Here is a 144,179-nt window from a genome sequence, read left to right as displayed (position 1 = left end):
AGGCTTTCATATCCAATATTCTTAAACTTCATGGCTTACCATCTCAGATCATTTCAGATAGAGGCTCACAATTTATTTCTAGATTCTGGAAAGCTCTCTGTCAAACGCTACAAATAGATCATCGCATGTCTACCGCCTATCACCCCCAAACTAATGGGCAAACAGAGCGGGTAAATCAAACACTGGAACAATATCTACGCTGTTACTGCACTCATCTCCAAGACGACTGGTTTCATTTACTTCCACATGCAGAATTTGCTTACAACAACGCCTCCAGTTCATCCTCCCAGTTTTCACCTTTTTACGCAAATTATGGTTTTCATCCTAATAATTTACGGTCTACTTTTCCTTCAACTAATGTCCCTGCTGTTCAGAATCTTTTATCAACCATAAAGGATACTCTAGATATTCTCCGTTCTAATCTTGAAGATGCGCAGATTAGACAAAAGAAGTACTACGATTCTCATAGAACAAAACCCCCATCTTATAAGATTGGAGATTTGGTATGGTTATCTACTAGGAATTTACGACTCAAGATTCCTTCTAAGAAACTTGGCCGTCAGTACACGGGACCTTTTCCAATTTCCCACATCATTAACAATAATGCTGTCAGATTAATTCTACCCTCCGATTGGAAGATTCATCCATCCTTCCATGTTTCATTAATTAAACCTTTTAAACCAAACCCTTTTCCAAACAGAGATCCACAACCTCCTCCACCAGTTCAAGTTTTTGGTGAAACTGAATATCAAGTAGAGAAAATTTTGGATTCTAGGAGGAGAGGTTCTTCCATTCAATACTTGATTCGTTGGAAAGGCTATTCTCCCACAGATGATTCCTGGGAATGCTCATCAGATATTCATGCCCCTAGACTTATTAAGCAGTTCCATCACAAATATCCTGATAAACCTTCTCCTATTAGGCGCCCCGGATGGGCCCCCTTGAGGAGGGGAGTATGTAACGCTATTAGCGTTAATTTGGAGACTAGGAGCGCAGCTTTACCTACTATGACAGCTGCGCTCCATTCACATAGACATCCGCGTCACTTCCGGTACGCGGACGTCTGCGCTCCACGCTGGAACGCGGAAGTGCGTTCCAGTGTGCGGCGCTCGGCGTGCATGGGAGACCGGGCTATTTAAACCTCCAGCACTGGCGACAGGTTGTTGGAATATTCCTGTTGGACCCTGTCGCCAGCTGGAGACCCTCCACCAACTCACACCAACCTTGAAGTTCACTTGTGGGATTCTTGGATCCAGATCTTATTTGCTATACTAGATAGAAGGACCACCAGCTATACACCTGTGCTTATTTTCCCAGTCTGGACTACCTCCTAACCGCAAGTATATAGAGTATATTACTGCATATTGGGATTACCATCTACTCCTGTGCAAACAGACCTGCTCCACACTACTTCTTAAACTGCATAAGCATATAGAGCATATTACTGCATATTGGGATTACCATCTTCTCCTGTGCAAACAGACCTGGTCCACACTACTTCTTAAACTGCATAAGCATATAGAGCATATTACTGCATATTGGGATTACCATCTTCTCCTGTGCAAACAGACCTGGTCTACACTACTTCTTAAACTGCATAATTATATAGAGCATATTACTGCACATTGGGATTACCATCTACTCCTATGCAAACTGACCTGGTCCACACTACCTCTTTAACTGCTTGTGTTTAAAGACTATTTTGCCATACAGTTAGTGTTGCTACCCATAGTTTGGACTACCTTCATCTCTCTCTTTCAGAGATACATATTAACTGTTGATATACTTGCTCTAAATATATTGAGGTTTGCTTCTATATGTTATACCAGGAGTGCTAATTTCCTACATGACTCAAGTCCACTACCTATATATTCAGAAAGCACTTACTAAAGACTTATCCTTGTCTTTTCTCTAGACAAAGGTTACTACATAGTTTAACAAGTATTAAACTATTACTACATGTTTTGCTCCAATCAGAGGATATGATGATATAGACCCCATACTCTTATAGTTCAGTGAGAGTGAGCTGGTGGTTAATTCTGATAGGCCTCTACAGCTGGAGTCTAAACTTGAGACAGAGTGTTCTCAGAATCAGGGTCGTAACAGGCATACAAAGAACTGCATGACTTGTTACAATTGGATTTACCACATTATATTCTGAGCTCAATGGGTTAATTGTAGAGTGACTCTTTCACTGCTAAATTCTAATTGACTCTCTGTTGGGTATTACCAGTTAACAGCCTCCTGTCAGGTGTATGTTAATGGTTTTATCTGTGAATGTGTATTGTTCTAAAGGTTAATTGAATTCTATTGAGAAAGGAATGTATCTGACCAAGTCATGTTAAGTGGATCTCGGTGCCAAAGTGGCTAGATACTGACTAAGTATCAATGACATCAAGAAGATGTCATTATTTCAAAGTATCTGTATTGAAGCCCCCCCACTGTGTGAGGGGGGGCGGAGATTGTCATTGTTCCTGTACAGCTTGTAACCACATATAAGCTAGGTGTATGGACCATTAAAAGTTTGACCCTTCAAACGCAGCCTCGTCTTGTTCTTGAAAGGGGACTCTCTCTCTCTCTGGATCTCGTGGATGGCATATACCGGCTGTACCTGCATATCGCAACTTGCCAGGGAAAAGGACCTTTCCAACGGCTGATACCCTCTCACTACTTGGGTAGCCGTTACAGGGCACTGTGCCATTCTCTGATGTCAAGGGACACTTTGCCATTCTCTGATGTCAGGGGGTACTGTGCCATGTTCTGATGTCATGGGGCACTGTGCCATGCCTTGATGTAAGGGGTACTGTGCCATTCTCTGTAAGGGGCACTGTGCCATGCTCTGATGTAAGGGGTAATGTGCCATTCTCTGATGTAAGGGGCACTGTGCCATGTTCTGATGTCAGGTGGCACTGTGCCAGTCACTGATGTCAGGGGCACTGTGCCATTCTCTAATGTCAATGGGCACTGTGCCATTCTCTGATGTAAGGGGCACTGTGCCGGGATTCTGATGTAAAGGGGCACTGTGCCAGGATTCTGATGTAAGGGGGCACTGTGCTATGCTCTGATGTAAGGCGCACTGTACCAGGATTCTGATGTAAAGGGGCACTGTGCCATGCTCTGATGTAAGGTGGCACTGTGCCATGCTCTGATATAAGGGACATTGTGCCAGGATTCTGATGTAAGGGGGCACTGTGCCATTCTCTGTAAGGGGCACTGTGTCAGGATTCTGATGTAAGGGGGCACTATGCCATTCTCTGATGTAAGGGGCACTGTGCCATTCTCTGATGTCAGGGGGCACTGTGCCATAAATCTTCAGTAGGGACTCATCCACGAAGGCAGCGGGTAGCTGTGAGTAAGACCTCTTTCACGCTGGGATGCTTTTCAGGTGTTTTAGCACTAAAAATAGCCTGTAAAGTGCTGAAAAGCACCTCTCATTTCACACTGGGGCGGTGCACTAGCAGGACGGGAAAAAAAGGCCTGCAAGCAACATCTTTGGGGTGATGAAGGCGCGGTGGATACACCGCTCCCAAACCGCTCCTGACCATTGAAATGAATGGGCAGCGCTGCCAAAGCACCTACAAAGTGCTTTGGCAGCGCAACAACACGGGTGCTTTTAACCCTTTCTTCGCGCTGCTAGCAGGGGTTAAAATCGCCCCACTAGCGGACCAAAAGCGCAGCTATAAAAGCGGTAGAGCGCCGCTAAGACTCCAGCACCGGCCCAGTCTGAAAGTACTGTTTAGCTTGAAGGAGTACAGTGGCAGATGTAAGTAAAGCTTGAAGATAAAGTACAGCAGTTAGCTTTGGATGAAGCTTTGGAATCCAGCGAGTGGCTGAGAGAACTCTAGTGAGAGACGACGAGCTGAGCTTAAGGATCTACAGTGGGATACTGTGTGTTAAGCTGCAAAATCTACAGTGGGTTACTGTGAGTTAAACTGGAAGATCTACAGTAGGATACTGTGAGAGAATTTGTTGAAATAGGAGACAGCAGTTGCTACAAGATACAGATTGCTGCATTCAGCTTAAAGGCCCTAGTTCTGTTTTGCTGTCTGTCTTAGTTTATATTTGTCTGTGGAGTTTGCCTTAATTTGCGATTGCATTTGCCTAAGGGTGTCCTGTGCCCTATACCCTTTCTCCCCAACATTCCTTTTAAGAGAAATAAAACTCTCTTTGTTTATTTTTACAAAAAGTGCATGGCACCACACCCACTATGCCTAGTAAACTGCACCCTGAGGACGAATGTCAGTTCTTCCTGGCACTGGGCATCACCGTTAGGCCCTTGGAAGTTGGGAAAACCACTACACATACAATTTATTTTTTTCGCTTGACCATGTGTTACACAGTCTATATAGTGTACTGTATAGCACTTGAGAATAATTGGATATTTCAAGGGGTTAATGTAAATATTAAAAGTACTTTTGAGGCTTGATCTCTTGACAAGATGGTGTGGTACATCTATTGGCAGAATGCCTAGAACAGCTAGTGAAATTTTAAAGAGGGCTTTTCAGACACTTTATGTGTTCCATGCATGTGTTGCAAGAGCTCCTTTGTAATTATGTTGTTTTTAAAAAAAACGGGTGCAAATGTTGATTTTACAGTTCCCCTAACATAATTAGTCTTATTAAAGCGGAGCTCCACCCTCCACTCCCGCGAATCGGAAGCCTCCCCCCTCCGGTGTCACATTTGACACCTTTCAGGGGGGAGGGGGTGCAGATACCTGTCTAAAGACAGGTATTTGCACCCACTTCCGGCCACACAGTCTGTGGGTAGACTGCAGGCAGGACGTCACCTAGCCCGCCCCCCCCCCCCGTTGTGTTCTGGGAAACACTCGGCTCCCAGAACACAGCGGTAGCCAGTCAGCACGGCACATCCTGACTCGCGCATGCGCCGTAGGGAACCGGGCAGTGAAGCCGGAGCGCTTCACTTCCTGGTTCCCTCACAGAGGATGGCGGGGGGCAACAGAGTGACGAGAGATCGCTCGTCCTCTGCTGCGGATGGCGCTGGACTCCAGGACAGGTAAGTGTGCTGATATTAAAAGTCAGCAGCTGCAGTATTTGTAGCTGCTGGCTTTTAATATGTTTTTTTTTTTCAGCGGACATCCACTTTAAGAAGGTACTTTATTTTTAGACAACACATTAAACATGCTCTGACTCTCATCTCTGATGTGAGCAAATTTGTGAATATTTCTAAGGAACACATCCTGCACTAAGGACTTTGAACATATTTAATGCAAAAAATAGCTCTTTTATTTTCATGTAAAAAAAAAAAAAAAAAAAACTAAAAACTCATCTTAGCATAATAGCAACATTTTGAGCTGAATTCAGCTTTTTATCAAACCTAGATAATATTTTTTGCTACGTGTAACAACTGTTAAGACTGCCCTCTTCTCTTAACACAGCTCAGCGCTTAGGGGGTTAAGTATGGGTGATAGAAAAGTATGTGTTTCATTGGTGGCCACCTCAAATCACATAAAAAGAAAGCAGCCACTTAAATTAAAAAGAATACAAAATCCAGCAATCAATACAGAACACAAATGTCCAATACAAATTGTAGCAGCACCCTTTGTTCTCATTAAAGTGAACAAACTTCTTTATGAGGTAAACATCACAAAGGTAGATGATAGTTATAAACAGGAGAGGTGCTCATAGAAGTGTAATCTGTAGATGACAGCAGTGAGATGAATCCTCTTCAAAATCCACCAGTCACCAGTATACTACCACGTGCACATAGGAAACCCCTCTTGGGTATGCACTTACCACAAGGATAAGTCAAATAAGCCTTAAAGATCAGCCCATAACCTTCTCTCCTTATCAGAATCTCCTCACGTTGTATAGGAATGTAATCCACTTTGGCTCATGTAAATAATAACAGAATGCTCCAATAGCGTCATACGCCAGCTGTGAGTGCCGAACACTTCCGGGGATGCCTCCGTGAGACGCAGACCGTCAATTTCTGTTAGCGCGATAAGACCACGGCCCTGACGTTTCGTCCACTGTCGGACTTCCTCTGAGGGCACCCTCATAGGAAGTCCGACAGTGGGCAAAACGTCAGGGCCGTGGTCTTATGAAGAGGATTCATCTCACTGCTGTCATCTACAGATTACACTTCTATGAGCACCTCTCCTGTTTATATCTATCATCTACCTTTGTGATGTTTACCTCATAAAGAAGTTTGTTCACTTTAATGAGAACAAAGAGCGCTGGTACAATTTGTATTGGACATTTGTGTTCTGTATTGATTGCTGGATTTAATATTTTTTGCTAAGATGAGTTTTTATGCTGCTGTTTTTTTAATATAAAAATAACATCAATTTGAAGTGTTTGGTGCAGGATACCTTCCTTGGAAATATTGTTATGGGAGCTACGTGGATGCCAATAAACTGGTGACCATTGCACAAGGCACTTTATGGAATTGACTGGTGTGCACGTTACATATTCAGCAAATTTAGGATATGTATGGGAGATTTATATTTTGATATGGCCATACATGACAAAAGTACCGTATATACTCAAGTATAAGTCAAGTTTTTCAGCAAATTTTTTTGTGCTGAAAATGCCCCCCTCGGCTTACACTCAAGTCACCTTTTTGTGCCTGATCTCCCAGATTTTGGGGAACCGGTACTGGACGGCCGTAGGTCCTCTGGACCCCAAACTTGGCACATATGTAGCCCCACTCTTCCTCCTCTACAAGTGTGCAAAGTTTGTTGTCTGGGGGACCTACAGCCGGGGAGCACCGATTTTCAAAGCTGGGCAACCCTTCTATATACTCCCATGTTAAATGGTAGTTTCTCTGGTGACTTTGGGGACCCGGTATCGGCCGGTCGTAGGTCGGTCGTAGGTCCCCTGAACCTGGAACACATGTAGCCCAATTTCTCCTCTACAAGTGTGCAAATTTTGTTGTCTGGGGGACCTATGGCTGGGGAGCACCGATTTTTCAAACCGGGCACCCCTTCCATAGACCAGGGTGACTAGACATCCCCGGTTTCAGGGGACAGTCCCCAGATTGAGGACACTGTCCCCGGCCCAAGACTGTCCCCGGTTTTGTCCCCGGATTGCAGGGGTGGACTTAGGGTTGTGTCGGTGTCTCTGCTTGCCTCTAACCAGACAATGCCTCACCCCACCCACTTGTGGATCACTGTGCCGCCATGTCTGCAGTGATATCTGCTCCTGCCGGCCAAACTTTCTCCCTCCCCATCTACCCCCTGCACTCAGCACCTCCATCCACTCAGTGTGCTACAGGTGGGACACGGAGGTGGAGCCTCCATCTTGCTTTGGGCTCTGGCTGGCTGCAGGAGGCATACAGAGGTGAGGTTTCAGGTGGAGCCTCCATATTACCTGCTGCTCTCTTGAAAACTGTGTGGAGATTGCGCTGGGAGACTTGGATATTAAGTGTTTGGGGTTATGTGTATGTCAGGAATTCAACAAAGGGTTTTTACCTCCCCCATACACCATCAACATATACAGTTCTCACCCCCCATACATCATCCACATATACAGTTCTCACCTCCCCACCCCATACACCATCCATCCATACAGCCCCCACACACACCATCCATCCTAATTTCTAAGAAGTATCTTTTTTTTATCTCATGGGTGAAATGTGAGAAATGAACTCTATCTCTAACTATATCATACAATCATTCCATAAACACATAACACATACACTGCATATATCATTTGAGGAAAATATGCTTATTAAATCGTAAATTTGCCCAAAAAAAAAAGTGAGGTATGGAAACAGTGAGGCATGCACATGGACACAGTGAGTCAATAAGTTTTCCCATTTTTTTGTGGTAAAATTAGGTGCCTCGGCTTATATTCGGGTCGGCTTATACTCGAGTATATATGGTAGGTTTTGTTTTGGGTTTTCCAAAAACTAGTGTTCACGTTTTATTTTTTTTAATACATTTATTAATTATTTGCCATTTAACTTTTAAAGCTAAAGCCAAAAGCCAAAAGTTATTTACTAGTAGATTGATGATGTAAGTGCCCAACAACTTGGAGTGGTCACTGAGAATAACACAGCAAAAGGGGTGACCAAGAGCCAAAATTATTTTGGTTAACAAACCTACTGTTTTATTAGGTGTTGTTTGTATCCCCCATTTCCAGTCCTCGCAGGAATATAGCTCTTTGGTCACAGCTCAGGTGACTCAATTTTCTTTATTTCTTCATAACAGGTGTCTTATGGGCTTATAGATAGATTGTACCAGTTAGTTAATATTGTTCTTCCCCCTTTAACTCCTCCCCTCTCTCCCTATTTTTTTTTTCCTGTATTTCTTTCCTGGTCCTTTTCTTCACTGAATCTTTTAAATTCCCACCAGCTGTTTCTGTCTCCTAGCATATTCTTCTACTCAAAATAAAAAAGAAAGTCATTTGGTGAACCTTCATATCACAGATGGTTGACCTTATGTTTGCTACATAGCTTCCCAGCACCTTTGTATTTACCCTGGTATCCGTCGGGAGTCCCCTTCTTTTCTTTTTATCATTCTGAATGTATCTACCACTTAGGTATTATGTTGGGAAGTTGACGGAGAGGCAGACTACAGTGCCTCTGGGAATTAGCAAGTGGTGTTGTTACTTTGTCTTCATGACCCTTATTTGGAATTTACTGTTATTGTATGCGAATTGTTGGCCTAATGTCATGGTATTTGTACTTTGCCAAAGGGCTCAATATTTTTTTTTATTAAAACAAAACTGTACAAAATTATGTGAAAATAAAAAATTAGGGGGGATATATAAAGGCAAAACAGTAATTTTTGCCTAAAAGCATTAAATTGCAGGAGTAGTTCCCAAAATATGGTAGAATACCACAGGCCTTTTACTGTAATTGGCCGTAACAAATTTGCAGGTAATACACATGTGAAATACATTTCCCAAACCTACCAGCCACTACCACTACCTAATAAGTACTGCAATAATTGAAGAAAACATTTTTGTATTAGCAAATAGCAATTCGACACATTTAGCTGGAAAACGTTTTGCAATTTTGAAAGCATTTCATTGCTTATCCAAGCAGGTTCTTGAGTTCAAATGTGTCAGGAACCGCAGAAGTCTTAAAGAAGAATTGCAGTCTGCTTACACAATTTGTAATAAAAACACCTTTGCCATTCTGAAGCTTCCCTCCATATTATTTTATATACAGGGCCGATCCTAGGGTCACATGCGCCTGGGTGCAGAAATATTTCTGGCGCCCCTACAAGGGTGTGGTCATCTTACTAAATCCTTCCCCTTTACAAATGTTTTATGGCAACGATTCAAACACAGAGATGCTCCCCTAAGGGGGTTGAGTGAGAGAGGTCAGGCTGAGAGAAAGGTGGGACTGAGAGAGAGAGAGAGGTGGGGCTTAGAGAGAGAGAGAGGTGGGGCTGAGAGAGAGAGAGGTGGGGCTGAGAGAGAGATGAGGCAGAGAGAGAGAGGGGTGAGGCTGAGGCAGAGAGAGAGGTATGAGGCTGAGGCAGAGAGAGAGGTATGAGGCTGAGGCAGAGAGAGCGAGAGATATGAGGCTGAGAGGGAGAGAGAGACTTATGTCCATTCCCCTTTATATTACCCCCTTCCCCTTTTCCTATACAAACTCAACTGCTTTGGCAATGCTAACATGTATTTGGTAATGCCAATAAAGCTTATTTGAATTTGAATTGAGAGAGAGAGAGGTGAGGCTGAGAGAGAGAGAGAGAGAGAGGTGAGGCAGAGAGAGCAGCAGCAGCAGCACTAAGAATGAGCTCCTGAAACTTCACCACTTTATACCTTGTAATGGGCAAAATTGAAGGAAAAAAACAGGAAAATTGAGACTACACACAAGAAAAAGATGAACAAGAAGAAATAACAACGAAAAGAGGAGAATAAAGACAAAAAATGCAAAACAACAAGACCATCTAGCAGACAAGTATCCAGCATGAGAGAGCATCCAGGGCTGAAGGACTCAAGCAAACAGACACAAGGTAGGACAATCCTGCTATAACAGCAAACACAGAAACATATAGAAAATATATGTATGAAAATTAAAGTGATGAGCGCAAAATTGAAACAATAAAACTGGAAAACAGTGAATTAACAATCTATTGAGTGCAAACCATAAGATTAATTACATAACACCAAAACACTAAACTGTGAAAGGTGTGAAGTAAATTCTTAAATAAAGTGAACAAAACAAAGTCCAAAATAGGATAAGTGCAAAACTGATTTCAACGGCTCCTGCACATAGATGGCAATGGAACAATCTGGATGGATCTTCACAGGAATTGAGCTCACAGAGCGCTTACCTCCAAACAGCTGAAAATGCGCCTGGACAGATCCTCAACCACTGGTGTAGAAATAGGGGCATCCTCTGTATATAGAAGTAGTCCTGGTCCAAGACGATAATCTCAGCTCACCACGACAACCATTAGTATTACCATGAATAGAGTAAAAAAATGGAAACTCTCATCGTGAAAAGTGTAAAAACTCAAACGGTTTAATGAGACTAAAAACTTGCTTACAAGCAAGAACGAGTAAAACGCCAAACACAGACACTTCCGGTCGGACGGACGGGGTAGCACGTCACTTCCGGTCACGTCTGGAACCTTATGCGTTGCGTCACGTCACGTGACTTCATCAGAGGTTACTGATTGGCTAAACAATACTTCCTTATAAAGGTTAAAAGCAGAAATGAAGCCGCGCCCATTTTGGAAACAAAAAAGTATCAAAACCCGGACGCGGCCATTTTGAAGAAGGGAAAACCAGATGGGAAGATCCCAAAAGGCAAAACAAGCACAAAGGCTAGCGCTGAACTTTAGATTATATATTTAATCCTCAAAAATATTACCACAATCCATAAAATATGCCAAAAATAAATAAATATGTACTGGCAAATAAAACAGCAGCAATGACTCTAATGCTGGGTACTGCACAGAGGCGATCGCTGCAAATACAGATGAATCCCGGGCCAAAATGGTAAAATGCCCATATTCATTAAATAAAAACCTTCAAAAAGGATAAAAAGTCATACAATAAGTGTATGCTAATGCTACGCAGAAGCACACAAGTATGAAGCTAAAACTGGGGGGTCCTAGTGTTAGTTAATAGACTAGACTGGAGTGAAGGGTACCCCTTCCGCTTACAACAAAGAAAATGATATACTTATTGCAAACAGGACAAGCCTAAAACATAGGACACATTAAACCACATCATAATAAAGGTAATTTAAATACATTTAAAATAATATTTAAAAATGACTTAAAAAACAATTTAAGTCGAACTCCACATTTAAACCATTAGGTACAAGTGTGTTTAAAGAATGAATCCACTGGGATTCCTTCTGGCTAATGGTTCTAACCAGATGAGCCCCTCTCCAAGGCTTATTAAATTTGTCTATGCCCCAAAAAGATAATTGATTATTATGAAACTCCAGTACATGCCAGTACATATTTATTTATTTTTGGCATATTTTAGGGATTGTGGTAATATTTTTGAGGATTAAATATATAATCTAAAGTTCAGCGTTAGCCTTTGTGCTTTTTTTGCCTTTTGGGATCTTCCCATCTGGTTTTCCCTTCTTCAAAATGGCTGCGCCCAGGTTTTGATACTTTTTTGTTTCCAAAATGGCCGCGGCTTCATTTCTGCTTTTAACCTTTATAAGGAAGTATTGTTTAGCCAATCAGTAACCTCTGATGAAGTCACGTGACGTGACGCAACGCTTAAGGTTCCAGACGTGACCGGAAGTGACGGGCTACCCCGTCCGTCCGACCGGAAGTGTCTGTGTTTGGCGTTTTACTCGTTCTTGCTTGTAAGCAAGTTTTTAGTCTCATTAAACCGTTTGAGTTTTTACACTTTTCACGATGAGAGTTTCCATTGTTTTACTCTATTCATGGTAATACTAATGGTTGTCGTGGTGAGCTGAGATTATCGTCTTGGACCAGGACTACTTCTATATTCAGAGGACGCCCCTATTTCTACACCAGTGGTTGAGGATCTGTCCAGGCGCATTTTCAGCTGTTTGGAGGTAAGCGTTCTGTGAGCTCAATTCCTGTGAAGATCCATCCAGATTGTTCCATTGCCATCTATGTGCAGGAGCCGTTGAAATCAGTTTTGCACTTATCCTATTTTGGACTTTATTTTGTTCACTTTATTTAAGAATTTACTTCACACCTTTCACAGTTTAGTGTTTTGGTGTTATGTAATTAATCTTATGGTTTGCACTCAATAGATTGTTAATTCACAGTTTTCCAGTTTTATTGTTTCAATTTTGCGCTCATCACTTTAATTTTCATACCTTTGTTTTGTTGTTAGCACATACTAGATTCGAGCTGCAATTGGATTTACACACCAGTCATTTATTTAATTCACTGTTGGCTAGCGCTTTAGTTTTCTTTTCACTATATAGAAAATATCATTTACGCAAACTTCTACACTTAAAAATGGAACAGCAGAAAGCATATATGCCAAACACAGACCCCATTACAGCTAAAGCCAGCAGGGGGTCTGATGTCTTAGAGATTGTTTACTCAGAGGGAGAAAAGAACAAACAAGCAAAGAAAGCCATGAAAATATAACTACTTAAGCAAAATTCCAGAGACTGTTTGCTGACTTCTCCAATACTGAAAATGGCAGAAAGAAAACTGATTTGTTATTCCATTCTGAGAATACTGAAGCCTGGCATACAGCGTTCTGTACATATTACAATAGTATTACAAAGGGAGGTATCTGCATAGGCAGACAGATCAAGGTCAGGGATGAGGAAGACAGTTGTGTTGTACTTACCCTGAACATTTACCACAATGGCACCATCATGGCACAAGGCATTGAGGAACAACTAGAGGAGTATGAGCTTGCCTTCCCCCAAATGAACGATCAGGCCAAGGTTTATAAAAATGTAAAAACTACAGACAAAAATGATGAGAAACAGATGGCAGCAAAGACATTGTCCATGGACATGCCTGATGTCCCCTCACCCAACATGCTCAGAGATTGCTTATCTCACCTAGAGAGAGATTTTGTACAGTCCAAAGAGAAGCTTCAAAGACAGTTAGGTGACAATGCAAATGTAAATGACTGTCTGAGGGAAGAGCTGAATACACTCAAGTCTGAACACAAGTCTGTCCTACTAGAAATACGATCTACAATGCATCAACTACAGCAAGATAACACCCAGTTAAGAGAAGAGATAAATATACTAAAATAACAAATGATACCCCACAATCAGGAAACAGAACTAAAAGGGATGGTCTGTACAGACAAAGTGCCCATCAACAAACAACAGACGAGTGAGACCCATCAACCTCTTAAAATTAACATTACAAAGCCCAGCAACAGCCAAGACAACTGCAAAAATCCGGAAACCCCAAACAAACCATCAGACCACAAGAACAGGCAACAAACTCCTGAAATTGTCTTAATAATAGACTCAAACAGGAAATATCTTAACACTAAACGGCTCTTCCCAGGAACAAGAGTCTCCAAAATTCACTGTTTCACAATTGAACAGGCAACAGGAGTCATCAACAATCCATATTTCACTAACCCCAAAGATATAATCTTACACACGGGCACAAACAACATCCATGAACAACCGGAATTCATTGTGGACAAATTATTGCAACTAACAGAGACTGCACAACAAAAATTTCCACAGTCCAAAGTAATTCTGTCTTCCCTTCTTCCAAGGAGGGACATGCCAAACAACATAATCGTACAAATCAACGCAGAGCTGGCAGACAAAACCAGGTCAAAGCCTTCCATTCACCTGGCAGGACACCATTCTAAAATGACCCGACACCTCTATGACAACAAATATCTGAACAAACAAGGGGTCACTCACCTGGCAAGAGAATTCAAAGACATTGTTCTTGAGAGAACTCACAACTCTGAACATGGCACAAACCATTCTCAGACAGACAGACTGCAAGACCCCAAACCTCACCACTAATACAAAACAACAATACACCCAGCCAAAGAACTGGACCACGAAGATGGCAAGAATGGAAACCACCCACCTCAAGATGGATATCAAGACCACAACAGAGCAGAGAAAAGGAGGAGGAGATAATAACCCTCCTCAGTAGGGATGAGCCGAACACCCCCGTGTTCGGTTCGCACCAGAACCTTTGAACGAACCTAACATTCGCGTGAACGTATCGAACACCATTGACGTCTATGGGACTCGAACGTTAAAATTCAAAAGTGCTCATTTTAAAGCCCAATATACAAGTTATTGTCGGAAAACGAGTTTGGGGACCCGGGTCTTGCCCCAGGGAACATGTATCAATGGAAAAAAAGTTTTAAAAACTATAGTTTTTTATGGAGCAGCAATTTTAATGATGCTTAAAGTGAAAAAAATAAATGAAAAATTCCTTTAAATATCGTACCTGCTGGGTGTCTATAGTAGTGGTACGTGTTTAGAACTGTCCCTGCACAAAATAAGATTACTATAAGAAAAAAGTCATTTAAGACTTTAATGTAATGTTTGGTCCCTGCAATATGGATGAAAATCACTGAGAAAAATAGCATGGGTTTCCCTGCCCCCCCCCGGTAATTACAAGCCCCTTTGGTCCTATATACTTTGAACAGCAGTATACAGGCGGTGCAAACAAGACAGGGACTGTAGGTTTGTTGTTAAGTAGAATCTGTTTGTAATTTTCAAATGGTACTTCTTTAAAGTGTAGCTTCAGCCACAAAATCTTTTTTTTAAGCTTTTCTGAAAACATAGAGAAGGGTTATCACCCCTGTAACATTTGTTTTGCTGTCTGTGTGCATCTGTTAAGAAGATTGCACCTCACTTTCTGTCCCAAAGACAAATGATTTTTTGAAAAAAAAATGTTTTTGTGAAACAAGGATTGTGATTTGTGATAAAGCATCAGTGGACAGGAGACACCTTTTACAGAAGAGAATTTCCCTTCCTAGGGGTAGATTTCCTCTCACTTCCTGTTGTCTCCTTCTGTTTACAAGTAGGAGTCGTTTGTAAGTTGGATGTTTGAAAGTAGGGGCCTGACGTATATACTCTGCAGAAATTTGGGCCCTAGGTGTTGGTGTTGCCACAACACTGTAAGCCCTCACAGTTAGTCTTGGTGGGCACTGGAATGCCCCGCTGTGAAATATTAGATCAAGAATTGTAATTACACGCCCCTGTTGAACAGGGGCTGAAAAATTGGGCCTTGGGCACTGGTGCTGGTACCACAACACTGCTACCGATCACAGATACACTAGTTGGAGCACAGTAATGAGCCCGCTGCAAATCATAGCATCAAAAATTGTAATTACATGCCCCTGTTAAACAGGGGCAGACAAATTGGGCATTAGCCACTGGTGCTGGTGCCACAACACTGCAAACCCTCACAGATACTGTAATTGGAGCGCAGCAAAGAGCCACATGCAAAGTATTGCATCAAAAATTTTTATTTTACGCCCCTGTTAAACAGGGGCTGAAAAATTGGGCCTTAGGCACTGGTGGCAGTGCCACAACACTGCAACCCCTCACAGATACTCTAGTTGGAGCACAGTAATAAACCGCTGCAAAGCATAGCATCAAAAATTTTAATTGCACGCCCCTGTTAAACAGGGGCAGAAAAATTGGGCCTTAGCCACTGGTGGCGGTGCCCAGAACTGATAATGTTCTTACGAGCTATCAGCAAGATCATTGAGGAGGAAAAGGATATTCAGTCAGCATAACAGGATAGTCACTCAGCATTAGCATAGGCAGTCTCCAAGGGATCTGACACTTCCAAAACATTATTCAGTTACATCAGCATCAGGTGCTCGGTAGCTGGTGTTGATCCAAGCCTGATTCATTTTTATGAAGGTCAGTCGATCGACGGAGTCGGTGGAGAGGTGCACCCTGTGATCGGTCACAAAGCCTCCAGCAGCACTGATTGTGCGTTCTTAAAGAACGCTGAATGCAGGACAAGCCAGTAGCTCAATTGCGTACTGTGAAAGCTCTGGTCAGTGATCCATCCTCAAGACCCAGTAAGCCAGAGGATTTTCCGTGGGGAAGGTGTCCAAGTCTGATCTTGCCCCTAGGTATTCCCGCACCATGTAAACCAGACGCTGGTGATGGTTGCTGGAACTGAGGACGACAGGATCCGCAGCCACCTCATCCCAGCCACGTAAAAGTCCATGGGTTCCTTGGGACTGTAAATGATCCCTTGAAGACTGCTGCTGCTGATGCTGAGTGCTAGGCTCCACCTCCATGCAGATGAGACAATCATCCTCCTCCTCCTCCTCCTCTTCCTGTGTGCTAGGCGGGCAAGCAGGACCACTGTCTGGATAAAGGAGGCCTTGAGAGGTAAGGAAGTCCTCCTCTTCCTCCCTCTGCCTCAAGGGCCCTGTCCATTATTCCACGTAGCGTGTGCTCCAACATGTGAATAAGAGGGACAGTCTCACTGATGCATGCACTGTCACTGCTTACCATACTTGTGGCCTCCTCAAATGGTGACAGGACAGTGCATGCATCCCTAATCAAGGCCCACTGGCGTGGGGAAAAAAAACAAGCTCCCCTGACCCAGTTCTGCTGCCATATTGGCACAGGTACTCATTGATGGCCCTCTGCTGCGTGTGCAGCCACTGTAGCATGGCCAATGTAGAGTTCCATCTGGTGGGCATGTCACAAATTAGGCGGTTCTTGGGCAGGTTGTATTCCCTTTGGAGGTCTGTCAGCCCAGCAGTGGCATTATATGACCTTCGGAAATGCACACAGACTTTCCTGGCCTGCTTCAGGACATCCTGTAAGCCCGGGTACCTGCCCAAGAACCGCTGCACCACCAAATTCAGGACATGAGCAAAACAGGGCACATGGGTCAGTTGTCCCTGTCGCAGGGCAGAGAGGAGGTTGGTGCCATTGTTGCTAACCACCACTCCTGGCTTAAGCTAGCGTGGCGTCAACCACCTCTGAGCCTGCCCCTGCAGAGCTAACAGAACCTCTGCCCCAGTGTGGCTCCTGTCTCCCAAGCACACCAGCTCTAGCACCGCATGGCATCTCTTTGCCTGCATTCCTGCGTAGCCCCTCGTACGCCTAGGAGCGCGGCTGGTTCCGAGGACACATCATCACAGGAAGAGGCCACAGAGGAAGAAGAAGAGGAGGGGTGGAGGAGAGAGGTGTGTTACAACCAGAAGTAGTGTTTTGGAGGCGTGGTGGCGGAACAACCTCCAACACTACTGTACCTTGCCCTGCGTCCTTCCCAGCTGCCAGCAAAGTCACCCAATGCGCCGTGAAAGAGAGGTAACGTCCCTGTCTATGCGGGCTGGACCATGAAACAGCGGTAATATGCACCTTACCACTGACCGCCCTGTCCAGCGAGGCATGGGCATTGCCTTCCACATGCCGGTAGAGAGCCGAAAAAAAAAAAATTCGAATTCCGATCGAATTTCGTCCGCGGGTTTTCGATTCGGAATCGAAAACGTTCGTTCGGATTCGGTAAATTCATTAATATTGCAATTCGGGAATTCGTATGCATCCGAATGTCCGAATAATGAAAAGTTCGTCCGAACTTCGATTCGGAACGAAACGAAATGCACATGCCTAGTGATGGCATAGTCTACCACACTGCTGCCTACATGGGAGCTAAATGTGTACCTTCCTAGAGAGTCTCCCTTGGTACGGCCATTGAGGATGTAGGGGCCCAGACTGCGACACACATTCAGCAATTTTCTTCCGTTTTTGTTGGTTGTACTGTCATAGCTGTTTCTATGATTCTTCATGGACTCCTGGTCGTAATTTACATGGCCCAGTATGTACGTGTTGCCATCAGAACTTGTATAGTCCTTTTCCCTTCCTGTCCTGGCATTGAGGTCTCTGCAGATGAGCACTTGTCCCAGGTGTCAGGTGGCCCAAGGTGTCAATAGCAACTGGGTATCAAGAAGGAAGCTATAAGATTCTTAGCAGGTGGTACAGAACCCCAGAAGTACTGAAGCGGATATACCCACAGACTTCGAATCTCTGTTGGCGGTGTCAAGAGACTATGGGCACTATGATATACATTTTCTGGGAATGTTCAAAAATAAGGAATTTTTGGCAAATGGTCTTAGAGACAATAGAAGAAATGATAGATGTGTCACTTGGAGATAATCCAGTAGCCTTCCTGCTCTTTGATATTCCTCTGTTAGCGGAAAAATATAAAAATCCCAGCTCTCTGGAAAAGCAATGTCTCTCAGTCTCCAAGCAAAGCACAATGGATGGCAAAAATATCAGAAGTCCAATTAATGGAAAACCTTACTATGAGTATGAAAGAGCAGGAAGACAAGTATCGGCAGATCTGGGCTCCCTACGTTTCATATAGGGAGCCGATGGGGTAGGAGAGAGGTGAGAGCGGAGGGAGGAAAGAGAGGGGAGGAGGAGGAGAGGGAGTGGCAGAGGGGAAGAGACTGTGTTTTTTTGTTTTGTTTAACTATTCTAAGATTAAACCGATACTCTCGGTTTATTTATTTCTTAGGGGGGAGGGAACTACGTAATGGAAGGGTTAGAAGGATAGCCAAATCATAAGGATATAATTAAGGATAGAATTCAAAAAAATATAAGTTTAAAGATAAAGTAGAAATAGGAGATAGGAGAAACTAAATGGGCCAGATTCACAGAGACTTACGCCAACGTATCAGTAGATACGCCGTCGTAAGTCCGAATGTGCGCCGTCGTATCTATGCGCACATTCTTAAAATGAGATACGCCTGAATTTTGCCAAGATACGTCCGACGTAAGTCTCCCACGCCGTCGTATCTTGAGTGCATATTTACGCTGGCCGAAAGGGGCGTTTTCGTTAATTTACGCTTGGAAATGCAAATGAGCTAGATACGCCGATTAACGAACGTACGTACGCCCGTCGCAGTAAGCTATGTCGTTTATGTAAGGTGTTTTTCCGGCGTAAAGATAAACCACCAAAAAGATGGCGTAGCCCATGAAAAGGTATGGACGTCGGAAGTGCCGTCGGATTTTACGTCGTTTACGTAAGTCGTACGTGAATGGGGCTGGGCATAAGTTAGGTTCACGATGTACGCATTGAGCCGTCGTATCGTAGGGAGTATTTGCGACGTGATTCTGAGCATGCGCGCGCGCGCATGCGCCGTACGAACGGCCCTTCATTTACATGGGGTCACGGTTAATTTAAATGTAACACGCCCACTACCTGCCTACTTTGAATTAGGCGGGGTTACCCCGACCCATTTTCGCTACGCCGACGTAACTTAAGGAGCAAGTGCTTTGTGAATACTGGCCTTGCCTCACTATGTTACGTCGGCGTAGTGCAAATGGGATGCGCTACGCCGGCCAAAAGATACGCCGATCTCTCTGAATCTGGCTAAATGTGTTTAATGCCCCGTACACACCATCACTTTATGTGATGAAAAAAAACGACATTTTCTGTGAAGTAAAAAACGACGTTTTTGAAACTTCAATTTTCAAAGACGAAGTTGCCTACACACCATCGTTTTTCTCACAATGTTCTAGCAAAGCGAGGTTACGTTCTCACCACTTTTTCCATTGAAGCTCGCTTCTAGGCATGCGCGGGTGTAAAAACGTCTTTTTAAACGACATTTTTTGCTACACACGGTCAATTTCTGTGAAGTAAAAAACAACGTTTTGAAAAACGACACATAAAATTGAAGCATGCTTCAATTTTTTTTGGTCGTTTTTTTACAAGACATAAAACGACGTTTTCCCCCACACACGGTCAATTAAAGTGACGTTTCTAAAAACGTCGTTTTTTTTCATCACATAAAATGATGGTGTGTACGGGACATAAGAGTAAAATAATGCAGAATGTATGCATAAGATGGTTTATTTGTAAAGATGTACTATGACTATCCTTGTGAAAAGAAAAAACATTAAAATAAAGAATAAAAAAAAAAAAAGAATGAAGCACTGTTGCTGTGAAGGAAATCTCTCACCCCGAGAAGAAGAAGTGATCTTGTCACGAAACGCGTCGGGTGGAGTGAGTGACGTGTGGACGCCATCCCCTTCATTTCTCCAAACGAGTGGCTGTTGTTCCTGGATACGTCCGGCCGGCGTTACAGGCCAATTGCTGTTTTTTTTATCTACAAATGTGAGTTGTATATTCGTTTAATGTTATTTTAAATAAATCACCCGGATTTTATGCCATGTGGAGCTCTGTCTTGTTGTTTTCTATATCCATCGCTGGATACGGCTGGGTTCTAGTGCAAGTGGAGGATCTACTACTGCCTTAAAATCTTTGGTTAAGAGATATGTTGATAGTGGTCCAGCAGGACCTGAATTTCTGGTAAGCAGCTGCATAATTGGTGGTGGATTCACATCTGGTGTTCAGTTACAGCATTTCTGGAATTTCACGGGTGTCTTCATAACCACATGGACTTATTATCTATCTAATTTTCAAATTTTGGACTTTATGGACTTTTTTTTCACAAAATATTAATACTGCTATCACGGTTTTTATTATTTGTGTTATCATTTGTGTTATATTGTTTAATCACTGCAGCTTTTGGGCTCACACCAACCACTGCCTGGGAGGGACTGGCAGTCACAGCTTCCCGATTCTGCTATTTGCAAATATTGCAGTCACGATTGACACATCCCAGTGTCACTTGACTACTGGGTTTATACACATCAGTGTTCAGTGGGAACAGGTGACCACGCCCCCCTGATTCCACGGACGAATCTACACCTCCAGTGTAGATTCACTTGTCAACGCACATATTTGGTCACATATTTGACACAAGTGCACAATTGAGTTTAGCGCAATTACCCCCCTTTTTTTCACTTGTTCATAATTTGTTTATACACAATTTAATTGCCGCTTATCAATCTCAACCTATCATCTTAGCGCAGTTGTTCCCAAAATTTTCCAACACTGAACCAGTTTGACGAAACTTAGCAAGCAGTTTGCTAACTGTAGCATGGGAGACGGGTGGTCATTGAAATCTGCTGCAATGACCCGGTTACTGCTATTACCAGACATCGACACAATTTCTATCCGCTCCGCACGTGTTAACCTCGGCGACATGTCAATGGCTGTAAACAAAGAGAAACTTGTAAATAACTCATGAAAGAATAAAGTCCTTTTTTCCCCACAAATAGAGCTTTCTTTTGGTGGTATTTGATCACCTCTGCGGTTTTTAAAGCAAAAATTTTGAAAAAAATGCAATATTTTTTACTTTTTGCTATAATAAATATCCCCCAAAAACATATATATAAAAAAAAAAATCCTCAGTTTAGGCCGATACGTATTCTTCTACCTATTTTTGGTAAAAAAAAAAAGTGTTTATCGATTGGTTTGCGCAAAATTTATAGCAATTACAAAATAGGGGATAGTTTTATTGCATTTTTATAAAAAAAAAAATTTTTACTACTATTGGCGGCGATCAGTGATTTTTTTCGTGATTGCGACATTATGGCGGACACTTCGGACAATTTTGACCCATTTTTGGGACCATTGTCATTTTCACAGCAAAAAATGCATTTAAATTGCATTGTTTATTGTGAAAATGACAGTTGCAGTTTGGGAGTTAACCACAGGGGCGCTGTAGGAGTTAGGGTTCACCTAGTGTGTGTTTACAACTGTAGGGGTGTGTGGCTGTAGGACTTACCATGAACTTGATGTTTATTTGTAAACTGAATATATTGTAAAACAATGTAACTAAAGCGGTACATAAAACCATTATAGTTTCTATTTTAGGAGACAGAATTACCATTAGGACAAGGTCCAAAAGACAACACCACCTTTGGCACACTACACCAGCACAAGAGGAACAGATTATTAATTTTCATTAGTCAATTTCCTGAAAACCCAATAAACTGTAGCTTTGTACTGAGTTTTGTCGTTTAGATGATTAGCAAAGTCTGAGTAAATAAGATAAAGTGCATCTAGATTGCTTCACAGTATTCTTAACATTCTGTCTGCTTCCTGCAGTCCTCAGCACAAATGTTAGCTGACAGACTTCGCCTGTTCACTGAAATCCAAAGCAGAGTTTTCAGCCATGCCCAATTTTCTTTTTTGGACTACCGAACACCTCTTCATTATGTTAAGAGGATAAGTTCTGCTGTCCTTACATACACTATATTGCCAAAAGTATTGGCAATACAGCTTCAACTCTTCTGGGAAGGCTGTCCACAAGGTTTAGGAGTGTGTCTATGGGAATGTTTGACCATTCTTCCAGAAGCGTATTTGTGAGGTCAGGCACTGATGTGAATGAGAAGGCCCGGCTCGCAGTCTACGCCCTAACTCATCCCAAAATGTGACAAGCTCAGGTAAGTTTTAAACCACTTCAGCCCCGGAAAGATTTGCCCCCTTAATGACCAGGCCATTTTTTTTGCAATACGGCACTGCGTCGCTTTAACTGACAATTGTGCGGTCGTGCAACATTTTTCCCAAGCAAAATTGACAACCTTTTTTCCCCACAAATAGAGCTTTCTTTTGGTGGTATTTGATCCCCTCTGCGTTTTTTATTTTTTGTGCTATAAACAAACAAAGAGCAACAATTTTGAAAAAAATAAATACATTTTGATATGTTTTGCTATAACACATATCCCAAAAAAAAGGGAGTCCCCGAGTTACGAACATCCGACTTGCGAACGACTCCTACCTACGAATGGGAGGCTGCATGGCTACTTTTCGACCGCGGGCACATTTGACGGAACCTTTTCGACGGTGGGCACATTCAACGGGAGCTTTTCGACGGAGGTCACATTCAACTGAACCTTTTTGATGGTGGGCACATTCGACTGAACCTTTTTGACAGTGGGCACATTCAACAGAACATCAGAAAATTACGTATCTGCCGTTCTGCGCATGCTGTTCCGACTTACGAACATATTCGACCTACAGTCCCTACAGTCCTACAGTCCCTAACCCGTTCGTAACTCGGGGACTGCCTGTATGTAAAAAAAAAAACTATTTATTCATCAGTTCAGGCCCATATATATTCTTCTACATACTCTTGCTAAAAATCGCAATAGGCATAAATTGATTGGTTTTCACAAAAGTTATATAGGTAGATTCACAAAGAGTTAGGCCGGCTTATCAGTAGATAAGCCGACCTAACTCTGAATCTACGCCGGCGTTTGTTTAAGTGTATGCTTAAACAGAGATACACTTAAACAAAGCTAAGATAGGCCGGCTTGCGCCGTTCTATCTTAGCTTGCAATTTTTTGGATGGCCTCTAGGTGGCGCTTCCATTGCGGCCGGCGTAGATTATGTAAATGAGGGGATACGCCGATTCACAAACGTACGCCAGGCCTACACTGTCGAATTACGTCGTTTCCGTAATGCCTTAGGCGGCCTAAAGTTAGAGCTATGCTCTAGTGGACTAGTAATGTTAAAGTATGGCCGCCGTTCCCGCCGTGAGGTTCGAAATTTTTGCGTCGTTTGCGTAAGTCGTCCACGAATCGGGAGTTACGTCGTTTACGTCCGCGTCTAAATCAATAGGCCCGTACGGCGTACTTAGCCGCAATGCGCACTGGGAAATGTAGTCACCCGGCGCATGCGCAATGTCAAAAAACGTCAAAAAACGTGAGGTCAAGCCTCATTTCCATACAACACGCCCCCCTCCAAGTCATTTGAATTAGGCGCCCTTATGCCCACTCGTTTGAGGCTACGCCGCCGTAGATTAGCAGGTAAGTGGTTTGAAAATCACTACTAGCCTAACTAATTTACGGCGGTGTAGCCTAAACAGGCTAGGCTAGGCCGTCCTAAAGTTACACCAATGTACGTGAATCTACCTAATAGTGTCTACAAAATAGGGGATAGAGTTATGGCATCTTTATTATTTTATTTTTTTTACTAGTAATGGCAGCGATCTGCAATATTAAATGGGACACTTTTGACACTTTTCTGGGACCATTGACATTTATACAGCGATCAGTGCTATAAATAGCCACTGATTACTGTGTAAATGTCACTGGCAGGCAAGGAGTTAACACTAGGGGGCGATCATGGGGTTAAATGTGTTCCCTGGGTGTGTTCTAACTGTAGGTGTGATGGGCTGCCAGGGACATGACAGAGATCACTGTTCCCGATCACTACGAACAGTAGATCTCTGACATGTCACCTATCAGAACTGGGAATTGCCTTGTTTACAAATGTAGTTCCACGTTCTGCCTCTGTAATAGGCGATCGCAGGTTGCCGGCAGACATCCAATCCGCCCAACCCACGGGCACGCTCCCGACGTACACGACATATGCGAGCTGATGCACACCTACAACGATTTGCACAGGAGAGTAGACCTGACGCAGTATAATGACAAGGGCTGGTCGGGAAGCAGTTAAAGAGGGGGGTAGGGAAATAGTTAAAGAACACTCATCATTTAGGACCACTTTAATATAATTTTAACTGTATTTTTTCTTGCAGATTCCGTAAAAATGGAAGCACCCTATTTATAACTTGGCTTGGTGATTCCTTATAGTCCAGTTATTGTGATCATAAGGGAACTTTGTTAAAATATCCTTTCTGTGTCCTTTGCATATACGGTACTAGGAACATTTGTAAATAAGAGCACTTGCATGATCCTATCTTTGTTGGTTTTCAAGGCTGAGTTTCTTATGTGGCGGTTTTTTTTGTATTTATTTTTGGTATAATTTGTATTATCTACCAAATTTTTCTGAGGTTTATAATAGTAAACTCATATGCTGCTAGGTGGCTACAAATAATATGTGCTAGGAAATGCTGAACCCCCCAAAGTGTACTCACTTTAATGAACAAATTAAACATTTTTAAATGGTGTTCTGTTCCCTTAAATAACTCTAGTAAATTAAAATATACCATGTTAAGTAAAGTCACCTTTCTATAACATGTAACAATATAAACTTAGTGATAAATAAACACATAGAAACTTGCATTGCAAAATTCATCAAGTAAATATTGTGCTCTCACAAAACAAGTGTCTATATTGTAATATCTGCACTTCAGTAAAAGTCTGTACTTTAAAAATATAGCAATAGAGCGAATGTCCAAATAGTGCTTCCAATCACCAATCACCCCCAAGTGCAATTCTCGCTCATCTTAAATATTAACCATAAGGCTACTTTCACACTAAGGCGCTTTACAGGCATTTTAGCACTTCAAATAGCGCCTGCAAAGCATCTGTAAAGCGACTCTCATGTCACTCCAGTGTGAAAGCCTGAGTACTTTCACACTGGAGCAGTGCACTTGCAAGCAGCATCTTTGGGGTGCTTTAGGAGCGGTGTATACCGCTCCTAATGTGCCCCTGCCCATTCAAATCAATTGGCAGAGCCGCTGAATCGCCTGCAAAGCGCTTTCGGCAGCAGTGCTACACGGGCCCCACTAGCGGCCCAAAACGCTGCTAAAACGATGGTAAAGTGCCATGCTAAATATAGAAGCGCTTTACCACCGATGCCCCCACCACCTTAGTGTGAAAGTGCCCTAAAGGTCAATAAACACAGATTCAAACGCTAGCTTTTTTAATCCACCAATGCGGTTCATAAAGTCACCTCCATACCATGCTTGTCCCCTTTAATCCACATATTCCGCTCAAATATATAAACACAATCCGTTCATAGCACAGTATGTTCAGTATAAACCAGTTTATTAAAAAAATATATAATTCACTCACAAGTAATAAATCTTTAACAGAACATACATAATAGTATTAGGCATTCGGCAGCAATCCTTCTCTGTGAAACGTCCGTGTCTCAGAGACACCCGGAAGTGACGTCACTGGCTCTGCCCGACAGGTTGTGTAACTGGTCACATGATTTACCCTGAGGAAGAGCTTCCTGCTCTTTTTTTGTAACTGATCATATAATTCTGACCCCTTGGGGTCTTTTGTGATTTGTGTTCATTCACAAATAAAAATAGTTTCTAACCAAAATAAGAATTACTACCCTCGTGTAGGCTGCAGATATTCACAATTATAGCTGTTACCTTGTTTGTAGATTGAAAAAAGACACAAGTCCATCGATCCAACCAAAAAAAAAAAAAAAATATATATATATACATATATATATATATATATATATATATATATATATACATACATATACAATCCCATATACACAATCCTATACCCACAGTTGATCCAGAGGAAGGCGAAAAACCCCAGCAAAGCATGATCCAATTAGCTATAGCAGGGGAAAAAAATCCTTCCTGATCCCCCGAGAGGCAATCGGATTTTCCCTGGATCAATGTTACCTATTAATGTTAGTACCCAGTTATATTATGTACATTTAGAAAAAAATCCAGGCCTTTTTTTAAAGCAATCTACTGAACTTGCCAAAACCACCTCTGGAGGGAGTCTGTTTCACATTTTCACAGCTCTTACTGTGAAGAAACCTTTCCGTATTTGGAGATTAAATCTTTTTTCCTCTAGACGTAAAGAATGCCCCCTTGTCCCCTGTAATGACGTTAAAGTGAATAACTCAACAACAAGTTCACTATATGGACAACTTATATATTTGTACATGTTGATCATATCCCCCCTAAATCTCCTCTTCTCAAGAGAGAATACATTCAGTTCCTCTAATCTTTCCTCATCGCGAGCTCCTCCATTCCTCTTATGCGTTTGGTTGCCCTTCTCTGTACTTTCTCCAGTTCCCGATATACTTTTTGAGAACTGGTGCCCAAAACTGAACTGCATATTCTAGATGATGTCTTACTAATGATTTGTACAGGGGCAAAATTATATCTCTCTCTGGAGTCCATACCTCTCTTAATACAAGATGCAAACCACTATCTATGTTGCAGGACCAAACTGACCCCCAACTTCTGGAACAGGTTGTAATGGACCATGGGGGGGAGCCAAGTTATTCAATCAATTTACCAAACTGATGAAAAGGTACATTGCAGCTGAGAATTCAGTTGTTCTACCTACTGTGCAGCAATTCCCTTCCCAAAAGGAACGGCTCCCATAGCAACTAGTAAGATTGTAAATGGAGGGAACGGGTCCTGGGAGGTGAAATGTCTTGTACACACATGTTGATTGGTGTTCCTAGCACCTGAAGAAAAGAGAGGAATGTTATGTAGGAAGGTCAGTGGCCATTAACAGACTAAACCAAGAGACCATAAAATGTTTTCAATGCCACACGTTTGTGTAATTTATCCTTCAGTTGATAAACAAATGCCATGTACAGTAATTTCGCTTTTGCAAATGATAACTGTACTGCTGCCATAGAAGTATGATATGATAATTATTGTAGAAGTAAAAATAACACCTTTTTTTACACTCAGGCTACTTACTCGGATATTATGTAAGACATTGGTGTGATGTAAACTCCTCCAATCCAGTTAAACAGGCTAGGAATCAAGAAACACCTAAGTTCTTACCTAGACGTTACCTAATGAAAAGCCATATAAGGAGACAGAGAGATCTCATACAACCTGGGGAAGAGAGGAGAATGCAGATCATGTCAGGACACTACTGAACTCTATAAAGCATCTGTAAGTACGGATTTACTATGCTAAGTGCTACGTTTTGTGGGATCTAGGGGGATGGCTCTTGTGCTTATATACCTATATACCTACAGCATATCTATGAACTTTTATGAGCTACCCTATGGTATGCTACATTATATATATATTTATTATGCATTAACTGGGAATAAGGGAAATTATTGAAAGTGTTTATCTCTTCAGCATTATATACCTATATACCTATATACCTACAGCATATCTATGAACTTTTATGAGCTACCCTACGTTATGCTACATTATATATATATTTATTATGCATTAACTGGGAATAAGGGAAATTATTGAAAGTGTTTATCTCTTCAGCATTAAGCCTTATGCCCTGTACACACGATAGGTTAGTCTGAAGAAAACAGTCTAATGGATTTTTCCATCAGTTATCCGATGAAGCTGACTGATGATCAGTCGTGCCTACACACCATCAGTTAAAAAAAAATGATCGTGTCAGAACGCTGTGACGTAAAACACAACAACGTGCTGAAAAAAATGAAGTTCAATGCTTCCAAGCATGCGTCGACTTGATTCTGAGCATGAGTGGATTTTTAACCGATAGACGTACACACAGACGATCGTTTTTTTTTCTATAGGTTTTTTATCCATCAGATAATTTTAAAACAAGTTCCTATTTTTTTAACCTATGGATAAAAAAACGATGGGGCCCACACACAATCGGTTTGGTCTGATGAAAACGGTCCATCAGACCGTTTTCATCAGACTAACCTATCGTGTGTACGCAGCATTAGTGTGAAAGCTAACAAAACAAGCGACAGTGATTTTTTAAATATGGCTCCAGCCATTTTACAGGGCCATACCAACAGACAAGTGTTACCTGAGCTTTAATGAATTTGCCAGATTGTTTTTAAAGCAACTTAAGTCTATAAATACATTTCTGTGGTTTAACCCCTTAACGCCCACGACTATTTACGTCCGCACAATGGCACGGACAGGCAGAAGGACGTATATATATACGTCCTTGCCTTTCCGCGGGTCGGGGGTCCGATCGGGACCCCCCCCCCCCCACTGCGTGCGGCGGGCGAATTCCCTCGGGGAGCGATCCGGGACGACGGCGCGGCTATTCGTTTATAGCCGCTCCGTCGCGATCGCTCCGCGGAGCAGAAGAACGGGGAGAGCCGTATGTAAACACGGCTTCCCCGTGCTTCACTGTGGCGGCGCATCGATCGTGTCATCCCCTTTATAGGGGAGACACAATCGATGACGTCAGACCTACAGCCACACCCCCCTACTGTTGTAAACACACACTAGGTGAAGCCTAAAACGTTCAGCGCCCCCTGTGGTTAACTCCCAAACTGCAACTGTCATTTTCACAATAAACAATGCAATTTAAATGCATTTTTTGCTGTGAAAATGACAATGGTCCCAAAAATGTGTCAAAATTGTCCGAAGTGTCCGCCATAATATCGCAGTCATGAAAAAAATCGCTGATCGCCGCCATTAGTAGTAAAAAAAAAAAAATTAATAAAAATGCAATAAAAATATCCCCTATTTTGTAAACGCTATAAATTTTGCGCAAACCAATCGATAAACGCTTATTGCGATTTTTTTTACCAAAAATAGGTAGAAGAATACGTATCGGCCTAAACTGAGGAAAAAAAATGTTATATATGTTTTTGGGGGATATTTATTACAGCAAAAAGTAAAAAATATTGCATTTTTTTCAAAATTGTCGCTCTAATTTTGTTTATAGCGCAAAAAATAAAAACCGCAGAGGTGATCAAATACCACCAAAAGAAAGCTCTATTTGTGGGGAAAAAATTACGTCAATTTTGTTTGGGAGCCACGTCGCATGAGAGCGCAATTGTCTGTTAAAGCGACGCAGTGCCCAATTGTAAAAACGCCTTTGGGCATTTAGCAGCATATTGGTCTGGGGCTTAAGTGGTTAATCAGACAAAATTGTTGAGGCAGTAAGCTATATACTTCCAAACACATTCCATACACAGTAACCAACCTAGCACAATGTGTCAGATAATTGGTGCAATTATAGGTAACCCAAAGACTTACTCTGACTATATGGTATGGTTTTCTTAATTATCTGGAGGTAAGGCATAGTAAATGTAAATATAATGCATAATGTACAATACAGTATATAGTATGTTTGGTATTTCTTCCTCCTGCATTTGCTTGTTCATTGGTAATTTTGTTGTACAGGATGTCACATATGTTAGCATACCATTTTCAGCTGTCTGCTAGTTGTCTGCTCATAGAAAATAATACATGTGAAGGTTTCCTCTTCTGCACACAAATGTAGTAGTTTCGCTTGCCTTGCATGTCTTACCGTTCTAACGTCAACAAAAAGTAAAGTCAGTGATCAGCTTTCCAAGAAGCATTGCCAATATGCTACAATGTGAAAGATTACTCTGTAGTTTCATATATATTTTGTTTAACTGCTTGCCCGTAATAAACTTGTTCCTGTGTTTTTTGGACAGCATAATAGGTAGATAGCTTTCCAGAGCTGTAGGTTCCAGATTTTGAGACCCCACCTGTAACACTATTACATAGTTGGTATATTCTTTCTGGATTTGTGTTTGTTTTCTCTCGGTGCTCAAGCTTTTTACCACAGTTCAAAAACTTACTGGTATGTTAACTGGCACCACCTCATGAATTGTGCGATCCCTATTGTAGTAGGGACATGAGCTTCTTTTGGAGACTAGGCTGATGGTGACAGGTTATATGTACTCTGAAAGTTACTGATAAAAGATGGTTCTATAATAATACCAGTAATAGAAAAAGCAGAAGGCTCAGAAACTGTATGAAACTGTAAACACAGTAGACAGCAATTTTTATTCCATTAATAAATAAAGTAGTATTAAACCCTCAGCTTTTTTAGTTCAATACGTTGGGGGCTACAAGTGCAAACTACAAGTGAAAAGTGCACTTAAAATTGCACTGAAAGTGCACTTGGAAGTGCAGTCGCTGTAAATCTGAGGGGTAGATCTAAAATGGGGGGAAGCTCTGCTGATTTTATTATCCAATCATGTGCAAGCCAACATGCTGTTTTTTATTTTCCTTGCATGTCCCCCTCGGATCTACAGCGACTGCACTTCCAAGTGCACTTTCAGTGCAATTTTAAGGGCACTTTGCACTTGTAGTTTGCACTTGTAGTGCAAAGTGGATTTGCCTTTCGGAAATAACCCCAATTGAGTACAACAAAATAATCTTTCCCTAGTAAACAATTTGTTAAATTCTTCCAGTTTAGATATTTAATGCTGCTGGCTCCTAGTCTCTTAATGCTGCTTCCCTGAACTTCTGATGTTCATAGAAAAGTGTTAACAGTGACAGGGCAGTCTCCAGTCAGTCTGTTAGCGTGGAAAAGGAAGTGGGGCATAAATGGAGAAGCAAGGGAGTGCCTTTCTATCCTGTGACAGGGGGTTGTGTGTTTCTATTATTGTACACAGTGTAGGGCAAACAACCGTAGTTCCTGTACCAGGACTTCCATTAGAAATCATGTAGCCCCATACAGTCTGTCTGACAGGGTGCCCCTCCCCTCAGTGTTTCTAATCTGCTGCACATAGCAACCTGGCTGGCTAATCAATCCAACAAGAGAAGGAACTTGAAATACCTCATTATATTTCCAACCAGTAGCAGCTCCTAGCAATAAATAAAACATTCCTGATCCCATTGGGGTACCAAGCATATCTGGCACCTAGGGCCAATCATTTTTTAACCCCCCTCACACACAAAAATAACTGAAAGAATAAAATGGCATGCTTAGTGCACCCCCTGAATTGTGAGTGTGGCAAAATTGTGCATGTGAGCCTATTCACTGTATACACAGCACACATACAGTATGCCAAACTCCTTGTAACTACACCCTCAGAAGCGCATAACACAAAGAGTGCAAAGCTCAGGAGTATGTAATGTGTATGCCACTGCATAGAATACATACAAAAATGATACCCTCCTGCCAGTAAAAAATCTTATTGCTTCTGTCTGTTTGACAGCAAGAGAAAAAAATAAGCATGCACCGCCATAGTGTCAGAACCTGGGACTGCAGCCCCCTTAAGTTTGTCACTGCCCAGGGCCCATTAGTTCAGCAGCAGGGGTCAAGGATTGGGAGGCGACTATTTACTCATTTTCAGAATAAGGAATAGTGGGCCAAATTCTCAAAAGAGATAGGCAGGCGGAACTGCTGTTCAGCCTGCGTATCTCTGTGCCTAACTTTGGAAACGATCCTCAAAAGGCTTTTTCCAAAGTTAGGCAGAAGATCTGACATGTGTAAGACACTTACACTGTCAGATCTTAGGATGCAGTACCGCATCCGCCGCTGGGGGCATTTCTCATTGAAATGCAGCTTTGCGTATGCAAATGAGGACTTAAGTAGATCCACAACGCTTTTAAGCATTGTGATTTCTGCGTAAGTTCCGATTTGCTTGCGCAAAACTAGGGCTGGTTTTACAATGTGGAAAGTTAGTAACACCTTGTAAAAGCCCATTCAAGCGACAGCATTTGGTATACATTCCTGAGGGAGAACTCCACGGCAATTTGTAAAATCAACCGGCATGGGTTCCCCCCCAGGAGCATACCAGGCCCTTAGGTCTGGTGTGGGTTGTAAGGAGACCCCCCTACGCCGAAAAATCGACGTAGGGGGTCCCCCTACAATCCATACCAGACCCATATCCAAAGCACGCTACCCGGCCGGCCAGGAATGGGAGTGGGGACGAGCGAGCGCCCCCCCCCTCCTGAGCCGTGCCAGGCCACATGCCCTCAACATGGGGGGGTTGGGTGCTCTGGGGCAGGGGGGCGCACTGCGGGGCCCCCCCACCCCAGAGCACCCTGTCCCCATGTTGATGAGGACAGGACCTCTTCCCGACAACCCTGGCCGTTGGTTGTCGGGGTCCGTCGGGCGGGGGCTTATCGGAATCTGGGAGTCCCCTCAAATAAGGGGGCCCCCAGATACCGGCCCCCCACCCTAAGTGAATGGATATGGGGTACATCGTACCCCTACCCATTCACCTGGAGGCAAAGTGATAGTTATTAAACACACAACACAAGGGTTTTTAAAATCATTTATTAGTCTGCTCCGGAGGCCCCCTCTGTCTTCTTTAGCTCTAATACCAGGGGGGGCTTCTTCTTCCACTCTCCGGGGGGGCTTCTTCTTCCACTCTCCGGGGGGGGGTCTTCTCCACTCTCCGGGGGTCTTCTCCGGGGGTCTTCTTCTATCTTCGCCGCTCTCCGCTGTTGACTCGGCGCACCCCGGTTCTTCTCCAGCTGTCCGGTGCCTTCTCCTTCAGCGCTGGCTGCCTGCTATCTTCGTGTGTTAGCTCAATTACTAGCAGGCAGCCAGCGCGGTCTTCTGTGACGTCATGTTCTTCTCTTCTCCCTTCTTCCGATGTTGACTCGACGCCTCTTCTCACTGCAATGATGGAAGCGCGCCTTGCATCCCATTTATATAGGCATCACCGTCCCATCATGCTCCGGTAGGTACCCACGTGGTGGGTGCCTACCCACGTGCCCCCCCGGAGAGTGGAAGAAGAAGCCCCCCCTGGTATTAGAGCTAAAGAAGACAGGGGGGGCCTCCGGAGCAGACTAATAAATGATTTTAAAAACCCTTGTGTTGTGTGTTTAATAACTATCACTTTGCCTCCAGGTGAATGGGTAGGGGTACGATGTACCCCATATCCATTCACTTAGGGTGGGGGGCCGGTATCTGGGGGCCCCCTTATTTGAGGGGACTCCCAGATTCCGATAAGCCCCCGCCCGCAGACCCCGACAACCAACGGCCAGGGTTGTCGGGAAGAGGTCCTGTCCTCATCAACATGGGGACAGGGTGCTCTGGGGTGGGGGGGCCCGCAGTGCGCCCCCCTGCCCCAGAGCACCCAACCCCCCCATGTTGAGGGCATGCGGCCTGGCACGGCTCAGGAGGGGGGGGGGGGCGCTCGCTCGTCCCCACTCCCATTCCTGGCCAGCTGGGTAGCGTGCTTTGGATACGGGTCTGGTATGGATTGTAGGGGGACCCCCTACGTCGATTTTTCGGCGTAGGGGGGGTCTCCTTACAACCCATAGCAGACCTAAGGGCCTGGTATGCTCCTGGGGGGGAACCCATGCCGGTTTTTTCTTTGAAAATTGGCATGGAGTTCTCCCTCTCAGGAATGCATGCCGAGCGACGCTGTCATTTTTTTATTTTTTTTCCCGGCGCGTAGTTTTTTTTTCACCCGTCGCAACTTTATTGTCCCGTCGCAATCCACAAAGCCCGGCGTAAATTACGTTCGCGCGCTGCACGTCGGGAAAATTACGTCACACGCATGCGCAGTACGGCCGGCGCGGGAGCGCGCCTCATTTAAATTGTAAACGCCCCCCGGAGAGGAGGACCGCCTTGCGACGGAGGCACTTAAGTTACACGGCGTGTCATTTCTAGGTAAGTGCTTTGAAGATCGGGCACTTAGGTAGAAATTTAACGCCTGTGTAACTTAACTGCTGAAAGTTAAGTTAGGCAGATTTTTTGAGAATTTGGCCCAGTAATCCTACCTGTTGGCTCCCAACAACTAAATTAAACTTCTGGCCTGCCCCAGTGGATTGACATAAAAGAAGCTCGGGTTTTAGTTTCATTGTTGGGAGCCACTGCATGAAGGCCCTGGAATTACTTTGCATGTGTCCAAAGATGTTGGAAGAGTCCCTGTTTAGGCCCTGCTCCCCTGCTGAACTCATGGGTTCTGGGCAAAAAGTGGACTCTTCAAATACTTACAGGAAAGCCAACTCTACCGCCCTATCGGCAGACCTGTCCTGCATGTAAGAATGACTCCATGGAATCTGTATCCAACTTATGTCAGTCCAATGGTTCCCACTAGAGATGGGCTGAATGACCTTCTGCTAGGTTTGCAGCAGAACTTTTGAACATTGCCAATGTTCAGAACCGAACAACGAACCCCATTGTAAAAAACATAATTATTACAGTATGTCAAACATATGCAGAAAAATTGGTCCTTGGGTGTTAATTATGGCCATGAAACCTATACCATTTTTTTTTCCAGATGAAGTCAACACCCACAAAGCAAGGCAGCCTAGACAATCTTTCAGAAATTCCAGATCCAGAAAGCACTTAATCAGTGACATCGGCATCAGGGGCTTGATAGTTGCTGCTAATCGAGCAGACTGATTAATTTTGAAAAAAATGTCAGCTGGTCCACAGTCGCACTCTCTATCTGTCATAAAACCTCCAGCAACACTGAATGCCCATTTGTAAAGCATGCTGGATGCACGGCAGCCCTGCAGCTCTATTGTATACTGGGCAAGTTCAGGCCAGTGGTCTGTTCTCATGACCCCGTAACCCAGTGGGTTATCAACTGGAAAGCTCTCCATGTCTGTTTTTGCCCCTAGATAATCTCCCATCATATGATGCAGACACTGCCGATGGCATATGGAAGCTAACAGCCCTGGGCATTGAGGACTAAAACAATTTTGAAATGGCCTTTATCTTCATTGTCCCTCTCTTGACCAACAGAAACCTCAAAACTACATTTTCCACCAGACTGTAACCTACCAGACTCAGGAAAGGTGTTACATAAACTCCTCTTTAAGGTGAGATTTCATCTACTGCTTCCTCTGTGGGGACGGGATGAGTTCCGAGACTTTCCCCTTGTAACGGTGGTCAAAGAGGTTTGTCAACCAAAAATTATCCTTCTTTTTGATGCCAGGCATTCTTGGGTCCTTTTGCAGGCTTTGAAAAATGAGGGAGCCCGTACACCACAAGTTTGCAGAGGCATGAGAAGAAGACTTCTCAGGGTCACTGAGGATTACAGTATCTGGAACTGCCTCCTCCCACCCACGTAGCACTGAGCCCTGTCCTGCATCCTACCGAGGGGCAATCGGAGTTACCCAGCATGCTGTGAACAAAATATATCATCCCTGACCATGCTTGCTGGACCACGTGTCAGCAGTAACGTAGACCTTGCAGCTGCCTTGCTCAATGATGCCACAACATTGCCTTCCCCTTAATGGTACAGAGCTGGAATGGCCTTAGTTGAAAATAAATAGCATCTGGGAACCTGCCATTGTGGTACAGCCCATTCTGCAAATTCACGAAAGGGGTTAGAATCCACCAGATGGTAAGGCAGGAGTTGTAAAGCCAGCAGCTTTGACAAGCTTGAATTTAGGAGGAGCACAATTGCATCCCTTTTGTGTGGCTTTCAGGTGCTCTTGCCAATGGGTTGAGTGGTGGGAAGTTAAATGCCTTTTCAAGCATGTGGTACCCAAATGGCTGGTGTTTTTGCCACACTTGATGTGCTAGAGACAAAGTTTGCAAATTGCAACAGTACGATTGGCTGCACATGTGTTAAAAAAGGCCCTAACAGCTGAGCTGTAGGAATTGGGATGGTGGTATTGGGTTGCTGCGCTCTCTCTTTCTTTTATGGCTGCCTCTTTGGGGTTGTGTGTCACGCTCACTTTTCTCCTCTGCTCTATCCAGCACCCAAGTCACATAAGAGACTTCATCATCATTATCCCCTCCATCCTTTTTATCACTGGAGACAACTTAGCAATACGCTGTGGCTGGGGGGAACATGACTGCCAATTTGTTGTTTACCAGTGTTATCCCATCTCTGTAGGCTCATGTTCCCACCTTCCTCGACCTCAGAACCAAGATCTTAATCAAGTAATGGCTGTGCATCGTCAAGGAGCATGTTGCTGATACCTAGCTGGATTTAGAGAGATACACTACGCCGCTGTAAGTTAGAGCAGCAGGTCCTGTATTCACAAAGAAGTTGCGCTCTAACTTACGGCGGCGTAGTGTAACTGGGCCGGCGTAAGCATGCCTAATTCAAATGTGTAAGATGTGGGCGTGTTATATTTACATTCATTGTGACCCCACGTAAATGAAGTTTTTTACTAACGGCACATGCGCCGTCCGTGGACGTATCCCAGTGTGCATGCTCCAAATTACGCCGCAAAGACTGATTGGTTTTCGACGTGAACGTAAATTACTCCCAGCCCCATTCACGGATGACTTACGCAAACGACGTAAAACGTGAAAAATTCAACACGGTTCCGACGTCCATACTTAACATTGGCTGCGCCATCATTTTGGTGGTTTATATTTATGCCTGAAAATGCCTTATGTAAACGGCGTCTCTTTACTGCGACAGCCGGGCGTACGTTCGTGAATAGGCGTATCTAGCTGATTTACATATTCTAGGCGTAAGCATAAATAGGCAGCTAAGATACGACGACGTAGGAGGTCGTATCTCAGTTTGAGCATACGCTTAATGTTACGACGGCGTGTCTACTGATACGCCGTCGTAACTGTACCTGAATTCGGCTAACTGTGTTCAAGTAACTCAGCTGACTACTCCATGCCTGATGCTGGGGCTATGGCAGGAGTAGCTGTGGACAAGGAGGCAGAATAAGCCACTCTGGCACTAAACTCTGCTTGGGTGATGGAAGATGAGGAGGATGAGGATGGTTTAATAAGCCAGGCCACCACCTATTCTGCATGCTGTGGATGGATAGCACAGGCAACATCACTAAACAGAGCAAATGATGCCCTGCCTGAGGACTGACCACATCCACCTTTGCCTATAGACATATACACTGCTAGCTCCCTTACAGGCCTCTCTCACAGTGCCTTGGGAACATTTGGCCTTGTTGGCCTCCCAGACATGATGGAGGGAGGCGCTTATTAACAAAATGTAATAAAGATGGGGTAAATGTGTATGTGGATGCACTTTAATGAATTGGAAGTAGTGTTTGTTGTACTTTAACTTGAGTAGACACTCCACTGACACACTACAATATATGGCAGTAAAACTGGACCGACTCACTGTAGTATACTGTAGTATACTGTGGTAAACTTGCACTGATGCACTGAAAAATACTGCATTGACATATACTGCATTAAACGTGCAGCTACACACTGAAATATACTGTGTTAAACATGCAATAATGCACTGCAATATACTGTGGTAAATGTGCACCCATGCACTGAAATATACTGCGTTTAACATGCAGTAATGCACTGAAATATACCGTGTTAAGAGTGCAGTAACGCACTGAAATAAACTTAAGTAAAACGTGCACTAATGCACTGAAAAATACTGCGTTAAATGTTCACTAACGCACTGAAATATACTGCCTTAAATTTGCAGTAACGCACTGAAATATACTGTGTTAAACACCCACTAACACATTGAAATAAACTGCGTTAAATGGGAAGTAACGTACTGACATATACTGCGTTAAACGTGCCCTAACACATTGAAATAAACTGCGTTAAACGTGAAGTAACGCACTGAAATATACTGCTTTAAACAAGCACTAGCTCACTGAAATATACTGCAGGAAACCTGACCCGACAAAATAAACTGACAGTAAAATAAAAATGAATGGTCAAACTACACTCACACTGATATGAATAGTAATCTCAACACTGAACTCCCCTAGTCAGCTATGACTAAGCACCAGTAAGGGTGTAAAAATGCATTAGTTACAGCTGTTCCTTCACTTCTTGTAGTGTATGGACTGTCTTTTATATGGGGCTGATGTTAGACTATTTTGCACCCTAGGCAAGACCGGCTACTAGCACCCCCCCAAATTATAAAAGGCTGCAAATGCAGCAAAAAGTGGCCATGGCTTTACCCCCAGGCTGCAGTTTGCCTAGTGGTAGCACCAGCCCGGCTTTTATACCAATAAAGGTGATTGCATTGGAGTGCGACTATCTGGATTTTCTTCACTACACTCACACTGAACTATCATTAGATTCACACTAAAGTAAAAATGAATGGTCAAAGTACACTCATGCTGCACTATCACTAGATTCACACTAAACTGATATTCTACACTGACAATAGAATCACAAAAGCTCACTATAGCACACTAAGTCGCTAGTAGCACTGCGCCCTGTTCTATCTCTCTCCATGCCAATATCACACTGCAAATGGCTGCTATGGGGAGAATATTTATATAATATGGGGTGGGACTAAGAGCAATGAGCCATGATTGGATAGAGTCATCATAATGGTGTCTAATCATGGCTCTGACAGGGCTATGTTCCTTAATTGGAAAGCTTTCATTGCTTCAGCCAATTAGGGCTTTCAATGAACTGTGCGGCGGCGGAGTGCATTGTGGGAATTCCCGCAGAACAAACGGTTGAACACCCCGATAATTTGGGTGTTCATCAAACTGGCGAACAGCCAATGTTTGGCCAGAACTCATGCTCGGGCCGAACCATTTTCCCAAATCTAGTTCTCACATAAGCCTGTTGCAACCTATAAGAGAAAAACAAAATGTGCCATCTGTCAATAACAGAAGAAAATAAGCTGAAGAAACATCCCTTCTTCCCTTGTTCATATATTTGTACATTTTAATCCTATCCCCTCTTAAAGCAGAGCTCCACCCTAAAGTGGAACTTGCGCTGATTGGAACCCTCCCCCCCTCCGGTGTCACATTTGACACCTTTCAGGGGGGAGGGGGGTGCAGATACCTGTCTAAAGACAGGTATTTGCACCCACTTCCGGCCACACGTCTCGGGCAAAAGACAGGTTTTTCCTGACTTCCCGTCTGTCCCCCGTTGTGTGCTGGGAACACTCGGCTCCCAGCACACAGCGTGTGAGCCAATCGGCGGGCACAGCGCGACTCGCGCATGCGCCGTAGGGAACCGGGTAGTGAAGCCGGAGCGCTTCACTTCCTGGTTCCCTCACTGAGGATGGCGGGGGGAGCAGCAGAGAGACGAGCGATCGCTCATCCTCTGCTGCGGACAGCGCTGGACTCCAGGACAGGTAAGTGTCCTAATATTAAAAGTCAGCAGCTGCAGTATTTGTAGCTGCTGGCTTTTAATATTTTTTTTTAATGGCACATCCGCTTTAAGCGTCTCTTCTCCAGAGTGAATACATGTAATCTATGTAATAATGAAGCTGCAGATGTTTCCTGGTTAGAGAATATACTCTCCTCTTACTAATCCCAAAATATAAAAAACTGCACAGTCTGATCTGCCACTTAGTGATATAAGAGTGCAGGGACAGTTTAGTAAATGGGTAAAAAAGTAAATAAATAAAACATCCAAATATACATGAAAATATTAGCAGAAAAATAAATGGAATGAAAGTATTCCTTTAATGAAATAAAAAAATGCAGCTAAAAGTCATTTTTTATTTATGTAAAACAACAAAAACACATTCTTCATTTAACGTCCTGTGCATACTATTTATGCAACCCCCTCCCCCAACTGTCTCTTCCCATTTAGTCTCTGAATTTGAAGCCCATTTCCATTAACCACGGAGTCTCCTAAGAGAATATGAAGCTCACTGCGTCTGTAATGCAAGGTGGACGACTTCCAGGTTAGAACTTTATGTAACAGAGTGAGTAAACATTTCCGCTTACACTTCCTCCTGTCATTTTGCATTAGAAGAAATAACATTTACCTCTACCAAATAACAGATTATCAGTTTCTAGCTCAACAACTATAACAGCTACCTTTAAGCAATCATCTAAATGGTGTTCTAGTTTCTAAAATATATTATACATAAAATTCATTTGCAGAAATTTAGATCTTGATTTTTGTGTAGCTATGGGACACTTACAAAAGTGTCATCTGGTGAAATCAACAAACGTACTACTACCATACTACTATCAGTCAGCAGCAGTTATACACATATCACATTTTCTGCATCACACAGAGAACATTGAGCCACTGATATCAGCTGCTGTCCTACAAAGATCCTCTTACAATCGAATTGCTCTACGACAGTTTGTACGTAATTGCAAGACTGGCCATCATGTATTCTTCTACATACTCTTCTTTGTCAGCCTTTCTCAATATTAACATGGCGGAACCCTTGAAATAACTTATGGTCCCAGGGAACCCCTGCTAATAATTATAGTATTTACAGCTCACAATATATAGCGTAATGGACGAAGAATGCTCCTTATACTTCTGATCATTGGGGCGGTCCCCCCCTTTTTACTGAAAGCTAAAAAGATCATTGTTGTATGTGGTTATTTATCTGAGAGGAGATCATAAGTTTCTCATTGCTCAAGGAGCCTTTAGCAACCTCCTGAGGAACTCTAGCATCCACAGAACCCTTATTGAGAAAGGCTGCTCTACGCATTTTGGCATATGGACAATTTTCGCAGCCCAGCCGTTCCCTGTCCAAATAGCATACGCTTATAGGTGTATTTAAAAAAAAAGTGCATATTATTTTGGCAAGTGAAAGTGCATGTATATTTGTTCTGTACTAATAGAGCAAAAAAAATAAAAAAAATCTATATTCAAGCTAGTTTCTGTGCTCATTCAATGTCTTTCATTGATTTAAAACATAAAATACTGCTCTTGACTACATTTCAACTGCCTTTGAAATTTCTAGTATCTGAGTATCTGAAATGATACTTAGCTCCATCTAATGGCCAAATTGTGCTGCAAACCTGTCAAAAATACTTGTAAATCACAACAAAATGAAGCTGCCCTGACATGCAGAGGATTAGCTAGCTGTCTGTGGAGTGTGTAGTTTACATCCAAGGAATTTTTTTTACCTGTAAGGGCCCTTTCACATGTACGGACAAACGGTCCGTTTATTACAAGTCCGTTTACGGACTTGTAATGTATCCCTATGGGATTGCAGACGTTGCATCCGCTAACGTCCGCAACCATCCGTGTCCGCAAAGATCTGCTTTTGCGGACGGAAAAAAACCCTATTTTTCTTCCGTCCGGTGGAACGGATCGGATGAATATGGACACAAGGTCCGTATTCATCCGATTCCCCATAGGGGAGACCGGAGGAGAGACAGGGCGGTCTCTGCACTGTGTGCGGGGACCACCCTGTCTGCCAACAGCTCAGCGGGGATTAACGGAGGAATCCCCGCTGAGCCAAACGGGCTAACGGAGCGGATCAATACCGATCCGCTCCGTGTGAAAGAGCCCTAAGAGTCTGTGCCAGGGAATATTTTACTTGTTGTATTATTTATAATGCATACCTCCCAACATTTTGAGATGGGAATGAGGGACACCTACTAGCAAATGTATGTAGGCATATGGCACGCCCCCTGACACACACCCTTAGGAGAATTAACCCCACAAAAAAGGTTACTTAAATTTACAAGGGCTTTTTTTTTTAACATTGCTATTCCTTTATATTGGCTTTTACAATGTAAAAATGCAGCAATTTCGAAATTGGATGAAATGTTTAGCACTGGGAAACACTTTTTGAAAAATAAACAGTGCATTTTATTTTTGTTTACAAACGTTTTTATTGAAGCATAAGGTCATAGTATAAGCATTTACCAGTGGTAAAAAATGAACAAGTGAAAGAGTCATTTACATTATACATTACATACAAGTAAAGATATATCTCATGAGAGAATGTATACAATTGATTTACAGATCTATACGAGCTCCGTGGGGGAGAAAAATAAATAAAAATAAAATAATAATTAGTGGATGTGCTAAAGCAGAATACCTGTAATGGATTTTACATCCGTAGTGAGGCTTCCCACAGAGACCATTTTTTTTGGTGTAGATGCATAGTGTCATATAGCGTGTGGTGAATTCTTTCCGATAATTTGATATTTTCCATGCGGTTAAGAATCTGAGGCCATGGTACATTGTTTGAACGCCAGTTGAAAGCTATGGCCCAGTGGATGGCGCTAAGGAGAGTGTGGATTAATCTGGAACTTGCAATTGGTATGTCTTGAATGGGAGCAAATAGAAGGCACATTTGAGGAGTTATTGGGATTTTTCTACCTAAAATTCGATCAATCATAAGACTTGCATTGTGCCAGATGGGTTTGATGTGGGAGCATTCCCAAAATATATGTAATAGCGTCCCATGTGTATTTTATATACAACTATATAGATCAGGCCAAAATGAGGGACAAATGATGGAGAATGAGGGACAGAGGGACATTGCTCCAAATCAGGTACAGTCCCTCGATATCAGGGACAGTTGGGAGCTATGATAATGCTTCAAATGATGATAGAAATGGTTACTCTTGGTAACTGAACACATAAGACCTTAGTCTGAAATGCACATCCAGGCAGCATGTTGTGTAAACAATATTAGCAGCAACATGCCTTGGGTAGCTCTCTGATGAAACTGGTCTGGGCGAAACACATTCAGAGCATGTGGTGTCTTCAAGAGGTCTTTTGCCACTCTAAAGCACTTGCTACCACCCGCACACAGTAATTCTCCTGTCTCTGCCAGCTGCTGTAAATGTCCATTTTACCACATGCAAGCCCTTTTCCTGAGCTGCCAGTTGACTTTCTTCAATATGGCAAGGTCCCTCCTGCTATGCTTATATATGACTTATTGTGGCTGTGTGAGTTTTTTTATTTGATTGTTAACATATCTGCATTCTGTGATAGCTGTGTTAGTGTCACATATGTATTCCTCCCAACCATTCCCAATTCCTTGGGTTTATCCTGGGATTTAAGCACAATCCCAGCATCTTATGTATCTGGGCTGCGTCCCAGAGCAGAGTCCAAGAACATTGGTTCTGGTGCTCAACATTGTTAGCTATGTACCAGGTGGGTGATTCCCCTCTCCTATATAGTAGTAATGTACACAGGTAAGTGATGGCCCACGTGATGCTGGCTCAGCCCAATCTCTCTTGCAGAACAGCCAGTGCTTTCTTTTCACTATGATATGGTGGTGCTTCATCCAGAATGCAACCTTGGATATGGAGGTCTGATATGCAAGCTGATGGGGTGGATGATGGAGTGGACTCCAGGAGGGTTCTAGCCTGGACAACCTAGCATGCAAAGGTAAAATGGGCAGTTGGTGAACTCCAAGGAGTGATCAGCCACCAACACTAACTCCCCACGGCAGCTGGTACAGGCTGGCTTTTTCTACCTGGGTTCCAGGGACGGGACACAGTGCTTCTGCTATGGGGGCATCATATGGAGCCTGGAGCCAGGGGATCAGCCTTGGTGGTATAGAACCCTCTAGTGTGTGCTAGAAGTAAGTGTGCCACATGTAGCCAGCCTCCGTTGAAGACAGAGGTGTGCTTAAAGTGGAGTTCCACCCTAAAGTATAATACAGGTATTTGCACCCACTTCCAGAGAGAGATATCTGCAGAATATCCGCAGAATCACACACCCCACACGCACTCTGTGTTCTGGCAAACACACAGTTCCCCCAACACAGCGGGGACCAATGAAAATGCATGTCACGACTCACGCGTGTGCAGTAGGATACCGGAACACTTCATTTCCTGGTTCCCTCACCGCGGATGGCGGCGGGGGCAGCCAAGAGACGAGCGATTGCTCGTCTTTGTCTGTCGACAACGCGGGCACTCTGGACAGGTAAGTGCCCATTTATTAAAAGTCAGCAGCTGCAGTATTTGTAGCTGCTGGCTTTTAATATTTTTTGTTTATGAAGGACTTCACGCCCTTCCCTGAGAGATCTCATGAGAGTAAGCCGGGTGGGCTGGTGATGAGTCAGTCAGGTGGACTGGTCAGAGGGGCAGCTGCAGCCAGGTAGGTTGACAGTGCCTAAAAAGGTGGTGCTGGGATCAGTAGCCACAAAGAAGAAGTTACATCACTGTATCTGAGCTACACTTAAAGGGGGTTGCGAGTTCCTGCCTGTAATGGGCAATTCTAATTCTGAGTGGGAGCCTGTCAGATTATCTCAAGAGTGATTCAACTGGAGTCAGCAAGTACAGTATTTGTGCAGGAGGAAAGAGGAGAAGAGACTGTATATAGATGTGTATAGGGGGTTGTCCCTGAAGATGTTGAAATAAAGTGGGCATGCCATAACTTCCCATCCCTATCTAACTTATTAACCCTCTAATAAATAACAAAAAACAAAACCACAGACTGTTCTTTAACTCTGGGTGCTTGTGAAAATTTGGTGTGCCTGGCTGGGCAGGAATGGGGGATCCCTTTCATCTGCAACTCCTATGGGGCTGGTGCTACAGTGGCATCCCAGGGGTGCGTCTTTCATCTATATACCTTATACTAGGGTATCCCTCTTTCTCATCTTAGAAAATTGAGAGGTAAGTACTAATGATGCCATTACCCAAATATGGCAATGCTTTTATTTGGGTAAATATGAGCTCACATGAGAGGGGACCTGATGGAGAACTATGCCTGCCGCATCACCTGTTGGGTGGGCAAAGCCTGATGGGGAACTGAGAGACTACTCTACCATCTGGTCCAACCATGCTTTTCTCTAAAAGTATGTGCCATGGGCAGACTCAAGAGCTGCTATTGGACTGAATAGCAGTTATGGATTCACCCAATGCTGTGTGCTGTCAGTCAAAAGGAAGGCAGACCTGATGGGGAACTAAGGACTTTTAAGGTGTCTTACAATTACACAAACCAGTATACAGTATAAGATTTCGTAAGACAATGTTTTATTATTACAAACATTTAATATAAAGTATTCAAAAACATTGTTGACAGCAAATATAGACACAGTATTTAAGTAGCACCCATATATGTCAATATACAGTATGTACCCTGGGTTGCAAATGGGTCATTAAGATTTACACATATCCAAATGTCCAAATATGGGTTCCAAAAATTCCGTAATCATCTGTATCACCTAGAGGGGTAGAACACGTTCTCAATGCGTTTCACAGAAAACTGCTTCTTTAGGAGACATGGAGAGTGTAATAAAATATTTGCTTGAATTAAGTACTTTAATTAGGAACATGGGGCCAGATTCTCGTCCAGCGGCGTATCTCTGTGGCGGCGTAACGTATCCGATTTACGTTACGCCGCCGCAACTTAGATGGGCAAGTGCTGTATTCTCAAAGCACTTGCTCCGTAAGTTGCGGCGGCGTATCGTAAATCGGCCGGCGTAAGCCCGCCTAATTCAAATTTGGATCAGAGGGGCGTGTTTTATGTAAATGTACTGTGACCCGACGTGATTGACGTTTTTCCCGAACGGCACATGTGCCGTCCGTGGAATTTCCCAGTGTGCATTGCTCCAAAGTACGCCGCAAGGATATCATTGGTTTCGACGTGAACATAAATGACGTCCAGCCCCATTCACGGACGACTTACGCAAACAACGCAAACATACTTAACATTGGTGCGCCGCATATACACTTCATATAGCAGGGGCAACTATACGCCGGGAAAAGCCTAACGTAAACGGCGTAACTTTACTGCGTCGGCCGGGCGTACGTTCGGGAATTCGCGTATCTAGCTAATTTGCATACTCAACGCAGAATTCGACGGAAGCGCCACCTAGCGGCCAGCGTAAATATGCAGTTACGATCCGACGGTGTAACACAGTTACGCCAGTCGGATCTACGGGAAATCTATGCGTAACTGATTCTAAGAATCAGGCGCATAGATACGACCGCACAACGCAGAGATACGACGGCGTATCTGGAGATACGCCGTCGTATCTCTTCTGAGAATCTGGGCCATGGTGTTTAGACTGCTTTTAGTGCTGCATACTTATTAGTTTCTCTTACATGCAGAAAATGTTCCTTGGATATAAAATGCACACTACACGCCTTTGCAGCCAAAAGCTAGGGCATGGACATGTTATTCAAAGGCACTGTAGATCGTTGATATAGACTATATTTTTTTCTGCATGTTGACTTAATCTTAATGTTCAACTCCGGGATATCTGAAAAACTGCTAATTTGGGTCGGGGTGGCAGAGTAAAAGTACATTAACTTATCAGATCCTCCGCGCTTGTGGCACATAATGCATCCCCATGCTCTGACTGTCCCTTGGTGCCTTTACATCCAAAGCGTGTCTTCTTAACATCAGGACCTTAGACTGCTGGAACATGGGGGATAAAAATACTGTGAGGACCAGTCTACCAATGCAGAGGAATGGAGGCTTGGATAAATAAATCTACTTTTTCATGCCCCTAGACTTAAACAAGCAGTTAACACTTGCAGTATGGGTTCCACTGCAAGAAAGAATGTTTAAGCTTCTTGAAATTGGGCTTTAAAAACCATTGTGGGTTTGCAATTCAGTGTTTTAGAAGTTGCAATATATGGTTGATTCTTCAGTTTTTGACGTTAAGATTTGATTTTAGCTGGGACCTTTATGGTTTTTCAATAAGCATATATCACTATTTTAAACATTTTATCATAAAACGTTTTATATACGTTTTTCTTTATTTCATTAGTGTCGCGCTCTCAAATGTCAATGTTTTTTCAATGCCTTGCAACAATTCATTATGCGTATACAGCCACTCAAAAACTTCTTTGGACAGTTGTTGCTTATTAGGACTTGGCATTTACATGACTCACATGAGTACTTGGCAGACTTTAAGCAATACAAATAACCAATGTCTTTCTTAAAAAGTAATGACATCACTATTATCGTTATTTATTTACTTATTTATTTATTTAACCACCATTTTTACAAAGCACATACATACTGTAATTTCTTTCCCTGGAGCTGCTCATAATCTTTTTATAGCAGTAATTACATCACTGCTATTATATTTACTAAATTTACACAGTTACAGAGTACATAGACTATTCTTAGTGCCGTTCCCAGAATAGGGGTGAGGTTTGGGTTTTCTACTACTATGGGTTTAAGGACAAGTGGCCTCAGTGAATTTTTGTAAAGATTCTCTAGGACAAACTTTTTAAAAACCATATTGCACTGCTTAAGCTACTTAGGCTGCATTTAGCACTGTTAGCACCTGAGAATTTTGTAGTGCGTTTCCCTATGCCTCTACTCCTGACTACACTCAACACGCAGAGTCCCATTGTTTGTAATTGTACCTGTTTACATTTTAATGCTCAGTTACTTGAAGTCCTATACTTAAAGAAGAATGTGAACTATTTGTGAACATAATATATAGATACTGTTTATGGTAATCTGGTACATACAATGAAGTACCTCTATCTCTCATAGCAGGGTTGTCCAACCTTTTGACTTTCCTTGGCCACATTGGAAGAAGCAGAATTGTCTTGGGCCACACATAAACTACACAAACAATAAGGATAACTGAAGAGCAGAACAAGTCTGTCAGATCACAAGTTAACAATCATTGATAGATGTAGGGCTCCCCCATAGGAGCCGCTGGTGAATAGGGATCCATTACCCTGCACAGCCAGGTATACCAAATTTCCACAGCACTCTTGAGTCCAGAAACAGACCAGCAGTTTTGTTTTTGTTTTTATTAGGCCTCGTACACACGACCGAACATGTCTACTAAAACTGGTCCGCGGACCAGTTTCCACGGACATGTCCGACGGTGTGTAGGGCCTACCGGACCGGATTCCTGGGCTAGCGGACAGGTTTCTAGCGGACAAAAGTTTCTTAGCATGCTAAGAAACTTGTCCGCTGGAACCATGTCCGTCGGACATGTCCGATGGTCAGTATGACTCATCGGACATGTCCGCTGGTTATGACGTATAACCAGCGGCCCGAAATCCCGCGCATGCGTCAAATTGATTTGACGCATGCGTGGAAGCATTGACCTTCCGTGTCAGAGAATGTCGGTGTCATATACGTCACCGCGTTTTCTGTCCGCGAGGAATTTGGTCTGATGGTGTGTACACACATCAGACCAAATTCACCCAGCAGACATGTCCGATGAAAACGGTCCGCGGACCGTTTTCATAGGACATGTCTGGCCGTGTGTGCAAGGCCTTAGGGGTGATGAACTTGGATGGGGGTAGGGGTATTATGGGATGCCCATGTGACTTTAGCAAACTCTTCAGGGACAACTTTCCTATGTACAGTCTATTTACACACTCCTCGGCTTCCTCCAGCACATCACTTGCTTGCAGAACAAAATCTCAGACCCAGCTGGCACACTGTTAGATAATCTGACAAAAAGGCATCAGTCAGATAAAGCAAAGGCCCATTACAGGCGGGGACCGCGGGCCCCTTTAGGTTGTGTAGCAAAATCCATTGCTGTGGCTTATGATCCCAGCAACACCTCTTCAGGCACTGCCAGCCCACCTGGCCACAGCTGCCCTTTTACTAGTCCACTTTGCTAAACCTTTCACAGTCCTCCCAGACTACACACTCACCAGCCCTCTTAGCTGACTTCTCCTGGAGATCTCCTGGCTAGACATGTGCACAGAAAATGTTTTCGTTTTTTTTTGTTCTGTTTCGTATCGTTCCGTAGGTTCATTTCCGTTCGTTTTTCGTAAGACGCCCGTTTTCCTGTTCGTTCCCGTTCGTTTTTCGTACGACGAGATTTTTTCATATTCCGATCGTTTCGTATTTTCGTTACCGTTTTATTTTCGTACATGCGGGATGGTTCGTTATTCTGTTTAATTCATGTTCGTTACTTGTTAGACAATAATTTTCGTCAATGATTTGCATTCTGTGTTTTGAATTCCTTTTTCTGTTCGTGTTTTCGGTCGTGTGTTCGTGTGACATCTATGACAATTTGTTGTGGATGTCATGTGGGCATGCGACTGAAGATACGAACAGAAAAAGAATTTTCGTCATTTTGTACTTTCGTAAATATATTGCGGGATTCGCGGCACTTTCAACACGCGGCTCATCCATATTAACGATTGTTAAGCCCCATACACTTGGTCAGACTTTTTTAACAACAAACATAAAAACGATAGTTTTCCGTTCGTTCTCAGAAAATTTGTTCGTTTTTAAACTCCATCAGAAAACCATTTTTGGGTTCAAAAGTCTGGCCAACTGATCTCCCTTCAGATGAAAATCCACAGAAAAGTTTATTTGGCTTTACTGTACTACTCAGCACAAAAGAGAAGCTGCTTTACTAACTACACTCACTGCCCATTCAAAAAAACGAAAATCACATCTGTGGCAAGGGATTTGCATTCTGTGTTTTGGGTCCTTTTTCTTTTGGTGTTTTCGGTCGTGTGTTCGTGTGACATCTGTGGCAAAAGATTTGCATTCTGTTGAATCCAAAATACGAACAGAAAAAAGGAATTCAAAATACAGGGTGCGGGTCTTATGTTGTGGATGTCGTGTGAGCATACGACTGAGGGTGCGAACAGAGAAGGGATTCAAACAAGATACAGAGTGCAAATCTTTTGTTGTGGATGTCGTGTGAGCATGCGACTGGGGATGCGGACAGGGAAAGGATTCAAACAAAATGCAGAGTGCGGGTCTTTTGTTGTGGATGATATATGAGCATACGACTGAGGGTGCGAACAGAGAAGGGATTCAAACAAGATACAGAGTGCAAATCATTTGTTGTGGATGTTGTGTGAACATACGGCTGAGGATACGAGCAGAGAGGGGATTCAAACAGGATACAGAATGCAAATCTTTTGTTGTGGATGTCGTGTGAACATACGGCTGAGGATACGAACAGAGAGGGGATTTAAACAAAATACAGAATGCAAATCTTTTGTTGTAGGTGTCATGTGGACATGCGGCTGAGGATACGAGCAGAGAGGGGATTCAAACAGGATACAGAATGCAAATCTTTTGTTATAGATGTAATTTTCGTTCTTTTGCCGTTTTCGTTTTGTCGTATTTTCGTCAGATCGTTCGTTCGTATTTGCGGTCGTTCGTTATGCGGCTCATTCGTAATCCCGTCGTTTTCGTATTTTGGTGCTTTAATTTTTTCGTATGTACACATTATTCTGCGGGTACGAAAATGAACATTTTCGTACGAAAATAACATTCGTACGAACGGGAATGCACATATCTACTCCTGGCCATGCTGACTCTCTCCCGCTGCCCTCACACCTGTTCCCATGCATCCAGGACAGGACTCCTCCGTGGGTTGTATAGGATCCCTCCAGCACCCGAGCCCCAGGCCCAAGGCCCCTCCCCCAGGCTAGTGGTTACATTCAAGGGCCCACGATAGCCTCCTCAGCATTCCATCTCCAATCTTCCCCCCAAACTCCACTGCCCATGCTCGCCTGACCCAGAGTATTTAAGAGGTCCCTTGCTATGCCAGCCCATTTGGTCAGGGATTGGTTGGGGCAGCTTCTCCTAACCTCCCTTCCATTCTTTTGGAAATGTCTTCAACACTCCAGTAAGTAGAGGAAAGGTACCAGAGATGCTGCCTGATGAGTCATTCCAGCCCCCCTGCATTACTCACCCTGACCCTGACCCAGATTCAGGGCAGCCTGCCTCTCAGCCAGGCTAATTTACCAACACTGTGTACACTACCCTTTCTAGCACACTAGATGGTGCTACATAGATAATGTACCTATCTGAGTAATAAAACCAATGTTTAAATATTTTTATTATAAAAGAAAAAGAGGGCAACGTAAAACTAGTGCCTGCCAAAAACTGATGACATGAACAAGGTGTGATTGTGAAGAGTGGGATATTTTTCCTTGGGAAGTTATAACGTATAAAAGTCAAGTAAAGGGACCCTCTTAAATTGTTCTTCATATGCTCGCTAAGTGTAAATGCATTTTTATATTAAAAATATTTTTTGAGTAAGTTCACGATTGTTGGGTCGCATTCATAGCTGTCATGGATTACATGTGGCCCATGGGCCACAGGTAGGACACTCCTGCCTTATAGTATAATATAACAATACATTTCAAGTGCCCATGGTATTTTGTATGAGGTACATCACAAAAACAACTCAGTGATGAAGTGAATATTCATTCACTTCATCAGGAAGGTAGATTATACTGACAAGACATCTACAGATTGGTAAACAAAATTCCAGGTTTAAATATCCTCATAATATGGTAGTACAAATATCCTTTATGTTGGAATACAGAATTATATTTTTTGTGCAACAACTACTTTTCATCAGTATTCAGTACAGATATATACATCAGTCAATAGATAGCAGTGTTTATAAGTTTGCAGCTGCTCTATGGTAAACTTTGTCTTTTCTCTGTATAATAAAGTTTCCTTTTTCCTGTCTGCAGTTAATACCAGACTGGAGCCCGCCACAGCAGGTGTCCCCATCAGAGCCCCCCCACAGCAGGTGTCCCCTCCAGAGCCCACCCCACAGCAGGTGTCCCCATTAGGGTCACCCACAGCAGGTGTCCCCATCAGGGTCACCCACAGCAGGTTCACTCGCAAAGCAGGTATCCCCATTAGAGTCCACCCCACAGCAGGTGTCCCCATCAGAGTCACCCCACAACAAGTGTCCCCATCAGGGCCCACCCCACAGCAGGTGTCCCCATCAGAGCCCCCCACAGATGGTGTCCCCATCAGATCCCAACCCACAGCAGGTGTCCCCAATCACAGTCCACCCACAGCAGGTGTCCCCAATCACAGTCCACCCCACAGCAGGTGTCCCCAAACACAGTCCACCCCACAGCAGGTGTCCCCATCAAACCCCCCCATCAGGTGTCCCCATCAGAGCCCCCCACAGCAGGTGTCCCCATCAGAGCCCACCCCACAGCAGGTGGTGTCCCCATCAGAGTCACCCCACATCAGGTGGTGTCCCCATCAGAGTCACCCCACAGCAGGTGTCCCCATCAGAGACCCCCCACAGCAGGTGTCCCCATCAGAGTCACCCCACATCAGGTGGTGTCCCCATCAGAGCCCCCCCACAGCAGTTGTCCCAAGATCATTAGAGCTGTACCTGTAGAAAAGGTCCCTGTAGCTCTGGCACGCTGGGAGCAGAAGCACATGGCACATACTTCAGTTGCTAGGAGGGCGGGACTCTGGGAGTGCAGGGGATGATTGGCAGCAGCTCCGGTCAACCAGCAGCCTCTCATCAGCTGCCTATGTCTGTGAGAGGAGCCGACACACACAGAGGGGGGGCAGGCGGCAGACAGGGGACTGCTACAGTACGGCGCTGCCATTCCACGAGCACCAGACGGGAGGATTAGTGGAGACAGCACGGCAAGGGGGCCCCAGGCCAGCTCGGGGCCCCAAGCAGTTGCTTGTATTGCCTTGTCTTGTTCCGACGGCCCTGCTTGCACCACAAACTACCACAGGCTACTGCAGGCAAGGTCCCGTGTTTCCCTAAATGGAAGCCACCAACATGGATTCAGAGGGGAATGGAGGGACAGGACTGATTGCTCTGTGTTTGGTAACCAGTTATCAACACTTTTAATCTGCAATGTATTTTTACCTAGTACATTGTTGGAATTATGTCTAGTTATCTAGATATTATCAATAATTAATTTAGCCTGAATGGTGCGTCTTCTACTCCAGCTTGATTGTTGATTTAGAGCTGTATGCTTTCGTTTTATGATCGTTCTTCAGTTCTCTTTATGATTTTCTTCATGGGATTTCACATAATCATTCATTCTTTTGAAGTTTTATTATGGACACATCAGTAATGTTGGAGCCAATTTTTGGTAACCAATGACCTATGATTGTGAAAACAGATGCTGAAGTGGATATACTTGTGATAAAGTGTCATACTCACATGCTCTGTGAGGGTTTGCATTGAGCAGCTCCGATCCTCATTTTCTGGGGTCCCGCATCCATGTTGCTGGCCCCCCCCTTCTGAGTGCCCTCATAGCAAGCCACTTGCCATGGGACACTGGTGCAGGGTTCAATCCCAAGCCAGGCTCTGTGTGTCCATTGAGACATGCAGCATGGCTGTGATTGACAGCAGCAGGAGCCAATTTCTCCTCCTGCTGCCTCCATGTCTAATGGGGAGAGAGAGGAGAGAACAACTGTTCTGGGGGGCAGCACTGGATCAAGTATTTTGGAGTGAGGGGGGATTTGAACACAGACAGTTTTATACCTTAATGCAGAGAATGCATGAGGCCGGGTTCACAACCATACCGGAAACGCGCATTCAATTCACATAGGTGTGAACCCGGCCTTAGGGTAAAAAACCTTCTGCCTTTACAACCACTTTGATGTATTCCCTACATTAAGGAAAAAAACTTTCAGTAGCAGCTACACCCAGCCACTCCCCATCCCCAAGCTCTCAAGTGCTGGGTCTTCTCTCATTCTAGCACTGTCCCATATACAGCAGCTTTTCTGCCTTCCTCATGTATTCACAGGAAGCTTTGACTGCAGTGAGAGCTATTGGCTCCTGCTTCTATCAATCAAAGCTTGTGAGGAGGCAGCAGGGGGCGAGCCAAACCATGCTTTGTGTGTCTATGGATGCACACAGCGTGGCTCGGTAGTGTGCCAACATGAGTACCCCCATAGAAAGCATCTTGCTGTGGGGGACACTTGGAGAAGAGGAGGAGCAGAGAGCACCAGCAGGGGACCCCTGAAGAGGTGGTAAGAGGCCACTCTGTGCAAAACCATTTCATAGAGCAAGTAAGTATACCATCTTTTTTTATTCTAGGGAAATGCTAATGCTATTGGCAGACTGCATCATAAATGTAAATTTCTTCATACTTCCAGTTTAACATATTTAATATAAACATGGCAAATTGTATGATATGCACAAAGAGAATTTTGGTCATCTGAAAATGTATTACATTTTACAATTATGTGGGAAAAGTTACAAGATTAGGTGACGCTTTGGTCTCCTCCCTTCTCCGATATATATATATATGTAGTGGCCTTCTACTTTCTAGCTCGCACTGCTTTAAATTTAGAGGGTAGTCTGAGAGTTAGTTGACTCAGACTGTATGATTTTTTTCACTAAATTTGGGCCTCTGTTCCAGCCATGACTGTACTGTGAGTGACCACTATTGTTGTCTGGGGTGTTGTTCTCACTCCAGGTCGAGGGTGGCAGCAGTCAGGTCAAGGTGTTTTGGGTGTTCCCCTTAAGCAGCCAATTAGAGGGAGTTGATCTTCCTGCTGTGCATGCTGGGGAGGAGTACTTAAGGGACAGACGTCACTAGTTCGGGGGCGTCGCCGTTCCTGGTCTGTCATCCCACCACCCCCCCATGTGTGGCCCTCCTGGCCGGGGGTGCGTGTTCAAGTGTTTCTGGCTCCAGGACCACGTTGGTCCGGGGTTGTGATCTACTAAATAGGCCTGGTAGTCAGACTGGGTCTACGTTTGCAGAATGGTCCTGTGTTGTCCGTCCTGAGGGAGGAAGCCACTCGATGAAGAACCTGTTTCGGAGAGCACAGAGCAAGAGGCTGGAAATCTCAAGAGTGGCCTTGAACTTCATCGAAGGATGCACTACTGAAAGGCTGAGTGATGGTCGCCTGTCAGTTCTGAGTTCACAAGAATTCATTTAAGAGAGATCTGGGTGCTTAATCCTGTGCTGAGAGGATTCTGGACCGAACATATCTCCATCTTTGGGAAGGTCTGTGGCAGAGACTTTACCAAGTTTCTGTGTGACATCCTGGCTGCTAGGTTAGTGAGAGATGCCTATCTAGGTGCACAGTACCCACTCTGGCTAGAGTGGCAATGAAAGCTACGTTGCTGGAAGCAGGAGTGTTTCCAAACAAAAGTCATACGCCTGAACCTGTTACCTATTACCCTTCCACCTCTTCAACTACTACTTTTATTCCTTTTACCACATTGAGTAAATAAAGCAAAGAAAAAGAAGCCTAAAGTGTTGACATTGAAGTTTTTCTCAACTCTCATCTGATACCCTAGACGGCGAAGGATTAGAGGTAACATGCGGCCCAAAACAATCCAGCAGCTCCTTCGGTGGTAGTGCTACATATATATATATATATATAGCACTGTACTGATTAGATGGGCGCTTTGCAGCTATAGTACACTAGGCACTAGTTTAGATATTGCTTTATTTGTCTCAGTAGACTGAACTTGCATTTCATAGACTAATTGAATCTGTATGGGAAAATGTTGCAAAACTGAGGTAAGAGAACAGAAAGGAAAGTACATTAATAGAAACTTTTATAAATGTAATTGTAGCAAAAGAAAGTTTAACTGAAAATGTTTTATTCTTTTAGCAATACTCTGGCTTGAATACTATATGTTTTACAGATATTTTTTTCTAGATTAGTCACAGCAATCAGATTTTTATTCATTATGAAAGCGACTTTAACATCTATGCACTATATCATGCAATGATTTTGTATGTTTATGACAATATATGCTTTTTTGTAGGTTATATTTAAAACCCTCTGGGGAATTCAGGTGCAGTCACAGCATTGGATTCCCTGGCAATCACCAACAACATTCACAATATTTATAATGCTGAGAATATGATGATTGTAAATGTTTATTTGGTGAATGCCGAATGTATAGCAGTGAGATTTTGAGTTATTCTGCAGAAAATGTACAATAAATATGTCCCGTATGTTCAGTGAATGTGCAGCAAATCTGTTGAAATCTTGAATCTTTATTGCTGTGATAAATAAGCACAGGGTGCAGAAATTTCTGATTTAGCACACAGTCTGACTGAGATTTTAAATACGGTATGTATTTTTTTAAATCTTAATATGATAAATAAGTGCAAATTTGTCTGTACAAATCTGTATTTGACAATTAGTTTAAACATTAAAAAAAATCACAAATTTTAGTTTAGTATATTTTCCTCATTTTTCATTTCACATCTATTTTGCATTGATTGTTTTACATTGTATATGATTGTTATGATTTTTTACCTACAAGCTGTTATATAACTTGATAAAATGAATTCATATTATTTTATAAAATATTTGATAAAATATAAACATATGCCATTGTTCATTGATTTTATTTATGTAGTGCTCAACCCTGAGAGGGCCCACTGAATTGTCAGCAGCCAGGCACACAGCAATAGTCACTCTTAGGGCTCAATAAACATTGTAGGAGTTGCTTTTCTATCAAATGTATTGCTGAATAACTGGGATATAGCATAGGAAGCCATGGGATACTCGGAAATCCTGAACGGTAACAAAAGGACACTTCTTACTCTGTAGCTACTTCTAGGAACATTGGGGGAGATTTACCAAAGCTGGTGCACACAGAATGTAGCTGTGCATAGTAACAAATCAGTGTCTACATTCAGCTTATTCACTTAAAGTGATTGTATATCCTCATTTTTGATTTTTTTTAAAATAACAAACATATCATACTTACCTCCACTGTGCATCTCATTTTGCAGAGAGTGGCCCCGAACCTCATCTTCTGTTGTCTTCGGCAGCTCTCGCGGCTCCTCCCCGCATCAGGTAACCCCCCTAGGAGACGCGCTCTCCCAGGGGGTTACCTTGCGGACATGCTCCCAAGTCCAGCATTTGCGTCCATAGACACGAATGTCAGACTCGGCCCCACCCCCCGGTGCCTGCATCATTGGATTTGATTGACAGCAGCGGGAACCAATGTCTGCGCTGCTATCAATCTATCCAATCAAGAGCCGGGACCCGTGGAGAGAGGGAGAGCGGGTCTCCGCCGAGTGAATGAAGGGGCTCAGGTAAGTAAAATGGGGGGCTGGTCACTGCTAGGTGTTTTTTCACCTTAATGCATAGGATGCATTAAGGTGAAAAAACATGACACACTTCCGGTGTCCATATGCCTGCGTTCTACGCATTGCGTCACTGTCACGTGACTTTAAACGTTACAGTGATGTAACGCGTAGGACACAGGCATACGGAAGTGACGCAAACAGGTCTCGAGCTCGCCGCTCGTTTCATTCAATGAATTTTTATGTCATTTTAAATGTGAGTACTTTCTTTATTTAATAAATTGCCAATACTTTGAACCAAAAAACGTATTGCACCAATAGCCTCTGTTTCTCTCATCTCTCCATTATACCTGGCCCTCTGAGCGCCCCTTCCCAGCCTTTATCAGCACAACATTGGGAAACACCAGAGAAGGAAGGAACCCCCTCTCCATCCTGAGTGACCCAGCATTCCACCATAACTTTTATGCTGCTTACCTTACAGCAGTAAGGTAAGAAGGTAGTACACCTCTGGGTGTTACTCACACCGAAGAGCCACCCATCACCTAAGTCACAAGTGCGACCTGTCACCATTACAGAGCACCTGCATTATTGCTCTTTGCACTTTGGATCTAGAAGTATCCCCATTTTCCCTTCTGAGATCCGCCAGCACTCACAGCAACACTTTCAATTGACTTATTCATGTTTATGTTTTAATACATATTCTGCTCCACTTTAATATATTTATTATTCCACTATTTATTGCTCCACTTCAAGTCACCTGATTTTAGCACAACAACACTTTATTCATTTTTTTATATATCTATGTTTATTGTTTCTACCTACTGTCAGGCCCCGTACACACGACCGAGTTTCTCAGCAGAATTCAGCCAGAAACTCGATCGGAGCCGTATTCTGCCGAAAGTCCCGGTCGTGTGTACACTTTTGGCCGAGGAAGCCAACGAGGAACTCGTCGAGCCAAATAGAGAACATGTTCTCTATTTCCACGTTAGTCAGTGGGGAAACTTGGCTTGCCGAGATCCTCGGCGGCTTCACAAGGAACTCGACGAGCAAAACGATGTGTTTTGCTCATCGAGTTTCTCGGACGTGTGTACGGGGCCTTAGATATACTCACAGAGGTTTTATTTCATGTGGGAGCGCAACACCACTATTTAATTACATGTGCATTACTTACTCCTCCTGAGCTCTGCACTCTACATTACTTACTGCTTACCTCTAAACTTTGCATTACTTACTTATGGCCACTGCACTCTGTGTTACTTGCTACTGATCTCTGAATGCTGCGTTACATACTCCTGTCTCCTGCTGTCTGTGTTACATACTCCTGTTCCCTGCTGTCTGCATTACTTACTACTGATGTCTGTACTCTGCATTATTTACTACTGACCTCTGAACTTTGCATTACATATTACTGACCCTTGAACTCTGTGTTACTTGAACTCTGTCCCCTGCTGTCTGTGTTACATACTCCTGTTCCCTGCTATCTGCATTACTTACTCATGACCTCTGTGCCCTACATTACTTGCTCCATACCTTTGAACTTTTCATTAGTTACTCACCCACTTCACCCTGCATTAATTATTAATGACCTATGAATGCTGTTTTACTTACTCCTGACCCCTGCATTCTGCATTACATATTACTGATTCCTGAACTCTGTCTTACCTGTTACTGACCCCTGACCTCTGCTTCACTTACTACTTAACCCTAAAAAAATCAACTCTTCCATTCTTTTTAATGGGACATTACTACGTTACCTTAATAAAGGCAGTGCCTACTAATGATGCCTCAACTCTTCATTACCTACTGCTGACCTCTGTACTCTGTTACTTACTCCTTACTGTGTACTCTGCAATATTTACTGTACTCTGTGTTACTTATTACTGACTTTGGCAGACTGGGCTACTTCCTCCTTACCCCTGCACTCTGTGTTACTTATTACTGACCACCATTACTGATTACTGACCACTGAACACTCCACTTCAGAATCCTGACCTCTCAGTTTTTATATACTTTTTATATTTTTTGAAACCTAACCTAAAGTGGCTCTCCACTAAAAAGGAGAAGTTTCACTTTAAGCACTCCTCCCCTGCCACATTTGGCATGCAATTTTTTTTGTGGGGGAATAGGCATCTAGTTTTGACAGGTACCTGCTCCCACTTCCGCCTAGGCGATCTGAATGGACGTTCTCCTCTCCCCCTCCCTCCCTGCCGTCTTCTGGGACACGTCACAGGTCCCAAAAGCTTGCTCGACCATTCAGAAGGCACAAATTAAAATCTTTCATTCTTTTTAATGGGACATTATAACGTTACGTTAATAAAGGCAGTCAACTCTTCATTACTTACTCCTGACCTCTGTACTCTGTTACTTACTCCTTATCTGTGTACTCTGCTCGATTGCTCAACCATTCAGGAGGCACAGCGCGACTCACGCATGCACAGTGGGTACCTGCCTGTGAAGCCGCAAGCTGTCACAGCCGGGTGCCCACAGTTGAGATGCCAGGGAGAGAAGAGGGAGAGAATAGATGGCTCGGTTGAGCACATTGCTGATCCTGGGACAGGGAGGTGTGCGTTTATTAAAAGTTAGCAACTACAGTTTTTGATCTTTAATAAACACAAAAACGACTTGAGCTCCTGTTTAAAGTGGGAGTAAACTCCCATCTATGATGTTTACCTATAGGTACAACCAGTGGCAGCCGCTCCATTAGGGGCCCAGGGGCACCGCCCCCCTAATCTATGCGCCCGGCTCCTAATCTACATGCAGGGTGCCGGATGCATGGATTTCAATGTTTTTTTTTTTTTTAAGCACATGATTAGAATGATCTAATTGGCTTCAAAAAAAGGTGGGCATGGGGCGAGGAGAATGTAAAATTAGTACACCCAGGTGTGTTTAATAGCAAATTAATATTTGCTATTGTGACACTGATCCTCCTCCCGGCCAATCAGGAAGCTGCCCGATCGGCCTAGAGGAGAAGCAACTGTATTGGCCATTGAGAAGGAAGCCGCCGAGAAGGAGGAGACACAGGGGGAAGCCACAGCGGAGGGGGAGACATAGGGGGAATCTGCCAAAGCTGCTGGCGACCTAGATTGGGTAAGTGTGGGGCTGGTGGGTGGACGGGGGGTTGACTGATGGATGACCGACCGACGGACCAAACAGTGGTGGCTGGTTTGTTTGCTTCCCCCCCAAAAAAAATGGAGCACCAGCTGCCACTGGGTATAGCAATTATCTCCTAAACGTAGTTGCACCAAGGCGACGTCATTGGCGAATGTGCTTTGAAGGAAAGGCATACCTGTGCTGTTCCTTCAGAGCCATGCCATTAAACAATGGCGTTAAAGACCGCCGGCTCAGGCATTCATATCGCGGAAGCCCACAAACCCAAAAAGAAGACCAGCTGAAGATGGAAGCGCCTTCAGCGGGGACAGTGCACCGCTGAAAGATTTCATTTTCAGGTAAGTCTGTCAACTGCCCGGGGCCACCTTTTGTTTTTTGCTGTATACTACCGCTTTAATAGCTATTACAGGGGGGGGGGGGTCTGAAAAGCTCTGTATGTGCTTACACTTTTTTGACTGGTATTCTTTATGTAGGTGTTATGGGGTAATATACTACTGATACCTCCATAAATATTGAGCTCATAAAGAATTTATCATAGCAGAACACTTGCACTTTGGAACACCTATATTTGGTGTAGTGTTACATTACTCAAGCACAGTTATTTTATTTATTATCTTATATGGGTAAAGAGACCCCTATCTTTTTTATGAACACTCCTTGCATAAAAATGACTGGAAGCTAACCAAAAGTGTAGGATTAACCTGTCAAGGAGCTTGAAGTCCAATCACAAAAATTGTAGCATTCTGGATGTCATTTAATCATTCTGCTCACCTACTTTATAAGTTAGCTTTGCTGTCAGCATTTTTTTTTTTTTAGATCCTGGCATTGTAATGTATTTGGCTAAGACAGGATGTACTATATATTTTTTTTTACATGTATTCTCTGTCTGTTTTTAGAATCAAACCAAGATATAAGGTCGGATGAAATGATGCTGCAACCATCTTGTCTTGTGGGTTTCATCACTTTGTGGTTTTCACTTGAACTAGCATGTAAAGCTTCAATGACTACTCCAGGTAAGTAAGTAAAGAAGTAATAATATGTTACTTTAAAATGTTAAAAATGAACGCTCTAACTTGAACATTTATTATATTGCAGCTTACCAATTCTTAGATGAGATGGCTGGCTTTGTTTTTTGTTTTTGTTTAGGCTTTCTTTCTTTTATTTTCATCTGGCGATCTAGCTAGTAACTGTTGTTTTGGAAAAAAACAAGCTGCCCTGATAATGTATCAGTTTACAGGGATAAGACAAACCATTTAGCACTGACGGGGGTGCATACAATGATCAGCTTTTTTTAATTAAATGTAAAAATGTAAAACCTTTATCCCAAAAGAAAAAAAACTGTTGCTGTAACTTGGGCCCTTTTCACATGGATGTTCCGACTTCAGTTTTTCAGGTGGACCCGATCGGAGCTTGCATTCTTTTCTATTGAGCGGTGGGTGTAAACGGACATTTACACCCGCCTTCATCCAATCCGATCTGCCAAAAACAGACGGATGGGGATATGTTCACCATCCGTCCGGCAGATCAGATTGGATGGCAGTCGGGTGTAAACGGACAGGGTGTCCGTTTACATCCAGCGGCCCATAGAGGAGAGTGGTCTGCATAGGCGGCTCTAGGCTTTGTGAGGCCTTAGGCAAATCTTAGTCATGAGGCCCCACTTACTTCCACAATGGGAAAAGACTGTGCAACGTGTGGAGGCTGGCAGAGAGGTGCGGGGGGGGTTGAAGATGACAGGGGGTGGGTGGAAGGAGCTGGCATTGCAGGGGGGATGAAGATGACAGGGGTGGGTGGTAGGAGGCTGGCAGAGCGGTGCAGGTACAGGCGGATGAAGATGACAGGGGGTGGGTGGAAGGAGCTGGCAGAGCGGTGTAGGGGATGAAGATGACAGAGGGTGGGGTGGTAGGAGCTGGCGGTGCAGGTGAATGAAGATAACAGAGGGTGGGTGGTAGGAGGCTGGCAGAGCAGTGCAGGGGGATGAAGATGACAGGGGGTGGGTGGTAGGAGGCTGGCAGAGTGGTGCAGGGGGATGAAGATGACAGGAGGCTGGCAGAGCAGTGCAAGGGGGATGAAGATGACAGGGGGTGGGTGGAAAGAGCTGGCGGTGCAGGGGGGATGAAGATGGCAGGGGTGGGATGGTAGGAGGCTGGCAGAGAGGTGTGGGGGGGTTGAAGATGACAGGGGGTGGGTGGGTGGGTGTAAGGAGCTGGCGGTGCAGGGGGTGGGCGGAAGGAGCTGGCAGTGCAGGGGGGATGAAGATGATAGGGGCGGGTGGAAGGAGCTGGCGGTGCAGGGGCAATGAAGATGGCAGGGGGCGGGGTGGTATGAGGCTGGCAGAGAGGGGCAGGGGGATGAAGATGATAGGGGGTGGGTGGAAGGAGCTGGCGGTGCAGGGGGGGTGAAGATGGCGGTGGGTGGAGTGGTAGGAGGCTGGCAGAGAGGTGCAGGGGGGATAAAGATGACAGGGGGTGGGTGGAAGGAGCTGGCGGTGCAGGGGGGATGAAGATGGCAGGGGGTGGGTGGTAGGAGGCTGGCAGAGAGGTGCGGGGGGTGAAGATGACAGGGGGTGGGTGGGTGGAAGGAGCTGGTGGTGCAGGGGGGTGAAGATGACAGGGGGTGGGTGGAAGGAGCTGGCGGTGCTGGGGGGGGTGAAGATGACAGGGGCGGGTGGAAGGAGCTGGCGGTGCAGGGGGGATGAAGATGGCAGAGGGTGGGGTGGTAAGAGGCTGGCAGAGAGGTGCGGGGGGGGTGAAGATGACAGGGGGTGGGTGGGTGTAAGGAGCTGGAGGTGCAGGGAATGAAGATGACAGGGGGTGGGTGGAAGGAGCTGGCAGTGCAGGGGGGATGAAGATGACAGGGGGTGGGTGGAAGGAGCTGGCAGTGCAGGGGGGATGAAGATGACAGGGGGTGGGGTAGTAGGATACTAGGCACAGGGGTTTATGATGAGAATAGAGATGATGACAGGGGGAAAGTTGGTAGGAAGCTGACAGTGGAAAGTATGATGACAGGAAGTAGGGTGGTGGTATGCCAGGAACAAGGGATGATGAGGAGAAGGATTATGGCAGGGGGTCAGTAAGTGGCATCATATGCCGGAGGATGGCATAATACCAGGGCTGTGTGTGTGTAAGGTTGCTCGGGAGGTGACATTACTACACTACAGGATGCTGTCAGTGTCGGGCAGGACCATTAGACAGTACCTGTAGGCTGTGGCAGACTTTGGCAGACTGGCTCCTCGATGACTGTCAGGTGCCAGCTCTGCGACCGTCCATCGGAGGAGAGAGCAGAGAAGGCACAACCGCTGCGGCCATTATCTGCGTTCTGAAAATGGCAGGAGACTTGCAGAGTGTGGCAAAAGGGGGGGGAGCCGGGGGAGGGGAGTACGTGCAGCTGTCCACTGACCATGAGACCTTCGGACAGTGCTCAAGTGGTCAGTCAGTTCCGCCCCTGCTACTAGTTGCGGGCACTGTAGCACAGGCTTTTGTCCCACGTTAGAGATGGCCCTGGGGACACTAATCGGGGGGACATTCCCACACACAAGTTAGGCAGATTGCAAGGCCCCTGGAAGCGCGGGGCCTTAGGCAACCGCCTAATTTGCCTAATTAGAGATGGTCGGTGTCTGTGTCTGCTCTGCATGAACGGACCAGACATGGACCTGTCACCAGGGATTGGCGGAGAGATCCCCTGCTGAGCAAGCGGATCGCCAGCCGGAGTCCACCCCGTGGGAAATGGGCCTATCATGTGTAAGGCTGCTTTCACACTGAGGCGCTTTGCAGGCGCTATTGCGCTAAAGATTGAGCCTGCAAAGCACCCTGAAAGAGCCGCTCCTTTATATCCAGTGTGAAAGTCTGAGGCCTCGTACACCCGACCGTTTTCCTCTAAGGCCTCGTACACACGACCGTTTTCCTCTAAAAAATCCATCAAGAAACTTGGTGGGAGAGCTTTTTTGCCGAGGAAAACAGTCGTGTGTATGTTTTTCGTCGAGAAAACTGTCGTGGATCTCGACGTGAAAAAAAGAGAACATGTTCTCTTTTTTCTCGTCGGGAGTCTCAATTTCCTCGTCGTGTTTCTCGTCGGGCTGGTTTACGACGAGAAACACGTTCGTGTATATGCTTAGAAACCCGTGCATGCTCAGAATGAAGTATGAGACGGAAACGCACCTTCGGTAAAAGTAGCGTTCGTAATGGAGATAGCATATTCATCACGCTGTAACAGACTGAAAAGCGCAAATCGTCTCTCACCAAACTTTTACTTAACACGCAGTAACATGAGATTAGCAAAAGCAGCCCCAAGGGTGGCGCCAGTGGAATCGAACTTCCCCTTTATAGTGCCGTTTGAGAACGACGAGATTTTGTCTTGACAGTGTGTATGCAAACAAAGCTTGACAAGATTCTCGACAAGCCTGACAAGAAACTCGTAGAGGAAAACGACGTTTCATTTACGACGAGATTCTCGGTAGTGTGTACGAGGCCTGAGGGATGGCAAAAAAAGTCCTGCCAGCCGCATCTTTGAGGCGCTGTAGGAGCGGTGAATATACCTATTCAACAGCGCCCTTGCCCATTAAAATTAATGGGGCAGCGCCTCCAAAACGCCCGCAAAGAGCCGCAAAGAGGCGTTTTGCGGGCAAGTTAAACCTTTTTTCGGCCGCTAGTGGGGGTTAAAACCGCAAAGCTAGCACCCGAAAATCACGGCAAAAACTACGGTAAATCGCCGCTAAAAATAAATACATTTTTAGCGCAACTTTAGCGCCAACACACCCAGCGCTTCAGTGTGAAAGTAGCCTAACTGCAGTGTTTGACTTCAACTTGTTATACAGGAACCAATCCCCTCCATTTTCCTCCTGCAGCCTCCTGCTGGCATTCAGCGGCTGCAGGAGAAAAAATAAGGGGACCAGGTCCTGTACATGCTGCCTCTCCAGTCCAAGTGTGACATGAAGGCCACACGGACTCAGGTTGGTATTGCGATCCCTGATGCTACTCCAGTGCTGTGGGGTCTGATGCACACCTGATCACAACTCCTGTTTACTGTGTATAATCATGACCACTGCTCTCTATATACTAGGCTCAGGGGTCAAGTCCTGGGGAAAAAAGTGTGGGAACTCCCACCCAAGATCCACTCCCCCACCAAAAACAAAAAAATGATACGCTCATATGCATAATTACTAAACCGCATGTTTTTTTTAGTTTTTTTTTCGATCCACTGTACCTTAGTAATCCTTTATGTTACTGGCCGCTTCCTGTATATGGATTCATCGGGTAGTGTGCGGGTATTCCGCCACTTCCTCGATGCCGCAATGTCTCCTGGGAGCTTTTGTCATTGTTCCCAGGAGACATTGCGGAGATCTGCCACGAGTTATCGCGGGATTTAGAAAGAACTTTAAGCAAGTTCTTTCTAAATCCCGCGATAACTTGCGGCAGACCTCTGGCAGGGGAGGGTCAAACAAGGATGCTGTACAGGCGATCAACACCCTTCTTATCAACACTGATGACATCATTGGTTGCAGGGGTCAAGCCCTGGGGAAAAAAGTGTGGGAACTCCCACCCAAGATCCACTCCCCCACCAAAAAAAAAGATACGCTCATATGCATAATTACTAAACCGCATGTTTTGTTTTTTTTCGATCCACTGTACCTTAGTAATCGTTTGTTACTGGCCGCTTCCTGTATATGGATTCATCGGGTAGTGTGCGGGTATTCTGTCACTTCCTCGATGCCTCAAGTTCTTTCTAAATCTCGCGATAACTCGTGTCAGACCTCCGCAATGTCTCCTGGGAACAATGACAAAAGCTCCCAGGAGACATTGCGGCATCGAGGAAGTGACGGAATACCCGCACACTACCCGATGAATCCATATACAGGAAGCGGCCAGTAACATAAAGGCTTACTAAGGTTCGCCTGCCCCTGACAGTGACTCGAGCTGGGCATTGCCGCTTAGTGAAGGATTGGCTCGGCTGCTCTCAGCTGCTCTAGTCCTGCAATGGGAACTGAGTTCCTGCTGTGAAAAAAGTGCAGGAACTCCGTTCCCACGCGTTCCCGCAGGACTTGAGCCCTGATTGGTTGTTAGGACACCAGTGTCTGGAAGGTTGAAAAGATGCACAATAAAAACCTGTGGCTTTGTGTAACTAATAGGCAGGCTTGATCCACCTGCTGGCTTGTATACATTTTTTTGGGCAATTTTTAGGCATTTTGCCAAGGCACCCCAGGGTGCCTGGGCACCCTGGTTGAAAAAGGCTGCTGTAGATAATAGTATTCCTACTGTATAAAGAGCTTTTGGGTTAAGTGAACATGGGGAGGGTGAGTGACAAAAGAAAATGTCCCCACCACTAAAATTCACAGACATAAAGCACAGTTTGTGTACTGATCTTTATCTCTCCATTTGTAATCAGTAGTCTCTTCCTATAGCAGCTCATACACACTCTCTCTTCAACCTATTAATAGTTTAGCAAATTCAGCACTGGCCAAATCTGAATCTGATCCCTAATTGCTTTATTCAGCAAAACGATTCTCACGCTATTTTTTGAACACAAACTTGACTTGTATTTCGATCTTATTTTTTTATAATTTTTTTCTAAGTAGAAAATAGTAGAAATGTGAAAACTGCAGTTTTAGTTTGTTTACTGCGCCAAACATATTTGTAAAATTAATAACACTACTACTCTATTTATTTTTATTAAATAATTTTCTCCTATTGACCTACATATGTGTCCATTTGGATGCTTATGTCAGCTTTGTATGAAAGGCACATACCTATATTTTAGATATATTTTTTTAGATTTTTAGATATTCAGTTAACCACTTGACGACCAGCGCACATACTTTTACGTCGGCAGAATGGCACGGACAGGCAAATGGGTGTACAGGTACGTCCCTCTAAATATGTTGCCGTGAGCTCCGTGACTCGATGTCTGCCGGTGTTCCGCGATTGTGTCACGGAGCTGCAGAACGGGGGGATGCCTGTGTAAACAAGGCATCTCCCTGTTTTACCTAGTGACAGGACACTGATCATCTGCTCCCTGTCATCGGGAGCAGTGATCAGTGTCGTGTCACAGTAAGCCCAGCCCCCACACAGTTAGAATCACTCCCTAGGACACACTTAACCCCTTCCTCGCCCCTAGTGGTTAACCTCCTTCCCTGCCAGTGTCATTTACACAGTAATCAGTGCATTTTTATAGCACTGATCGCTGTATAAATGACAATGGTACCAAAATAGCGTCAAAAGTGTCCGATGTGTCTGCCATAATGTTGCAGTCACGATAAAAATCGCTGATAGCTGCCATTACTAGTAAAAAAATATATATTAATAAAAATGCCATAAAATTATCCTCTATTTTGTAGACGCAATAAGTTTTGCACAAATCAATCAATAAATGCTTATATTTTTTTATAAAAACTATGTAGAAAAATACATATTGGCCTAAACTGAGGAAAAGATGTGTTTTTTATATATTTTTGGGGATATTTATTATAGCAAAAAATTTAAAATATTTTTTTTTCAAAATTGTCGCTCTATTTTTGTTTATAGCGCAAAAAATAAAAACTGCAGAGGTGATCAAATACCACCAAAAGAAAGCTCTATTTGCGGGACAAAAAAAAGGACGTAAATTTTGTTTGGGAGCCACGTCGCACGACTGCTCAATTTTCAGTTAAAACGACCCAGTGCCGAATCGCAAAAAGTGGCCCGGTCTGAAGTGGTTAATATATGTACAACAATAATGTACAAAAGCACAATTATGAAGAGGTTCAACTAAAAAGATGAGACTATGTCAAATTAAAAAATTACACATTTGTATAGACTAAAATTGTGTGCTTTCAAAAACAGTGGAACAAAAGAATATGACTAAAATTGTGAGTAAGTGTACTGTATTTTCCGGCATATGAGACGACTTTTTAACCCCTGAAATTCTTCTTAAAAGTCGGGGGTCGTCTTATACGCCGGTAACCTAATATGCAGACCGCGGCCGTCCATTTTTCAAAAGCCGCGCCTCCTTCTTTTGCTGTTCCGTGATAGGCGGAACACTCAGCTTCCCAGGAGACACTGTGTTCAGTGTTCGCCTATCGCGGAGCCCCTCTCGTCCGAGACCGAGGAGGCGCGGCTTTTGAAAAAATGGACGGTCTGACAGATACTGCATGTCTTAGGATAAGGTAAGGGATTGTCAAGACATGCAGTGACACAGTTAGGCATGTAATGGGGCACAGTGAGTCTGGCATGTAATGGCACAGTGAGGCATGTAGTGGGGCACAGTGAGTCTGGCATGTAATCGCACAGTGAGGCATGTAATGGGGCACAGTGAGTCTGGCATGTAATGGCACAGTGAGGCATGTAGTGGCACAGTCTGGCATGTAATGGTGGCACAGTCTGGCATGTAATGACACAGTCTGGCATGTAATGGTGGCACAGTCTGGCATGTAATGGCACAGTGAGGCATGTAATGGCACAGTGAGGCGAGGCATGACTAGTAGGAAGGGGGTCAAGTGACTGATTCAGCATATGTCTAAAATACAGCCTTAATGCAGATGTCTAAGAAAATCAGTGAGCTAATAATGGTAGCAGGAATTTACATTTTAGGGGTCTTTTCCTAGATCATCCATTTTTAAAACACCTCAAAGTTACCGCGCCGCGTTTTGACAGTTTTAGAAAATTATACTTACTGCAGACTGAAATGTAGAGTTTATTTTTCTAGTTTAAAATGTTAAATACATTTGGTAAAATAAAAAAATGCATTGGGATTGATTTATTAAAATCTGGTGCAGCTGTGCATGTTAGCCAATCAGCTTCTAACGTCAACTTGTTCAGTTAACCTCCCTGGCTGTATTCCAGAGTGAGGCTTGGGGTGAAATTTCAGTACTAATAGCGGTAACCCCGTGCCAGACTCGGGATCGCATCGCAGTATCCATGCACAGTTTACTTACTTTATCCCTGGATCCTGCTATGTCTCCCCGCTGTGTAAGCGAGCTGTCTCCTCGCTCGATTTACACAGTGCCCCGAGTGCCACCGTGCTCCATTCCCTGCGACAATACGATACAAGGGGGCGGAGATCGGCGCCAAATTCAAAAAAGTATAAACACAGTACACATACAGTATACTGTAATCTTACAGATTACAGTACTGTATAAAATAATTGCACACCCCCTTTGTCCCTAGTGGTCTGTCCAGTGTCCTGCATGCACTTTTATATAATAAAAAAAAAATTCTGCCTGTAAACTGGAGATTGTCCATAGCAACCAAAAAGTGTCCCTTTATGTCAAAAGTGGTTTTAGAACAGCTAGAAAACAGCGATAATAAATTATAATCACTTGCAGAATTGAGCGATAGCGATTTGTGGGGAAATTCGTCATCAAACAATAAAAGTAATGACAGCGACAATTCTGCAACTGAGCAAATTTCAGTGTTTTTGATTTGATTACATTATTGAATAATTTTTATTATTATTATATTATTATTTGTTATAATTATTTATAGTTAATTATTATATTATAATTTATGATTTTGTGTTTCAAACTTTCTCATTCCCAGGATGTCTACTAGACTCTTGTTTGGACAGATTTAAGTGTGTTATTCCTAAGAATTACAGGCCTAAAATATAAAACGCCAAATTTCCATGCAAAACAATTGTACCGCTTTCAGCATCAAAAATCTGACATAATCATATCACCATGGAGGTTAAGCTTTGACAAAGAAGCCTGGAAGTTGATTGGTTTCAATGCAGAGCTGCACTAGATTTTAGTCAAGTTAATCAATGTAGCAATTTTACATGCCATACTGATTTTTTTTTCTTTTTCCCTATAAATTTAAAACGTCAGTCCTAAAATGAAAATGATACCTATGGTCTGTGGGGATGTCTATTAAAAGCATAATTTTGATAAACTAAAAAAAAAATTACCATAAAAGGAACGAAAATTAAGGAACTCGCCTGCAGTTCTGCTTTGTGCCAGGGCTATGTGCAGCCCAGTAATGCTATCACCATTGCTGCATGCATGGTAGCTTTATACCCTTTGCGGCTACAGGGTAATATATTTGGATTAGTTTCCTGTGCTTTAACCCCCCTGGCGGTAAACCCGAGCGTGACTCGGGGTTGATTTTTTATGCTAGGATCGGTAACCCCGAGTCACGCTCGGGCTGGACGTGCAGAGTGTGCAGCGGCGCGGCTTACCTTTCGCTGGATCCACAGGCAAGTTACTTACCTTGTCCCTGGATCCAGCGATGCCACCCCACTGTGTGAGCGAGCGGGACCTCCTCACTCGATTCACAGTCTCCCCGTGTGCCGCCGATCTCCGTTCCCTGCGACGTTACGATGCACAGGGACGGAGAACGGCGCCAAATTCAAAAAAGTAAACAAACACTTTACATACAGTATACTGTAATCTTATAGATTACAGTACTGTATGTAAAAAATACACACCCCCCTTGTCCCTAGTGGTCTGCCCAGTGTCCTGCATGTACTTTTATATAATAAAAAATGTTCTTTCTGCCTGCAAACTGTAGATTGTCCAAAAGTGTCCCTTTATGTCAAAAATGGTTTTAGATCAGCTAGAAAACAGTGATAATAAATTACAATCACTTGCAGAAATGTGCGATAGCGATTTGTGGGGAAATTCGTCATAAAAAAAAAAAATAATGACAGCGACAATTCTGCAACTGAGCAAATTTCAGTGATTTTGAGTTGATTACATTATTGAATAATTTTTATTATAATTATATTATTATTTGTTATAATTATTTATAATTATTTATTATATTATAATTTATAATTTTGTTTTAAAAAAAAAATCATACCCGGGATGCCTACAAGACTCTTGCTTGGTCAGATTTAAGTGAGTTATTTCTAAAAATTACAGACCTACAGTATAAAACGCCAAATTTCCTTGCAAAATAATTGTACCGCTTTTGGTACGTAATTCCAGACAGAATCATCCTGCCAGGGAGGTTAAGTTTGGCTATAAGATGTTGGTATCACATTCCCAGTAGTCTTGAAGTACATATTGTGCTCTTGTGCTTATTAGCTCTTAGGTCAAATGTACTGATTTTTAACAAATGTTTTTTTTTGTTTTTTTTTAAGGCACATTTTTCCCATTACCTACAAATTTGAAAATACTTTTATATCCAGGGATCATCAATGTGACATGGGACTGCAATATAACAAAATCTATGGAAGAACATACTTATACAATTGAGTTTCAACATGATATAATAGAAAACATAAATGTAAGCATAAACATTTTAATTTCCTTTTTTTTTTTAAATAAGTAAATGCATACTTATTCTTACAAAGGGTAAGCAATATGTTCATTCAAATATATTCATTATTCTTTTATTTATTTTTTCTTGTTCATTCTAACTCTTCTGTTTTACAAAATAAAAAAAAAACAAGAGGGACAGGGGTAAAATATGAAAGCATTATTTTAGGATGGGCCCACATGTATGCGCTGACATACATGATCGTGTTTTCTGAACCTATCTTGCTGATGGTACACTGCTTTGTGAGTGTTCTGTGTATGAATATCGTAATATTGTTACTTTTATGCCTTCTGTTCCTTTAAGTTGCACAACAGAGTGCACGTGTCAAAAATAACCATACATTAAAATAAAAAAAATATGACTGCTTAGGCAATGAAACATGCATGCACTAAATTAAAGTGCATATGAAAACAGCCTGAAAATGAAAAATAGTTAGCAATTGTTGTAATTGTATCACTGGTATGCAGTGGCGTCATTAGGTTTTGTGTCACCTGGTGTGGTAAAAATTTGGGGTCCCCCCCCCCCCCCCATCAGCACAGCTCTCCCCCTGTGTAATCCCCCTAATGGAACCCCTCTGTGTAATCCCCCAATGGAACCCCTCTGTGTAATCCCCCTAATGTAACCCCCCCTGTATTCCCCCTAATGTAACCCCCCTGTGCAACCCCCCTATTGTAATCGCCCTAATGTAACCCCCCTGTGCAATCCCCCTAATGTAACCCCCCTGTGCAATCCCCCTTAATGTAACCCCCCTGTGCATTCCCCCTAATGTAACCCTCCCCTGCAATCTCCCTAATGTAACCCCCCTCTGTATATCTCCTCTCCCTACAGTCACAGACCTCAGATCAGCGCGCTCTGTCCACATGAACGTTCCTCCTCCTAAGCTCCTCCTCCTGTTTTGGATATACTGTGTCAGTGTGGAGGAGGAGACTAGGCTCCATCGTTCTGAGGAATGTATTTGTTTTGATAGGCAACCAGTACCTCTCCCCACCTGCCTGAGTGTAAATAGGCGATTGCAGTGCCGGTGTTCATGGAGGACATGCGGGTGCTGTGCACTGGGCTATGGCACTCCGGAGCTGTCTGCCGCACTAAACAATTCGTACTCCTCCTCCCTCCCCGAACATCACGGGGAGGGAAGGAGATACTCGAGTGCGCCTCTCTCGATCCAGCGCCATGACGGGTGTCACTCCTCTGACGGGTGTCACCCGGGTGCGGACCGCACCCCCCACACCTTCCTAGCAATGCCACTGCTGGTATGTGTATGCTAAGCACCAGTATATGACATTTCATACATGAAGCAGTCCTTGAACCATTGGGCATATGTCAAAGATCTGTGTATGGACAGTATAACACCTCCGCACACATACAACTTTCTGATGCTATTAAAAAATGTAAAGGTTTTTACACATCTTAGCTGCCATCCAAACAACAACAATGGGAACATACATTCTATAGGCATCCTTGTTAATATATTCCATGTATATACAGTATACTTGAGTCTGTGTCATTTGTTTGATCAATTTATTCTGCAAGTGTAGGTTCTTCTTATCCTTGCAGAATTGGTGCATGTCAACATGCAACTCCATGTATTCATTAGTAAATTCCATAAATGTAATAAAAGGAATAAAACAGCTTCCATACGTTGGCATAGTGTACCACGTAGAAACAGAAGGCACAAAATTCAAGTTAAAGCCTAAGTGCTGCCCAAATAAAAAACACAAAAACCAACACAATAGGAAACCTTACAGGCAGTAGGATGTGTCGTTTGTACTGATGCCTTTGTTTTTAAGTGAAATCGTCCTCCGTTCATGATATCTTATAACCCCCCCCCCCCCCCCCACACACACACACACACTGCCATAATCTTCCAGTTCCTGACTATAAGGCTGAGCGTTTTCAGCTTGTAAAACGTTCATCTCAAAAGTTCCAAAACGCCCAACAAGCAAAATCCCATTTATTTAAATGGCCCCTGTTCAAATCTGAGCGTTCTGTCGCCTGAAGCAAAACTCTTGAAGCTGATTACAGGCGTTTGTATGCTTTTTACATTGGTGACCTTTTGACAAGTACAAAATCGTGGCAAAAAATGCAAGAAAAAACCCACTGCAAAAACATGGCAATAATGTGGCAAAAATCGACTTTCAGCCTGAAAAGATACACTCAGGTATGAACGCAGACTAAAAGGAGGGACTTTTTTAATCATATGTTCATCCTCCATTCTTGAATCGTGTTTCATTCATAGACCTGTAGTACAGGCATAGATTTTTGCATGTTTATTTTTAATCCAGATATATGGGCAAAATGGTCAAGTTTGTTTATAACGTTGGGAGCTGTAATATGGGGGGAGGACATGAAAATTAAAATATCATCAGCAAATAAGCAGAGTTTATGATGGTGACCAGCCAGTTCTATACCTTTAATTGATGGATTTTTTCTAATAGCTTGAGCTAGGGGTTCGATGAGTAAGGCAAATAACAGTGGGGAGAGGGGGCACCCCTGGCGAGTGCCTCTGTTAATATTGAACATAGCTGATTTATACCCTGCATACTTGATGTATGCCTTTGGGTTATTATATAAAGATGTGACCCAACTAAGGAAATGTGGGCCAAACCCTCATCTTTGTAAAGTGAAATGTAGGTAGGGCCACGTTACCGTGTCAAAGGCTTTTTTGATGTCTAGTGACAGTAGACACATAGGGATTCTTCTTTTTTTGGCTGCTTGGATCAGCAACAAGGCCCTACGAACATTATCAGTTGCTTGGCGCATTGGGATAAAACCAACCTGGTCGTTACTTATTAAGGTACCTATTATGCTATTCAATCGGGTTGCAATCACTTTTGCTAATAATTTTATATCTAGATTTAAGAGCGATATAGGTCTAAAATTAGCACAGGAAGAGTCATCAGATTGTGGCTTAGGAATCATAGATATAATTGCTGTTAGAGTTTCAGATCTGAATGATTGGTTATTAATGATGGAGTTGAATGCTTCTAACATCATGGGAGTTAATATATGTGAGAATTTTTTATAGTAAAGGGCTGAAAACCCATCTGGTCCCGGACGCTTATTAGGTTTGAGGCATTTGATTGCTTGTTCAATTTCAATGGGAGTGATGGGGGTTTCAAGGCTTTTATAATGACTTTGGGATAGAGTAGGGAGTTTTATTTGAGAAAAAAAAGTTTCTGCTGAGGATTGGTCGAAAGAGCCTTCTTTTTTATACAAGGAGGTGAGATGTTTGTGGAAGGTATGAAGGATATTGACTGGATTACTTGTATATTTATCATGGGAGATTTTCAGTCGGATTGGTTTGGATGGGTTGTTTAGTTTTTTAAGTGCACGTGCAAGGAGAGTGCCAGGTTTATTGGCTTGGAAGTAGTATTTTTGTTTGGATTTACGAAGAGTTTTATCTACAGATTCGGATAAAAATAGGTCTAGATTTAAGCTAGCTTTCTCGAGTTGTGTTTTATTCTGCGGTGTAGGGCTAGATTGGAATTTATTATGACAATTGTTAAATTCAGTTTCAAGTTTTTGTTGCAGTTTTTTCTTTTCTTTCTTTTGATGTGATGCTTGACGTAAGCAATACCCTCTAAGGACAGGCTTATGCGCTTCCCATAGTGTTAGTGGGGATATATCTGAGGATTTATTATTTTTTAAGTATTCTTTTAGGGCATTTTCTAGGTCTTGAGAGAGTGAAGGGTGTGATAAGAGAGAGTTGTTTATTTGCCACGTTGAGTCTTGTGCTTTTGGAAGTAATGAGTTAAAGGTGGAAATTATAGCGCAATGATCGGTCCATGTATAGGGTTTGATATATGAGGTGAGCAATTCAGGGGACATACAAATAGAAATTAAAATGTGATCAATACGGGAAAAGGATTTGTGAGGGTGAGAATAGAAGGAGTATTGACGTTTGGATGGGTTAATTTCACGCCAAGAATCTGTTAATGAATGTTGTTGAAGGAGTCTCTGAAACGATCTAGATTGAGAATTAGATGTAGGGGGTAAAGGTGATTTATCTAAATAGGGATAAATTGTTTGATTGGAATCTCCACAAATCAGGAGTGTGCCTACTGTATGTGTATCAATAACTTGAAGAAGGTGGGATAAAAATGATGTTGGTCTTTTGTTGGGTGCGTAATATGAGACTACTGTTATTGGCATATCGCATAGGTTGCCTATAAGTATGAGGTAGCGACCTTCTGGATCCTTGATTTCGGATTCTAGGGAAAAGGGTGTAGTTCGGTGAAATGCTATTAACACTCCTCTGTGTTTGGACTTGGCTGAGGCTGTATAAACCTGGGGGTAGCTTGCACCAAAATATTTAGGGGTGGAGGATTCAGTGAAATGAGTCTCCTGGAGGCAGACTATGTGTGCTTTTGATGCTGAAAGTGATCTGAAAACTTTAGTACGTTTATGAGGTATGTTTAGACCTTGTGTATTTAGGGTAAGTACATTCAATGGAGCCATATAAGAGTTTTTAGAAAAATATAACAGTACATATTAAATGTAAATTGTGGTATTAGACAAAACCCGGAGTAAGGGAGGAAAATGGAGAAAGAATAAGAAAAATAGGATAGAAGAAAAAAAAAGGAGATGATAGACAGTAATCTAATTAGATTGAGATGGTTGAAATCCATAGCAAGAAATAAAAAGTAGGCTTTCTGAGCTCAAAAATGACAGGAGCTCAGAGGCACAAAGTCTGTCTGAGGAGGCCCCCTACACTGTAACTACAGTGAGGGAGAGTCCTAGGACAGAAAAATGAGAGGAGCAGTGACCTCTTCTCGGCTTCTCAACGGTTAAAATGTATTCAAGAATAAGGGAAAAAAAAACATATTAAACTAAGACAACCAAACTTGGCAAGATAACCAGCTACAAACATGTATTTAACTAGTGACTAGTTATTCCTCAATTAAGAACATAAGATAAACAATTAACCTTATAAATTTTAAAACTAGAAATGGCATATTTCAATTCTATTATGATCATAGGATTGATACACCTCAGGGCTGCTGTAAGTGTGGAAGATAATTAAGTATTCACTCTGTAGGAAAGAAATAGGGTTAATAACAAGAATATTAGTATAAATACACAAAGCCTTGGAGATACAACTTCTGTCTCTGCATAGTGTATGAAGGGGAGGAAAGGAAAGGGGGAAGGAAGGGGGTGGGGGAGGGGGTAGAGGTAGTTATAGGAGAAGGGGGAGAGACAGGATGTTACAATGAAGAGAGACTTATGAGGGTATAACAAGGCGATTTGGCAGAATGATTTTAAGTGTACTGATACTTATCTTCTTATGGGTAGGAAAAATGTGAATGAATTAAGGCATGGCTAAATTAACCATGGAGTTTGGAGGAGACACAAAGTGAGTTACTCAGTCAAGTCAGTCCATTGTGTCCTGCTGGTCAGAAACTGGAGGATTGAAACGGCCTCTCTTTGGGGTAGCCTGTCTGTTTCCATCAGGTTCAGGGATTGATGAATGTGGAGGAGAGTCAGAAAGGGCACGGCGTCGCGTATTTGCAGATGACTTATTATAAAGCTGAAGTTTTTGCAGCGTGTTCTTTAGTTCTGTAGTGGTTTTGCTGGAGTATTTGGCTCCTTGATAAGTGAACCTAATTGAAAATGGAAACCCCCATTGATATGGGATGTGGTGGAGTTGGAGATTTAGGAGCAAAGGTTTCATCTCATGACGTTTAGCTACTGTTATGGGAGATAAATCAGCAAAAATTTGGTAAGTATGTCCTTGGAAAGTAAGAGATTCTTTCAGTCTAGCTGCAGCCATAATTTGATCTTTGGTGCGGAAAAAGTGGAACTTAGCAATTATATCGCGAGGGGGGCCATCAGCTTTGCGTGGCCCTAAAGCTCTGTGGATTCTATCCATTTCCAATCTTTCTATAGGAATTGATGGTGTTAGTTCTTGAAAGAGGGCTGTCATAGATGATTGGAGGTCAATGATTGACTCCGGTATACCTCTTATACGAAGATTTGAGCGGCGAGCTCGGTTCTCAAAATCCTCCAAACGGGCTTGCATTGCTGCATTTTCTTCTTTTAGCATTTCAAATTCATTGTCATGGGTTGCTATGCTTGTTTCAATATCATCCATCCTGTATTCAAGGTCAGCAGTGCGCTGTCCTATGTCTCTGATTTCTTTAGTCAGAGTCTCAGTAATTTGTTCAGAGGACACTTTCAAAGCTTTTTGAAACATTTTCTCTATTTGTTTCAATATTTTGGGTTGTAATGTATCAGTTTGTTTTGACTGGCTTATGGCACTGTGTTCATCATCAGTATCAAAGGAATCCTGTGATAAGTGCTGTTGTTTCTTGTCAGAGCAGGGTTTGACTGCCTGAGGAGAATTTGACAGTGCCATTTTCATATTCCCTTTGAGTGGCTTTTCTTTGAGGGTTTTAGCTGCGGTTTTTCCACGGGTTACTCCAAAAACCATATTGTTTTGATCCCTGGGCTCTAGGGAGTGATATGGTGTATATTATTTTGTAGTTACCCTGCCATTCGAGCGTCTGTGAGAGCCGTTAAGAGCCGAGAAGGACAGAGCTTCAGCAGGACACATCCATCACTGGCCACTCCCCTCAGCTGACTGCATGCATGGATTTTTAATCGATGGTTGTGCCTACTATCGATCCTTTTTTTCCCATCGGTTGGGAATCCATTGGTTAAATTTAAAGCAAGTTGGCTATTTTTAACCGATGGTTAAATAACCTATGGGGCCCACACACGATCGGTTTTGACCAATGAAAACGGTCCATCAGACCGTTGTCCTCTGTTTAACCTATCGTGTGTAAGAGGCCTAAGGTTTTACAACCACTTTAAATGCTCAGTGCAATTCAGCATTTCATGTGTCTTTGGTCAAAAATGTAAGTTATGCAAATGTATAAAACAGGGCTGTACAGTATTTCCCATAATGGAACTCATGGCTCAAAGCCTAGGATTGGCAGGGTAAGTGGGGCTAATTCTGAAAAACTTTGTCCTATGAATTACTTTTTCTTGCCACAATTAACAAAATTAACAAAAATAAATGCCATGAGCATAAAACGTAACCACCTTAGAAATAAACCTTATGTGGCATATACTCAGCTAATTAAGCACTTGCCTTCTGGAAGATTTACCCCCATTCATGACCAGGCCATTTTTTGCGATACGGCACTGAGTTACTTTTTTTTTTTTATAAATATCTTTATTAATTTTTTTTTAAATGTTTTCCATACAAAAAAATAAACCATACATATACATTTCCATTTTCAATTACATTCATCTGCTCTCTTCTAGAGCCTCCATACAATTTAAATTCATCCCTTTCACCTGACTCAAATACCTTTTACACTCCTCTCTCTCCCTTTATTCAATGGTGTGGTTAACCTCCCCTTATCCTCCATTTATTCTGAAGCTGTCGTAGAGTTCTCTATCCAGCTCGCCCACACTCTTTCATATTTCTCCCCATGTCCTCTATTCCAGTATGTCTCCCTATACAATGACAAATTACTGTTTACTAAGTTTTTCCAATGTGCTACCGAGGGAGCTTCTGCCTTTTTTTAATTTAACACTATTGTTTTCCTGGCATAGAATAATAATAATGTTCTCCTTCCCACCGACACAGTATTTTCCCCTACCAATCCTAGCAGACAGATCTCTGCCTACTGTTCCAAGATTATTGATGTCACTGTGGCAATCATTCTCAGAACCTCTCTCCAAAATGCTACTATCTTTGGGCAAAATATATGCATGAAATCTCCTGGGTAGGGATGAGCTTCGAGTCGAACTCATGTTCGACTCGAACATTGCCTGTTGCCTGTTCGGCGAACAACGAACAATTTGGGGTGTTCGCGGCAAATTCGAAAAGCCGCGGAACACCCTGTTAAAGTCTATGGGAGAAATCTAAAGTGCTAATTTTAAAGGCTAATATGCAAGTTATTGTCCTAAAAAGTGTTTGGGGACCTGGGTCCTGCACCAGGGGACATGTATCAATGCAAAAGAAAGTTTTAAAAATGGCCGTTTTTTCGGGGGTCCCCCCAAATTCAATTACCAGGCCCTTCAGGTCTGGTATGGATATTAAGGGGATCCCCGCCGTCAATTTAAAAAAAAATGACGTGGGGTTACCCCCAAATATCTATTCCAGACCCTTCAGGTCTGGTGTGTATTTTAAGGGGAACTCCACCCCAAAAATGTTTTGAAAATGGTGTGGAGTTCCCCCAAAAATCCACACCAGACCCCTTATCCGAGCACGTAACCTGGCCAGCCGCAGAAAAGAGGGGGGGACAGAGTGCGCCCCCCTCTCCTGAACCGTACCAGGCCACATGCCCTCAACAAGGGCCTCATCCCCACAACCCTGGCTGGTGGTTGTGGGGGTCTGCCGGGGGGGGGCTTATCAGAATCTGGAAGACCCCTTTAACAAAGGGGACCCACAGATCCTGCCCCCCCTATGTGAATTTGTAATAGGGTACATTGTACCCCTACCATTTCACAAAGGAAGTGTAAATAGTTGTAAAAAACACACACACACCGTAGAAAAAAGTCCTTTATTAATAAAAAATAAATAAATAAATCCAGCGGTGGTAATCCACTCTCGGTCCCGGCTCCCCGCTCCAACTTGGTCTGTATTCAGTGACGGGTGATCTCCTCTCCGGGCCAGCAATGAGAAGATCATCCAGGATCCAGATTGCAGCATCGCCGGCTGCCTGTCGCCACCGGAAACTTTTTTTTGTATTGATACATGTCCCCTGGGGCAGGACCCAGGTCCCCAAACACTTTTTAGGACAATAACTTGAATATTAGCCTTTAAAATTAGCACTTTAGATTTCAAATGTTCGAGTCCCATAATAGGGTTCTAAAGTTCACACGAACATTTGGTGTGTTTGCAGGTTCTGGTGCGAACCGAACAGGGGGGTGTTCGGCTCATCCCTACTCCTGGGATGTCTGCACATCTTCAGCAGTTCTGAGGATTTGTCGGGGAAATCTTATGTAGCTTATATGGTGTGTAGTGGTTCCTATGTATAATTTTAAATTGTATTAATTTATCTCGAAGTGATACAAGTACCGTATTTATCACGGTATAGCGCGCTCCCGCGTATACCGCGCACCCCTAAAGTTGCCCCGAATCCTGTGGAAAAAAGTTTTTTTGTACTTACATTTTTGGTGTCTTGTGCGGCGTCCATCGGCGGCCTCGTCGGGTCCGGCGTCCGTCTGCGGCTTCGGGTGTCCTCTTCGTCGGGTCCGGCGTCCTTCTGCGGCGTCCTCGCGTCCTCCCCGCTCGTTACCTGCGCCGAGTTTGAATACTGCACCGACATATATAGAGCACAGAACACTCGTGTATTGTCAGCAATGCTCGGCTACACTCGCGCTGACATCCTGTACGTCCAGGACGTCAGCGCGGGAGGAGCCGAGACTGCCTGACAATACACGAGTGTACTGCGCTCGGTATATGTCGGCGCAGTATTCAAACTCGGCGCGGAAAAGCGGGTATCGGCGTATACCGCGCACCCACGATTTTGCCCTGATTTTCAGGGCAAAAAAGTGCGCGGTATACGCCGATAAATACGGTATCTCCATTAAATTTGGAACATCTCTCTTCCAGTTTCACTTAATTTACTTGTATCTGGGGATGTAGTCCTTATTAAATGTAAAGAGGGGGGGAACTAATGCTAAATCAACCTACCCACGGGTAAAACTAGGCTAAAAATGGAATAAAATAAATAAATAGCAACTAATAAGCAGCAGCCACGACTAAAAGTGCTCACGCACTGACAGTAAATAAAACAAGGGTGGGTGTAGTGGCGCTTGCCCAAATCAAACAATAACCTAATAATAAATAATAAATCAATCCAAAAGTGTAATGAAATGGCTAATAAATCAATCCTCCACCGGCTGTGGGTCTAAATGTGTTCCACTCAAAAGTGCATCCAGGGAATGACCACCCAACATTAGGAATCAATGTGGTAAGCCATGAGAGTGATAAATAATAATGAGGTAAAAAAACAAATGTGCCAACCTCAGCACAATGTAAATCGCTAAGAACAGTGATACCAATAAATATATAATTGTAGATAAAAATTGTAAAAATCCAAAGGTGCTTCAAACAATTAAAAGTGCATAGTGCAAAATAAATGAAATGTTGAAAAAAAGGTCCACAAAGTATGAATGTAATAAAAATAAACAAATAACGTAGCATGCGCAAGTGGGCATGAACAAAATAATAATGTGCAAATCAAAGGTCAATCAGATAACAATCAAAAAATAAAGTGCAGTGTTCAAAGTGTCCAGTGCACAATCCGTGCAAAAAATATTCTTAAAATGTCCAAAGAAAAAAATAAATCAATAAAATATTAAAGTGTAAATAGTGCTCCAATGAATTCATAAAACATAACTTGAGTGGTTGATGCTGAACGTGCAATCGTGCTTGTATAGAATCACCTTCAGGCTTCCCACAGTGTCTGGAGAATAATGTGTTCCAGCCCCTTACCTTAGGAGGGCTTGTAAAAAAGCCTCTGTGTAAATACTCCCAACGGCAGCCTGCTGGTCCACTCCCATACAACACGGCTCATAGGTTAAGGATGACTCTCAAATGACAAAAGGAAGGGAAGCCTCCATAGCATAAAATCTTTAGGATTTATTCAATAAAACAAAGTAAAATCACTCACAAACAGATGAAAGTAAACAGCATGTGTGTCGTAGTGTCTCCGCTCTGCGGCCGCGAGCGGATGACGTCACCAGCAGCTCTCCACGTCCTCACGCGTATCGTGACAGACAAAACGTCACTTAATCATAGGATGGAGGGCGGCTGGTACGGGGGTGACTTATATAGTGCCGTGGCGGCAACTGATTACAAATAATCGACAACATTTAAGATATAACGCTAATGATATATGTTGAAAGACGAATAATAAAAGGTCCGTTTCAACAAACATAGATTATTAAACATAATAGGCTTTGGGCGGAAAACTCCCTCCAGTGGTGGAAAAGGAACAATACAGAATAATTACTACTCAAAATAGGTGTACCTCTACCCCCTGCTGGATAGCTGGGAATAGGTAAAGGGAAAAAGGACATATATCTAGTATCTAATAGCAGAGAGATACTATGCAGGAACAATGGTCCAAAATAATGTAATAACAATAGCAATATTTCCCAAATGTGGAAGGGGGATAATTAATGGTGATAAGGTGAAGGAAACCAAGAAGTATTACATGAGTGCGGGATGGCTAACCATAATGATAAAGGACAAAATACATATCCATACCAGTCTTCCAAATAAAATAATGTATCCACATAAAATAATGATAAAAAACGTCTTAATGATAGCCTAAAACCACTAAAAGCAGTAATAGTGACATAAAAACACTAAGATAAGGTCATAATAAAAGGGAGAGGATAAAAGACTAAAAATTGGATATAAAACAGTTAAGATCAAACTCAACGTTATGCCCATGTGGTGTTAAAGTACACAATTCATGTATCCAACGGGATTCAGCCTGACTAATTTTTTGTACTTTATTATGTCCTCTCCAATGGGGTTTCACCTTATCACCATTAATTATCCCCCTTCCACATTTGGGAAATATTGCTATTGTTATTACATTATTTTGGACCATTGTTCCTGCATAGTATCTCTCTGCTATTAGATACTAGATATATGTCCTTTTTCCCTTTACCTATTCCCAGCTATCCAGCAGGGGGTAGAGGTACACCTATTTTGAGTAGTAATTATTCTGTATTGTTCCTTTTCGTTACACTTTTGGATTGATTTATTATTTATTATTAGGTTATTGTTTGATTTGGGCAAGCGCCACTACACCCACCCTTGTTTTATAGTCCTTATTAAATACATATAAAAAATTTAGGTTGTCTTTTTTCCTTTTTTTACTATTTGCTCTAAACCTGATTCCATCAATTGCGGGATCCCCTCCGGAAACTGAGCTAATAAGGCATGGATAAGCTGCCTATACCTAAACGCATAGCTCTCTGGGATATTCCAAAGCTGTCTCATTTAAAAAAAAAAAAAAAGCTGTCTCATTTCTACGTATGAGAGAAACTTTTCCCCTTGTAGTATTTGTGACAATTTCTTTACCCCATATCTAGTCCATGCTCCTGGATCCTGAATCGAATCCAGATGTGGTATCTCAGGATTTCTCCACAATGGGGTATTTGGAGATAAGTTTGTTTTTCAATCTCCTTCTCTTCCTATAGCGGCTTTCCATATTTTAACTGTTGTTCTCATTGCAGGGGTTAGGTCTCGTCTTGTTTTGATCCCTCTATACAACAATCCCTGCAATGCCTCTACCGATTGGACCACTGCTGCTTCTAACATGCTAGCCGAATCATACCCATCCAGGTTCAACCATCTCCCTGCCGTCGCTAATTGTATAGCTACACAATTAGCGACGGCAGGGAGATGGTTGAACCTGGATGGGTATGATTCGGCTAGCATGTTAGAAGCAGCAGTGGTCCAATCGGTAGAGGCATTGCAGGGATTGTTGTATAGAGGGATCAAAACAAGACGAGACCTAACCCCTGCAATGAGAACAACAGTTAAAATATGGAAAGCCGCTATAGGAAGCTATATAATATTTATAACAATCTGGAAAAGCCAACCCTCCCTGTGCCTCTGGTCTCATAAGTGTGCTTAATTTAATTCTAGCTGGTTTGTTTGCCCATATAAATGTAGAGAGCATTCCATGCACTGAGTTACTTTAACCGACAATTGAACTGTCATGAGACACTGTACCCAAATAAAATGTATGTCCTTTTTTCCCCCACAAATAGTTTTCTTTTGATGGTATTTGATCACCTTAATACATTTTACACTGTCAATGTAAAAAAAAAAAAAAAAAAATGTTGATCACTTTTATTGCTATCGCAAGGAATGTAAACATCCCTTGCAATAACAATACAGCATGACAAGTCCTCTTTATGGAGCGATCTGGGGTAAGGTGACCAGAAGGCCATCTTTCCTTCACTCATCTCTGTGCCCAGCAGCTGCAAGCACTATCGGTTCCTGGAGCTACTGATCGCCCAAGTAAGCCCAGGAACCACCAGAAAGTGGCGGGAGGAGGGGTCAACCCATACCACCACTGAATCACTTTTAGAAGCAGCTGGAGGGGTCAGACCACTTGTCTGCTCGGACCACTTGAATGAGAAAGACCTGTGCCTGAGGGAAAATATAATACAGGGGGGGGGTAGAGTATTCTATGCCTTAAGGTAAGAAACTTTCTGTGTGCAGCTCCCTCCCCAACCCCCCCTCCCCTTTAGGCCCCATACTCACGACCAAACATGTCTGCTGAAACTGGTCCGCAGGCCAGTTTCAGCAGACATGTTTGGTCGTGTGTGGGCGCGAGCGGGCCGAATTCCAGCAAACATTTGCCCGCCGGGCCTTTTCCCAGCAGACAAATATTCCTGGACTTGTTTTAAAACAGTCCGCTGGAATTCTGCCCGCTCGGACATGTACGGTCGTCAGTACAGACCTACCGTACATGTCCAGGCGCCCGCCGTCCCTCGCATGCGTCGAATGACTTCGACGCATGCGTGGAAGCATTTTAAAGGCGGGCCGCCCACGTCGCGGCGACACCGCGTCATCGACGCGGCGACACCGCGGACACGCCCCGCGTATTGTTTACGCGCGGACTTCTGTACGATGGTGTGTACAACCATCGTACAGAAGCCCTCTGGCAGACATGTATGGTGAAAACGGTCCGACGGACCGCTTTCACCATACATGTTTGGTCGTGAGTACCCGGCCTCATATTTACCTATGCCCCATCTCCCCATCAGCAGCTCTCCCGATTCTCTCTCTCTCTTCATTGGCTCACACATCAGTGAAAGCCATTGGCTTCTGCTACTGTTAATCACAGCCTGTGAGTGAGTCAATGATGATAGATTGGTGGGTGGACCCGAGCCACGCTCCGAGTGTAATTGGACAATGTAGCATCACAGGAACGAGGCTCAGAAGCAAGCCTGTTTGAGTGCCCCCATAGCTAGAGGCTTGCTATTGGGGGCACTTGGCAGGGGGGAGGATCCAGGACCCCTGGCGGGGTACCTACAAAGAGGAGGATCGAGGCCACTCTGTGCAAAACCATTGCACAGAGCAGGTAAGTATAACATGTTTGCTTTAAAAAAAAATACTACCTTTAGAGTCACTTTAATGCCCTGTACACACGATCGGTTCATCCGATAAAAACGGACTGATGGGTTTTTTCATCAGTTATCCGATGAAGCTGACTTTCATCAGTCGTGCCTACACACCATCGGTTAAAAAAACGATCGTGTCAAAACAAGGTGACGTAAAACACAACGACGTGCTGAGAAAAATTAAGTTCAATGCTTCCAAGTAGCGTCGACTTGATTCTGAGCATGCATGGATTTTTAACCGATGGACGTGCCCACAGGTGATCATTTTTTTCTATCGGTTTTTTAACCATCAGATCATTTTAAAACAAGTTCCTATTTTTTTAACCGATGGATAAAAAACCGATGGGGCCCACACACGATCGGTTCGTCTGATGAAAACGGTCCATCAGACTGTTTTCATCAGACAAACCGATCGTGTGTACGCGGCATTACTCGTATGTATATATCAGATACTAAAGGTTCTACTGATAGTGTAGCTCTGCAAGAAGATTTGCGTACCAGGCCGTAGGAATGGTAAGCATTATTAACGTATTTTTACAGACTTTTTTATTATTATTATTATTATTATTATTATTATTATTGTTGTTTTAGCAGCAAAATCACTTTACCCACAATTTATTCAATATAATTTCACTCTTGTCTAAAAGATATAATGGGAAAGTCAACTATTGCATGATAACAATATAATGTGTTTTGCATTTTTTTACAGATTTCCAAATGTTTCCATGAGCATTTTGTTACGGATCACTTGGATTTTACACTTTACAATGGATTGGAGTTAAATATTTCATCTGGCAGTGAGTGGAAATTTGAAAAAGCCATACCTGAAGGTAAAGTTTGTTCAATAAATATCCTGTGTCACTTATGAAGCTCAAGGTCATCAGCCAAGCACTTTGGTAAAAGTAAACAGTCCTTTTTTGTTCTAAACAAAACAGGCAAACAGAACAACTGTTTGTCTTCAGCAAATAGAAAACACAAACTAGTCCATACTCTGGTTCAAAGTTGCAAAACAATTTAAATTCTCGTTTTTTTTTTTTTTCTTTAAAAATAATAAACATAAAAAAGTTATACTTACCTGATCTTTGCAGTTGAGTTTGCACAGAGCTGCCTGGATCATCCTCTTCTTGGGTCCCTCGCTGGCACTCCTGGCCCCTCCCTCCTGTTGATTGCCCCCACAGCAAGCAGCTTACTATGGGGGCACCCGAGTCAAGCCACAGCTCATGCCGCGTACACACGATCAGTCCATCCGATGAGAACGGACCGATGGACCGCTTTCATCGGTTAACCGATGAAGCTGACTGATGGTTCGTTGCGCCTACACACCATCGGTTAAAAAAACGATCGTGTCAGAATGCGGTGACATAAAACACAACGACGTGCTGAAAAAAAACTAAGTTCAATGCTTCCAAGCATGCGTCGACTTTATTCTGAGCATGCTTGGATTTTTAACTGATGGTTGTGCCTACTAACGATCAGTTTTTTCCCATCGGTTAGGAATCCATCGGTTAAATTTAAAGCAAGTTGGCTTTTTTTTAACCAATGGTTAAATAACCCATGGGGCCCACACACGATCGGTTTTGACCAATGAAAACGGTCCATCAGACTGTTGTCCTCTGTTTAACCTATCGTGTGTACGAGGCCTCACTGTGTCTATTCAGACATTGAGCTGCGGTTTGCCCCTACACGCACTCTTTCTCTCTCTCCTGATTGGCTAACTGACTTTGACAGCAGCAGGAGCCAATGTCTCAGCCAATCAGAAGGGAGAGTCCCAGATGGCTGAGGCACTCGTGCGCATTACTGGATAGAGATGGGTTCAGGTAAGTATTAGGGGGGCTGCTGCACACAGGTTTTTTTTATCTTAGGAGAATTCATTAAGAAAAAAAAACCTTCTGCCTTTACAAACACTTTAATGGCGCACCACCACCATACCAGTCTCACTGGTTTTGGGGTTTCCAGTTGGCTTCAGGGATCCCAAAAAGGAGTTTTTGGCAGCTAAACAATTGTGACTCGATCCTAAAGTTGACTGTTCCTTGCTCTCACAGGTATCCAACTCATCTGGAGTTGATTTACTAAAAGTGTGCATGGTGGCCAATCAGCTTATAACTTCAGCTTAACCACTTCCCGCCCGGCCTATGGCCGATTTACGTCCGGGAAGTGGTTATGAAATCCTGACAGGACGTTCTAGAACGTCCTGCAGGATTTCATGCCGCGCGCGCCCGTGGGGGCGCGCATCGCGGCGATCGGTGATGCGGGGTGTCAGTCTGACACCCTGCATCTCCGATCTCGGTAAAGAGCCTCCGGCGGAGACTCTTTACCACGTGATCAGCCGTGTCCAACCACGGCTGATCACGATGTAAACAGGAAGAGCCGCCGATGGCTCTTCCTCACTCGCGTCTGACAGACGCGAGGAGAGGATAGCCGATCGGCGGCTCTCCTGACAGGGGGGGTTAGCGCTGATTGTTTATCAGCGCAGCCCCCCCTCGGATCGCCACACTGGACCACCAGGGATGCCCACCCTGGAGCACCAGGGTGGGCAAAAAAAAAAATGACAGAAAAAAAAAAAAAAAAAAAATGTCAGAAAAAAAAAGCATAAAGAAAAAAAAAAAGATGCCAGTCAGTGCCCACAAATGGGCACTGACTGGCAACCTGGCAAAAATCAGTGCTGCCACCCCAGTGTCCATCAGCGCCACCCCAGTGTCCATCAGCGCCACCCCAGTGTCCATCAGTGCCACCCCAGTGCCACCCCACAGTGCCCATCCATGCCCAGTGCCCACCTATCAGTGCCCATCTGTGCCACCCATAAGTATCCATCAGTGCCGCCCATGAGTGCCCATCTGTGCCGCCTATGAGTGCCCAGTGCCGCCCATGAGTGCCCATCAGTGCCGCCTATGTGTGCCCATCAGTGCCGCCTATGTGTGCCCATCAGTGCCGCCTATGTGTGCCCATCAGTGCCGCCTATGTGTGCCCATCAGTGCCGCCTATGTGTGCCCATCAGTGCCGCATACCAGCGCCGCCAATCAGTGCCACCTCATCTGTGCCCGTCAGTACTACCTCATCGATGTCCATCAGTGCCATCTCATCGGTGCCCATTAGTGCCGCCATATCAGTGCCCGTAATTGAAAGAGAAAACTTATTTACAAAAAAATTAACAGAAAAAAATAAAAACGTAATTTTTTTTCCAAATTTTCAGCCTTTTTTTAGTTGTTGCGCAAAAAAAAAAAATCGTAGAGGTGATCGAATACCACCAAAAGAAAGCTCTATTTGTGGGGAAAAAAGGACGCCAATTTTGTTTGGGTACAGTGTAGCATGACCGCGCAATTGCCATTCAAAGTGCGACAGTGCTGAAAGCTGAAAATTGGCTTGGGCGGGAAGCTGCGTAAGTACCTGGTATGGAAGTGGTTAATCAATTAAGTCTTGACGAAATAAAACTTGGAAGCTGACTGGTTCCTGTGCAGTGCTGCACCAGATTTTCTACTCTACACTATTAGCAAATCAATCCCACTATCTCACAGCCAGGTGCTTACAGCTTTCTCTCCCTTTTCTTGACTCTCAAATATCTGGGTTAACCCCTTCAGGACCAAAGTCCTTGTAATCAGGATTTCGAGGTTCTTCTCTTCTTCGGACAATCCAGAGACTACTGGAAATCAATCCAGTCCGCTCCAGCCAATCTACCACTCAAACCCCTCACCCTGCATGGATAAGAAACCATGAGTATTCAACATTACCTTAAAATCATCCCCCTTAAGGGAACCACAACAAAAATAGTGGCGAAATATCCCTAATGGGGAAATATACCTGCCATTCAGGACACAACCCTGGTATCCTGTACACCTGTTATATACAATGTGACTGAGTGGAGCTGTGGTATCCAGTACCCTGGTTGTCTGTGTAGGATGTAGGGTTGCCACCTCATCCCTTTGAACCCGAACACATATTAATTACACAGGTTCTGTGTCTGATTAACCACTTTAGCCCCGGCAGATTTGGCCCCTTAACCCCCCTGGCGGTAACCCGAGCGTGACTCGGGTTGGATTTTTTCTGCTGCGATCGGTATCCCCGAGTCACGCTCGGGGTAGATATGCAGAGCCTGCAGCGTGTGCTGGCTTACCTTGTCCTGGATCCAGCGATGTCACCGCGCTGTGTGAGCGAGCGGGACCTCGCTCGATTCACACAGCGTCCTCCAGTGCCGCCGATCTCCGTTCCCTGCGACTTTACGATGCACGGGAGCGGAGATCGGCGCCAAATTCAAAAACGTAAACAAACACCTTACATACAGTATACTGTAATCTTATAGATTACAGTACTGTATGTAAAAAAAACACCCCCCCCCCCCTGTCCCTAGTGGTCTGTCCAGTGCCCTGCATGTTCTTTTATATAATAAAAACTGTCCTTTCTCCCTGCAAACTGTAGATTGTCCATAGCAATCAAAAGTGTCCCGTTATGTCAAAAATGGTTTTAAATCAGCTAAAAAATCACTTGCAGAATTGAGCGATAGCGATTTGTGAGGAAATTCGTCATAAGAAAAAAATAATAATGACAGCGACAATTCTGCAACTGAGCAAATTTCAGTGATTTTGAGTTGATTACATTATTGAATAATTTTTATTAGAATTATATTATTATTTGTTATAATTATTTATAATTATTTATTATATTATAATTTATCATTTTGTTTTTAAAAAAATGTCATACCCGGGATGCCTATTAGATTCTGTTTGGTCAGATTTAAAGCGGTAGTTCACCCCCCCCGACACATTTTACCATCGAGACAGGCATTGTAGCGCGAGCTACAGTATGCATGTCCCGATTTTTTTAACCCCGGACTCACCTTGTAATCGTAGATCGTATTTTTCGGCTCCCGCGGGGAATGGGCGTGCCTATGGAGAGGGAGGATGATTGACGGCCGGCCCTGGCACGTCACTCTCCCCGAAGACAGCCGGAGTAGGTCTCGGCTCTTCACGGCGCCTGCGCACAGGCTATGCGCACGCGTCGTGAAGACCAAGCCTATTTCGGCTATTTCCGGAGAAGCGTGACGCGCTAGAGCCGGCCCTCAATCATCCTCCGTCTCCATAGGCACGCCCATTCCCCGGTATCTTCGATCTACGCGTACAAGGTGAGTACGGGGGTAAAAAATTCGGGACAGGCATACTGTAGCTCACGCTACAATGCCTGATCTTATGGTAAAATAAAAAAAATAAAAATGTTTCCGTCGATAGGGTGAATCCCCGCTTTAAGTGAGTTATTCCTAAAAATTACAGGCCTACAGTATAAAACGCCAAATTTCCTTGCAAATAATTGTACCGCTTTTGATACGTAATTCCAGACAGAATCATACCGCCAGGGAGGTTAATGACCAGGCCATTTTTTGCAATACGGCACTGCGTCGTTTTAACTCACAATTGTGCAGTCGTGTGAAGTTGTACAAAAACAAAATTGATGTCCTTTTTTTCCCACAAATAGTGCTTTCTTTTGCTGGTATTTGATCACCTCTGTGATGTTTATTTTTTGTGCTATAAACAAAAAAAAGAATGAAGATTTTGATAAAAAATATATTTTTTACTTTTTGCTATAACAAATATCCCCCAATTTAAAAAAATAAATAAAAATGTCCTCAGTTTAGGCCGATATATATTATTTTACATATTATTGGTAAAAAAAATTCAATAAGCATATATTGATTGGTGTGTGCAATAGTTATAGAATCTATAAAATAGGGGATAGATTTATGGAATTTTTATTATGTTTTTTTTTTTTTTTTACTAGTAATGGCGGCGATCTGCGATTTTTATCGGGACTGCGAAATTGCGGCCGCCAAATAATGGAAACTCAAATGATTCGTTCCACAACCATTTATTCATAGGTCCTTCAGTTTATAGTCTATATAAAAAGATTATAGCAATGTGACCAGGTTGTGTAACCATAAAATGTCCATCCACAAGGGGATTAGAAGAAAAATTCAACAGGAGCTACAGAGTATAAAAGAGAAGAGAGGCACCTCTAAGGCCCCGTACACACCATAGAATCCATCCGCAGATAAATCCCAGCAAATGGGTTTCAGCGGATAGATCCTATGGTGTGTACACGCCAGCGGATCTTTTTCCACGGATATATCTCCCCTGGGATGGATTCCAGCAGATCGGATATTTGCTGACATGCAGAACATATCCATCTGCTGGAGTCCATCCCAACGGATGGATCTGCTGGTCTGTACAGACTCACCGGATCCATCCGTCCGAAGGGATCCCCCGCATGCGTCGTAATGATTTGATGCATGCGTGGAATTCCTTATATGACAGCGTCGCGCACGTCGCCGCGTCATAATCGCGGTGACGGCGCGACACGTCATCGCCAGAGGATTTCGGCGCGGATTTCAATGCGATGGTGTGTACACGCCATCGCATAGAAATCCGCGGAAATCCTCGAGAGGATTTATCCGTGGAAACGGTCCGCTGGACCGTATCCGCGGATAAATCCTCCCGTGTGTATGGGGCCTTAGTGTAGCAATATGTTGCTAAATGTTGTACCTTCATTAAATGTAACCATATTGCTAGAGGTGCCTCTCTTCTCTTTTAAACTCTTGTGACATGACACAAAATGTATTAAAAAATGTTGTTTGTCTTGCAAAACGCTCTCAAACCAAGGTTTTACTGTACTCAATGTCATATTGGTTTTGTTTCTATTTGTTTTTATTTCAAAAAGTTTTTTAAAAACATACACAATTCACATTAAATTACATTTATGTTAAATTTATACGGAACAAATTCATCTTTAAATACACTCAACATAACTTAAATATACATGACAACATTAAAGACAACATTCTCGATTTGGGTCTATCTTACACCTTTTTATCTTTCTCCCTCTCCTTTCCTTTATCTTCCCTCTTTTCTTATGCTTTACCTCCATCCTCCTCCAATAGAGAGAGAAAAAAAAAAGGGGGGGGGAGGGAGGGGGAATTAAATACTACGTGTATCTTTATCCTCTTCTCCCTTTCGTGACACCTATCAAAATATCTTTGTGTGTTTTGTTTTATATTTATCCCCAGTGATTAAATCCATTTATTTTTATTTTCCCTTCCTTTCCCTTCCTCTTAAGGGGGAAAGTTAATTAACATTTCTCTCCTTCAAGTCCACTCGTGAAAAAAAAAAAAAAAAAAAAAAAAGGGGGGGGGAGAGGAATTAAATACTGCGTGTATCTTCTTCCTCTTCTCCCTTTCGTGATACCTATCAAAATATCTTTATGTGTTTTATTTTATATTTATCCTCAGTGATTAAGTCCATTTATTTTTATTTTCCTTCCTTAAGGGGGAAAGATTTAATTAACATTTCTCCTCTTCAAATCCACTCGTGTAATAAAAAAAAAAAAAAAAAAAGGGGAGGGGGGGAGTATTGGTTTTAATTATTACCGCTATTTGCTTTTTTAATTTATAAAAGCTGTCAAGTACACATTTTAATGTCTGTGTTTTTTCTATGTAGGGAATAGCAACACTGCTGCAGAGAATCTTGACTGTAAGGTTTATAATGTTTCTCTTATTAATTGTTCATGGACTGTTGGTAGAGAAGCCCCTAAAGATACTCAATACGCCTTGGCTTTCAGGGAAACTCCACACGAAAGTCAAATACTAAATCCAAAGTAAGTTTACTTTTTTATTATATTAGTGCCGTTTAAACAGGTCAAGTTGTTTCTACCTTTAAATATGGAAAGGACAGTACTGTATACACTTTCAGCAAAAAGCAAAGTACATGGTCGAATTTCGAACAAATTTTCTTTTCAAAATCAGAGAAAATTGAGTACTGTCCGTGACACTTTTTTTATTTGCACTAACATAAAAATTTTCAGGACAAGCTTTCGGGGTGTTACCCCTTCTTCAAGGTCCAAGCAGTACTGATTCACAATTTTTTTGGCAGAATGTTAAAACAAAACAAGAAAAAAAAATCCCAGAGGGGAAGAAAAAAAAAAGAAAAACAAACGCATACAAATCAATGGTAATAAAGATAACATCAGAGTTAGTGAGATAAGACAGAGGGAGAGCTAAAGACTTGAGGGGGGATGTTAGTCACAGAGGGGGTTCATAAGAAGAAGGGGTAACACCCCGAAAGCTTGTCCTGAAAAATTGTATGTTAGTGCAAATAAAAAAAGTATCACGGACAGTACTCAATTTTCTCTATCACAATTGCACTAATACGGCTACAATCATGTCAAGTATGATGGAAGATACTGATTTTCAAAATCAGATTTTTTTTTTTTTGTGATCCGATGATGCCACCATTGATTATCGAAATGCAGCCGATAAAATATTCATGTTGCCGGGAATATTCGTTTCTCTCCGGGAATATTCTTTTCTTGCACATGCGTGTTTTTTTTTCTATTACATTTCTCGCACGATTCTCCCATCATTGATCAGAAAATCGTTTGTTTTTCAAAAAATTACCAACATGTCGGATTTTTCAAATTTGTTTGCCGCGCGAAAATCGACTGTTGCTGCAGCCCACTAACGGTGCGAAATTAGAACGAAAATTCTTTGATACGATTTTCGAAAGGCCGTGTATGGCCGCCTGAACACGTTCACTTAACTTTCTCCCTTCCCAGAAGAATATACTCACTTTTTTCTGCTTTCCATCACTGATGCCGTTGGGTAGGGGAAAACATGTACCTCACTCCCCTTTCTTCCTTGTGACTATAAAGAACCTGGAATTAGAGGTCATAAGACTGTATAATCTTTATGTCACAATTTGTACCATTTACAGGGCTTTTTCTACTTACAGATGGCAGAGGAAAAAAAATAGACATAGACAACGGTGCAGGCGCACTGAGCGTGCCGTTAATGAATGGGACCGTGCAGTCCCTGATGGCTCCGTATCGCTGCGTCATCGCTGCTCCGGCCAGTCACAGCGCTGGAGCAGCGATACCCAGAAGTCACTCCGGGTATCATGGCGGCGGCGGAGGAGAGGAATGAGGGTCGCTGTGGGGGCTTCGATCTCAGGTAAGTAATTCATAATGAGCTAGTATGCAATGCATACTAGCTTATTATGCCTTTCTCTTGCAGGGTTTTTTTTTTTTTAGAAAAACTTTCAGAGGGTTTACTTCCTCTTTAAATGGTAACATATATTTGAAGTATATATCTTTTTACTTATATTAGGAGAAGGTGTCACCAGGGTTCCATGGGACCCTAGTGTTCCTCCAGAGATTGATAGGAGTTCCTTAAAGCGGAGTTCCACCCTGAATATTTGTTTCCATAATCAGACTCATTATTATGGCAACTTTAAAAACAATCGGCGCTCCAGCCGACGGTGAATCACGCATGCGCAAAATCGAAAGATGCATGCTGGTTACCCAGCACCCAGCATGCACCTCTCCAACGCTTATCCCGGAAAAAAAATGACGATTGGGCTTCACGTGCCAACAATCTCTAATGTCTCTGAAAAAAATATATACAGTCCTGACCAAAAGTTTAAGACCACTTGAAAAATGGCAAAAAATCATATTTTACATTGTTGGATCTTAACAAGGTTCCAAGTAGAGCTTCAACATGCAACAAGAAGAAATGAGAGTGAGACAAAACATTTTTTTGAGCAATCAATTTAATGAAAACAACAAATAAACTGAAAGAGGCTGTTTTTCAGCTGATCAAAAGTTTAGGACCACATGCCTTTAAAAGGCCAAAACTTTTGATCAGGACTATATATAATGTTTTGGGGTTCTACGTAATTTTCTAGCAAAAAAAAAGATTTTAACTTGTAAACAAGTGTCAAAAATATGCTTGGTCCTTAAGTGATTAATTAAAATAACAGACATGTTATACTTACCTGCTCTGTGCAAGGGTTTTGCACAGAGCAGCCCCAATTCTCCTGTTCTGGGGTGCTCCTGGCTCCTCCCCTTCACCTTTTACACAGACAGCGGGACTCGGCCCCACCCCCCCGCTCCCGTGTCATGGGATTTAATTGACAGCAGTGGGAGCCAATGGCTCCTGCTGCTATCAATCTGTCAAATGATGAGAGAGACAGTGACGGAAGGCTCATTCCCATCCCTGGATGGGAGCGACTTAGGTAAGTAAAAGGGGGAGAGGAGGGGGTGCTACAACAAACAAGGTTTTTCACCGTAATGCATTGAATGCATTAAGGTGAAAAACATTAAGACTTTACAATCACTATAAGCTGCACAGTTAAAATAGACAAATTAAACAAAGCAATTCAATTGAGGGTTTAGTGAAACATGGAAACTGGAATCCTTCAGTTGAAGAACAAGCTGGCTGAATAAATATATAAGCAAAAAAAAAAATGCATTTAAATGTTGAATATGCTTTTTTGTTTATATTTTTATCTATTTTTTGGAATTAGGCAGAACCGTTTGTATGTACCATGCAAAGACTACAGAACAGATTCCTTTGGAAGACAAGTGGGATGTGTTTTGAGAGCTCAAAATATTAGTTTCAATGTGAGCATTTATGTACAACTGGTGGGATCAAGTAATGAAACTTCAATCCAGTTCTTTGATGAAAAGATTAAACTGGATCATTTTGGTAACTTTGTGTTTTTTCTGTTTTTTCTTTTTAAAAAGTCTAACATAAATGATGCCAGATATAAAATAATCAAGTGTAATGCCCCGTACACACGTGCAGGATTTACGACGGGAAAAGTTCCAGTTGGGAATCCAGAGGGGAAAGCCGAGAACCTGCTCGGGCAGTCTTTCCCCCTACACACGGCCGGTTTTCCCGATGGGAAAACTGCAATGGAAGTTTGGTCAGGAATCCCGGCCATGTGTATGCTCCATTGTAGTTTTTTTCCCCATAGGAGAACTGCCAAAAAACGCCGGGCAAAAGTCTGCCGGTTTTCCTGGTGGGAAAAAAAAGAGAGCCAGCTCTCTCTTTTTTTTCAGTGGTTTTTAGGCAGTTTTCCTGTCGGAAAAAACGTGAGGAGCACACACACGGCCGGGATTCCCACAGTTTTCCCATAGGGAAAACCGGCCGTGTGTACAAGTGTTCAGATTTTCTCTCCTTTAATATGTAACAGACATAAAATTATATCACACATACATTTCTGCACCTCTTTTGTATTAAGGGAATTAATCAATTCTTGTATGATGGCCAAAATGCCTTACTGTTTTATGATGCTTTTTAATGTTAGATTACTATGGAATTATTAATGGATGCATTCTTGCCAGCCATTGATTTGGGGACATACAGCTGTTTTTATTTATTTATTTATTGGTTCTGTTCATTTTTGGACACACATAAGAATTAAAGGAGAAGTATAGCCAAAACTTGTTTAGCTATACTTCGCCTGTGAATCACAGGAGTGCAGTTTGTTCTGCACTCCTGTGATCCGTTTTTAGCCAACAACAGACTGAAGCCCACTGTAAGCTTACATCACAAAACCCTGGATCGACACCTGGTCCAGCCTCTTAGTGAACCGTCAAGAAACTGAGCTGGCGCCTCCCATCCCCTCCACAGCCCAGCACTCCAGTGAGCGCTGAAGGGGAAAGCAGACTGAAAGTAACAGCTCTCTTCTCAGAGGGGAGGGGGAGAACTAAGCAATGAGCGGTGTTTGATTCCTCAGTTCTCACTACAGAGCTGGCTCGAATTGATGTTGTTTTCACCTAGGTGAGTATAATTTTTTTTAAAAAAATATTGCGCATTAAGGGGTACTAACGAAGACCCCCTAGAATTACAGAGGAGGAGGAATAACATCACAACCTGGGAGGTTAATCCCATACATAGCTCTATGACACCTACATTGAGGTGGTATGTCACTGGCCAGATCACCAGGTGAAAAAAGCCAAAGAAAGGAAAACGGATACAGACACAGCATTTAATGACTGTCATGGCTGGAATGTCCAGGTAACCAGAGTCCAAGTCTGTTGAAATCTTGTATGTAGTATACACCATCACCAATGTTTTCCCTTGTACCTTGCCAAAGGTGGATGTACTAAGGCTGACTTGATCTTCCGTAATTAGAGGGCGGAGGATTTACCTTTCCAGTGTTCTTTTCTTGCACTGAGGAGTTTTTATTTTCCATAGCCATTGACTATGTGATCTTAGCCTTTGTGCGTTTGGACTTTATTGAACCCTCTCTTTATGTACTTTTATTATTCATTTGTTTTTCCAGTGCAACTTACTTTTTATATAAATGATTTGCAAACTAAAAAAGAATGAAGAATCTCACGCCACAGATGCAAAACAAATGTAGCTGCAGTCACTGGAAAACCCTTTGGGACATACAGTAAAAAAAATACAAGAGGGAATCTGCGCTTCCCAATCAATAGTGGAATGATATACCTTAATGTAGTAGTGTAGTAATAACTAAATAAATAAATTAACAAGTGCAAAAAAAATCATCAAAAGTTCATAAAAATATAAAAAGTCTCTCGTGAACGAATATGTGAAGTGCAAAAAATCAATAAATTTATGTCTAAAAAGTTATTCAAGAGGAAGTTCTGAAACGTGTAAACTATAAAATCAATCTTCAAAGTGTCCTTTTAATTAAATCAAGCCCCAAGAAAATCCTTTTGTGCAAAAAAATCAGCACCCAGTGTCAGGGAAACCTTACAGGAAAAGCAGGTACTCACCCCAAAAAAATGCTACTGAAAAACAAAAAACTTGGCAGCATACACAATCCAATATCGATCCAATGAAATTGGTCCTGATACATTCAAATGGACTGACATGGATCTCTTCTGAACATCAGCCAGAATCAATCTCTAGGATCAATGCTCGTGGATGCTCACCATAGAGGAAAGAAAGGAAGGTGCCACATTGCATAAAACAATTAACATTTATTGTGGAAACCGTAAAATTACATTTACAATATATTGTGCCATGGCCAGCACTAGGATAATGCGGTTTTTTTTATTAGAGCAACGTCGGCTCCAGCCGCAACCTCAGGCTGCAAGCAGGATGAGCTTGTACAGGAGGATGTCACTAGATGGCTCCGCCCTACACGTTTGGCTGCTCTGATGACAAAAGACGTTAAAAAACATAGGGCAGAACTGATTGTGAAGCGTGATTGCCCCATTATATTTTTTATGTCCCAAGAGTATAAATGTTTTTTTTATTTTTTTTAAACATACTTCTCTTTAAAAGGGAAAACTCTGTAGTGGGGACAGCAAACATTTTTTTACAGAGGTTTTAACCCTTCCCCGCTATAGTTTGGCTTTGGCCGAATTTTGTATTTTTTTAGGATAGATAATTAGATTTATGGAGTAGAAATAATGCAGTTATGGCATTGATCAGAAGTTAATTGTGGGCTGTCTTTATCTCTTGTGGGCTCTCTACAGGGCCGGCCCTATGATGGGACCGGGTGGTACCATGGGTACCAGGCAGCACTTTTAGGGGGGCAGCATACTGATGCCGGCCAGCCCATTCTGCCAGCTCCGCTACCCAAATAAAATTGATGTTCTTTTTTTCCCACAAATAGAGCTTTCTTTTGGTGATATTTGATCACCTCTGCGGTTTTTATTTTTTGTGCTATAAATATATATATTTTTTAACTTTTTGCTATAATAAATATCCCCAAAATTTAGAGAAATAAACAATTTTCTTCAGTTTAGGCCAATATGTATTCTTCTACATATTTTTGGTACAAAAAAAAAACACAATTAGCGTACATTGATCAGTTTGCGCAAAAGACATTGTGGCCGCGGGCAATTCACAGGTCCCTTTATACTCCTGGATACATATATAGAGCCATGGCAGGTCCTTTTATACGCCTATATGCATGTATAGAGCCATGACAGGCCCTCTTTATACATCTATAGAGCCATGACAGGCCCTCGTTATACTCCTTTATACATGTATAGAGCCATGACAGGTCCTCTTTACACTCCTATATACATTTATAGAGCCATGGCAGGTCCTCTTTATATTCCTTTACATGTAAAGAGTCTCGACAGGTCCTCTATATACATGTATAGAGCCATGACAGGTCCTCTTTATACTTCTTTATACATGTATAGAGCCATGACAGGTTCTCTTTATACATCTAAAGAGCCATGACAGGCCCTCGTTATACTCCTTTATACATGTATAGAGCCATGTCAAGTACTCTTTATAGTCCTATATACATTTATAGAGCCATGACAGGTCCTCTTGATATTCCTTTACATGTAAAGAGTAATGAAAGGTCCTCTATATACATGTATAGAGACATGACAGGTCCTCTTTATACTCCTAAACATGTATAGAGCAATGACAGGTCCTCTTTATACTCCTTTATACATGTATAGAGCATGACAGGTCCCCTTTAGTTATCATGATATAAAATAATGAATGTGGGGGCCTTTTGGTTGGCATGATTTTTTTTCTGGAGGTGGGGGGGCAGCATTTCATTCTTGGTCCCAGGCAGCACAATGTCTTGGGCCGGCACTGGCTCTCTATAATTATTCAATCCTGTTGTGATGCAACATTAATATCAATATTGATATTAATTAACATTGATTATTAAAGCCCAGCTACACGTAAAGTGACTTTCTCCATTGCAGTGGGTCTTTGCCTGCACTTCATAAGTTTATTGCTCTTTTAGTCTAGGGGACAGAAAAAGCAGCTTCACTTACCTGATTCTCCACTCCCCCCTGGCAAACGGCGCTCCTCTACTCTCCGACAATGAACTATCCTCAGTGTCCTCCCATTCAAGGGCTGTAGTGCAGAGCTGTAGTCTTTACAGTATATTGGTCTTGATGACGTATGGGGCATCTGACTATTGCTGTTCTGGAGAGAGCCTATAGTGTGCGATTTACTTTTGCTTTTGGTGATAATGATAGACATGACAAATAGAGAGGGTGAATGTTCCTATCAGGGACACAGACAGCAAAAAAACCTGACAGATATTCTAATCCACGCTATTTAGAATAAATAAAAAAAAAAAAAGGTTTTGCCTTTAGTTATACTTTAATATGTAATACCTTGTTTATGTATATAGCTTGTAATTATCTACTGAGTAATCTATACATCTCTATATTTAACAAAATAACTAAAATATGAGAGAGCAAGCATGTACAACTGTGTGAGTCAAGAAATTACTTTTAACTTAACAATACCGCAGGTATCAGAAGCCTTTTCCACATTATGGGGCGTATTTATAAGAATGTGCAAAGCTGTTCGTACTGTGAAACTGCATGTATATTTGTTCTGTACAAACTGGGGCAAAATCAATTGTTATTATTCTATTTATTCATTAAAAATAGTGTTTAAAAAAAATACTGCATTATGACCACTATGGAGCCGATGATCACAGTAAATCATTGTAAATAAGTGACCATAAAGTATATGGCCTGGAGCAAAGTGCAACTTGGAGGAGAGCCAGCATAACTGTGGTGAGCAGTTGAGTCAGATTGATTAGTGGTGTGTGAGGGAAGGTGGTAATCCACTTACCTGATTGGTGGGTCTCGAAGTAATGGGGGGGGGGGGTGTCCTGTAGGGAGTAGGGGGAGGAGGATCTTGTCAGAGCTCAGTCAAAGCTTTTCACAGAGTCAAGAAGGTTTTTCCCGCCCACACTCCCTTGTTTGTTTGGTGTGGTGTGCTCCCTAGCCATTTCAGGTAATAAAGGGGGTTGTAAAGGCAATTATAAAAATAAATAACAAACATGTTATACTTACCTCCACTGTGCAGCTCATTTTGCACAGAGTGGCCCCAAACCTGGCCTTCTGGGGTCCCTCGGCGGCTGTCTTGGCTCCTGCCCGCAAGAACTAAACACCTTCATGTGAGCTCTCTCGCATGGTGGTTAGTTCTTGCAGGCGTGCTCCTGTGATACAGCCGGAAGCTATAGCCGCTCACTGTATCACTCGGGCCCGCCCCCTGGCACGCCGCATCATTGGATGTGATTCATAGCAGCGCGAGCCAATGGCTGCACTGCTTTCAATCCACTCTAGCCAATCAACGGCTGGGCTGAGCGGCAAACTCGACGTCATGGGCGAGCGCAGCAGGTGAACGGGCTCAGATAAGTAAAACGGGGGGGGGGGGGTCCGGTATTGTCGGATATTTTTTCACCTTAATGCATAGGATGCATTAAGGTAAAAAAACATAAACCTTTAGTATCCCTTTAAGTAGTGGGAGTTTTTCTGTTTTGACTACGTTTTTTAATTGGCCGTTCAATTTATGGGATCATTTATTTCTAGTCATAGCAGCAGCAGGAGGTCAATTGGGTCTTTGAAGGCAATGCTGGATAAAGTAATGGAGATTTAGGGGGGTTGGGCCCATCTGAAGATATGGTGATGTGGATGAGGCCCTGATACAACCTCAGGGCTAATCCATTCTGCCATTTGATTCAAATTAATAAGGTGAGATATATAGATCAGACAAAGAAACTACATCTGCTCACCTTTCAGCTCTGTCCCAACCGGAAGAGGAAGTCCTCCTCACTTTAGTTTTATTAGCCACATGAAATCACAAGGCATACAGTTGATTGGTTCACATTATACAGACACACACCCATTCTACCCTCCCCCCTCCCTGTGACGTCTGTAGCACATGGCACCCTCATAGGTCAGTTCATATAGGGATGGTTTCCTCCCATAAGTCCATTCCTGGGAAGGCTGCACACACATCCAGTGTAAAAAGTTCATTCAGCTCTGCAAGTTTTCTTCCAAGCGTCACACAAGCTTTCAGGAGATCAGTGAAAAGAAGGGGGAGGTGGACGGAGTGAGAGCTGAAGAGTGGAGAGTGGGGGGGATGACATCTGCTCTTAATAACATGTCCTTTTGTTTCTCCATTTCGTCAATGCTGAGTTCATAACTTTTAAAACTTAATTTCATATCTGACAAATCTTATCAAGGATATGAAATTAAACAATATAAGGAATATAGAAAAGAGAAACATTTCAGGGATTCTAATAATAAAAAGAATTAGCCTAATTTGAAAATAGGGATTTTAGAATCATCTCCACCACAATGGGTGTCCCTTGCTAATAATACAATGGTAACAGGGGGTTTTTAAGTTGGTTGTATCTGGTAGTAAGTAATTAGTAATTGTCCCTGGGCCGGTTTAAGTTTCAGCTGGGGGCCTTTCATGGGGTGACAGATACAACCAGTTGGTCGAGAGTAAATAGGCCTTCAAAGACCTTAGATCGGGTAGGATTAAGCTGAGGTTTTTGTTTACTGGTTATGTCTTGAATGCATTATATGCATTACGATTGTTTGTGTTGATTTTGTATTTCAGTTGTTTGTAATAAAAGGCTACTATGGTGATTCGACTCCAAAACAATATGTGTTGTCTGGTCAATCTTGGAGGGGAAGAAGGGGGCGATTTTTTTTTTAATAGGAGCCTCAGCAATCTACGCATTCCTCAGTCATGCAGTATTTTTATAAATCACTCATGCGTATGAATAAATAAAAAGTTATTCTGGAGAAGGATTAGCCCAATAACATTCAATGTTACCTACATTTGCACAGAATGAATATACATGTATGTTCACAAGCATTAGCACAGTGTTATGCCAATGAACAATAGTGCTTTGTAGGATTTGTTTATTTATGATTAGATTGTTTTAAATTTTACTGCTAATGGTAAGTTAACCACATTCATTATTGTATAAAATAAATTAATTTTATTTGTCATTAACGGTACGACTATGAATACAAAATCACTGCTGATGGCTCCACCACACGCAGCTAGGAATCCCCTCCCCGCCTCCCTTGTGTAGAATTGCCAATCAGGCATGATGTTGACGGGGCCCTGCCTGGGAATGGGGGTATATAGTAGCCTTGGAGCAGCCGATGGTTCATTTGCTTGACTCAATCACAAGGAACCACACACCTGATCCTACACACAGGTCACCCTCATGGCTGGGAGCTCAGTCACCCCCTCTTGGTATGTTTTTTCCTCCCTTGTTTAGTTTTGTTCCTTACACACTTCCCCATGCAGTCCCCTTATGGGAACACATAGATATCTTGTTACTTTTTTGATACACTTGTTTTAGGAACACCATGTACTCAACGTGCACACATAGTATTTTGGATCAAGCTGTGACCACCGTGTTGTGCTCTGGGTGCTGTTCCCCGTCCTTGCAGGGTTCCCCGTCTCAACCCCGGGGGGGGTATCATGCCTGAACCCCCTTTTTCCTTGGTATATACTGGACCTGGCCTTGGAGCTGTATAGTAGGTCTCCCAATTGTCTCCACCTTGTTGGGACATAATCCCTGTCCTCCCCTATTCATAAGGCATTATCATTTACCCTTGTTTATTTTGCCACTAGATGCCAACAGTTACCTGTTTCTATTTCATATGTTTTTCAATTGATTTATTTTACCATGTATATATGCCATGTCTATTTTTTATTTGTATTGCATTCTATGAGCAGCATATTTATAGTACAACTTGTGACTACCTATCTATTTGATACAAAGTATCTGATATGTATTTAAGATTGTAATAAATAAATCATGTACTGTTACTTCATGTTCATGTTATTATTCCCTTTGACATGGTGTTCCCTCACTTAACCACTTAAGACCCGGACCATTATGCAGGTTAAGGACCTTGCCCCTTTTTGCAATTCGGCACTGCGTCGCTTTAACTGACAATTGCGCGGTCGTGCGACGTGGCTCCCAAACAAAATTGACGTCCTTTTTTTCCCACAAACAGAGCTTTCTTTTAGTGGTATTTGATCACCTCTGCGGTTTTTATTTTTTGCGCTATAAACAAAAATAGAGTGACAATTTTGAAAAAAATTCAATATTTTTTTACTTTTTGCTATAATAAAAAACCCCCAAAAATATATAAAAAAAACATTTTTTTCCTCAGTTTAGGCCGATACGTATTCTTCTACCTATGTTTGTTAAAAAAAAATCGCAATAAGCATTTATCGGTTGGGTTGTGCAAAATTTATAGCGTTTACAAAATAGGGGATAGTTTTATTGCATTTTTATTAATATTTTTTTTTACTACTAATGGCGGCGATCAGCGTTTTTTTTCGTGACTGCAACAAATTGGCGGACACATCAGATACTTTTGACACATTTTTGGGACCATTGTCATTTTCACAGCAAAGTTTACTGTGAAAATGACAATTGCAGTTTAGGAGTTAACCACTAGGGGGCGCTGTAGGGGTGTTTCTAACTGTATTATGTGTTTCTAACTGTAGGGGGGCGGGGCTGGACGTGTGGCATCATTGATCGTCTTTCCCTATATCAGGGAACGTGATTGTGCCCAGCTGTGCCATTCTGCCAACGTATATCGGCGTGAAGGGGTCCTTAAGTGGTTAAAGTCCCACAAACCCTTCTCTTCTATCAGAATACAAAACTTTATAAACTGCCGCACACGCAAAACATGTTCTGCCTAATGCATGCACTTCAGACCTTAGATCAGTATAATTTTATACATTTTCAAATTCAAACCAGGGCCGATGCATAAACATCAGACCCCAAGTCAGCCTCAAACCCTCTACTTTTGGGAACACTGGGTACCACTGTAAACATGTGGAGTAATAACTGAAAATATGTGCTCTCTGAAAATATACTATACTTTCCTTCAAGATTTTGTTTTATATTTAGTGCTTTATTTACCTTTTTTTTCTGAGCAGCCATTTGGTAAATCAATAACTAATCTGTCTTTTTAGTAATTTTAGATCCTCCAAGAAATATTCACATGAATTTTAGTTCAACTGAGCTTGAAATTATATGGGAGACCCCAGAAACCCACAGCAATATAGAAAACCATTGCTTCATATACAGTGTTAAAATAAACGGGGTAATATGTTCTATTTTATTTATTTAGTTTGTTGTTTTAATTACTATTGGAAAAAGATTGTAACTTCTAACCTCCATTTAGTTCTAAAAAAGGAATCTTGCCCTGCTACTGAATTGTATGCATAATAAATAATTATGAACCAGACTTAGTAAAGAGGAGTATTGGCCGAGATGTTAACATATTGCCATTATTGTCTGAACAATGTGATATTATACAGTTTTATTTCATTACTAGCAACAGTTTTTGGGCTTTATTAATGTGTCGATAGGATACATTCTCCAAACCATAGCCTATTGCCATAGATTATAAACACAGAAAAAATTGTGCTCTTAGTGCAAAAGAAGTAATGTAGCAACCTATATTTCTGACACAAGGAAATACACAAATAAATAATCTCAAAGGTGCACATAATCAATATCTCTGTAGGGATCAATACAAAGTTAAATGTGTGAAAAAAATTATTCATATTAAACCTTAATAAACAACGTGCATCACATACAGTAGATAGTGGAGAAGGGGAGATTAGGAAGACTAAATCCAATTCTTTTCAACTGTCAACTGGGTTCTGAAGAAAAAAAACAGGCAAAGTAAAAGTAAGCAAAACCTTAAAGTGGTTGTAAAGGCAGAAGGTTTTTTATCCTAATGAATTCTATGCATTACTGTAAGATAAAAAGCCTTCAGTGTGCAGCAGCCCCCCTAATACTTACCTGAGCCGATTTATACCCAGCAATGTCTACGAGTACCTCGGCTGTCCGGGACTCTCTCTCCTGATTGGCGGAGACACAGCAGTGGCGCCATTGGCTCCTGCTGCTGCCAATTAAAGTCAGTTAGCCAATCAAGAGAGAGAGGGGGCAGGGGCGAACCGCAGCTCCATGTCTGAATGGATAAACGGAGTTGCAGCTCGGCTCGTGTGTCCCCAAAGAAAGCTGCTTGCTGTGGGGGCACTCAACAGAGGGGAAGGGCCAGGAGCAGAGAAGAGGGACCTAAAAATAGGAAGATCCAGGCTGCCCTGTGCAAAACCCCTTCACAGAGTAGGTAAGTATAACATGTTTATACTTGTATGTTTACAATCACTTTAAGCCTAGTACACGCTAGTAGTAGTAGCCAGGGAGGACCAGACTGGATAAAAACCTATTAACTTTAAACTATTATTAAACTATTATTAACTTCAATCTATAATTTTCTGTTAGGAAAAGTCCTGGAGTGAAGACAAAAAAGTACAATAGGTTAAAGAGCCCTGTCCAACGGCTTTTGTTTTTCCAGTAAACCAGTGTTGGAAGTATCTAGAGCAGACTTCCCTCTTAAGCCTTGTACACACAATCGGATTTTCTGCGGACACAGCTTCTGACTTTTGTCCGAAGGGCATTGGCCAGGAATTTGTCTTGCATACAAACAACAAAGAATTGTCGGCCAACAACTACGTACTACGTGTTTTCTTCACCTCTTTAGCACCAACCTTTGGGCATGTTGTGTTTGGTGAGCATTGCTTCCGAGCATGCGTGTTTGTACTTTGGACTTTTGTCCGAACTTGTGTACACACGCTCGGAAAATCCGACAACAGACCGTTGTTCGCGGAAAACTTGAAAGCGTACCATCCGACATTTGTCCGTGGAAAATCTGACAACAATTGTCCGATGGAGCATACAGTCAGATTTTCCACCAACAGCCTGTCATCACACAATTCCCGTCGGAAAATCCGATTGAGTGTACGCGGCTTTACTGCTCAGTTGGCTAAAAACAAACCCACAGCTAGCCCAGATGAGCAAGGATGAAGAGATCTTGGCTAATTGCCCTCTACTGTTTGTATTTCATTTTAGGATATTAAAGATGATATAGAGGGATATTCTTACAAAACAAGTAATTTGCATTTAAATGAAAAAGTTACCGTCTCTTTGAGAGCAAAATGGGCAGATTTCTGCTCAGAAATTTACAATTGGAGTAGATGGAGTGATCCACACATAAAAGGCAAGTAATATTACTGCAAATTGTTTAACGATTTACAATTGGTTAACATTTGTACCAACATGTTCATTACCAATATGTTCTGTGTTTGGAATAACGGTAAGATCTGAACCAACTCTGCTAGCCCATAATGCACACACCATTAGATTAATTGATAAAGCAGATAACATTCCTTTCACAAACCTCTGGTGAAGAATCCATGCCCATTCATGCCCATGTGTTTTATGTTTCAATACTTTTTGTTAAAGTTTTGCAATACAAGGTACAAAGATCTCTTTTCATTGCGCAGCATCTAACACATTTAGGGAGTCATACATAGAATATTCTAAAAGACTTGTGGAATCCACCTTGTTTAACATACACGGACCGTTATGCCCATGTGTTTTATAAACAAGAGTGACTGATTCTGCACCAGAGAATGTTTGTGAAAGTCACATTCTCTGCTTATAAATAAACTCCTAGCAGTCCCTTTAAGCAGTTATCATCTTCTACAGTGTGATTAAATTATATTTATTAAAATGTGTTCATCAGTAACAACATCAACATTTTTGCTTATGCATTATTAATACATGGTTACCGTATTTATCGCGGTAAAACGCGCTCCCGCGTATACCGCGCACCCCTAAAGTGACCCCCAATCCTGTGGAAAAAAAGTTATTTTTGTACTTACAGTTTTGGTGTCTTGCGCGGCGGCCTCGTCGGGTCCGGCGTCCTTCTGCGGCTTCGGTGTGCTTCTTCGGAGGGTCCGGCGTCCTTATGCGGCTTCGGGTGTCCTTCTGCGGCATTGGGTGTCCTTCTGTGGCGGGTCCGGTGTCCTCTTCGGCGAGTCCGGTGTCCTCTTCGGCGGGTCCGGTGTCCTTTTCGGCGGGTCCGGCGTCCTTCTGCGGCGTCCTCCCCGCTCGTTTCCCGCGCCCAGTTTGAATACTGCGCCGACATATACAGAGCGCAGTACACTCGTGTATTGTCGGCAATGCTCAGCTACCCGCGCTGACGTCCTGTACGTCCAGGACGTGAGCGCGGAAAGAGCCGAGACTGCCCGACTATACCCGAGGACACTTCACTCGGTATATGTCGGCGCAGTATTCAAAACTTGCCGCGGGAAAGCGGGTATCGACGTATACCGCGCACCCACAATTTTGCCCTGATTTTCAGGGCAAAAAAGTGCGCGGTATACGCCGATAAATACGGTATTTGTTTTTTTTGTTTTTTTTGCTTGCAGTGTTCTATTTAGCATACCAAAGTTGGTTATTATTGCTGTCACTCTGTTGTATGTTGATTTATTTATTACCCTGACTGTGTCCATTCCACATCTCCCAACTCAGTTATCTTGCAGCTATGGAAAAAAAAAAAAATAAGTCTCAAGCAGTCTGTAATGCCCTGTACACACAATCACCTTTTGTGATGAAAAAAAATGTAATTTTTTATCATGAAAAAAAAAGAAATTTTTCCAACTTCATCATTAAAAATTATGTTGCCCACACACCATCGTTTTTGAAAAATGATGAACAAAGTGACGGCACTCTAAAGGGGAAGTCCTTTTCGCCTTGAGGCTGCTTTTAGCTGGTTACTTGTTAGTAAAAGACGATTCATGCTTTTTTGTCTGTTACAGCGTGATGAATGTGCTTACTCCATTATAAATGCTAGTTTTACCTCCCGTCTCAAAACTTGCTTCTGGGCATGTGCGGGTTTAAAACGTCATTTTTGCCCACACACGATCATTTTTTATGACACAAAAAATGACATTTTAAAAAATTACATAAAAAATTCAAGCACGTTCGAATTTTTTTTTGTCATTTTTCAGAAGACATAAAATGACATTTTGCCCACACACGATCATTTTAAATGACATTTTTAAAAATGTCATTTTATTTCATCACAAAAAGTGATCGTGTGTACAGGGCATAAAGCTCCATGCACACTGAAGCTAAAAAAAACTATAAAAAAACGCCAGTAGCTTTGCAGGGAGCCTTTCAACGTTTTTTAGTGTTTTTGCAATAGCGTTTATCAGGTTGAGGTCTGTAATGTGCAAGCCAGTCAAGTTCCCCCACATCCCAAACTTGCCAATCCATGTCTTTATGGATCGTGCTTTGTGCACTGGTGCGCAGTCATGTTGGAACAGGAAGGGGCCATCGCCAAACTGTTCCCACAAAGTTGGGAGCATAACATTGTTCAATATGTCTTGGTATGCTGACAAACACTGAAAAACAACCTCACACCTAATTTCCCCACCAAATGATTTGGACCAGTGCACAAAGCAAAGTCCATAGAAACATGGATGAGTGAGTTTGGGGTAGAGGAACTTGACTGGCCTGCATAGAGTCTTTACCTCAACCCGATAGAACACCTTTGGGATTAGTTAGACCAGAGACTGCGAGCCAGGCCTTCTTATTCGCATCAGTACCTGACCTCACAAATGTGCTTCTGGAAGAATGGTCATAGACTCACTCCTAAACCTTGTGGACAGCCTTCCCAGAAGAGTTGAAGCTGTTATACCTGCAAAGGGTTGGCCAACTCAATATCAAACCCTACGGACTTAGACTGGGATGCCATTAAAGTTCATGTGCGTGTAAAGGCAGGCATCCCAATACTTTTGGAAATATAGTACACATTGGAGATAGATCTGCTGGTGTGGTGGCCTTGTAAAGGGATAGAAAAGCCATGGAGAGCTTCAGCAAGTGATGGTAAGAGAACCACATCTTCACCTGAGCAGGCCCCAGCCACGGGCCTAGTCCAGTTACTTGAGAGGATAGTTCTGTGAGTACAGCTTATGGCTAAAGACACAGACTTATATCACTTATGGCCGTGTACCTCGATACAGGATAATTTGACTCTACGGAAAAGATGTTAACGTTTGGATGTTTTACCATTATTTGGACCCTGTAATGCTGTTTACTATTTAGTAAAAAAAAACAGAAATGGTGTTTCATGACTGGGAATTTAATTATTGGAAAAAGTGGGGATGAGTATGTGTATAGAGTGAAGGGTCCATATACACTTGTGGGGTCCTGTAAAGAGCATGGTATACACAGTAGGTGTGCATCCTGGAATCTTTTCCTGTGGTCCTCAGGGTATCATAGTTACATAGTTAGGTTGAAAACAGACACTAGTCCATCTAGTTCAGCCAATTAAAAAGAAAACACTAATAGAAAGCCTCAATTTACACCCATAGCTGATCTGGTGGAAGGCAAAATAAAAATAAATCATGATCCAATTCACTCCAGCTGGGGGGGGGGGTCCTTCCTTCTTTCTTGATCCACCAGGAGGCATATGACATATTGACATATGTTTTAACTACCCCTATTTTGTGATTTAGGAATTTATCCAGCTCTTTTTTTTTTAAAAGAATTCTACAGGACTGGTTCTTGAGGGAGTTTATTCCACATTTTCACAGCTTTTGTTGGGAAGAAGCCTTTCTGTATGTGAAGGTTATATTTATTTACCTCCAGATGTAGAGTGCCCTCTGTATTGACCTGAAAGTGAATAACTCTACACCAAGTTCACTATATGGACCACTTATATGTTTATACATGTTGATTAAATACCCCTTAATACCCTCTTCTCAAGAGAGAATGAAGATTATGCTGCTGTTCTAGAGTGTAGGGCATGAGACTGTCCTTTGAAAGCATATTGTACATTATGTCTCGGTAGAGATACAGGTGAACCAGGTAAACCATCTAGGAACTGTGAGGTTACTGCTGTTTTGGACGTCATGGCCACTCCCAATCTCGCAGGCCCCAACGATCGCAGTGTAGTGATTTGTCCCCCACCTACAAAGAAAAGGTAACCCAGCCTCTCAGGTTCATGATTTCCTGTAGGCCCCCTGGTTTGGAAACTGGCTTATCAACTGCCATGAGGGGGCACTACATTACTTGGCATAGTTGTCAGAATCTGGTTACCCCCCCCCCCCCCACACACACACACACACCTCTGGCCAAATGCAGTACTGCATACAATAGAAGTCAATGTGAAACAAATTATCTTTGTTTACATTGACATCTATGGGGAAACTCGATTTGATATGCAAGTGCTTTGGATTACAAGCATTCTCCTGGAATGGATTACGCTCGTAATCCAAGGTTCCACTGTATATAGATTTGTAGTCAGTAATATTCATTATCCTGCACATGAACAAGTTGTGTTATTCTTGTTTATTATTTCAGATGATCGCATTTCAGTGGAATTTACTCTTAAATATTTCTTCCCTTAGAACCTGAATCTCCAAGTTTTACACCAAACCACCTGCTACTCGTATTGGGGATTATAACATTTGCTGTTGCATTGCTTCTTATGTTCCTGTGTCACAGGTAAAGTCCTAACATTAACACAAACATTTTTCATAGCCATATAATAAATGTTACAAAAAAATAAAAAATGCAAGAGGTTTTGGTTTAAAACTCTCTACTCCATACAGTTTGTTTGGAATATGTATACAATGCAATTCAATGTAGCAACATCCACACGGGGGGATTTATTTACTAAAAGCAAACCAACTTTGCACTACAAGTACACTGCAAGTGCACTTGGAAGTGCAGTCACTGTAGATCCAAAGGGGACACACAAGGAAAATAAAAAACAGCATTTTTGCGTGTACAAGATTGGATGACAGGGCACAGCTTCCCCTGATTTCAGATCTACCCTTCAGATTTACAGCAACTGCACTTCCACTTGTAGTGCAGAGTGAATTTGCCTTAAGTAAATTAACCACATAGCCTCATCCTCTTGCAACAGCTTTTAGTCTTGCGAAGACTACCCCATGAGAAGTTACTAAATAGCCTCACCAAAGGCTCAATCTGTCTTTGGAGTTCGATAATGTAATAACATGTCTGGTAAATTTGCCTACAGTAAACCACTTTTAAGGAAGTTGACCACACTGGTCAGTAGTAAAAATGCTACATCTTTTTGAAATATGAACATCCCTATAATCCAACCACAAAACTGCAAAAGTAATTCAATTTGATGGAGCACACATGGGGTGGCTCCATATATGCTGACACATGCTCCTGGTCTCCAGCTGTGTGTTCCTGTTTGAAATGTGCCATTGGTTACATCAGTACCTTCATAAAAATGGTGTTTGCAGTAAGTGAGTGCTTGGGCCATGATGTGCACATAGTTACATAGTTACATAGTTAGTCAGGTTGAAAAAAGACATAAGTCCATCCAGTCCAACATAATACAGGTCCTACTTAGTGCCTTTAGCCTACCTCTCTACTGCCACAGGTGTATTTTCCTTTTAAAGCCTTGTGCACTTGACACATCTTATTCCTGTCCCCTGTGTAATTTTCTTCACCTAGCCCATATCATCACTAAACCCAACCACCCTACGCTCGCTCATCCTTTCTCCTTCCAGTCAACCACATATTTGCCTTTGTCAGCAGCTAATTGATCTACAGATGCAATGTGTGTATTGACTACAGCAAAATGTAGCAAAAGTCACCATCCATGGAAATACAGTAGGGTCAAAAAATGAAGTAAACTGACAGATGGGTAATTTGTATCACCTATCAGTTCACTATAAGATTGTAGTATTTAATTTCATACCACTACACTACATACCACTACACTCAAGAAACTCTCTGCAGATACCAGACATGTTTTTTTTTCATGGACACCAAATTTTTCTAAGAGATGGACTTTAAACGGCACATAGGTAGTTCATGTAAAAATCTAGGAGTTTTATTATAGAATTCTAAAAAATACAATAGTACAATCAGAAATTAGTTTTATAAAAAGATTATCAGTACACGGCCCAGAATAGTGCTCTAGAATCACTTCCAAAAAACAATAATAGCATTAATACACTCAAAATAAGAGAGAAACACAACCAGTAAACAATAATGGTTGAACAGTATAAGTATAGAATAGCCTTAAACATGGGTCCGATATGCAGAAAGGTTTTCTTGCTCTGCTCTACATGTTTCACGTATCATGGCGCTTCTTCAGGAGCATGATGATCTAACAAGACATATGTAAACAAAAAACAATAATAAAATAACATGCTACATAACACAATTTTTAATACATCAAAACAAATGAATAAAAAATCAATAATATTATTAAAAACATAATTGCTGTCTACGTGTGGCCTGGATGGGCACAGTTTCCCATCCCCAGTCACCAAGGGCAAAATAACTAGGCCCCCCAATGCTGGGGCATGAAAGAGTTGGTCATAATGTAATAAATGCCTATATATACAATGGTGGGGCATATAGAGCACCCCGTTGGCGAAGCAGTCTGCAGAGATCTAAAGAGTAGGTATGGGACCATGAGTAAATTAAATAAAGTTGTATACTTACAAACATGTCGTATTGAGTAATGTAACACGAGCCTGGATACCAACACACTGTCAATATATCTAAGCCAGATAGCCACTGAAGGTTGAAAAAAATAAAAAAATTGTTAAAGGGAAACCTTGTCCATTTCTATTTTTAGATTTTTTCCGACGCATTCTCGGAAACAATTTGACGCATGCTCGGAAGCATTGAACTTCATTTTCTTGGCTCGTCGTAGTGTTGTACGTCACTGCATTCTTGATGGATGAAAGTTCAGAGAACTTTTGTGTGACCGTGTGTATGCAAGCCAAGCTTGAGAGTAATTCAGTCGGAAAAACCATCCAAGGTTTTTTCGACGGAAAATCCGATCGTGTGTAGGCGGCATTAGGCACAATTTTCTGCAGACCCACCCACATGCTCCAGCACCAGTCCTTTTCTGGGCTAAATTACACTGGGAGTTTTTTAACCCACTTGCTTTGAACTTAGAATGTTATGCTCTTGTACTTACAAGAGAATGCTGCAGAGAGTGGTGCCACTCAATGATGTAGCACTGCTCTCTACAGGATTTAAGATTCCGCCAGGTAGAAAAGAGTGAAGAGGACTTGTAGCATCATCAGACTGAAGGAGTGGGAGGACATGGGTTTGGATTTGGGAATAAACCTTTTAAATATCAATATGCTATCAATACGCTGTTCCTGTATATTCATTTGTATTGTTTGCTATCTGACAGATGCTTGAAAAAACAAATAACCATTATATGGATTCATTAAAATATTGTCACATTTTTTTGTCACGTGTTTTTATGTTTACTAGGTTCCAAGTATGGAAAAGGCTATTTCCACAAATACCAAAACCAGCGAAGAAAATATTTGAATCAATTGAACAGATAGAATTATTGGTATGGCATTGGCAATACAAATTATCTGTTTATTATTAAACAGTAGTAATTACATAGAAGGTTGGGACCAAAATGTTCTAGTTTCATTGACCGCACACCTACTTTTCAGAAAGCCTGTGCAATGACCAATCCCTCAGGCATCTTCAGGGAAACACATCCACTTAAAGCTTCAACCAATAAGTGGAACTTCCTCTTAATTGCTTCCTCCCCCCCTCCGGTGTCACATTTGGCACTTTTCAGGGGGGAGGGGAATCTGTTCTTGACAGGTCCCCTTCCCCACTTCCGGGAGACTGGGTCGCTGCCCTGTCTCTTGGAAGTTTGGCCTTCTCCTCCTTCCTTCGCCGACGGGCCAATCAGAAAGCGCAGCATGCTTCGCGCATGTGCAGTAGGAAACCGGGCGTGAAGCGGAAAGGCTTCACTGCCGGGTTCCCTTACCTGGATTGGCAGAAGCTGCACCCAACAGTCGATTCGAAGATTGGGTGGGGAGCCAACATTGCGGGCTCCCTGGACAGGTAAGTGTCCATATTGTAAAAGTCAGCAGCTACAATATTTGTACCTGCTGACTTAAATGTTTTTTTCCCCCCAAGTCGGAACATTGCTTTAAGACAGCCATTGATAGTTTGAATCTTGGCCAGTTCAGCAGGACTGGCTGAGATGCAAACCATGTACAGCAGGCTGATTGTACCCAAGTTGATCAATCAAGCCTGTTGCAAAAAAAAAATGTTCATGCAATTTATATTGCTGGCAATAATCACTGTGTGTTTTCCCCACAGGGATGGCTCCCCCCACCAGGAGAACACAATATCTCTGCAGGAGGGAATAGAGTGATTATTCTTTCCTGCAACCTGTGGTTGCAGGAAAGAAAATCAAATCATATATGATTAAACAAAGCATTTTCCTCTCCTGATGGACTCCATGGCAGCATACGTATGGATTAATCCCGCCTCCACTCCTCCCATATAGAACCCCACTCTCATAAATCTTTGCCCTAAGCCAGAGGCTGCATTCCGTAACTAGCCTACCCAAGACACTGGGGGGGGGACTCCTGCTGCCATGAAATCCATTAGGAAAGGAAAATTACAGTAAGCATTTGATAGGAAATTTTCTGTTTTCCTCACCAACTCCATGGCAGCATACGTATGGGAACTAACTTGCCATGCACCCAATGGGCTTGCAATGGTATTCCAAAGGCCTTAATTTGTACTGTCAACAGACAGGACTTGCAAGCCAAAATAAACAGAGGATAAGGAAACAGACTCTACACAATAATGAGCCATAAACATATTGATTGAGGACCACAAGGCTGCCCTACAGACTACTTTGGGAGTCACATTCTGTGAAGCTGCCCAAGATGTACAGTAGACCCGCTCCTGGTCAAGTGAGCAGACACTACCTCCAAAAATGCCAAGCCCTTGGCTCTATTAGCATGTTGCATGGCCTAGGCAATCCGTGCCACAATCATCCTAGATGAGGCACATTCCTCTGTTATTTCTAGCAAAAGAATGAATAGGCGTTTTGAAGCCTGAAGAAAGTTGTAGCTTTGCAGATATAACATCATAATATAGACATGCGGTTACCCAACTAAGCCACAGCCCGCCCTCTCCCACGTCTAAAGGATGCAAGTTAGAACTCTAATGGTTGGCCAAACAATTTCTTGGCTCCCATGAAAGACTAATGCACTCTTGGGAATTGAGTCAAGCATAGGTAACAGGCCTGTTCAAACTAGAAAGAACGTTAACAAAGTTCTTCATGGCTAGTGAATCAATCTCTGAGGCTTTTCATGCTGACGTGATAGTCAGGAAAAAGGAACCTGACTGAGAGGCTTTTAACGGAGACAGCCCTAGAACACTGCGCTCCAATTCCTAAGGGGTAGTTGAGAACATGAGGAGACTCCATTTGGAAAACCTCTGTTTACTCAAAGGTCTGAGCATAGCTACTTCCTTGAAGAATTGTTAGACAGGAAAAGATGCCTAGAACAGGATACACCTGTGAAGGCCGACATTTGAACTCTGATGGAGCTGACTGATAGAGCCAGATTCAAACCCGACTAGAGTTGAGCGGACACCTGGATGTTCGGGTTCGGGTCCGAACCCGAACTTTAAAAAAAAAGTTCGGGTTCGGGAACCCCGAAACCGAACTCCGAACCCCATTGTAGTCAATGGGACACGGACTTTTAGAAAAAAAAATGCGCGGAGGTCCCCGCAAATTCAATAACCAGACCCTTTAGGTCTGGTATGGATATTAAGGGGAACCCCGCCGTCAATTTAAAAAAAATGTCGTGCTGTTCCCCCTAAATATCCATAACCAGACCCGTTATCCGAGCACGTTGACCTGGCCGGCCGCAGAAAAGAGGGGGGGACAGAGTGCGGCCCCCCCCTCTCCTGAACCGCACCAGGCCACATGCCCTCAACATTGGGAGGGTGCTTTGGGGTGCCCCCCAAAGCACCTTGTCCCCATGTTGATGGGGACAAGGGTCTCATCCCCACAACCCTTGCCCGGTGGTTGTGGGGGTATACGGGTGGGAGGCTTATCAGAATCTGGAAGACCCCTTTAACAAAGGGGACCCCCAGATCCTGACCCCCCCCTGTGTGAAATGGTAATGAAGTACTTTATTAATAAAAAAAAAAAACCTCCAGCGGTGATAATCCACTCGTTCCCGGCTTCCTGCGTTGTCCTGATCCAGCGACGGCTGCGGGTGATCTCCAGCGATGAGAAGATCCAGCCACGGGTGATCTCCGGTCCAGCGATGATCCATCCAGAGAGCAGCATCGCCGACCTCCTCTCATCGCTGTGACATTTCTTATATAGGGGAGGCAGGGCCACCCGTCACGTGACCCCGCCCCCTCTGACGCACCCTCTGCTACGTCACTGGGTAAGCCCAGAGTCTTCCCTCTTCCTGGGCTTCCCCAGTGGCATAGCAGAGGGTACGTCAGAGGGGGCGGGGTCACGTGACGGGTGGCCCTGCCTCCCCTATATAAGAAATGTCACAGCTGCAGTCGCGTCATTCGCTGGGCTGTGTTCAGCAATGAGAGGAGGTCGGCGATGCTGCTCTCTGGATGGATCATCGCTGGACGCTGGATCTTCTCATCGCTGGAGATCACCCGCAGCCGTCGCTGGATCAGGACAACGCAAGAAGCCGGGAACGAGTGGATTATCACCGCTGGAGGTTTTTTTTTTTTATTAATAAAGTACTTTATTCTACGGTGTGTGTGTGTTTTTTTTTTTACAAGACTTTACACTTCCTTCGTGAAATGGTAGGGGTACAGTGTACCCCATTACCATTTCACACAGGGGGGGGTCAGGATCTGGGGGTCCCCTTTTTAAAGGGGTCTTCCAGATTCTGATAAGCCTCCCGCCCGCAGACCCCCACAACCACCGGGCAAGGGTTGTGGGGATGAGACCCTTGTCCCCATCAACATGGGGACATCCTCCCCATGTTGAGGGCATGTGGCCTGGTGCGGTTCAGGAGAGGGGGGGGCCGCACTCTGTCCCCCCCTCTTTTCTGCGGCCGGCCAGGTCAACGTACTCGGATAACGGGTCTGGTTATGGATATTTAGGGGGGAACCGCACGTAATTTTGTTTTAAATTGACGGTGAGGTTCCCCTGAATATCCATACCAGACCTGAAGGGTCTGGTTATGGATATTTAGGGGGAACCGCACCTCATTTTTTTTTAAATTGACGGCGGGGTTCCCCTTAATATCCATACCAGACCTAAAGGGTCTGGTTATTGAATTTGCGGGGACCTCCGCGCATTTTTTTTCCCCGAACGCCGATCCCGGACCCAAACTTTTTCCAATTATTCGGGTTCGGGTCCGCGGTCGGGAAAAACCCAAAGTCCGTACCGAACCCAAACTTTACAGTTTGGGTTCGCTCAACTCTAAATCCGACTGGAGGAAACCTACAATATTTAGAACTTCTAGATCACTAACATTAGCAGACATGTATTGACCAATCTTTGACCAGATTCTCCCGTAACTATTGTTTGCATTCATACTTCTAGTATTCAAGAGAGCAGAGATAACTCTTGGGAAGCAGCTGAGGACCTCCAATCTCAAGAACCAGACAGTCAGACGCAACCATGCTGGACATGGATTGCACCCAGTGACAGAAGGTCTGGCCTGAGAAGAAAGTGCACTGGTTTCTGGAAGCTGAACTGTGCTAGCAAGTGGAACCATGGCCTAATTGGCCAATAAGGCATCACTGCCAGTATCTCCACAAAGGCCTGTACTCTGCTTCCTGGGTCCCACTGCTGGAGAAACCACTTTAACTTTCACTTGACCCACGTATCCGTAGACACCATAGTGCCAATCATTTTAGACACTGAAAGGCACACAGGGGGGAAGAAGACAGAGGCAGGAATAATCTTCTCCAGAACATTTGGATCCAGAGTCACAACAATGGTTCTCTTGATTATATCAAACTGAGCCCTGAGGCACACAGGAGACTGAGTGGGCTCCAAGTCACTCCTTTCCAGATTTAGCTGCCATATGAATTTGAGGAGTATTGAAAAGCCCTGAGCTCTGGGCTCCAGCAGCTGCCCTTTGTTTTTGAACAGTAGGAGAAGGGCATCCACTTAACTATGCAGGCGTATGCTCCTTGTTTTGATAAAGACCATCACAACAAATTAGACCCCGACGATACACAGGGTAATGTTGAAAGTCCAAATGGCTGGAGATGGTCTTGACCTACAGTGAGCCAAAGGAACTTGTGGAAAGTAAGCATCTTAGGTCTATTGGAACCTCTTGGCATGAACATGATGATACGTTGAGGTTGATTTAGTAAAGGCAAATTTCCCAGAGCTTAGTGATTGTGGTGAAATCTCACTTTGCAAAGAATACCCAATAACATAAAACAAAACTGAAAAAAAAACAGCATTTTTGCTTGCAAATGATTGGATGATGGAAGTCAGCAGAGCTTCACCACATGTGCTGCTACCTCTGCAGTTCTCTTGAAACTTCTCTTGTAAAGTAAACAGCCTGTTTGTCCTTAGTAGATCAACCTCACATGTCCATATGTCTCATATTTGTAGCTCTATTTAGTGTATCAAGACAAAATTAAAATCCCTAAAAAATGAAGCTTATTGTTGATCCTTAAATGTAAAGGCTTGTCTAGTTCATCAAAAGGGAGGTTCAGGCGGTAATAAAGATGGGGGGTGCCTTCTTGAAATCTATGCCATGATAATGATTAACTTCTACGACACTGCCGATTACTTGCCGAATGTCATATATTCTCCTTATTGTATATGACTCTATGTCATGTTGACAATTGTTTTGTGCTCTTAAATAAATTTGAGAAAATTCCAATAAAATGTTTTGTAAAGAAAATAAAGAAAGGATGGAGGATATTGGAGCACAGACTCAACCTTTTAAGGCAAAGTCAACAATTGCATACAATTTTGCTGCCAATAGTTCTGGACCTACTGATCAATGTAAGTGCACATACAGGCCCAGATACACGTAGCGCGGCACATTTGTAAGTCCGGCGTAGTGTATCTCAGATACACTACGCCGCCGTAACTTACAGGGTATTTTCCGTAGCCACATAGAATTTGCGCCGTAAGTTACGGCGGCGTAGTGTAACTGTGTCGGCGTAATGGCGTGCAATTCAAATCACTAAGTTGTGGGCGTGTTTTTTGTTAATACGTCTTGACCCGACGTAAATTAAGTTTTTTCTGAACGGCGCATGCGCCGTCCGTGGGGGTATCCCAGTGTGCATGCTCCAAATTAACCCGCAACATGCCAATGCTATCGACGTGAACGTAATTCTATGCAAAGCCCTATTCGCGAACATTTTACGCAAACGACGTACACGACGGAAAAATTGACACTGTCCCTACGTCCATACTTAACATTGGCTACGCCTCATATAGCAGGGGTAACTTTATGCCGAAAAAAGCCTTACGGAAACAACGTAAAAAAATGCGCCGGCTGGACGTACGTTTGTGGATTGGCGTATCTAGCTAATTTGCATACTCAACTCGGAAATCGAAGGAAGCGCCACCTAGCGGCCAGCGTAAATATGCACCTTAGATCCGACGGCGTACTAAGATGTACGCCAGTCAGATCTAGCCCAGCTTCAGGCGTATCTTGTTTTTGTGGATACAAAACAAAGATACGCCGGAGCAACCTAGAAGTTACGCGGCGTATCAATAGATACGCCAGCGTAACTGCTTCATGGATCTGGCCCACAGTATGTAAATAATTGGAATATCTCTAGGGTATTTCCCTGCTTTAAATATCTGTATGAACTCATATCAGACGTGCATATTAAAAGCTTTCCTTTTTAGTTTCAGGAACAGATTACTACAAAGAAAACCCTGTCTGAAGAGGATGAAGAATGCATATGCTTACAAGTAACAGAAATCCCTCAAAACGAACAACCTCAGGATGTGAATATTGGGATACATCAGGAGGATTATTCAAATATTTATTAATACCTTTATAAGAAGACATCAGTTTGGAACCGATTGTCTCTTTTAGTGTTAAAGTGTCCTTTTTAGTCCTGATGATAAATCTGTCTCCAGCTCTTGTTGGCCCTACCTCTCAGATGTGGCAAGATTCACGACTGAATTCACTGTGGCCTTCTGGCAAGTAGTGACAATACAAGAAGAAGAGAGGGTATAGGTAGAAGACTTGTAGCTTCAGAACTGGAAATATAAATGTTATTTCAGACTTTGGTTAGCTTAATTACTCTTCATCTAAAATGAATTGTTTTCAGTGGATTCTTAATTTTAAGGATACATGGACTTTCACTGTGAATTATGCTTTGAGGCTTGACCCTAAAGCCAGTATGATAGGCTACCCTTGAAGAAGATGAAGCCTGTTTCTAGCTGCATGGTCTGGTTCTTCTTACACGTTCTGCTGTTTAATCCGAACATGCTGTCCCTGACCAACTCTGCATTGGGCTAAATAAGTAGCCCATCTCTCAAAACAGCTTGTCCAGAGCACAGTAGGATGTCCACAATAAGAGAGTAGACCTGTTATTCAGAAAGTAATAACAACATATATAAGATATCAAAAAAACTTGGACCTTTACATGTAACTATTTTTCACAATAAGGAAGAGGAGAGAATGCCCCATGTTGTTTACTATGTAATGCTGATCATTTGCTTGACCCTTAAAAAGTGATCAGTGGAATCTCTTGGACCTTATGTCGGTTTTATTGGATAAAGCATGTCCATAGAAGCCATATCAATGGAAAGCAGACTTCTCCCAAAGGTTGGTGATTGTAAGTACATAAAGTTGCTGCTATCCTTCCTTACTTTTTGAAAGGTACCACCTCATACAGACACTTTTTCAGAGGCTGAAGGAACAAATACAAATGCACAATGTTTAATGAAAGTAATGTATAATTTAAGGAGGACTCCAATCAAGACTAGGGGATCCATTCAAAGGATTTAACTTGGTTAGAGGATTTGCAGCTAGGAATTACTGGCCATAGACTGTAGATTGTTTAAGTAAATCAGTCCATAGAAAAAGTCTTGTGCGCCAATTCATACATTGAGCCCATGCTCTGTGTCTCTCTGACTTGCTAAACTTTAGGACAATAATCTCACATGGTGTGAGCTCCCCAAGTGAACTATCAAACGACCTAAGGATGCCTTTTAATAGTTTTCCATATGCCGGTAGTTTGCTAATATTTGCTAAGAAAATTTTATCCTATGAGCAATAATTATCAGCAATACATTTATAATATAAAACACTGTAAACATTTCATTATTTAAGTATGCATCCAGAACTAACTCCTATGGATGGTCAGAGCAGAATCCTCATGGTATCTACGTGTAGATTAGCATATACAATGAACATTTTTTCGTCTGTTACAGTCACACCTCTAAGGTATTAGGCCCAGATTCACATAGAATCGCGGCGGCGTAACGTATCCTAGATACGTTACACCGCCGCAAGTTTTCATCGCAAGTGCCTGATTCACAAAGCACTTGCGAGAAAACTTCCGCCGGAGGCGTAATTCAAAGGGGCGTGTGCCATTTAAATTAGGCGCGCTCCCACGCCGGACCTACTGCGCATGCTCCCTTTTGAATTTCCCGCCGTGCTTTGCGCGAAGTGACGTAATTTTTTTCGAACGGCGACGTGCGTAGCGTACTTCTGTATTCCCGGACGTCTTACGCAAGACGGAAACATTTTTAAATTTTGACGCGGGAACGACGGCCATACTTTATACAGCACATACGTGTGCTGTGTAAAGTTAGGGCACCTAAAACGACGACTAACTTTGCGACGGGAAACTAGACTAGCAGCGACGTGGCGAACGGGAAAAATCGTCGTGGATCACCGTAACTACTAATTTGCATACCCGACGCTTGTTTTACGACGCAAACTCCCCCCAGCGGCGGCCGCGGTATTGCATCCTAAGATCCGACAGTGTAAAACAATTACACCTGTCGGATCTTATGGCTATCTATGCGTAACTGATTCTATGAATCAGTCGCATAGATACTCTGAGAGATACGACGGAGTATCTGAGATACTCTGTCGTATCTCGGCTGTGATTCTGGCCCACTGTCTTTAGTAGTTTGTGCTCCAAAGCAGGAGTCTTCAAACTGCAGCCCACAGGCCACATCTGGTTCGCTAAAATATGTCATCAGTCAAGCAAATCCAGTAGCAAATCCTCAGACTGAGAACTAAAATTAGTTGGCCTCTTCACTCCTCCCTACAGTCTCCAGCACAGGTCTGATAAGGACAATAATGTAAAATGGAACGCTTAGGCCCCTTTCACACGGTCCACTTGTCAGTATTTTAGGCGGACCTGAACGGATGCTCCATGCAGGTCCATGAAGCGACGGGATGTCAGCGGTGACATGTCTCTCATGTCACTTTACGGTCCGTCTTCATCCGATTTCCCCATAGGGGAGAGCGGAGCTCTGACAGGTCCGCCCCTGCACAGTGTGCAGAGATGGAGCTGTCATCTGCCTGCTCAGCGGGGATCAACGGAGCAATCCCTGCTGAGCAAAGAGGAAACCGTACACGGAAACATCCGTGTGAAAGAGCCCATATGGGGACCATAATGCTCCCGCTTTACATTATGGTTCCCATAAGAGGCCCATTTTTCTCTGATGGAAACATTTGTGTAAGGGGGATTCTGATGGGGACCCTGATGTAAGGGGAGACTATGATGGATACACTTGTGTAAGAGGGACTCTGATGGGGACCCTCATAAAAGAGTGGACTCTGATAGAGACACTGGTGGAAAAGGGGAACTCTGAAGGGGACCCCAATGTAAAGAGGACTCTTATGGAGACACTGATATAAGGAAGGACTCTGATGTTTCATTAAAGTTATCTCTCTGTTGTTCTTAGATATATAATTATTCGTTTACTATATAATAAGTATGTAAAATATACAATGTGGCCCTCATACTGAAAAGTTTGGAGACCCCTGCTCTGAAGCTTTGGAATGCTTGCTCCACCATCTGTTTTCTGTTGTCAATGTGATATTTGTGACTAATTTGTGTGAATGTATTTATGAACCTTTCGTGATCAGAGATCATTATTATGCATACATTGAATGTGTATATATATATATATATATATATATATATAGTATATCCACACACAGAAACTCTTAAAGGTGAGTACACCCCTCACATTTTTGTAAATATTTTATTTTCTCTTTTCATATGTAAACACAAAAGAAATTACACTTTGCTACAATTTAGAGTAGTGAGTGTATAGCTTGTATAACAGTGTAAATTTGCTGTCAAAAGTGCAAAATAACTCAACACACAGCCATTAATGCCTAAACTGCTGGCAACAAAGGTGAGAACACCCCTAAGTAAAAATGTGCAAATTGGGCCCAAAGTGTCAATATTTTTCGTGGCCACCATTATTTTACAGAACTGCCTTAATGCTCTTGGGCATGGAGTTCACCAGAGCTTCGCAGGTTGTCACTGGAGTCTTCTTCCACTCCTCATACGTCTATTTCCCGAAGACAACCTCTGGATAGGATGCTGAGCTTGTGCACTCAACTTCTTTGGTCGACCATGGCAAGGCCTGTTCTGAGTGAAACTTGTCCTGTTAAACCGCTGTATGGTCTTGGCCACCATGATGCAGCTCAGTTTCAGGGTCTTGGCAATCTTCTTATAGCCTAGGCCATCATTATGTAAAGCAACCGTTTTTTTTTTTTCAGATCCTCAGAAATTATTTGCCATGAGGTGCCATGTTAAACTTCCAGTTACCAGTATGAGAGAGTGAGAGTGATAACACCAAATTTAACACACCTGCTCCCCTTTAACACCTGAGACCTTATAACACTAACAAGTCACATAACACTGGAGAGGGAAAATGGCTAATTGTTCCAATTTGGACAATTTCACTTAGGGGTGTACTCAATTTTGTTGCCAGCGGTTTAGACATTATTGGCTATGTGTTGAGTTATTTTTATGGGACAGCAAATTTACACTGTTATACAAGCTGTACACTCATTACTTGACATTGTAGCAATGTGTCATTTCTTTAGTGTTGTCACATGAAAAGGTATAATAAAATATTTACAAAAATGTGAGGGGTGTACTCACTTTTGTGAGATACTGTATATATATATAAGGATTTTAGGAGCATAAAATGCTTTTATTTGGTACTCCTTAGTAGAAAATAATGGGCAAACAAAAGTTTTTTTTTTCCTATTGTTTAACCACTTCCCTACTACGCATAGTGATATGACGGCGGCAGAAACCCTTTGTTCCTCCGGGTCGCCATCATATGACATCTTTTACTTTCTGAGCCTCTAGGTGGCGCGCATCCGCTGCGGCGGCCGCGGCGGCCGCAATGTCCGCAGGGCACCCGCCATTGCCTGTGAACACAGCAGAACCATGGATCTGTGTGTGTAACACACAGATCCACATCCTGCCAGAGGAGAAGAGACCGATGGTGTGTTCCCAGTACAGAGGAACACCGATCGGTCTCCTCCCCTTGTGAGTCCACTTCCCCTACAGTTAGAATCACTCCCTAGTATACAAATTTAACCCCTTGCTCTCCCCCTAGTGTTAACCCCTTCCCTGCAATCACATTTACACAGTAATCAGTGCATTTTTATAGCTCTAATCGCTGTATAAATGTAAATGGTCCCAAAAAAAAAATCGCAGATCACCGCCAGATGTTTGCCTATTACTAGTAAAAAAAAATAACAATAAAAATGCCATAAATGTATCCCCTATTTTGTAAACGCTATAACTTTTGTGCAACCCAATCAATTTACGCTTATTGGATTTTTACCAAAAATATGTAGAAGAATACATATTGGCCTAAACTGAGGATTTTTTTATTTTTATGGGATATTTATTATAGCAAAAAGTAAAAAAATATTGTGTTTTTTTTTTCAAAATTGTCGATCTTTTTTTTGTTTATTACGCAAAAAAATAAACCACCAAAATAAATTTCTATTTGTGGGGGGATTATCAAATTTGTGGGGGGATTATTTCATTTGGGTACAGTGTTGCATGACTGCGCAATTGTCATTTAAAGTGTAGCAGCACTGAAAGCTGAAAATTGGTCTGGGCAGGAAGGGGGTGAAAATGCCCTGTATTGAAGTGGTTAATTTATTATAATATTCAATATTGCATTTGATTGTGACAGTTACATTATTAATAGACTGCACCACAGGTGAACACTGTAGCCTGTTACAGTTTTGTCAACTAGCAAAGTGGACACATAATTAGAAACCACTTTGATTGGTTCATGATCAGCAATGGGGATTGAAAGTGAAAAGGCGTATAAAGTGTTCTCTTTTAGAGCAAAAAGTTGACATTTATTAACATATCCTTGACACATGGCATTGTGCTGGGGCAGGAAGTACCGGTAGATGATGTATTTCATCATTGGAATGAATGTTTTAAGGCTTGAACCTATTGCACTTCAGTTATCCTATTTTTCCAAATTTTTTGCTGCAGTTTTACCGGAAAACTTGTATAACATTGGGTGGAGACTTTACAATTCAGTTCCACAAAATAACTGAAGGCAGAAGACCTAAAAATACTTTGAAAATAAAGCAAACATGACAATAATGTCCTTTTAGAACTCCATATAATGTTGGATGTCTAAAACATAATAACAGTTATTTTTTTTTTTTTCCATAAACAATTTTATTGAGAAATAATAAGGCAGTACAATACAGTACAATATACAGATCTGGAAAGTACATGGAAGTAGATTGATGCATGGTAACATTGCATATACAGCTAATAACAGGGTGTCAAGGTAAGAATGTCTGAACTGAGCACTATCCCATCTTCTGGGATTGAAAAGTTTTGGAAAAACGGCCTATAATCAAGCCATGACAAGGGGCAATTTCTAAGAAAATGGTGGAGATAAAGAGGGGAGAAGGGAGTGAGAGAGACAGAAGAAGAGGGAATGGAGAGGAGGGGAGAAGAAGAAACAAAGCAAAACAAAACAAAACACAACAACTAAGAAAAAAAAAAAAGGGGAGGGGGGGTTGGGCATGGTCTATAGTGGAAGGTCATCAGTGTCGGCAGTCCTCAGCCAGGGAGGGCACAGGCCGAAGGGCACAGTAATAGTCACTCAGTAGGGATAAGCTCCTAATGGTGGCGGAAACGCTGAGTTGTTTTAAAGTGGGTCCAACATGCCCAGGTGTTTGTACATTTTTCAATGCGTTCTTGAGAGATATGAACCAGTTCTTCCATTTCTTCGATCTTAGAGATCCTGTTAAACCACTCCTTAATCGTCGGGGTGTGTGTGGAGCGCCAATGTACCGGAATGCAGAGCCTCGCCGCATTCACCATGTGCATGGCCAGGGACTTAAAGTAAATAACAGTTATTTATATTTATATTTATAATTAAAGATTATGAATTAATATTTATACGCACTAAACAGCAATCCTAAAAAGAATCAATTCAAATTGATTGCAGCATTGTGCAATAATACTAATGAATGTATTGCAAAATATATTATTTTATTATTTAAGTTCATAAATCAATAAAAAAGGTCACTCACTTATATTTTCAAAGTGCAATCTATTGTGCAATCTGCACATATGAAAGTGTTTACCCTGTGTTCCGTGATCCATACCCATTAAACTGCAACTCACCACACATGAGGACCCCATAGTGTGGGAAAAGTATGGAGTTAGGAAACTTGGCAATATTACCAAAAATGGAGTGTTGGGAACTTTTAATAATTATTTTGCTATATACAGCTGCGACATGCCTATCAGTCACAATTTGGGTGCGCTCATGTTTCATTTAATACTTCAGGTTTGGTGTCCATGCTGAGAGGTGAGGATTTAGTTCAGAGGTTTCAAACAGGCGGCCCTCCAGCTGTTGCGAAACTACAAGTCCCATGAAGCATTGCAAGGTTGACAGTTACAAGCATGACTCCCACAGGCAGAGGCATGATGGAACTTGTAGTTTTGCAACAGCTGGAGGGTCCACCAGTTTGAGACCCCTGATTTAGTTAAACCTCTATCTGCCGTTTATATATACAGTATACACCTCTTCCCAAGAATACCAAATTGCCCAGCACTTGTGAAGAAAAGTGTCTGTCTGTTGTCCCAGACATGGATGTGGAGGATAGGGAGGATGTGTGGGAGGCGCCCTTCACTAGGCTCATCTCTGCCTGGGACCAACCTACACATTATAAATGTACATTGCAATTATTTAACTCCTGCTAAGCTAGCTAACATTTTTGGCAATAGATCATCCTCCTGTTGGGGCTGATTTTATGCACTTTTTTTTAGGACTGCTCAGCTATCTGGGACAACTGGACTCAGGTCCTTCACTGCAAAACTATCGGTGTTGACTTGTTTACATGCTGTACTGTGATTGCTGTTGTTTCTATATAGGCAAGACAAAGCTGGAGTTTTGGAAACGTACCTATAGACACATCAGAAGCATGCAGATAAACAATCCTGACTTGCCCTTAGGCTGCCACACACTAATGGTGCATGGGGGTAGATTTCCCAAAATGGAGACACTTGTACTGGAGATGCGGTGGATACATATCCTCAAAGCTACCCTACCTCCCGGCCTCAACGAGGCCGTATGTTGTAAGCCATTTCTGGATGGCTTTTCATCTGGAGGCATGGAAAAATAACAAAGTTACTAACCAATGTACCCTGAGACCAGGGCCGGTACAAGGCAGGGGCGGAAGGGGCAGATGCCCAGGGCGGTACAGTTTACTGCAGGGATGGGGGCGCAGGTGAAGTGGACTTATAAAAACTGGCTGGAAATTGTGTGTGTGACTGTACACACTAGCCGCTAATAGTTGCAGTTGCAACGATGTACCGAGTATGCTCCTGCACTTGGCACAAGCCAACATGCCAGCCCTTCACTTGCCTTCCCTGTCAGTGGAGATACTCGGACTCCCCCATGACAGGCACTTCGTAGTTAAGGCTGGCCCGACGTGACAACACTCACTGAGAGGCCGGCGATGATGGGAGACAGGAGGACTCAGAGGAGCATCATAGAGTGCTACTGCAGGAGCTGTGGCCAAGAGGAGCCGAGAAGGCAGAACTAAGCACCACATGACTGCAGTGTGTATCGCACAAGTAAGCAGATGATTGCAGCTTAATTAACTCTGTAGATTTGGGAGGGGTTGGAGGTGGCTGAGGGGAGGTTAATTACCAATGGTATTTAATTTCTGTAATATACACCATGGAGGGGGGTTAATGTATTACCAGTGGTCACTGATGCATTAGTGACCAGTGGAAGTTAATAGTTAATTAATCCCTTTATGTTGAATTGGTGACACCAATGTTAGTGTTAATGCAATGGCAATACATTAACCCCCCTCCCTCCATGCTGTATATTACAAATTGGGTCAAACACCAGGGATAAAAACAAAGTCCCAATGTGATAAAAAGGTTCTTTGGTAACATCCGCCACCTTTAATTGAGTGATCCTGTGACAGTCACCTCGACCATAGATAAAGTGCTTGCTTACCAGATTGCATGGACCTCCTATCATATGTGATCACATTAGGATTAAAACAAGCCGGCTGGCTAATGGCAGCTACCAGTCGTTCCAGGATTCGAGAAGCGCAGTGACGTCAGGTGATGGAGCTGCGTGCTGACGTCACTGCGCTTCCCAAATCCCGGAAGGACAAACAGCTGCGATTAGCCAGCCGGCAGGCCCGTATTTACTCCCTGTGCTGCCCCAAGGCCGGGTCCTTCAATGACGCCCCCCCCCCACTCCCCAGCGGAGTGCTTCCTTACATCTCAGGTGTCACTGTCCCCAGCCAGCGGAGTGCTTCCTTACATCTCAGGTGTCACTGTCCCTAGCCAGCGGAGTGCTTCCTTACATCTCAGGTGTCACTGTCCCCAGCGGAGTGCTTCCTAACATCTCAGGTGTCACTGTCCCCAGCGGAGTGGCAACAAATGATGGGCACACTGGCAGCAATTAATGGGCACACTGGCAGCAATTGATGGGTACAGTAGCTGGGTGTGATGGCACAGTGTCAGCAATTTTTGGGCACAGTGGCTGCATTTGATGGGCACAGTGGCTGCATTTAATAGGCACAGTGGCGCCAATTGATGGGGACAGTATCTGTGTTTAATGGGCACAGTGGCGGCAATTGATGTTTTTTCTGTCAGTTTGTTTGCGCACCCCCCCAAAAAGATTTGAGCACCAGCCGCCACTGCTCCAATGTGGGCTGACTTTCTGTCCACCATAAATTGGGCCTGTGGGCATATGGGAAGTGGTAAATATACACTTGGGATTTATTTTTTTATACCAAAGACATGTAATATATACATATTTTTTTTTTTGCCGACAAGCCAGGGTTCATTTAGTTTTAATTGCATATGTATAATATATATATATATATATATATATATATACATATATATATATATATATATATATATATATACATATATATATATATATATATATATATATATATATATATATATATATATATATATATATATATATATATATTATACATATGCAATTAAAACTAAATGAACCCTGGCTCGTCGGCAAAAAAGTGCATATATATGTATATATTACATGTCTTTGGTATAAAAAAATAAATCCCAAGTGTATACCATATGCCCACAGCCCCAATTTATATTTTTACACAATATAAATAAATTATATATACACACACTAAGCAGGGCAGTGGGTGGGCAAATGATGCACCAAAAAAAAAAATAGCCAACCAGTTGATGAAACTTACCCTGGCTTGTCACTATATATATATATATATATATATATATATATATATATATATATATATATATATGTATATATATATATATATGTATATATATATATATATATATATATATATATATGTATATATATATATATATATGTATATATATATATATATATATATATATATATATATATATATATATGTATATATATATATATATATATATATATATATATATATATATATATATATACTGACAAGCCAGGCTAAATTTCGTTAGTTGATTGGCTATTTTTTTTTTTATGCATCATTTGCCCACCCACTGCTTAGTGCTGTCTCTCACTCACCTGTCAACTCGATCTAGCAGGCTGCCTGAAGCCACTCACCTGCCGCTATCCAGGATAGTCCGCTGCTTCTAATGGAAAGAAAGGCCGAGGGGGGCAGAGTGCAGTTGTGTATCACTCCGCCTGTGCCTGCGGGACCTGCAGCAGCCGGAACTATAGAAGCTGCATTGGCAAATGCGGCTCTCTGCTGGGTTACTCAGCGGCTGTGGTCCATCCCTGCTCAATCCTCCCACTCACAGGCACAGCACACAGGACCCCAGTCAGTGTTGGTGACAGGGACATGTTGCAGGCACAGCAGGGGGGGCTATGTTAGTGCGGGGGGCGGGCTAGAAATTGCCGCAGGAGCGGCGCCGCCTCTTCACCCACTGCCGCCCGAGGCCTGGCCTCAGTGGCCTTGTGGGAAATCCGGCCCTGCCAGCCGGCTTGTTTTGATCCTAAAGCCATTACATGCTTTTGCTGTAAGTGCAATATTTTATACCTTAAATAACGTTTTTAAAGATTTTTACAGTATGGCTAGAAAGCCTTTTGTATTTTGGGGACTATCTGTGATATTGTTTCCTGGATGGTGGGTCCACTTACCATAAGGGGTTTAATACAGGGCTCTTTACAGAGGAAATGGCCTCTTTTTTTTATTTTCCCTGCAAAGCATTGACTCTTTGTTTACACCGGGGGGAGGGGGGAGCAGTATACCATCTTCGCCCTGGGCACGAAATGACCTTGTCCCGGCACTGCTTGAGACGTAAACCTTTTTCACTGCTTTGTCTTTCAGGTGCCATGTCCCCGTATTGATATATATTATCCCTAGCCTAGCATCATATACTTAGCACGCATTGAATTTAATGCAAGGCCACTGCATTGCTAATGTAATTTTGCGATAAATGAGGAATACGTTGCATATTCATTAGGTTGTCTTACGTACGTAATCATCGTTGAACTAATATAGGCAATTTGTAATAAAAATTGGGTTTTTTTTGCCAATTTTTTTTCATATTCAAGATATGCATATTGTATGTATATATATGTCATTGCCTACTGAATCAATGTTTTGAGCAGTGGTTCTGTCCAGTAGAGTCTGCCCGTCTATTTACATTGATGTGGTTGTGCGTGTTACACACATTTCAATATTAACCACTAGACGGTGCAGTTCACACTGCACATATTTTCCTTAAGTGCCAGTAAGCTCAAAATATTGTTTGTATTGCTGGTCTCCCCGGGATTCACGCCTAGTATGCCTGGCACACTAAGCCGCCCAGATTTGGTAATCCGTGGTGGCAACCCTTGGCTAGGAATTCAGATGGAATTATCTCCGTCCGGCCGCCATCTTGCTTCTCCGACACTCATGCTCCGTTGAGGCTATTGTGTTGTTGGGCCGTGGTGCAGGCCGTCATTCCGCCGTGCATGCGCAGCTAGGATGGGGACATGCACGCTCGGCTCAGGAAGCCGATGATGCCATGTCCCTGGTCTCCCCCCCCCAGATCTCAGGCGCAGCTGATGCCAATCGGCTGCATCTGTGATTGGTGGGGATTTACTATAACTAGCAGGCCCTGTGTGGAACAAGGAAAAAGGAAGTAGCCGCTCCAGGTGGGAACCCAAATGAAAATCCACCGTGGCAGATAACGCAGGTGCAGGCAATGCACTCAGCAAGGCAGGAACAAAAGGTGTTTCTGGACAGCCGCACTCTGAACAAATGGTAGCCTTTATTAAAATAAGGACAGCACTACAAGTCACAGCAAAAATGAAAATAACTGACTAATGACTAAGCACTAGTTCCAGTGCGAAACGTGTCAGTGCCAGGTTTTATTTTCATTTTTGCTGTGACTTGTAGTGCCGTCCTTATTTTAATAAAGGCTACCATTTGTTCATAATGCGGCTGTCCAGAAACACCTTTTGTTCCTGCCCTGTGTGGAACAAGCCGGCAACCACCAGCACGGTTGAATGCTGGAGTGTGTTCTCACAGTCGTATATGTCAAAAGGTATGCTTAATTCTATTTTAGTGTACAGGCTGCATTTCTGTCCATGGCTGTCTTTAGTCCCCTCTCATTTCCTCCAGTCTGTATACATTGAGCAATCTTATAGCGATCTAATATTTCAATCTCGTACCTTAATTGATTATTTTATCTTGCTCACTAGTTACCTTTGATTGTCAAGTCAATCCAAGGCCATCTGGTGGACATAATATATATTGCGAGGCCACACACATTTCATGTTATCACTTTGAAAAAAAATATATGTTCACCATTTGAAGAACTCATGTGGATTACACACAATGAGCTTTTATATTATGGCCCAAGACTTTGCATTTAATTTATTAAGTATCTTGCTATTATGACTGGTTTGGAAATCGGATGAGATGACTGACTTGTCTTCGACACATAGGCAAGCGCGTTAATCAATCACTAAAGTTTCACACACATGACTTCATTACGAAGGATCTTCATAATTTTTTAGTGGCCATTGGCTCTACAGTGTGCTATACTTACCCTACAATAATCAGCTCCGATCTTTTCACTACAAGGTATGACATTTAATGAACAGAGTAGAACTGCACAATTAATCGTTAAAAAAATCGTGATCTCAATTCAACCCCCCTGACGATCTCCAATGCAGATTTTGCCGATTCTTTCATATAACAAGTGGAAAGACTTTCAGCTATCAAAAGAAAATATCTGAGGAGTCTGCCAAGTTTTTAACAGGAAACATTGTAACTAACCTTCCTTCTTAGATCAAAGGGATAAACTTCTGTAAAGAAAAAATCTGGGCAGTCTGACAAGTTTGTAAACAAAATGAAACATTGTAATTAACTTCCTTCTTAGATCAAACTTCTGTGTGTAAATGCGGGAAATTTAACCACTTAAATCCAACACTTGTTTCTTAAGTTAAAAAGCAATATTTTTTGCTAGAAAATTACTTGGAACCGCCAAACATTATATATATTTTAGCAGAGACTCTAGGGAATAAAATGGCAATTGCTGCATTATTTTATGTCACACTGCATTTGCCCACTTCAATGAATAATAAAAACCATAAAAACAAAACAGTGAAGTTAGCCCTTTTTTTTTTTTTTGCTTTAATGTGAAAGATGATGTTACTCCGCAAGAATCGTGAGAGAATCGTGATCTATCTTCTAAGCAAAAAAATTGCAATTCTCATTTTAGCCAGAATCGTGCAGCTCTAGAACAGAGTATTCTTTACATATATATGTGACTTAGGCCCGGTACACACGAGCAAACATGTACGATGAAACCGGTCCGTCGGACCGTTTTCACCGTACATGCATGCTAGAGGGCTTCTGTACGATGGTTGTACTAACCATCGTACAGAAGTCCGTGCGTAAACAATACGCGGGGCGTGTCCGCGTCGTCGCCGCGACGATGACGCGGCGATGACGCGGCGACGTGGGCGGGCCTGCCATTTAAAGGCTTCCACGCATGCGTCAAAGTCATTCGACGCATGCGAGGGACGGCGGGCGCTCGGACATGTACGGTAGGTCTGTACTGACGACCGTACATGTCCGAGCGGGCAGGATTCCAGCGGACGGTTTTAAAACACGTCCAGGAATATTTGTCTGCTGGGAAAAGGCCCGGCGGGCAAATGTTTGCTGGAATTCGGCCCGCTCGCGCCTACACACGACCGAACATGTATTCTGAAACTGGCCCGCGGACCAGTTTCAGCATACATGTTTGGTCGTGTGTACGGGGCCTTAGAGGTTAGGTCACAATTAAGATACAAACTTTCTAATTACTCTCACTTACAGAGTTCGACCTCTCTTTGACTTCAGTATTACTAGGAGTTAACCTCTCCCGGGCTGTTTTGGCCAATATCATCGATCATTTCCATATTTAGTTTGATTCTAAATGACCTCAGACGGGCATATCCAGGACACAACTCTGCTCAGCTATCTTGTTTTTAATATTTTTTGGAATGTTATGCATATGAAAGTTTTATAAAACATGTAAGTATATATGCCAAAACATTTATTGTCAATAATTGATGTTGTCACCTTTTATGCTGCCATCAAGATTGTATGCTTAAAACTGTTTGTTAATATATTATAGACACATGACTGACTCTTCTATAAACCCCCGAAAAAGGAGATTTTGAGACTCTGAAACGCGTTGAACAAACTACAAAGTCACGGTGTGAATCGTTGTGGTGAATGTTCACGTGCAGTATTGTTATCATTCCATTTATGTTTTTTTATTTTGTATCTTATCATGTAGGTACTTTAACAAAAAAAAAACTATACTTTTCTATACATGATTGAACTCTAGTGCCTTAAAAATCCAGTCGGGGATATACCTTTATTCTGTTTAGCCATTTGGATGTGGCACTCTACAGAGACATATCGATAACTTATATTGTCAGGTCCTTCAGTGTATTCAGTCTGTCAACCATTATTCCTCTTAGCCCTTCTGCGAGAAACTGTCTCTTGGATTTGGTGGATGGTTCAGCCCCCACTACTTTATTCACTCTCATATTGTACTATGTAAGAAAGCGTATCCTCCTTTCATGAAAAAAGACTGCTGCCCCAACTTTAACAGCATGGGATATGTTTGTTAATAGGGCCCTTCATCTATACAAAGCAACCTATACAAAAAAGTTTGAATACAGGTAAGATTTATCTGGGACCCCAGAGACCCAGAAAAACCAAGGGAAATGGGCAAGGGCTATTGGACTATGTTGGTACTTAGGTAAATCAGTTATCAATAGAGTATGATAGAGGTAAAAAAGTTCAATTTATTAAAACATAAACATAACATAGATAACTTGAGAAATACACAGTGTTTTAAAATTACAAAGATGGTAGTGTAGAACAATTGATTATACGACCAGCAAACCCTAATGAAGATGGTATAACGGGCCCTAGTTTGCGGGCAACGATCAGGCGGAGGAGGTCATATAGATCAGGCTCTCAACTAGTTTCGCTACTCAAAGGTAGCTTTGTCAGGAGATTTGGGTCTAAAAAATTATGACAATATATTGTTATTAACATTACAGGTTGTGTGCATATGGGTACATATGCACAGAAACACTCAAGCAATTAACAAATATATATAGCCATTAAGAGAGAATATGCAACATAGGATTCAAGGGGACGATGCAAAGACTGTGCGGCTTACCTGTGAATACAGATTCACTCCTCGGAGGAGCCTAGGCCCCTCGTAGAGACAAAGTCTCACGTAGGTTGTGGATGGTGGAAACGCCCCCAGCAAGGTGAGGATCTGTGTTGATTTGAATAGAGCAATTCTAGTTCTGTCCCATAGGTGTCACTCCTGTTACACAACACAATTCCTCTTTCTTTTTTCACACCTTATTATAATTGGCTTTGGTTTGGGCGTTTCACTTCCTGTTAGGTACCGCCCACCTCATCGTCTCTTTCCAGGCTGTTTTGCCTGATTGATTCACCTGTGGATGGTCAGCTGTGTGCTTCAGCTGATATCCATCCACCTTCAATTCACACCAGTGTAATACCCATATTGATGTCACCCATAGGCGCCGCGGCGCCGTCCTGTGACATCACACATTTGACCCTATTTAAAGACATGGGTCCCGGCGTTCAGGGTGATACACACCCGGCCCTGGGACATGCTGCTTGATTTACCCATTCAAGTAAGTACACTCCATGTCTGGATGCTATTGCAGATAGGGTCACTAACTATGGCTTAATTCTGACTCACTGATCCATCCCTATAGGTGGTCTTAACTTTCTACCTCCATTGCTGGCATCCCTTAACTGGGCTCTCCCAGAAGTGGTTTTCTTGGCGGCTCCTTTGGTTGGTCCTCGCCCACTACTAATTAGGTCCCAGGGCACTTAAGTTTTTTGACATTATATACAGGTATGATCACCTGTTTTGTTTACTTATTATTATATTTTTTTCTTTTACCACAATTGTAGTACTGGGCACAATCACTATTTCTGCACCATGCCTTGTCCTTCTATCTCTTTTCCTTCCCCCCCTTCCCCCCCTTTTTTTCCCTTCCCCCCTCCCCCTTCCAATCCCCTGCACCCCCCCCAGCCTCATCCCTCCCCCCCTTTTCTTTCTCTCTCCTTTCCCTTCATTCCCCCCCCCTTTCAGCCCCCCCTCCCCCCTTTTCCTTTTCCCCCTTCCCCCTATCCCAATTCCTTTTTTCCTCTCCTCATCCCCTCCCTCCCTTCCCCCCCTCCCCTCTTCCTCTCCCCTCCCCCACCAACCTTTTCCTTCCCCCTCCCTCCTTTTCAACCTTTCTTCCCCCTCCCCTTCCCCTGTTTCTGTCTGTCGCCCCCCACCCTCTACCTTGCAAATATTTTGCTCTATGTTTCCTTTCAATCTTTATCCCAACATCACCTTTTCACCATTTCTCCCCCCCCTCCCTCCCCCCTTCCCCCCTCCCCCTCTTCCCTCTCCTTCTTTTCCACCTTTTCCTCCCCCTCCCCCGCCTCCCCCTCCTTCATCTCCCCTTCCTTCTTTTCCTTTTTTCCCCCTTTTCCCTTTCTTTCCTTCCCCTTTCTTCCTCACATTTCCTGGTTCCTTCCCCCCCTTTTTGCATTTTCTTCTTTTGCCCTTAATTTGCCCTTCCTTTTTTTTCTCTTTTCCTTTTGGTCCCCTCCTTTTTTCTCCCCCCCCCCCCTGTTTCTTCCTTGCTGGTCCCATTTCCTTTATCTTTTTATGTTCCCCATTCTATGCTCTTGTTGTCCCTCTTCCCCCCCCCCTCCCCCCTCCTTCATTCTTCCTTTTCTTCACCCCTTTTCCCCTTTCCTTTTGTTTTTCACTCTTTTCCTTGCCCATCACTGTGTCTTGGGTTGGTGTTCAAGCCTTAATTTTTCCCCTGTTCTTCATGTTGGGGACTCTGGGGATAGCTTCACTATCTCTTATTTTTGGGTTATTGGCGATAACCTTCACTCAAATTCCTCACATTTCCATTCACTTTTTTCTGCACTCCCATCACGGTGGTCCTTATAGCGCAGTTTATTTTTATTTTTACTTCCCACTCAGACTGTACTAATTATTGCTCTATGTATAGTCAATACAGATCCTCACCTTGCTGGGGGCGTTTCCACCATCCACAACCTACGTGAGACTTTGTCTCTACGTGGGGCCTAGGCTCCTCCGAGGAGTGAATCTGTATTCACAGGTAAGCCGCACAGTCTTTGCATCGTCCCCTTGAATCCTATGTTGCATATTCTCTCTTAATGACTATATATGTTTGTTAATTGCTTGAGTGTTTCTGTGCATATGTACCCATATGCACACAACCTGTAATGTTAATAACAATATATTGTCATAATTTTTTAGACCCAAATCTCCTGACGAAGCTACCTTTGAGTAGCGAAACTAGTTGAGAGCCTGATCTATATGACCTCCTCCGCCTGATCGTTGCCCGCAAACAGGGGCCCGTTATACCATTTTCATAAGGGGTTGGCTGGTCGTATAATCAATTGTTCTACACTACCATCTCTGTAATTTTAAAACACTGGGCCTGATTCCCAAAAGAGATACGCAAACTTAACTGCTGTTCAGTCTGTGCCTAACTTTGGAAACGATCCTCATAAGGCTTTTTCCAAAGTTAGGCAGAAAATCTGACATGTGTAAGACACTTACACGGTCAAATCTTAGGATGCAGTACCGCATCCGCCGCTGGGGGCATTTCTCATTGAAATGCAGCTTTGAGTATGCAAATGAGGACTTAAGCAGATCCACAAAGCATTTCATCATTGTGATTTCTGCGTAAGTTCCGAATTTGCCTGCGCAAAACTAGGGCTGGTTTTACAATGTGGAAAGTTAGTCACACCTTGTAAAGGCCCATTCAAGCGACGGCATTTGGTATGCATTCCCGAGGGAGAACTCCACGGCAATTTTTAAATTCAAAACCGGCATGGGTTCCCCCCCAGGAGCATACCAGGCCCTTAGGTCTGGTATGGGTTGTAAGGAGACCCCCCCACGCCGAAAATTCGACGTAGGGGGTCCCCCTACAATCCATACCAGACCCGTATCCAAAGCACGCTACCCGGCCGGTCAGGAAGGGAGTGGGGACGAGCGAGCTCCCCCCCCCTTCTGAGCCGTGCCAGGCCGCATGCCCTCAACATGGGGGGGTTGGGTGCTCTGGGGCAGGGGGGCGCACTGCGGGCCCCCCCACCCCAGAGCACCCTGTCCCCATGTTGATGAGGACAGGACCTCTTCCCGACAACCCTTGCCGTTGGTTGTCGGGGTCTGCGGGCGGGGGCTTATCGGAATCTGGGAGTCCCCTCAAATAAGTGGGCCCCCAGATACCGGCCCCCCACCCTAAGTGAATGGATATGGGGTACATCGTACCCCTACCCATTCACCTGTAGGCAAAAAGTAAAAGTTATTAAACACACAACACAAGGGTTTTTAAAATAATTTATTATTCTGCTCCGGAGGCCCCCCCTGTCTTCTTTATTAGCTCTAATACCAGGGGGGGCTTCTTCTTCCGCTCTCCGGGGGTCTTCTTCCACTCTCCGGGGGGGGTTTCTTCTTCCGCTCTCCGGGGGGGCTTCTCCGCTCTACGGGGGTCTTCTTCTATCTTCGCCGCTGTCCGGTGCCTTCTTCTTCAGCGCTGGCTGCCTGCTATCTTTGTGTGTTAGCTCAATTACTAGCAGGCAGCCATCGCGGTCTTCTGTGACGTCAGGTTCTTCTTCTCCCTTCTTCCGATGTTGACTCGTCGCATCTTGTCACTGCAATGATGGAAGCGCGCCTTGCATCCCATTTATATAGGCATCACCGTCCCATCATGCTCCGGTAGGTACCCACGTCGTGGGTGCACGTGGGTAGGCACCCACCACGTGGGTACCTGCCGGAGCATGATGGGACGGTGATGCCTATATAAATGGGATGCAAGGCGCGCTTCCATCATTACAGTGACAAGAGGCGACGAGTCAACATCGGAAGAGGGGAGAAGAACAGAAGAGAAGAACCTGACGTCACAGAAGACCGCGATGGCTGCCTGCTAGTAATTGAGCTAACACACAAAGATAGCAGGCAGCCAGCGCTGAAGAAGAAGGCACCGGACAGCTGCAGAAGAACCGGGGTTTGCCGAGTCAACAGCGGAGAGCGGCGAAGATAGAAGAAGACCCCCGGAGAGCGGAGAAGCCCCCCCCGGAGAGCGGAAGAAGAAACCCCCCCCGGAGAGTGGAAGAAGACCCCCGGAGAGCGGAAGAAGAAGCCCCCCCTGGTATTAGAGCTAATAAAGAAGACAGGGGGGGCCTCCGGAGCAGAATAATAAATTATTTTAAAAACCCTTGTGTTGTGTGTTTAATAACTTTTACTTTTTGCCTACAGGTGAATGGGTAGGGGTACGATGTACCCCATATCCATTCACTTATGGTGGGGGGCCGGTATCTGGGGGCCCCCTTATTTGAGGGGACTCCCAGATTCCGATAAGCCCCCGCCCGCAGACCCCGACAACCAACGGCAAGGGTTGTCGGGAAGAGGTCCTGTCCTCATCAACATGGGGACAGGGTGCTCTGGGGTGGGGGGGCCCGCAGTGCGCCCCCTGCCCCAGAGCACCCAACCCCCCCATGTTGAGGGCATGCGGCCTGGCACGGCTCAGGAGGGGGGGGGCGCTCGCTCATCCCCACTCCCTTCCTGACCGGCCGGGTAGCGTGCTTTGGATACGGGTCTGGTATGGATTGTAGGGGGACCCCCTACGTCGAATTTTCGGCGTGGGGGGGTCTCCTTACAACCCATACCAGACCTAAGGGCCTGGTATGCTCCTGGGGGGGGGAACCCATGCCGGTTTTTTCTTTGAAAATTGGCATGGAGTTCTCCCTCTCAGGAATGCATGCTGAGCGACGCTGTCATTTTTTTTTATAATTATTTGTTTTCCCGGTGCGTATATTTTTTTTCACCCGTCGCAACTTTAGTGTCCCGTCGCAATCCACAAAGCCGCCCGGCGTCAATTACGTTCGCGCGCTGCACGTCGGGAAAATTACGTCACACGAATGCGCAGTACGGCCGGCGCGGGAGCGCGCCTCATTTAAATTTTAAACGCCCCTCGGAGAGGAGGACCGCCTTGCGACGGCGGCACTTAAGTTACACGGCCTGAAATTTCTAGGTAAGTGCTTTGTGGATCAGGCACTTAGGTAGAAATTTTAAGTCAGTGTAACTTAACTGCTGAAAGTTAAGTTAGGCAGCTTTTTTGGGAATCAGGCCCACTGTGTATTTCTCAAGTTATTTATGTTATGTTTATGTTTTAATAAATTGAACTTTTTTACCTCTATCATACTCTATTGATAACTGATTTACCTAAGTACCGACATAGTCCAATAGCCCTTGCCCATTTCCCTTGGTTTTTCTGGGTCTATGGGGTCCCAAATAAATCTTACCTCTATTCAAACTATATAAAAATAAAATATTATATTTGTAATGTATTTTCTGGCACTTTTTGTTTACATGTAACAACCAGTATTTTTTGCTAGAAAATTTCTTAGAACATCCAAATATTAAATATTGTTTTAAACCAGAACATAAATCGGTGGTTTTTGCAATTTTTTTTATGTCACATGGTATTTGCTCAGTGGTTTTTCAAATGCAATTTTTTAGAAAAAATACACTTTTTGAATTAAAAGGGACATTTATTTCTGTCACAAGGAATGTAAACATATTTTGTGCCAGAAATAGGTCTAAAAAAAGGTCTAAAACACCCCAGATCCCTCCTCTGCTCTTAAAAAGCATTTGATCCCACCAAGATCAGTGTGTTTGATTTTATGTTATTTATTTTTTATTTATTTTTTTAAATGGCGCAGTTTACATCTGTTTAACCAGAAGTGATATCAGATCATAACTTCCGGGTTACCATAGCCCAGAGTGATACGAATCCGATCCAGTCTTTGTTCAGCTCTCCAATCAGCTGGCAGAAGCACCGGCTAGTCGATCGGTACTCCCGGTGGTACAGGAGGTACAGGTAAAGCTGCGAAAGGCGACAGTAGGGGGGCATCCCAACCTGTTAATTTTAAAAGCAATCTGTCATGGATATGCAATAGTCTGGAAGCTTACCTGTTTCCATCTGTCCATTAGAGGCCTGACTCTGTTCTGGTTACCTTCTTATTTCCTCTCCTTCCTGTATGGCCCCACCCAGGCCATCCCAGGAAGTCTATATTAACTATTGCACTACAGGCCTGCAGTGCTGTTCAACAGTGTTGTTTGCTCAAGTTCCTGTCTGCAGTGTGCTTCAATTTCCTTCCTGTGTACCGTTATTGGCTCGTCCCTGACTTCTCCTGTTTGCCTGTGCCCTTGACCTTTTGCCTGTCCCTCAGTTACCCTAGTCTGCCTGTTGCCACCGGCGGATCCAGGGGGGGCAACGGGGAAATTGCCCCCCCCCCCCCGAGACAATCATGTCACATTGGCTTTAAAAAAGCAATCATTTTCTTTTTAAAACTGCTTTGCGGTGCCTGAAGCTGCCAAGTCTCTCACTCTCTCTCTCATCACCAGGGCCGGACTGGCCCAGCCCGGTAGGCTGCCTGTCCTGAGGCTGCTTTGAGCTGTAGCTGACTGCAGCGCTCCCCCTCTCTCCTGCGTGTATGACACTGGGCATCTCTGGCTGTGTGTGAGAGCTGGGTCTGTGTTCGGCTGTGCTGCCTGTGCTAGACCTGCTTGTGTGATAGTAGATCGAGATGGAACACTGATTGAATGTTGTCTATCACACAAGCCCGTCTAGGGGGGGACCTTGCTAGAGCGCACTTCCCTGCCGAACACAGACCTACAGCTCCTGTTTGTTCCATGACACACGTCGAGAGAGGAGATACCTGCTGTGTGTGATCGAGGCAATGCCATGGTGAGTGCCATGCACAGTGGGGCTTCATTCATATACAAAAGTGGGGCTGCATTAATATACAAAGTGGGGCTGCATTATTATACAAAATGGAGTTGCATTAATATACAAAGTGGGGTTGCATTCATATACAAAGTGGGGCTGCATTAATATAAAAACGTGGGACTGCATTCATATACAAAAGTGGGGCTGCATTAATATAAAAAAGTGGGCTGCATTAATATGCAAGTGGGGCTGCATTCATATACTAAGTGGGGCTGCATTCATATACAAAAGTGGGGCTGCATTAATATACAAAAGTGGGGCTGAATTTATATATACAGTGGGACTGAATTTATATATATATACAGTGGGACTGAATTTATATACAAAAGTGGGACTGAATTTATATACAAAAGTTGGACTGCATTTATATACAAAAGTTGGGTTGCGTTCATATATACAGTGGGGCTGCATTCATATGTACAGTGAGGCTGCAATGATGGGCACTGATGAGGCTGCATTGATCTCTTGTACCATGTCTTCAGTCTCTGACCATCTCTTGTACCATGTCTCCAGTCTCTGACCATCCCTTGTACCATGACCATCCCTTGTACCACGTCTGCAGTCTCTGACCATCCCTTGTACCATGTCTGCAGTCTCTGATCATCTCTTGTACCATGTCTGCAGTCTCTGACCATCCCTTGTACCATGTCTGCAGTCTCTGATCATCTCTTGTACCATGTCTGCAGTCTCTGACCATCCCTTGTACATTGTCTGCAGTCTCTGACCATCTCCTGTATCATGTCTGCATTCTCTGACCATCTCTTGTACCATGTCTGCAGTCTCTGACCATCTCTTGTACCACGTCTGCAGTCTCTGACCATCTCTTGTACCTTATCTGCAGTCTCTGACCATCCCTTGTACCTTGTCTGTAGTCTCTGACCATCTGCTGTATCATGTCTGCATTCTCTGGCCATCTCTTGTACCATGTCTGCAGTCTCTGGCCATCTCTTGTACCATGTCTGCAGTCTCTGACCATCTCTTGTACCATGTCTGCAGTCTCTAACCATCTCTTGTACCATGTCTACAGTCTCTGACCATCTCTTGTACCATGTCTACAGTCTCTGACCATCTCTTGTACCACGTCTGCAGTCTCTGACCATCTCTTGTACCTTATCTGCAGTCTCTGACCATCCCTTGTACCTTGTCTGTAGTCTCTGACCATCTGCTGTATCATGTCTGCATTCTCTGGCCATCTCTTGTACCATGTCTGCAGTCTCTGGCCATCTCTTGTACCATGTCTGCAGTCTCTGACCATCTCTTGTACCATGTCTGCAGTCTCTGACCATCTCTTGTACCATGTCTACAGTCTCTGACCATCTCTTGTACCATGTCTACAGTCTCTGACCATCCCTTGTACCTTGTCTGCAGTCTCTGACCATCTCCTGTATCATGTCTGCATTCTCTGACCATCTCTTGTACCATGTCTGCAGTCTCTGGCCATCTCTTGTACCATGTCTGCAGTCTCTGACCATCTCTTGTACCATGTCTGCAGTCTCTGACCATCTCTTGTACCATGTCTACAGTCTCTGACCATCTCTTGTACCACATCTGCAGTCTCTGACCATCCCTTGTACCATGTCTGCGCTCTCTGACCATCTCCTGTATCATGTCTGCAGTCTCTGACCATCTCCTTTATCATGTCTGCAGTCTCTGACCATCTCTTGTGCCATGTCTGCAGTCTCTGACCATCTCTTGTACCATGTCTGCAGTCCCTGACAATCGTCTACAAACTATGGGATAGATTTATGGCATTTATATTTAAATATTTTTTACTAGTAATGGAAGCGATCATTGATTTTTTAGCGGTACTGCAACATTGCAGCGGACACACCGGACACCTAATTGAGTTCTGTAAGCAACACCTTTTTTTCTGGCAGTGCCCCTCCCGAGACTAGACTCTGGATCCGCCCTTGTCTCACAGTGGCAACGAAGGCTCCACCTATTGGAAGAAATAACCTGTAGAAATAAAGGGTTGACCAGGAAATACCTTAAGATATTAATTTCAGATTCTGATAGTAAGTCAGAATATGATTTATTAATTAATACTAAAAAAAAAATCTTGGCGGAAATTGTTAGTATAATTTTAAGATCCCTTTCCCACTGAGACACTTTACAGGCGTTTTTGCGCTAAAAATAGCGCCTGTAAACTGCCTCTACTGCAGCCCCAGTGTTAAAGCCCGAGTTCTTTCACACAGGGACGGTGCGCTTGCAGGAATGGGAAAAAAGTCCTGCATCTTACCGCTCCTCCACCTCCCCTGCCAAT

At 43.1% G+C, this 144,179-nt stretch overlaps 1 protein-coding gene and 1 long non-coding RNA gene across 3 annotated transcripts; both read left to right on the top strand.

The window, feature by feature from the left end:
* Nucleotides 1-26,842: 26,842 nt before the first annotated feature.
* On the top strand, nt 26,843-106,717 carry LOC120927487 (granulocyte-macrophage colony-stimulating factor receptor subunit alpha-like). Of its 2 annotated transcripts, none has more exons than XM_040338197.1 (8): nt 26,843-27,317; nt 60,371-60,487; nt 70,524-70,669; nt 85,530-85,650; nt 92,296-92,452; nt 95,158-95,339; nt 104,364-104,494; nt 106,312-106,717. In XM_040338197.1, the coding sequence occupies exons 2-8, from the start codon at nt 60,400-60,402 to the stop codon at nt 106,465-106,467; spliced, it is 981 nt and encodes a 326-aa protein (XP_040194131.1). In that variant the 5' UTR covers nt 26,843-27,317; nt 60,371-60,399; the 3' UTR covers nt 106,468-106,717. The 2 variants fall into 2 exon arrangements, with proteins under 2 accessions (XP_040194131.1, XP_040194132.1); XM_040338198.1 differs by lacking the exon at nt 26,843-27,317 and adding an exon at nt 39,447-39,649.
* Nucleotides 106,718-110,667: 3,950 nt separating this feature from the next.
* LOC120927486 lies at nt 110,668-121,474 on the top strand. The gene is made up of 3 exons (XR_005747091.1): nt 110,668-110,760; nt 113,539-113,623; nt 119,912-121,474. It is a non-coding gene; the product is annotated as an uncharacterized LOC120927486 (long non-coding RNA).
* Nucleotides 121,475-144,179: the final 22,705 nt, after the last annotated feature.

The sequence above is a fragment of the Rana temporaria genome, chromosome 2 (assembly GCF_905171775.1).
Source record: "Rana temporaria chromosome 2, aRanTem1.1, whole genome shotgun sequence".
Classification (NCBI taxonomy): Eukaryota; Metazoa; Chordata; class Amphibia; order Anura; family Ranidae; genus Rana; species Rana temporaria.
The sequence above is the reverse complement of the archived record's forward strand: the minus strand, read 5'-3'. Positions and strand labels throughout refer to the sequence as shown.

Excerpts from the sequence above, each read along its gene's own strand:
- LOC120927487 (XM_040338197.1), top strand. The coding sequence starts at position 60,400 with ATGATGCTGCAACCATCTTGTCTTGTGGGTTTCATCACTTTGTGGTTT. Across the intron at positions 70,670-85,529 it reads ATATAATAGAAAACATAAAT|ATTTCCAAATGTTTCCATGA; the intron begins GTAAGCATAAAC and ends ATTTTTTTACAG. Across the intron at positions 104,495-106,311 it reads ACAGTGTTAAAATAAACGGG|GATATTAAAGATGATATAGA; the intron begins GTAATATGTTCT and ends ATTTCATTTTAG.